At 33.7% G+C, this 112,099-nt stretch overlaps 4 protein-coding genes and 2 non-coding genes across 6 annotated transcripts; 1 reads left to right on the top strand and 5 right to left on the bottom strand.

The window, feature by feature from the left end:
• The first annotated feature begins 6,765 nt into the window (after positions 1-6,765).
• On the top strand, positions 6,766-20,271 carry LOC137931899 (uncharacterized). Its single transcript, XM_068775425.1, has 8 exons — positions 6,766-6,855; positions 15,188-15,246; positions 16,016-16,054; positions 16,240-16,291; positions 17,812-17,852; positions 17,940-18,797; positions 18,916-19,061; positions 19,375-20,271. Exons 1-8 carry the CDS (start codon positions 6,817-6,819, stop codon positions 19,395-19,397), a joined length of 1,257 nt encoding a protein of 418 aa, XP_068631526.1. The 5' UTR covers positions 6,766-6,816; the 3' UTR covers positions 19,398-20,271.
• Positions 19,555-31,914, bottom strand: LOC137931898 (uncharacterized). Its single transcript, XM_068775423.1, has 8 exons — positions 31,865-31,914; positions 28,639-28,793; positions 27,390-27,485; positions 26,093-26,141; positions 24,658-24,964; positions 21,886-22,063; positions 20,449-21,723; positions 19,555-19,852 (listed from the first exon to the last, which is right to left on the bottom strand). Exons 2-8 carry the CDS (start codon positions 28,779-28,781, stop codon positions 19,651-19,653), a joined length of 2,250 nt encoding a protein of 749 aa, XP_068631524.1. The 5' UTR covers positions 28,782-28,793; positions 31,865-31,914; the 3' UTR covers positions 19,555-19,650.
• A 6,149-nt stretch (positions 31,915-38,063) lies between these two features.
• On the bottom strand, positions 38,064-64,763 carry LOC137931651 (uncharacterized). Its single transcript, XM_068775124.1, has 8 exons — positions 64,713-64,763; positions 48,134-48,307; positions 46,127-46,253; positions 42,365-42,476; positions 41,702-41,822; positions 39,562-41,441; positions 38,692-38,814; positions 38,064-38,507 (listed from the first exon to the last, which is right to left on the bottom strand). Exons 2-8 carry the CDS (start codon positions 48,262-48,264, stop codon positions 38,215-38,217), a joined length of 2,787 nt encoding a protein of 928 aa, XP_068631225.1. The 5' UTR covers positions 48,265-48,307; positions 64,713-64,763; the 3' UTR covers positions 38,064-38,214.
• On the bottom strand, positions 38,884-38,957 carry TRNAI-AAU (transfer RNA isoleucine (anticodon AAU)). The gene has a single exon. It is a non-coding gene; the product is annotated as a tRNA-Ile (tRNA).
• TRNAI-AAU (transfer RNA isoleucine (anticodon AAU)) lies at positions 60,498-60,571 on the bottom strand. Its single transcript has one exon. It is a non-coding gene; the product is annotated as a tRNA-Ile (tRNA).
• Positions 64,764-69,681: 4,918 nt separating the features above from the next.
• LOC137931855 (angiotensin-converting enzyme-like protein Ace3) lies at positions 69,682-105,455 on the bottom strand. The gene is made up of 4 exons (XM_068775365.1): positions 105,376-105,455; positions 93,352-93,492; positions 74,681-74,869; positions 69,682-69,979 (listed from the first exon to the last, which is right to left on the bottom strand). The coding sequence occupies exons 1-4, from the start codon at positions 105,453-105,455 to the stop codon at positions 69,850-69,852; spliced, it is 540 nt and encodes a 179-aa protein (XP_068631466.1). The 3' UTR covers positions 69,682-69,849.
• Positions 105,456-112,099: the final 6,644 nt, after the last annotated feature.

Here is a 112,099-nt window from a genome sequence, read left to right as displayed (position 1 = left end):
GTAACTACTTACACGTAAACATAACAATTATAGTGCTATCGAAACCGCTGTACCGCGCCTTAGGTATGTGCGCGGCGGAACGGGAAGGGGCGGGGTATGAATCAGACGCTCTTTTCCGTCAGTTTGGTACGCTCGTAGCGCTGGCGCATGTGCTTTTCTGTTCTTACATCTCCGCGCTTTTTTAAAGCTCATTGAAACGACTTCGGTAGCACTATAGTAAAGAAAATATATATTTGTAATATATCTGCAATTTTAATTGTAATTTTTAATATCGAGTGGTAACAAATACGTATTTATAAAATGTATACATGTTGTGAATGAATCGATACATTTCATTTATTTAATAAAGAAAAGAAACAACGAACAATCGGTAATAAGTGTATTTATTTTTTTAATTATTCTCCCTGTAAACCTGAAGTAGTATCGATATTGTTTCGATATCAATTTGGTATCGATTTTGTGACGCAACACCAATTAAAGACACAGAAAGACGGAAACTTAATATAATATTTTGTTTACTGGTCATCATTATTTCAGCAATAGGCTTTCCCATAGCTGAAAAAAGGATTCTCTCATAGGTTTTTGGTTAGGCAGGTTGTAGACAGAGGACTTTAACAGAGTTATCTACCTTGTGGGTGAATGTCTTATGTAGTGTATGACGATCCGTGATCTCCACTCCGGAAAATTAAAGCCCTTGCGATTGTTTTACGCGTTGTTTGCTGTCACTTTAGTGGAAACATATTCTTCATTTCGGATGGAACGGTATATCAAACATTTCGTATAGTATTGTAGCTGTCTTGTAGCTAGCTGTGATCAAATAGTAAAGTGAAATTGTCATTTAAAACTCTTGGCTATGAGGAAGCATAGCGTTTTTTTTTCCTAGTTTTGTAGGACTGTCTATAATATTTGCCAAGCGTCTGTTTGTCAAAAGTTGGAATATCATTTAGACCAGCTAAAATCATTATGAATGTTTTGCGTCAGAAACAGGTCAAGTCTTGATTAGTGCCAAAATTGCACAATTTTTAGGAAAAAACAACGTCAAAAACTCGAGTGATATCGTTCCGTAACCACGGTATTGACCTGATTTGAGTCCGCGCGACCTGGATATTCATCAAACTCAAAAGTCCGATGCGGAAACGCCATCTTGACATGATGGAGAAGACAAAAACTGTATCGAAGGTCTTAAAGGCTATACCGGAAAAAGACTATTCCGTATTACTTTGAAATTGATTTAGAAGAATTAATAAAGAATTTAAATTTCGAAAGCGAATACACCTTTATTTTTAAACACATTATGTATATATAGAGTCGGTTCGTTATTATTTTCTTATATCCGTATTTTTATGTGTTTATTGATGTATATACATGATGGGTCAGAAAGGCGTGCGAATTTCAATGTTGAATACCTTTTTTTCTTCTAAAATTGCATAACTTTGAAGTCTACAATAGTAAAACCCGGTGACAAGTAGAAGTTGTAAAATGTATGTTTAGTGGAAAACTGATATTGCGTCGAGGTGACATTTAATGGTATTCCCGGGGGATATCACAACAGATCAGTTTATTCTAATAATACGATGATTGCATTTTCGACGTTATACCCGCAATTCCACGAGCGAGGTGCCAGTAATTTCTCACTATTTTGCGGTCTACATTTGTATTTGTACATTCTAGAAGTGTATATGTGTGTATATGTTTAGATGGCATTTAATTCTGTAAATATATATTTAAAAGAATAAAATACAGTTGTTTATATAAAATATTATATTATCTTTCATATAATTCAGTTTTTTTTCTAAATTCGCATTATTTAATGACTTGGTGTGTAATTAATCCTCGAAAGACACGATTTTATATTCATATCATCCGAGATTGACAAAGACGGGACTCTTGCGAAAATTAAAAATTACATTTTATTATTATTTTGTTAGAACTTATTATTGTTAAAGAGGTATATTTGTAAGTCTGATTGGTATAAATAATGACAAACCGAAGGCACAAATGTAAGAGAGTTGTTGCGCGAACCGCAGAATGCAGGAAACAATTCTTTTGAGTATTGTTACGATGTTAATCAAATAGTATATGTAAGAAAAGGACCAATATTTAGCCACTTCCGCACATGCAGTGGTAGTCGTGCAATAAAGTGCACCGCCCGCCAGCCCGCTGATAAATGCGTATGCGGCAAACAATGTGAATCACACAACCGCCACCGCCAAATTACTCAACACGTGTTTCACCCCTCCACGGGGCATTTTCAGGAGTTATGTTACACCAATTAGTGCCAGACACAGAGTACTCACATTATTTAAATTACACGCACATTATTTAAAGTGCACGGGCGGTGCATTTTATTGCACGACTACCACTGCATGTGCCGAAGTGGCTAAATATTGGTCCTTTTCTTACTTAGGATAGACTTCCGCGAGGTAACGCCTGATTCCATTAAACAAATAGTATATGTATGAAGATTCTTTAAAACTGCGTTGAAACCAACAACTAACCAACCAACAGTCGTGTGCCCACCTTAGGCGTTTCCCGAAGAGCGTTGTCTGTATACAAGACGATTTGATTTCTCTACACTGAAAGTGCATCGACGGTCAGGCTTCGAGGGTTGGCAATTGGACGATTATGTATATAACTTCAAGTATGACAGCTTATTATTTGTTTAATTAAGTCTGTACGTCGTGCCAGGTCACAGGTCGTTTAAACTTGCCTTTTAAGCTGCCATTTAAACTGGCATTCGTTTCTGCAGAAGTAGCCAAAGATATCTATGGGGAGATATACCATAATTGTCACACTTGTTAGACTGGTTTGCGATTGCAGTATGGTATTATAGCACGCAGAAGTCGCTGCTGCCTATCTTCTTGGTACTTGTTTGTGAGCTGTGGCAATCCAGTACAATTAAAAAAAAATATTTTGCATTATACAGGATTGTATCTCGGAAATCGAACACGTCACCTACTGCAACTATCACTCCTCACAGGTTTGGAAACAGTAGGTACAATTTTACAATACGAAGATGAAACACTTGTTTATAACTTTCACAACTTATTAAGTGGAAGGTTATGACCAACAGTGGACGTCTTACGTCCAAAATTATGATGATTAAACATGTGCAGTTCACACCAGGTGTGGTCAAACTCTTTGAAAGAACAAGTCTTAATTAAATAGGTACGAACAAATAATTTTTAGAATTATTATTTACTTTATATAATAATAGAAATACAAAATATGTATTTTAAATATAATATTATAGTATTTAACACATTAATAATACTTCTCGTGCTCTTTTGAGCTTACATATATTTATCAGAGGCACTAACAATATACATATACACTATCCAAAAATCAAATGTTTTAGAAATTACAAATAAGGTAGAGACATTATTATAAGAAAGCGCCTTTTTAAAATTCGAATTATTACACATTAAGATTAGTTCTTGTTTACTGTTTCTGCAGCCTTTAATGCCAGAAGTTATTGGCCAGTTGTGTTACAATAAAAAAAGTAAATTAATGTGACATATTTTAGAGTGATTATATTGAATGATTGGAAATATGTGTGAAATCTTGAAAAGTTTTTGCTGTAAAATTGGCTATACATTAACCACTTTAAAACTTTTACATTAATAAACATTTATGTTAAATATAAGTTTTAAGCATTCATATATATGTTGAAATTCACTTTCGCGACTGAGAAGAAAATGATAGTGTAACTTCGCTTTTTTGTCTCTATTTTAAATTCAATGACTGCCATTTAAACTGGCATACAGTGTAATAATATAACATATATGATGTATTGCTCAATACATAATACCCCGAAGCTGGTAGGTTTCGATAATGTTCCAATTATTTATGTTTTCCTCATTATAATCGTATACCTATTATGGTAATATATTTAAACTAATTTGACGCCTGGGTTTGCTCACTTATTATATTTTGTATTGAAAATTTACACATACTTGTTTAATGAGATAATTAATCTGTCCTTAAACTATCTTGCGGATAGAATTTCATAAAATCTGTTCTTAGCTATTTTTTAAATAGCAATAGAAATATCATCACCAAATTTGATGTTTCTAAATCTTATGGTTTTAAAGATATCGTGATGAGTCAGTACACACGAGAGAATTTTGTAAATATATATAGGTCAAAGCTTTGTAATTTCCTTGGACCTTTTGAGACGTTTCTTCTGTCCATCTTAACGAAGTTACATGTATGTATATATATGTTGCAAGATTCAAGCATCATTAAAATATTTAATATTGATGAGCCTTTGAGATGTAGTGCTGATGGAATAGGGTTTTTAAGTTTTTTGGCAACTGACCTAGGAAAAGCTGTGATAATCTGGAAAAAATGTTTGATCGCTGGAAAAGTGGATGGATGGTGACCACCACAGCAGCCTTATGCGCTTGCATAAGCTTCGAATTTGTCGCGATACCAAAACAACTGAAGCAAATGTGAAGACTGGTAAAACAACAAAACTATCTAAAAGATAGAGATACGAGGCAAGATGGATTTGCGTAATCCCATCTATCTATCTATCTCTATCTCTAAAGTATGCAATAGAATGAGAAAGAATTTTTTTTACTTATACAATAGAAAAGCTCTGAGAAATATCATTCCTTTTTTGAACACCAGAGCGAGAGACAGACCTTATGCCAGATGGGCTGATGAGCTCGTGGCTACGGCAGGTCACGGCTTTGGAGGAGGCTTTTGCTCAGAGGGGGTCCATACGAACTTAGAACAAAATTATCAAAACTATTACTTAAAATTACTAATTTTAAATCATTTGTATGGAATGAAATAAAGCTTTATTGTAAAGTCGAATCCAATTCTGCAGGACATCATTCGGAAAACTACGGTACATCACAACAGTGATGAATTATGTTTGGAACGTGGTCTCTTTTTCAGACCTCATTAGAAAACTAACAATCACTTAACAAGGGAAGAGAAGGGGAGTAAGGGAATATACGGGATTTTTCTTAGAATTCGAATTAAGAATATGGGGATTTAAAGAAGTAACGGAAATGGGTAGGTCACGTAAAGAATAGATAGCCGAAAGGGTCTTAGAGTTCCTAAGTGGAGACCTCGAACCGGTGAACGAGAAGATGAACAGAACGTGAAGGTGAACAAGGAAGACAATGGATACTGGCGGTTTCCAAATGATCCGTTAAGAAATCTCTAGGAGAGGCTTATTGCAGTACCAGAGGCAGTGGACGTCTTATATCTGAAATGATGATAACACAGTGAAATATGTACTGTAAGATCGATCACCAAAGGTTTTAGTAAGAAAAGGACCAATATTTAGCCACTTCCGCACATACGGTGGTAGTCGTGCAACAAAGTGCACCGCCCGCCAGCCCGCTGATAAATGCATATGCGGCAAGCAATGCGAATTACACAACTGCTACCGTCAAATCACCCAACACGTGTTTCACCCCTCCACGGGGCATCCCCAGGAGCTATGTCACACCAATTAGTGCCAAACACAGAGTGACTGCCGCATACGCATTTATCAGCGGGCAGGTGGGCGGTGCACTTTGTTGCACTACTACCACTGCATGTGCAGAAGTGGCTAAATATTGGTCCTTTTCTTACTTAGGATAGACTTCCTCAAGGTAACGCTTGTTTCCATTAAAGGTTTTAGTGGCAAGCATATGACCCATTTGTAAGATTTTGAATTTGTGACTAAATCTTGGTTACTGAATATCTCTTGATAAAAATTACAATTTGAATTTAATTATAATAGAATTTCTTGTGTGAAGCAAATCGAATGTATTTCTTCTTTTCAGCAGGTAGACGCCTACTGCAAGGCGAAGAACTACTTCGAATATCACCACGATCACGGGTTCTGTACTTTTTCTGCGAAAATACGAAAATACTTTCTTCTCCTTTCTTTTCAGCCAATGGATGATCACTGAAAACCTTACTTCCTTCTTTAAAAGCCTTCTCCAAAGATGGCCACGATAACCGTCCTGCGCCGCCCGTGTCCAGCGATTTCCGAACTTAACTACGCCGTTGAGAGGAGCAGCGTTTGTAGACCCACACTAGGAGAACTCCTAGTGTGGGTCTACAAACGCTGTGTCTTCAGGCCTTTCAACATAATATATGCTTATTTAAAGCATTTGAGAAGATTTAATGGTGGTTATAAGAAAAACTATAAGTGTTTTCGAAAAACATCTTCGACCCTGCGTTCTGTGCAGGATTTTCTCCCTCCGTATAGAAATTGTAAATAGATATAAAGGCTCTGACTATGTTAGAGAAACCCTGGAAATAAAAAAAAATTGACCTTGTCAAGGTCATTAGTCCTTGACGGTGGAGATCTCATACTGCGCTCCACTCACTCCAGAACTTTAAGACCCCTTTGGTCATCTGTTGTTTAGCTTCACAATATCTTAGTGTTGCCAGAAGGTGTTGGATGTAAGATTGATTATTGCAGCGATCTTTGTGATAGGTCAATGTATTATAATAAGCATCACCTGCCATGATGATGTGTAGGGTGATGATAAACCTTCGTATAGAATCTCAAGCTTCGAAGACTTTTCGAACTGAAAGGACTTATCAGTCCTTTCAGTTCGAAAAGTGTAGTGTAAACATGAATTTTTTAAAGGATTATTAATGTTAAAAAACGAATCGTAATTTTGCGTCCAAAAACTCCGCAATATTGCGGTCTGAGATAATATATACCGATAGAGCGGCATACAGCCGGACGGAACGTCGATACTGCATTTATAAATTATTAGCTACAAGTACATTTCGCAAATAAGTTCATTATTTCGCGCGTAAAGGTCATACAGTGGCGCGGGATCGGCTGCAAAAATGGCTGCATATTTATTATTATTTATACAAATGATTGCGGTAAGTTGAAATTGAAACAATTTTTTTTATTTATTAATGAATATTTATATCCTTTTTCAATAATTTAATATTAATATTTTAAAATTATTATGCAATATTTATGTTTAAATTAAATAAAAATTCTTTTTTCAAGTTAAATTTCTTTTATTATCTGGCCAGTAAGAACAAAATTTCTTTTTTTGACTCTGTATAAAGAAGAATGATAATTTCCTTGTGATTTTTAATTTATAGTACAAACTATTACAGTCAATGTGTTCCGTTCTAAATAGATCTAATAAACAACATGTATATATATTAATAGAAATTTAATAATGCTTTTTTTTGATTAAATTTGTTATTGATTATTCCTCGCATTAATTTGTTTGTTGTAGTATTTGAACACTGCATAATAATTTATTTATTTTACTACTTATTACGAATCAAAACATCATCATTGTAATTAGTTAGAATTTTTAGTAGTTGACATAATTCATATATATAGTCTTTGCATGTATTAATACGTAGTATTGTGATAAAAAAGTAAGTTGAATTTGTTTATAAAATGTTAATTATCTATTTGTTTTTCTAAATCTATTTCAACCCTTTCAAAGTATCCCCGTCTGAAAAAACGAACTTTTGGCAAATATTTTTCCAGTCCGGAAATTATTCGGAATTTTCTTTTTCCAGTATAGCCTTTAAGACCTTCGATTCGGTATTTAAATTCTCAATCACGTCAAAACGGCGTCCCTGCCTTGACCTTTTGAGTTTTTTAAATAGCAAGCAGTTGCATGGAGTTAAAATAGCCGAATACGGTGTTTGTCGTACGATATGAGTCGAGTTTTTGACGCATTTGAACCACAAAACATCCTTCAAAATGGTTTTGGTTGTGCCAAATAATATTCCAAACAAACAGACGCTTGGCAGTTACATACAGTCATACCAACCTAGGAAAAAAAAATATATACCTGCCTTCTTAATGCCCAAAAGTTTTAAATGACAATTCCACTTTACTATTTGATTACAGCAGTGAGTAAATGTCTTTATTAGTGTTTTAATGTTATAATATGCAAATATAACTTAAATTCAGTGGTGGAGAGCTTAAACTTGAAAGTTACATAATTTACACTTCGTGCAATAATTATGTTGGATTATTGCATGTCCTCTGCCCATAATATCACACTGCAATCGCACACTCGCCTGCCAAACATATTGTATAATCCCTTCATGAATATCTTTAGTGGAAGCCCACGAAGCCAATTATAACTTTAAATTAAACTTTCTGCTAACTTTTAATATTTATATGTTCATCTGATACCCTAAAGTTGTTAATTTTTAAATATAACAGTATTTTAGATACATAGTGTCCCATAAATCAACGTCAAAACTAAAAACCTTGTTTTTATATATATAAAATGATAAAAACATTCTATACGTATTTATATATTGATAGTAACCGTCTTTTAGTTCTGACACTATGATATTATTGTATATTTTAATTATTTTCGTTGTAATTATTTCTTTCCAATGACAAAAGTCAGTAATATAAGATGTATGTGAGGCTTCATACTGTGTTATACTGTTCATCGTTTATTTCTATTGATGCGCTAATTCTGTGTACTCATCCGTCTAAAGTTCAGTTAAGGAAAAAGGATAATTTCGTATAATATTAGATGAGCACATGCTATTTGAAGGTCATTAAAACGGTTAACCACGTGTTTGCGTGTGATCTATTATTAATACCACTGTTGGGACACAAGTGTCGTCTAATGGGGGAATAACCGTTATGTGTTATTTACTTAAAGCTAACTTAAATTGTTAATGGGAAATGATATGTTTGTCTATCGAGAATCGAACTTGTTATCTGTGGTCATATCTCACAGGCTGTTATCACTAGGTTACGGTGCTCTGCGTAAATAATACTAAACAAATTCTTATATAAAGGATGATTGAAGATAGGTGTAAAAAATTTGGAAGGTTCAATATACCTTTTTTGATATCAATCGCTATATTGAAAAAGCGCTATAAAAATTAAATTTACTTATTTAATAATTAATTTATTTTTTAATATCTGTGCCTGTAGGCTTTTACTGCAAGATTTATTAAGAAAAGGACCAATATTTAGCCACTTCCGCACATGCAGTAGTAGTCGTGCAACAAAGTGCACCGCCTGCCAGCCCGCTGATCATCTCCAGGAGTTATGTTACACCGATTAATGCCAAACACAGAGTCACTAATCAGTGTAACATAACTCCTGAAGATGCCCCGTGGAGGGGTGAAATACGTGTTGAGTGATTTGGCGGTGTCAGTTGTGAGATTCACATTGTTTGCCGCATATGCTTTTATCAAGGTAGCGCCTGATTCCATTAAATATGCAAGATTTATTGTCCCGTCACATTTTAAAAGAAAATTTAATGTAACTTTTTTCAGTGATCACTTTATACAGGGTGATCGAATATAAGCGTAAAAGATTTACCAGAAAATAAACTATAAATTATAGTATAAAATTTTAAAGCTTTTTCACCTGTAAACCTTTGATCTGTATAACAGAAAATGTTACGTGTGAAAGTTTTGTTGAAATCTACAAGAAACTATTAGATATCCATACAGACTTTGTACTATCAAAGTATAAAGAATAAATAAATAAAACTTCTTACAGAGTGTACACATTATTTATCTATTTAATGTTTTAGTAAAAGAATACAAAGATTACTCGTAAATAATAATTTTCTATATCTTAAACTGCATTACTTTACTCTATTAATACATTTTTATTGTAATGCGTAAATTTTTAAATACAGCCTTTAATGTCGGCTTTTCATTTGACTGTCGTAAAATATTATATAAGGCACCTGCTCTAAACTTTAAATTTACTCTGGCTTGTATAGAAGTAGAACATGTGTTGAAAATGTCAGAAAAGTTCTTCACTACACCATACATTAGGTATTGCTCTGAAGAGAAAAAAATAATTATTTTTGTAGTCTCCGTATTTGTAGTTTTTCCTGTTAGCTACAAACCGTTAACTGATATGTAGCAATGGAGAAAAAATAAAAAAATAATTGTTAAATTAAACACAGCGGCAACTTAATTATTTTTATGTTCACATTAACGTTCTAATATACTGTATTTGATTATTTTAATTGATTACTTTTTTTCGTAATGCGATAAGAGATGCAATAAAAATGCATTGTACAACTTCCTATAGAATACATACTTATTAGGCTTAGTTATATTATCGTATGATCGCCAGAAATACATAAAATGTAAGATCACGTTCCTGTGTTGTAACTGGTAACATATATATGTAATTTTATCTTATTTTCGGCCGATATAAGCCTTCTGAAAGGCCTTCTTCACCATAGATACACACACTAAACATACTAAAACGCGTCAAATAAACCACTTTGAATTGAATTTTGCATTGAATGACAGTAAAATGTTATTTTTAAAATACATTTAAAAAACTTTTAAGTTAAACGGTTTTATGATACCCATACTGTGGTGGTTGTGGAAAAATATGTACCTAGTCCGCCATATTGGAACGGCGTCCATCTTGAATTTTAAATTTTGACATAATCATCGTGTTTTAATAGTGTAGCCCTTTTATTTGATACCCATATTGAGGGGGTTAAGGAAAAATATGTAATCGGCCATCTTAGATTTATAATGTTATTGATTTTATTACATTGTATTGCCATCTAAATTAAATGTGTGTACCAAATTTCAGATCAATTTGACAACGGGAAGGTGCTTAAATTTAAATTTCTAATTTTTAACACAAACAAATTCCGTACGGGTCGAACTAAATAAAACCGTTTAAATACACGTATCATCTTATTGCTTTTGCACAAATAATATCATGACTTTTTATTACTAATGAATATACTGTTATTTTACTAATAATATTAAATTTATTATCTCTTACAAGCATATTTCACACATTCAAGCATGAAAAATAGAGTATAGTCATTTAATCCATGATAGAAACAGTTGGTGTGATGTTTGTGGTCGATGTACCATGAAGTAATTACTAGTACTATGTGGAAATTTTTCAGATACGGCTTAAGGCGGTAGAGTGCTGAAGGTTTACGTTTAACTTAGATCTCTTAACAATAAGTAAGCAAGATTGAGCCTTGAGGTTCACGGTGCGAATTGTTACATTATTTGTTACAAGAGACTAAGGGGCCTAGCTCTTAGTTACTTAGGCAGATGTTTCATAGAGTGTACGAAGTCTTAAGTGCGCTTGAATACGTAGCTAGAGATGCATTCGTATTCTAGAATACCCGAGGTAGATCAGGGCTCCATCGGTAACTATTACCTTATTAAGGGGTGAACACGTGTTGAGTAAATTAACACCGTTAATTTACTCAACACGTGTTCACCCCTCCACGGGGCATCTTCAGGAGTTATGTTACACCGATTAGTGCCAAACACCGAGTCTGGCACTTGGCACTAATCGGTGTAACATAACTCCTGAAGATGCCCAGTTGTGTAGTTGTGTAGTTCGCACTGTTTGCCGCATACGCATTTATGAGCGGGCTGGCGGGCGGTGTACTTTGTTGCACGACAACCACTGCATGTGCGGAAGTGGCTAAATATTGGTCCTTTTCTTACTTAGGATGGACTTCTGCAAGGTAATGCCTGATTCCATTAAATATTACCATATTGTCGGGAGTAGAACTTCATTAGCGCTTTTGAATTGTTTATTATTTAAACATAAGTAGTAAGCTAACACCGGCTCGGAACGCTGATCTGTTGAGAGCCTTCCAGAAACTCAAAGGTTACTCTTTTACACAGACACACGCGTGCGTGCACACACACGCGCACATTCACACACACACTAGCGCACACACGCGCACACACACGCACACACACACACGCACACACACACACACACACACATACACACACACACACACACACATACAGAGATATATAGAACCTCCCAACGGGCTCGGAAAACACCACAATTCGAGCAGCTCTACGACAAATATAAGGAAGCGCGATTAAAATTAAATAAATCCATTAAAGAGAGCAAGAGAAACGCGTGGAAAATATTGTTGGAAGAGGTTGAAAAGAATCCATGGGGCAAGCCGTACCAGGTTGTAGTTAAACAACTGAGACATGAGAATACAACGCCCACTTGTCCTATTCTACTAGGAAGAATTGTCAGAGCTCTGTTCCCCACGCAACCAAAATCCTCCTTTCAACTAGGGATTGTGGATCCGAATGAAATCCCCCCTATTACCGAGAAGGAGCTAATGGTAGCATGCGGTAGGGTTGGAAACAACAAAGCTCCGGGACCGGATGGGATCCCCAACGTAGCTCTTAAGCAAGCTATTGTAGCAACACCAGGAGTCTTCTTGGAGGCCTACAATAGCTGCTTACTGGAAGGCACCTTTCCTACCGCGTGGAAACGACAGAGACTGGTACTTCTCCCTAAAGGTAAGAAGCCACCAGACGAGACATCGTCATACCGGCCCCTCTGTATGCTGGATACTGCGGGGAAAATACTAGAACGTATTATCCACAGCAGGATCGAAGCAGCAGTTGAACCCCACCTAGCTAACTCACAGTATGGGTTCAGAAAAGGCCGGTCTACGCTAGACGCTATAGAGCAAGTAGTCAATATAGCAAAACTAGCAGTGTCTGGGAAAAGATGGAAGAGAGGCTCGATAAAATACTGCCTGGTTGCCACCTTGGACATTAAAAACGCCTTTAACTCAGCAAAATGGGAGGTCATCATGGGGGCACTTAGCTCACTGAATGTACCTCTATACCTACGTAAAATAGTCGCTAGTTACTTCTCTGATAGGGTCCTCATATACACTACGGAAATCGGGACGGAGGAGTACAAAGTCACCGGAGGCGTCCCACAGGGGTCAGTACTAGGGCCACTTTTGTGGAACGCTATGTACGATGGACTCCTAAAGAAACATCTACCCAGCGAAACTAAACTCGTCGCATTCGCTGATGATCTAGCAGTCGTTATAGTAGCGAAACACGTGGAGGAAGTGAAGTGGGCATTTGAAAGATCCTTCCAAGTAATCACCCTGTGGATGAGGTCAGTCGGACTAGAACTGGCTGAGCAGAAGACGGAAGCAGTGCTCATTACTGGCAGGAGAGTTGCGGAGACCATCACACTCAATGTCGGCAGCTGTGAAATCGCAACTCAACCAGCTATACGGTACCTAGGAGTAATGATCAACCATAGGCTAAACTTTAAAGATCAGGCTGAGAGAGCAGCAGCGAAAGCGTCTCTGGTGACAGCTAAACTCTGCCGACTCATGCCTAATGTCGGAGGTCCCAAGCAAAACAGAAGGAAGTTATTAGCGTCGGTGACTACGTCAGTGCTTATGTACGGAGTACCCATATGGTCCGACGCACTGAGCAAACAGGAGTCCCGACGGAAAATCGCCTCTGTTTATAGAGTCAGCACTCTACGGGTAGCTAGCGCCTTTCGTACAGTATCGGAGGATGCAGCATGCGTGATAGCAGGTATGGTTCCTGTTGCGCTTCTTGCAGACGAAAGAACTGATCTGTACCGTAGCAAAAAAAGCAAATCAGACCCAACTTCAGCTGAACTTAGAATTCGGGGAAGACTGAAAAGCTTGCAACAGTGGCAATCGTCCTGGGATAAGTCGACGAAAGGAAAATGGACGCGTAAGCTTATACCAAACCTAGAGTCATGGGTGAACCGAGATCATGGAGAGTTGAACTACTACCTGACTCAGATGATATCCGGCCATGGCTGTTACCGAGCGTATCTCCATAGGTTCAAATACGAAGATTCCCCTGACTGTCCTAATTGTGTCGGAATGATTGAAGATGCAGAGCATGTCTTTTTCGTCTGCCCCCGATTTAACGAAGCCAGGAGGTCTTGGGAAGAAGGTGTAGGATGCAAAATCTATCCTGAAACTCTGATAGCTACAATGCTATCCTCGCCTTCGGCCTGGGAACTTACGAGCGCGTACTGTACGACAGTGCTAAAGGAGTTGCGTAAAATAGAGCAAGAGCGGAGGAAGTTGGCCTGAACAGCCACTCTATCAGAGAAAGCTGCGGCTAAATCCCCCCCGCGAAGTAATGCCTAACGGCCATGCCGTGGGGACCAGGGATACCGAAGAGAGAGGATTGTTTTTAGTCGGTATTGATCTAGATCGAGTCCGACATACGGGGCACCAACATCAGGCCCTATGATACGTAAAGGTATTTTTAAACCTCTATAAAAAAAAAAAAAAAAAAAAAAAAACACACACACATACACATCTAAAAATATACTTAAACTTTTAGATTTAAAACTAAGAAACAGTAGGTCTAAGATATCTTGTAGAACTGTGTTATATACGCGTACATTTATACTCATGAAGGATGTGTTGACTTTATGAATATGAAATTAAGGCGTTACGAGTTTATTTTTATTTCTTGTATTTATCATGTGTTTGTTACTGTGTTGATCATTCATGTGTTGATCTCTTTGGAAACCTATGTGGTTTTTAAATTTGAATTAAAACCCAGATAATGCTTGATTTTGTATTTCCTTTTAACGATTTTACAATAGGTCTTTAGTTGGTGAAAGCCGAACGAGAAGTGGTGTTTTACCTTCGAGTTTTCAATAATACTATATAAGTGGTCGCAACAAAATAAGATTTGAAATTATAGGCCATAAATAATATGTTATTAAAAGCGTATTGAAGCAACCGATAGAATAACGATTTAATTGAAAACATCTCCCTGCGAATCTCTAAGTTTTAAAGTCTAAATAGTCCGTACAGTTCCTTTCTGTAAAATAAATAAAAAACATTGTCCTAAATCTCAAGGCATTTAACAGTCTGTAGCGCTTGGGCAGCGATTTGAAATAAAATAATGTATCAACTAATATATAATTGAGTAAAACTTACAAATTTTATTGTTAATATGTATAAATTTTAGCTGTATTTACCCATTAGAGAAAATTGTGTAAGAAAAATTGTAAAAATTATAAAACGCTGTCGTGCCTCGCAGCAGGGAGAAGAAAGATACGTATCAAATAGCGGCAACCCTCTCCCAACTGTCTGTGCTTAGTAAAAGCGAAAAAAAAAATATTGTAAAAAAAAAACTTTCGTGATACAAATTAGAATTAATAAAAAATAGCGAAAGAGAGAACGCTACGCCAACATCCATTAACTGTCTTACTTTTTTAATTCTTTAATATTTTTTTTTAATTGTGAATTATTCAAATTCTCAAATCAAAATCATTAAAGATTCATATGAACAAATAAAAGAAAAAGCATGTATCAGTATCTTAAAACTGTCGAATAAGATTTATATATAGTTTGTATTTAATAATATAAAAATTAATGTTTTATTTTGTTAACAGATACTGCAAATATCCGCTTCGGAAGTATGTAAAAAACCCGTAGCTGTTATCGTAGAAGGGTATGTTTGACTTATCTTTTGTTATTTTAGTAAAAGTAAGAAAAGGACCAATATTTAGCCACTTCCGCACATGCTGTGGTAGTAGTGCAACAAAGTGCACCACCCGCCAGTCCGCTGATTAGTGTCAAACACAAAGTCGGTGTAACATAACTCCTGAAGATGCCCCGTGGAAACACGTGTTGAGTGATTTGACGGTGGCAGTTGTGTAATTCGCATTGTTTGCCGCATACGCATTTATCAGCGGGCTGGCGGGCGGTGCACTTTGTTGCACGACTACCGCTGCATGTGTGGAAGTGGCTAAATATTGGTCCTTTTCTTACTTATGATTTCATTAAATTAGTAAAAGTGTTTTCTTTTAGAAATCTTTGGTGAAGGCCTATGTCTAGCAGTCTGACGGCATTAATGACGATGATGATAATTTAAGTATATATATACTTTGATGTATGTGTAAATATTTAAATTTATAAAAGGAAACACAGTTGAGTAACAGTCTATACGTAGAAATATTACAGAAGAAAAGAAAGAATTTACTACGTACATTATTTCTTTCTATTCTAAAGAATTTAAATATAGAACAATGGAACAGATAAGTAAAATTTAAACTGACCTTTCTTATTTATAAATCGTCTGATCTGAGAACAGATGGGTGTTGAGGGAATTTTTAATACAATTTTTTTGTATCAGTTTTAATTAAATAACTAACTTGAGCCTTCTATTTCTATCAATAGCCTTTATTTACTTAATATTAAATATAAATTCTTTTTTCCAGAAACCTTATTTTGGATCTCAATCAAATTTGCACAACAACGTAAGTTTTTTTTTATATCAGCTAATTACGCTACTTTTAGACGCCATCTTGAATGATATGCTTTTAAAATATACTGTCTATTATTACCAGTGTTGTACAGAACATCGTGATTAAAAAAAGCTGTGCTTTCGACGATCATTTTAGAATTATTGATAATTAAATATATATCTATGAATCTATTACAGACCTGAAATCATCGATGCATGGAGTATACGTAGCGAAGCAACAAAAACTACGGTAAATGTTATTATGATTTTATATTTATGTTAAAAATACCACGCGTTCACGAATTAAAACTCTTGTTTATTATAAGAGAGTACACCTATCCCCCGATTTACACGGTAGATACGTTCCTGAGAAAAACGTGTAAATCGATAATTAAAAATTTTCAAGTCAAAACCGTGTAAATCGAAAAGCTCGCAGAAAATGCATAATTTTGCTTTTTAACAGTTGTGATTTTTTTTCAATATTTTTAGGTGTACACAAAAATAAAAATAAAATGCATTGACAATTTAAAATGTTTAATATATTTCGGAAACACTGTTTTTTTTTATTTAACCACAATATACATTAAACAGAAGAACAAAAAATAAAACCAAAGGTGTTTTATTATCCTCTATCACTTGTAATTTACGAATACGGAAAATTAAATCATTCTGTAACTGTGAAACTTTCACTCAAATACAATTTTCAAACAGTAAATCAGTACAAGCGAAAACGTGTGAAACAAGTACCGTGTAAATCGGGGGATAGGTGTACTATGATTATATCAGGTATTTCTTAAATAAATACAATAGTAGATATCATAAACTAAAAACAGCGCATTTGAACCGGTGTAATCCAGGACTATATGGCGACCTTTAATAAAAAAAATATCGCACTGACCTTATACGTGCGTTAGATAGGCATTGCCGTAGGTTACCACCAAAGTTATTCACTAAATTCAAAAACAAACTTAAAGTTGCAAATGAGTTGGCAAAAAGAAGCGTCCGCTTAGCACCTGAGCATTGTTAACAATAAACCTTCGCGTAAGGTAAGTGCGATCTTTTTTATACTGTTACGTACTGTGGGTTCTGACTCCCAATAAAACGCCACTGATTCACAAGGAGTTCTTTATTTGAAATCTGATGGTCACCCTACTTTAACACAAAGTGAACTTTCGTTTAGTCCAAACTTCACTTTCAAATCGCTCAAGAAATCACTACCGAAATAACTTACCAAATAGTCACTTTGTATCACTGATCGATGATCTCAATCTTATAACGAAAAAAAAAAAACAACACTGAACTGTCGACATGGGGAGTATACCTGTTTATACTACGGATAAGGTTCTAGTAAGTTCAAGATAGCACTCGGATTCTAACCGAGTGCTATCTCTCGTGCTATTCCGAGAACCGTACACAAAAATCTATTAATAACTTCAAGATCACGCGTGTTTACGGCACTTCTTGATCCTAGGGTTCTGTGTTTATCGTTTAGAGGGTTCTGTAACTCGTGCTTTATAACAATACTAAGGGTAGCCACAGCTAAAAATTAAGAAGATATTTTATAAAGCCTTATCCGCAATGGGCTATTGATGGAAGCTCTAACCCAACAGTGGAAACATCACAATCATAAATATTAAAATTAATCACCTTATAGCCGTTGCACTGCAAGTATGGTTTAACAATGATGCTACCAAAATACGTAACATTAAAAAATAAAATTTAATATAACTTTTTTCTACAAAATAACATGTTTAAACTTACATTTTTCAGAGTACAACACTTGAATTTAGTGCAATACGAACAGAAGAAGGGTTAGTATTTTTATTAAAATGTATTGCGTAAATAAATTATGGTTTTGATACAAAATTAAAATATTTTTTTTTTATTTCAATTTACAGAAAACTGTCAGTCAGCGTTAAAACACTATGCGATGCAGCAAAGTACAAGAAAATTAAACCAAGAATTGCTAAAGTTACAATGGACGACCACATTGGAAATGAAACTGTTGTTTTCTTGTCTGCTATTGAAACTATAAATTCAACTACAACTAAAATATCTCCTAGTAATACTTCAGAACCCACTGTTGCCCCTATTTCATCAACATTTACTAATACATCGTCATCTCCTGCTACTCTAGTTTCAACGTTAGCACCTACCACTACTTCTCTTCCATTAACGCCACCTGTTAATATTTCAGCTCGTACCACTACTCCTGCTCCATCAATAACTCCTATTAATGGTTCTTCCTCTTCTGAAACGACCATTAATGCTACGGAAATTGTAACTACTGTATTAGTATCACCAAAAAAAACTTCAGATACTTCTAGTACTGATTCACGAGTCTCCGATACTAACACTACCGTATCTACTATTGTAGATTCTTCAGAATCTCATGCTAATACTTCAAAGTCTACTGTTGGTACAGTACTAGTAGATTCAGTAGCGAACTCTACAAAAACAACTCCTGCTCCTGACCTTCTATTACCCATTACGAATATCACGACATCTACTCCAGAACCGGTTCCAGTAGTTGCCGAGGCAAATTCTACTAAAGTTCTTGCTACTGTTTCAACATCTCCAGGAAATACTACTGTATCAACAATTCTTGCTACCCCATTGGCAAACTCTACTAATGCCACAACATCTTCTACTGCTACTGAACCATCTACAACTATTAACGCTACAGCAACATCTACTCCTGTTTCTACAGAAATACCTGAACCATTTGAGACGACAAAGAAAAAACACATCCACAGGTACCATATAAATAGAAACATATTTACAATATATTTTTAGATACTAATTCCTAACAAATATTCCAGATTTTTTTAGTATTCATGTGTTAATTTAATTTTTTTAACAATTTTTTTTTAGCGATGAGCACAAAAAGAATGACGATTCACAGACGGGCCACTCAGTTGGAATTATAGTTTTGGTCTTCTTTATTGGAGCAGTCGTGGGAATTCTTGTGGCTGCGGCAGCTATTTATGCTTCGAAACGATACAAGTCGCGTAGTTACGGTAATTTGTAAACAAAGCTATCTTAACTTTAACTTTTTATTTTGTTGGCCCTCGCTATTGTTGACCTCTCGTTCCGCCCCCTATTTTGTTGTATTTTATTGTTACAACAACATTTTTACTTAGATTATTTATATATACATTTCTACAATTTTATCTTTAGTTTAACTTTAAGTTACGCATTAGAACAAATGTATTTTGTTTAAAAGGAAAATATTTAAAGAGAACTAGATAAATATTACGATGTTGCTATGTAGGGTAATTTGTAAGTTATTGAATTATAATAAGTGTGCTAAAAGATTTTATTTTTTTACAGAAACCAACGATCCTGCGCCGTAACTTGATGGATAGCATGTTTAGTTGTACATAAGCTCTTATTAAATAATGCTAAGACTAAAATTAAGAAGTGAATGATAAATAATTACAAACTTTATACAATTTCATGAATCAAGATCAAAAGAAAAGCAATGGAGTAACATAAATGATAAAAAATGTAAAAGATCATATTTTTTATTATTGATTTAAGGTCATATCTGTGTTCCTATAATGGTAACGTGCCAGATGATGAGACACGAAGTATAAACGAAAGCGTTCAGTAATCTGGTATGTCAAAAATGAGTACTTTGGAGATATCTACTGGCTCTTTTTCAGTGTCGAGGGACCGTCGGATACGTTTGATGCAAACAGATTTCCCTTTAACGCTATGATCCTTGTAGTATCCCATATTGCAAATGCAGAAGTTAGGTGCTGAGCAAACGCCATTGGAACAGCCTCCAGGACAGTGAGGAATACATCTGTAATCATAAAATGAATTATTTACAAGTCTACTTTGTGTTATGCTACTTCGCTAGAAATCCTCAAAGTTCAATTTGAAAAGCTTCTAGTTTGATCTAAGACAAGACAATTTATAAATCAGAAGAATGAGGAAATCTTTCAGGGAGTTCTTTGTTATAATGCGTATTTTAACTTTTATATAGGTTTTGATTGATTGATACATGTATTAAAACAATAACTGATTATGTCTTAGCCAAGTATTAACTGTAATTCCTGATTTATAATAATTTCTCGGGCAAAATACTATGTGGGCTTATTTTTTTTAAAACATAACCACTAGATGCTATTTTGTATTTTAATATTGTCTTGCCACCGAAGTTAACCGGCTATTCTTGTTTATGTTTTTATATCAATTGATTGAGAATCAAAGAAAGGAAATTTTGAGGAAATAATTATACAAAATTTTAAAAAAAGCCACCATTTTTTTATTTTGTCTTTATCGAAAACCCTTCTATAAAATTAAATTATATCAAAAATATATAAATTAAATATGTGGTATATCAAAAATTGTGCTAATTTAAAAATATAGTAAACAAAAATATCTCGGTAATCTTACCTGGTACCCGTCGGATCTTCTTTATCAAGCACATAACCTCTATTGCATCCACATCTGTTGCCTTCAACACAGAAACCATTGACACAGGATACTGAACATTGAACCTGGACATCAGCATCTGGGTAACCATATTGATTCTCAGGATACAAAGGATAAGGCTTATATTCGGGACCTGGATGGTACATAGGCTCAAAGTTGGGTTGTCCAGGATGATATGGACCCGGCTGGTTTGGATGTTGACTTGGCTGATTTGGGCGATTTCCCGGCTGGTTTGGTTGTCCATGTTGATTCGGATTTTGGTTTTGTTGGTTTGGATTTTGTCCCAAATTATTTAGGTTTTGGTCGAATTGATTGGCTTGACTTGGATTTTGTCCAGGATAATAATCTGGCTGAGTTGGATATTGACCAGGTAGATTTGGATATAGTCCTGCCTGATTTGGATATTGACCTGGTTGATTAGGATATTGACCCGGTTGATTAGGATATTGACCCGGTTGATTAGGATATTGGCCTGGTTGATGAGGATATGGACCTGGCTGATTTGGCCGGGATCCTGGATGATAACCAGGTTGACTCGAGTTTTGACCAGGCTGATTAGGGTATGGAGCTAATTCGTAATCAGGTAGACTTGAATTTTGCCCAGGCTTATTAGGATATAGACCTGGTTGATAACCCGGTTGATTAGGATAGTAACTTGGTCGATTTGGATGTGATCCCGGATGATAACCAGGTTGGCTTATGTTTTGACCGGGTAGACTTGAATTATGGCCAGGCTGATTAGGATACGGACCTGGTTGATGACCTGGTTGATTTGGATTTTGACCCGGTTGATAAGGCTGTTGTCCTGGTTGCGTCGGATATTGACCTGGCTGATTTGGGTATTGTCCAGGTTGATTTGGGTACTGCCCAGGTTGATTTAGGTACTGCCCAGGTTGATTTGGGTACTCTCCCGGTTTATTTGGGTGCTGCCCAGGTTGATTTGGGTACTGTCCCGGTTTATTTGGGTATTGCCCAGGTTGATTTGGGTACTGCCCAGGTTGATTTGGATACTGACCAGGTTGATTTGGATATTGACCAGATTGATTTGGATGTTGTCCTGGTTGATAACCCGGTTGGTTTGGATATTGACCGGGTTGATTTGGATAGTTTCCTGGATAATAGCCGGGTTGATTTGGCTGTTGTCCTGGCAGATTCGGAAGGGGGCCAGGTTGACCATGAATATTACCAGACTCGCAAACTTCTGGAGCAATACATCTGCTATTCGGTGCGCATCCTCTGTAAAAAGATATGTAATATTCGTGTAGATATCTCATAAAAAAACTTGTAATACTTTAGAGTTAATTAGGGTATAAGTATCTATAAAAACATGTTTTCTTAAACGTGATGTATTTATAATGTATGAGTGGTTTATTATTTTTTCAAAAAATAGAAACTTACCGACTGCACTGTGGGATACATTGACCTCTCTCGTCTTTACTGTATCCTGGACGGCATCGACAGTCGTTTGGAGCCACACAGTCTCCGTTGCATCTTTCGCATAGCGGCTTGCATGATCCGTCTGGTGTCGATTGGTAGCCTGGCTTGCATGCACACGTATTAGGTGCAGTGCAATTTCCTGTTTTGAAATTAATTAATGTAAATTCAAAGAGAAAAATTAATTATATACACCAATACCTCGCGTTGCGTCGCTGATTAATTAGTACTAATTATCACTGTGCGTCGTTAGATTTCCGAGGTTGCGTTGTTTTGGATTCGAGTCTTTAATTTTTTTTTTGAAATTTTCTTATTTTTCTAAAAGATGGCAACACTTTTGTTTCTAATTACGCCATGCCATTAAAACTCGGGGATTCTCTTTCTAACTAAAAATCAACGCAATTTGAATACAGTTTTATTTTCACTTTATTTTGCTAATTTTAGAGTTCATTTTCAATTACGTAGTGTGTTGTAATGTAGTGTGTTGTGCTTTTTTAAAAAAGAGAATAATCAATTTATATAAATTTTTACGTGTTGTTACTGGATACAAAAAAGGTAAATATTATCCCAATTTATTTATTGGCAGAGTTATATTATTTTTGTTTTTTAAATGTTTAAATGTTTAATGTATAGTAGTATTTTTGTGACTCTGGAACCTATCTTCGATCTTTACATGGTTTGCTATAGAAAATCTTAATTCACTTTGCGGAGTTTCAATTTGCGTTGTGTATTAGGAACGTAACCACGACGCAAAGTGAGGTATTGATGTAGTATATAAAGTTTTAAATAAATAAATTCGAACTTTTTACAGATTTTCTTGACAAACTAGGGCGGGTTTTCAATAAATGCATTCGTATTCGATATATAATCATTTAACGAAGATATACATTCCAGGTAGTTCCCTGCCTTCTGCGATTCGTACAGCCTTTTTTGAATATGATTTCTTAAAATTCTCCATACTTTTAACATGACAGTTTAAAAATGAGCATTTTGAAATAAACGTTAAAATTTCATCTTTCTAATCCTTATAATTCCAGAGCAGGGTTTCTCAACCTTTTTTGTGCTTTGCCGCACCTGAGTTCTTTCAACCTCTTTTGTGACATATATAATTTTTATATTAAAGCGAAAGGGTCTAACTCGTGTCGGGTTGAATTTTGAATTGAAAAATTACACTCTATATATTTACAGTAGACAAATTTTTTTTAAAATAAAACATGACAAAATAGATACCAATATATTCGTATTTTTCTAGATTCTTATATTTTTATCGTCATTTAATAACTACAGAATAAACTAAAATATTAATTATCTGTAAGTATTCTCTAACTTGAGGTGGTCTAAACGATCACATCTAGTCTTTCCTGTAATTCAGTTTGGGGATGTATTACCTAGTATACTTATTGTGATAATATACCATCACAAGATTGTAGGTTCAGTTTATATCACACTATTCATCATTATTTCAACCTACCACTTTTGGACTTAAACCTCCCCTATAGACTTCTTATAAAACCGCGGAAAAAACCGCCTAAGCTGTGCTTGCCGATTCGTTGTCTCGTGTACAGAATTTATTCTATTTTTAAACTATTTTACACTCTATGTGGCCTGTCACTATCAAACTAATTACCTCTAAGGAAACGTCAAAGATTATAATTAGGAAATGAACTAACTATTGTACTGAGGACGTCTGTGGAGATGATCAGAAAAAAGAATGAAATAGAGACCCGTCTGAGTCCGTTGCTCTTTTAAAAATCAAAATAAGAATATTCTTTATTCGAATAAGCATGCACTTTCGAAATAAAATGGCGGCATTGTTGTCCCTACAGGAAGCTACGGCCGGCTCGAAAGGCAGTTCTGCTGAGAAGAATCAGCGATAAATTCAACAATTACTCTTTATAAATATAGTTTTAATAAGAGCACTTGATAATAATTAGTTTCCGGAGTGCATTTAAAGCAGTATAGTATTCTTGTATAGAATAATATACGTTTTTTGAATAATATTTCTTTAATATTGTTTTCAAATCTCCCCAATGGAAAATCAAATATTGATTGTGATATTTTATTGTAGTTATGTATACATTTTGTCCTAAAACTTTTAAATAACTTTGAAGACGAAAACTAAAAGTTTACTGCTTATTTGTTTTTCTCGTGTTAATATCTTGTCTATCACTGTTTTTTAATATTTTTTTTATTTTTTAGCGGATAAACAAAATATTATTACAGATATATGGTGATGCAACCGTAAAAATATAAGCTTTATTTAAAACTTCTCGGAAAGAATTACAAGCCTCCGTGCAAATAATGGCACGCACTGCTCTTTTTGGATAAAAAATATTGACTCAATATATGTCTTGTCGTTCCTGTACGCATTTACCATTAACCCCATTGTAATCCCTCAGTTTTATTATACAAAAATTAGTAAACAAATTCCGTTTAACTTTTTAAAATGATAATAAAGCTTAGAAATTAATTCCTGTAACTAGTGTTTTAGGCACGTTTGTGAATGTGGTCACCAAAACAAAACCGACCAATTTTTTGTGACCCTTTTTTAGATCAGGAATCGTTCGGAATTCTTGTAATTTATTTTATGCTGTCGAATGTTATAACAGAGTCGCTTAATTTGATGATAATCTATTTAATTTGGTTCTTCCTGAATTTTTATTTTGTATGATCACTGAAAATGATTCAAAGATAAAAATTAGGTAAAAAAGAATATTTGTACACTTTCGAACTTACCTATACCGCCACAATTCTCCTTGCAATTCGGCATGCAGTATTTACTGTCTAAATCAAGTTTATAGCCTTCATTGCAAAGACATTCCCCACCAGAGCAACGGCCGTTTTGGCAGCCAATTGGACAAGTTGGAATGCAGAATCCGGCCAAGTTCTTCACGTGATCAGGGAAGCAAGTGCATGTCTCAGGAGCCGTGCAGAGTGCGTTGACGCATTCCTGCGTGCATACCGGATCACAGAGTCGATGATTGTGAATGTTTCTTATATACCCTCGGCAGCAGGACCTGATGCGGCTCAGGTCTGACCTTGACTGTTTGTTGGCAAAAAAAAACTAAATTAGTTATCTATGACGAGAAAAAATTGAAAACGTAATTTTTATACAGTAATTATTGTTAGATTGATTTTGAAATTCGTTGGGATTTTTAGGTCGCTTGAACGGCCTGACACGGGAACCCCCGAAACCTTGTTATGGACTGTCTCATTACGCCTTTAGCATTCTAATTCCAGCTTGTCCTACCACTGATTTTCAACTTGATAGGTTACATCAGGCTATGCTATAAAGGTAGTTTTAAAAAAATATATTTTTGTGTCTTAAAACAATTTTTTTTTAAAAAGTTGTTTACTGTGAGAACTTTTTGGAACTTGAATTAATATTTACATTTTCCAGGCTATAAGCAAAGAACATAGGTCAAGTTGAAGAAATTTAAAATTTTCATAAAACTTTTCTCTGGCAAACTGATCCGCGACTATTTGAACATACTTCCTAACTTCGAATCTAAAGTTGACACTAATAAATCAATTCCTCTAGCATCTTTGAAAGAAAACATTTCTAATAAAATGGCTGACATCACTATATCCACACATAGAGTCACTCTGTGTTTGGCACTATTCGGTGTAACATAACTACTGAAGATGCTTCATTGAGGGGTGAAACACGTGTTGAGTGGTTTGACTAAGGCAGTTGTGTAATTGTTGGCCGCATACGAATTTATCAGCGGGCTGGCGGGCGGTGCACTTTGTTGCACGACTACCACTGCATGTGCGGAAGTGGCTAAATATTGGTCCTTTTCTTACTTAGAACGGACTTCCGCAAAGTAACGCCTGATTTCATTAAATAATAATATTTTTTTTAATTTAGTAACTATCAAGTGTTGTTTGTTTATTGTTTCGTTTTTTGTTAAACAAGCGATCAAAAATAAACTTTCTTTTGAGACACTTTTTAAGAGATGTCATCTATTGAGCACTGGCATTTGAATAGACCTTTCCCAAAAATGACCAGGTGAGGCCAGTCTTACGCTGCCCGAATCCAGGTAATTTCCTCGGGCTTAATTATATCGTCGGTCTACCTAGCAGAGTCTTAATATGTTTTCGGTCTACGTACCGGTCGATTGCAGTACCGATTTTCCCGAGTAGATAGGATATAATTTATAATACTCACTCCGTTTCCAACAGGTACGTGAGCCGGATCTCTTGCCAGGCTGGCAGTTCTGGTAAAAGTATTTTTTTTTATTACGGTGAAAACATATATCGTCTATTTTAATTTACAATCAATGATTTTTCTACTAGGTCTATTTTAATATATTATTATGACAATCACAATTTAAAGATGAGGACATAGTAAATAATGGAATAAAAAACAAAGCAACGTTAAGAGAGGAAAATGTAATCAAAAGAGGTAAGCTTGTCATATTTATGTAGAGATACATGTTAAAATCGTAGCGAAAAACAAGTTTTCTATCGTATTTTTATAAATTTATCGTATTTTTATTGTCACAATTCGCAGATTTTTATTTATTTTATTAATTGCTTTCAATAATTTTAGCGATTATTCATATATATCAGAAAATATTATAACAGTCTAATGTAATAAAATTGTGTTTCCCTGTAATGATGAATAATAAACTTCAATCTTAACACAATTTAACCCTTAGTAGCCTGATTTACGAAAGTGATTTTTTTAAAATATTACTGTGTTTGCTTGAGGGTCTAGATGAAGGGAAAAATAGATTTATTTTTTTAATTTCGTTGGAAAGAATATTATACAACAGTAAAATACGTACAGCCAACCTATAAAAAAACTAATAGTAATGTGAACATTCGGTTTAAAAGATTGGTATCAAAATTAAAACTCTCTCTCCGTATTTATTTTAAGCTATGCTTTATACATATTTATATGTATATGTATGTATGTTTTGTCTTTATGTAAACGTTAATTACTAGTTATTTATACTTCTACTGTTTCAATACTATGGTTGTCTGGAAGAAATTGTCTCGTGTGATAAGACCGCCCAATGTACTTTTTCTTTACTATTATGAATATATGTATATATTTACTAGCATGCACAATAAACAATATTAAATTAAATTAACAATAAAGTTGCATAAAAACACATGTCAATATATTATGATATCTAGAAAACTACTTCAAGTAAATTAAGGGACTGTCTACTCCTTTTTTAAGTCGAGGTGATGTTATATAGAAATTACTGTGCGGTCTTTTAGGACTCGAACCCTAGATTTATGTTCATAAATGACAGTTCTTCTCCACCAAATTATCACTGTTCACTATTTTTGTTATTCTTCGTTTCAGCCTTAAGTATGTCATCGGCCCACTTAGTGGAGGGAGGGGGGAGATCTTCCCACGCTGCGTCATCTACACTACTATTAGTCATCTAAATCTATATGTCAACATATAACTTTGACATTTGCGATATATAATTATAATATATACTTACGGTACTTCTATATAGCATACACCGACATCGTAATTGACGGATGATGTCATGTTCTGTCTCATGTCGTATCCTTGTCGAGTATGGTTTCCGAAGTATCTGTAAGAATTCCATTTTGAATTAAATAAAATTCCAGATAATTAAGGGCACGCTCAAGATATATAATCAGCTGTTGTTAATCTCGCCGTGTTTCTAAATGGTCTGTTAAAATTTACTTAATCACTGTTTAATCTACGATTATATCTCTTGCATATCAAGAAACATTTATCTCTGTCTATATTATAGCTGTTATACACTTTTTTTTTCTTTGTGTATAACCGATGCACTTATCTATTCCATCTAAAGAAAGTGGAGTTCGGCAGGTCACGTGGCGAGATTCGCAAATAACGGGTGGACACAAAGAGTTATAAAATGGACTGGACCGCGAGGTACCAGAGCAAGATGCAGACCTAATGCCAGATGATGAGCTCGTGGCTACGGCAGGTCAAAGGTGGCTCCAAGGTGCCAAAGATAGAGAAAAATGGATAGCTTTGGAAGAGGTTTTTAACCTGAGAGGGCCCATACAAACTTAGTACAAAATTATTAAAACTGTTATCTAAAATTTAAAAAATATAAAAACAATGCTGTCAATGGCTACGTTAAAATCTATGCAATATTTAATGCAAATCATGTTGCATACAATCGTTGATATTGCATTGAAATTGCAGTGACTCTCTTGTTTTTGAAGAAGATAAAACATTAGCGAATATGAACAAAGTGAAAATAATAAATTTATTTTGAAACAAACAAAGGCATGGACTCCAATGTATATATACATATGTATATATATATATATATATATATATATAGGGTGGGCCAAAAATTTTTGCAAATCGCAACACTTGATTTCTCTAAAACCTACTCCTTACTCTCACAGTAAGGGGCGCGCGGGTGGCGGGGAATTGTGCGTCGTTTAATGCAATTTTAGTCACGATGAAGCGCTTCACGGGACAACAGCGTGCTTTTTTCGTTAAACTATTTATTAAGTGTTAACTATTTATAAAGTGCAAAAATTTATGGCCCATCCTGTATATGTATATATATATATGACATATGCGTGTTATTAAAAATCTATCTTTCTATTTACATATATATATATATATATATATATATATATATATATATATATATATATATATATATATATATATATATATATATAAGACGCCACGTCTGCGACCGGTCACGACGGAGCGTTACTATATAAACTTACTTGATAAGGTTGTCCCCTGCATGATACTGGTAACCTCTCCCTCCGAATCCTCCTTTCACCCCCGCAGTTTTCACATACTGGGTGTTCGCATCGTATGCACTGACGCACGCCAGAAGCAGTGCGAAGAGTGGGAGTAGCAGCATCCCAGAGGATTTCTGGATATAGAAATGATACATAGAACTATAATAAATATTCTTGTCTAGACGCTATCGAGGAAATTCCATTTGACCACATATTTAGTATTTTCAAATCCTATTTAAATCATATTATTTAATGTTTACATAATATACTTCTAGTCTTGTTTGCAAATAACAGCCACCGGGAAGGCTAGCTTGGGTTTTCTTTACGGGTTTGATTTAAGCATTTGGAGGTCCGTAAAATTATTAAGAGTGCCGCAGATTAGCAAGTTGAAAATGCAGTGGGCAGGCCATAAATAAATCAAAGCCTTAAAATATTTATGATAATATTTTATACGTTTACAATAATTATAACTAATCAAAAATAGGTGACGTCCATAGTGTATTTACAAGGCACCGTAATAAACAGGCTGTATCAAAGTTTCAACTGGAAAAAAAATCTTAAATTCTTATGTATTATACGAAATAATGTTTTTAATAAAATTCTGCAAAACATTAGTGGACCACCATTTAAAATTCAAATTAAAAAGGCCAAAATTCAATAAACGAATTTTTAAATGGCAATAATCCTTGGCAGTGATGTCGCTTGATTATTTTGATTTCATTTAGACAATATGTAATAAAGTGTATATAATAAATATATATATCGGTAAACGTGTACCCTTATACAGGATGTGTGACGATAATTCATATATTAGAGATATTGATATATTCACGTGATCTCTTGTACCTTTTAAAAGACAATATCAGTCGAAATTATTGGATATATAATACAATTTAAACCTTATTGGAATATGACTGCTTGCTGTGACTCGTAATTATTACTGTCTGTTCTGCAGAATGCGCTGGATTATTGATCCATGTTTGGTAATGTTTTATTGTTTGACTTTGATTCATTAAATGTAATTAATTTTATATTTTGAAATTTGTTATTTCTTAATGCATTTTGTTACTGTTTATCTCCAATAAAGTTAAATAATTAAATGTGTGTTCATATAATAAATCTGTAATGTTAAACTATTGTTGTGTGTATTGCTATCGAATGTCTTCCTGCTTCTCCTCCACAATGATAACACCTTGTAAATCAGGGTGGAGTCAAAAAATAAAAGAAATTTAAAAAAAAATTGACGATCAATAAGTACTCTGTTTAAAGTTCTAAATTTGAATAAATGAATTTTATCTTTATCATATACAACTAACACATGGCCGCTGGCATTTTGAAGTACACAGTGTACGACACCCATAAAATGGACATATGATCCTTCTAACTGGGTCAAGTGGAAATCTGGGGAGGTTTATGTCCAACAGTGGACATCTTATAGCTGCAGTGATAATGATGATAATGCATAATGCATTTTATATGTCAACATCTAGAATGAGTTCTCATGACAAGATATTATGCGATTTTATAAAAATAAAGTTTATTTAGTTAATCCAGTGGTATTTTTTATATATTTTTATTCTATATATTATTTATTTATTATTTATAGTTGATAAAGCTTACTATGTAGTTTCGATAGATTAAAAAAAATTATTGTAAAATATTAATTAAAGAAATTTTATTGAAAAACGCCTTTGTTTATTTATTTATAAAATTGTATACTTTTATTCATAAATAATGACAATTTGCGCACATACGAATGCCAGAAGATCCTAATTTAATACAAACTAAGTTCAAATCCTACAATGGAATCCTTCAACCTAAAACTGCGTGGGTTTCCAACGCGCCGTAATTTAGGAAAAGCCCTACTAACTCAATTTTTCTTTGACATCAGTTTCACTAAAATCCTTAATCTAGGATTAAAAATAATCCTTTAGTTATATTACACGACTAGCTATGCTCCGCGACTTCGTCGGTGTGGAATTGAAAAAAAAAAACTTTAGTTATTTTTTTAATTCAATTAAAAAAATTATATTTATTTAATTTTTTAATCCAATTAAAAAAATTAAATTTATTTAATTTTAATTATGGGCGCCGAATATTAATTTTGTCATTTACATAAATTCTTATTTCACCACCAACTCTAAACTTCATTATTCGTACGCTACTTTCATTTCATTGAAATCAGCATAAACTGTCACGGCAATATGAGAAATTGATTGGAATGACAGTGGCGCCATCTGTCGAAAATTGGTCTCACAAAGATAGAAACCTTTGTGGCCATGCACAACGACTTTATTAAAGGTCACCATATGATCAAATGCATAGTTTACGATTTTATAAAGGGCATACTGTCTAACATTAATATATATATATATATATATATATATATATATATATATATATATAAATATATATAATTAAGATAATTTAATTGCCCACAAAAGAATTAACTTACTAATTTTATGGATTTAGCAGGGGCGGCTTAACCTATAGTGCAGGTCCGGCGTTCCCTGAGACAGCTAAGAGCATCGTCTTGGACCATAACGGTACAACAATGATATGACAGAAGCGACCAGCCAGCGCGGTGGCGGCAGTTATCAAACGTGAGTGCCTTATGGGCGGCGGTATTCTTTTTCGAACATTTTATTTTAACTCGATATAATTATTTCACGTATTTAAAGTTTAGATGCGGAAACAAATTATTTGTCAAAAAAGGGAAAGATAGCAGAAATGTGGCATGAAAAAATGGATTGAAAGAATATGTGAAGAACGAAAGGAGAGAATGGAAATAACAAATAATTATGTGAAAAAATAAATTGCCCGTAAAGTCCCTGTCCCACTAAAGATAGGGGTACGAGAGGCCCCCAATAACGGGGGCAATAAAAAAAAATATATATTTGTCATGACGGTAAACTTAATAGTTACAGCGGGGGGGGGGGGTCAGGCCTAGGGGGCGTCAGGGTTTCATTGCACACGGGCGCTACACGAGCTAGAGCATCCCCCCGGGAATAAGCCAAGAACATGAATTGTAAAAGACAAGCTACTATACCGAACATCTATACCAACTTATTGTAGATACATAGTTAAACATAAGTGTGTTAATTCAATATTGGTTGTATATATAAATTTTCTTTATACGAATTTCAAACAGTCAAGTCATCTGTTAAGATGACGGAATGGTTTATTTTTAACTGTGAGAACTTACCGGTGTTTATTTGTCACTATCTACTACTTCTCTCGTTAGCAATCGGAATAACACTGACATAATTATTTGCGGTGTCAAAGATATATACGATAAAGATATAAGATTTAGTGGTTCCGTATAAATTGGTCAATTAAAATTGTCATTTTTAAAATTTATATTTAAATTTTTTTTTTATTTTTTACTCTATGGTATAGTAAACGACATCAAGGAGGCGAAGCTTTTGACCTCTGTCTCGGCTGAACTTAGATATGAACATACATACATATATATACTTATATATATATGTATGTATATACTTATATATATATATATATATATATATATATATTAGTACACCTATCTCTTAATACTTTCAACTATTACATTCAGGGTTTACTTCGTTTTCGTCGTACCTAGTTTGACTGTCTATAACATTTACCAAGCGTCTACTTGTCATAAGTGAGAATATTATTTGGCTGAGCCCACACCATTTTGAAGGATGTTTTGTATTTAAACGCGTCAAAAACTCGACTCATAGCGTTCACCAACCACTACATTTGCCTGTTTTGGCTACGTGCTTCTGACTATTTGGAAAATTCATAATGCCTGTGCAAGGATGTAATTTTGACGAGACTGAGGAGATAAAATCATAATTGAAGAAGGTCTTGAAGACTGTACCGGAAGACTATTCTGAGTGTTTCAAGTTTCAAGGACTGAAAAAAGCGTTGGCAAATGTGCGTTTTATCGGACAGTGTTTACAATGAAGGTGATGAAATTGATTAAATATTAAAAATTTGAAATACAAACACACGATCTTAGTTTGGAGCACAATATTCACTTATATAACTATGTATGTCATTCAAATTAAGAAATTATTTTACTTTTTTCACATTAACAAATGTTTGCCATTCAAATAAGAAACGCATCCCTAAAATAGTAGGTTAAAATGTCGTCACATATCGGAAGCAATGAGATAATACAATCATGTTTTGCACACACAGCTTCGCTAGAATTCCGATGCTTTGATATTGTTTATATATAATTTAAATTAACCAAATTACATATATTCTTAATAGGATATAAGGTAAAAGGCACAATACAATAGCTGGAAAGCATTTAACTTTATATATGTTGCATATTTATATTACACTTCTTAATTTCAAGTACATATTATAATTTAAAAAAAATATTATAGATCTTCCTCAAAGATCGCCACGATATCCAATCTAAAATAAGAGATATTTTAGATTGGATATCATAAATAATAATAAATATATCGAAAATATAAGGTAAAAGACACAATAGTTGCAAGGCATTTAACTGTATATATGTTGCATATTTATATTGCACTTGTTAATTTCAAGTATATATTATAATTTAAAAAAAAAAATTATAGATCTTCCTCAAAGATCGCCACGATATCCAATCTAAAATATCTCTAAAGTAATAATAAATATATCGAAAATATAAGGTAAAAGACACAAAAGTTGGAAGGCATTTTACTGTATATATGTTGCATATTTATATTATACTTATTAATTTCAAGTACATATTATAATTTAAAAAAAATATTATAGATGTTCCTCAAAGATCGCCACGATATCCAATCTAAAATATCTCTAAAATAATAATAAATATATCGAAAATATAAGATAAAAGACACAAAAGTTGGAAGGCATTTAACTGTATATATGTTGCATATTTATATTACACTTGTTAATTTCAAGTACATATTATAATTTAAAAAAAATATTATAGATCTTCCTCAAAGATCGCCACGATATCCAATCTAAAATATCTCTAAAATAATAATAAATATATCTAAAATAATAATAAATATATCTAAAATATAAGGTAAAAGACACAATAGTTGGAAGGCATTTAACTGTATATATGTTGCATATGTATATTACACTTGTTAATTTCAAGTATATATTATAATTTAAAAAAAAATATTATAGATCTTTCTCAAAGATCGCCACGATATCCAATCTAAAATATCTCGAAAATAATAATAAATATATCTAAAATATAAGGTAAAAGACACAATAGTTGGAAGGCATTTAACTGTATATATGTTGCATATTTATATTACATTTGTTAATTTCAAGTACATATTATAATTAAAAAAAAATATTATAGATCTTCCTCAAACATCGCCACGATATCCAATCTTAAATATCTCTAAAATAATAAGAAATATATCTAAAATATTAGGTAAAAGACACAATAGTTGGAAGGCACTTAACTGTATGAACGTTGCATATTTATATTACACTTGTTAATTTCAAGTATATATTATAATTTAAAAAAAATGTTATAGATCTTCCTCAAAGATCGCCACGATGTCCAATCCTGCGCTGCTTACATCTAGAGATTTCCCGCAATCCTAACAATGGCCTCGGTATACCTAATGGCGGGTTCACGCACTTCGCTTGTACCGGCTCATCAGTCACTCCAAAACCTTTATGTCCATCGGCTATTTCCAGCCGCCCGCCTACTGCTATTTCAGACGAGCAATTCTTTCAGCTACGTCCATTATATTGGTTCTTCTCAAGATCTCATTTATAATTCGATCTCACAGCGAGATTCCATTGATCTCTGAGTGATCAGCGATTTTTCGCGATCTTAACTATGTCGTCAGTCCAGGATAATGTTCTTCACTTCTTCCTTTACCCACGCCTTGATATCCAAACTCTTTCTACTTTAACGTTTGAACTGCTTCGCCCGGATCGCCATTCATGCGAGGTGGTTACAACGCAACATACATCTCCAAAGCGACCTCAAACTCCCATCGATTCAGAAGTTCATTCAGGATTGCTCAACGAACTATTTTCAGACAGCTTCTATGAATTCTAACCTATTCATAGCGAGCGCGTCTCACTGTTCCTCCTGCACCTTCTTCAAGATCCTTAAGAAGCTTTATAAAGACGTCCTTAAGGATACCGTCTCGAGGTTTCCACAATACAAGCGACTTCACCACTGCATCAGCATGAACTCTTCCTAAACGACACACATGAACGCGTGCATGCAATAAAAAAGGCACCACGCAACATAAAAACCATAGCGTTTTGGGGGGCGGACCACGCCTCCAAGAACAGCGAGGGTGATCCGAGGTAAGATCAGTATCCTATCTTAGATTCACAACACTACACACTAACTCGTGTATGATTGATACCTTCGTGTGAATGTCATTGTAAAACCTGAAATACGTCTCTCTTGTTATTATTAGCAAAAGATTGCAGACCCTTTCGTTCCGTGAACTCTTTACCGACGAAGCTATAAAAGCCTCCAAGGTTAACCTAACCTAACCTAAATCTGAATCTAGTTTCATCTGTATTGCGCTTCTTTTAGATAAATGACCTAAAATAGGGTAAAGTTCAAATAATAACACTTTATAATATCACGTAAAGTCGAGTAAGGAGATGGGATACCCCACACGCCCTGAACTAAGAAGATATATATATATCACAAAACAACCATAACTCTTGAATATTATTAAAAATCCGTTAACATTAAAGTTGTGATGTAGAGCACAAAGAACGAAAAGATCACACAGAATATTAAATTATGTAAATCTAATATATTATGTAATATTTGTGTACTGTGTCTTTAGGCCGAAGTAGTTATGCATTATTAAAGTATGTTGGATTAGCGAGTCAAAGTGGGAGTTTCAAGTCACATAGAACTCAGAGTAGCCTTAAGGTTTAGGGTTTGAGGCTTCAGTCCGGTAACCACAGCGTAAGATGTCCGCCCACAAGATGGGAAAACAACTTAGTTCTTCTAATTGGTTATATTACAAATCTATAGGACAGGCGTATGTCTAGTTCAGTGATACCCAAAGTGGTCTATATCGACCCCTAGGGGTCTATGAGAACCTGCAAGAGGTCTACGTCAGCGAAAAAAAATTTGGGGGTCCATGAAATGAAAATGGGGGTCCACGATAATGGATCCCAACACATACACTGATAGTACCTATTTACTTACATCATACTATCTTATAATATTAAAACATTTAATGTTACGTATATTTTACATTACATATAAAATTTTATTTTGAGTAGTTTTAATTTAAATTCAATTAATAAATGTATAAATTAACATGTGTTTTTACTTTAAATTTTTAACACTAAACTTCACTACAGTTAGAAATTTACAAGAAATCAATATCAGGTAAGTAGGGGGTCTACTCAACACGGAAAAACATGGCAAGGGGTCTACGACACAAAAAAGTTTGGGGAACTCTGGTCTAGTTCGACACGTCATGTTGTCATTATAATGAAACTATGTTTTGTTTATGTAAGTAAGATATGGTATACCACTTATCTAATATTAAATCATACATTAGCTTAAACATCTTGGTAAAAGGGAGATGCAGTAATTAGATGTGACATAAAGATCGATGATCACAGTCCTTGCGTACGCGACTGAGTCAGGTATCTAAACCGATGAGTCATCTTATGCCTTACTGTAATAAACCAACGTGCAATGCGTGCATTTCATATTAAATAATCTGATGCAACGAATGCATTAATATGAAGTCTTTTAAAATACAAAATGCGCGAGGCGAAATTATATACCTACTCCTTCTTAGTCGTTTCCACTTTATGGAGAAACATGTAAATCGTCGCTATCATTTTATCTATATCTATATCTTTATCTATACCTATATCTATATTTATACCTATATCTATATCTTTACCTATACCTATACCTATATCTATATCTATGTATGTATAATTGGTATGCAGGCTAACGACGGGCCTTATATGAAGGCTCAAGGTGATCCAGAGAGCAATGGAAATATTATCGAATCACAAATATGAAAATCCGCAAAAGAACTAAGATAACAGTCGTAACTCGAATTGTTCGTCTGAAATGTGTGTGGGCGGACACATCGCCCGGGCAGCTGATGGACGTTGGGGCAGAAAGGTTCTCAAGTGGCGACTACAAGCCACCACTAGATGGACCGAGGACATCGTATGGTCACGGGAATTCGCCGGATGCGAGTAGCGTAGGACTGGTGGTCGTGGCGATTTTTGTGGAAGGCCTTTGCTTACAGTGGGCGTCCATAGGCTGAAAAATATAAACATATATGTGCGTGCGTGTGTGCGTGTGTATGGGTGTGTGTGTGTGAATGTGCATGTTAATGTACGAGTAAAATGTAATTATATATACAACATTATATCCGCTTACAGTTATTAACAGCGTATAAACAAAACCTTTGAACTAAACATTCATAGAATCATTCGAATAATATTTGTCCTTCCGATAGTATTCCGGGAATATCATCGCTAAAGTGTTTAGTGGAAATTACATATAGTATTATTTTGTGTTTATAGGAAAATATAATTTAATAGTGCTAGTTTGTTTTGATTAATTTTTTAAAATCATTTATGTCAGTGAAACTTGGTCTCTCGCTTCTGTATTTATTGGAAAGCTGACAGTTGCTCAACAATCTATGACTCTTCATATGGTTATGGGTAATTTATACGTGATTAAATTCATCGGATTAGCAAGTTGAAATGGCTGTGACCACCTCCGACCACCAGGTAGACAGACGCCCTAAAAGACCTTGGGTGACGCTGAATTCAGGCCGCTTCCTACAGGTCCTATTGGAAATTTGTGGGAGACACCTATTTGGACCTTCTACGGCTAAAATAATAATTTTTGATGATAATCAAACGTACCCACATTTAAAAAAAAAATCTCTAAAATGCGTAAATAAAAAAAAACAGGTGTCATTTAGTTTAAAATTTTGCTGATCGCATCGTAATATGACTCATAAAGACAATTACCAACATATACATGTTGAAGAATCTATTCAAACAACATAACCTATAATTCAAGTTCACATACAAGCCTTATTTGTTTTTGTTCTTATTGCAATGTTGGCCTTGACACGAAGCTATCACAAAAAATTAAGGTAAAACATCTAGTGCAGATATGTCAGCTGTTTAAATTTTTTTTTGAGTGAAATATATATTACATTATAAATTCTCAGCTTCTTTTCAGTAAGTATAAAATAAAGGTAACGACTTTTATGTGTTTTTATTAGTTTTATGACATATTTTTTTTTAATGAAGGAAAAAATGTACAAACTCTTTTCTGTAATAAATTTAAAAATAAGCGTTTTGAAAATTGTAATTATAAAATGAAATACTACACTTATCTTAATACTTTATTATTATTTATATCCTTACAATATGAGTACAAATTAAAAGTACTATAATGTCTTTGGCACAGGTTACAGGCTAAATCTAAAACAAATAAGTTACATTCTAAAAATTACATCTATGCCACTAGACATTTATATTACTGCCATCTGTTGATTGTTTACGGATTCACTGTAAAGAATTATTATAATTAGGTCATAATTCTGTAATGGCTTCACCGTTTAAATTTAGAACTTCTATGGCATGTTCAGAAGGTGGTCGCCAGCAGGGAATTTCGGCATATAAAGGTTCTGACGTAGTGGAGTCGATGACGTCGAGTTTAGCTTCGCACTTTAAAGCCTCAATGGCGGCATCGGTAACGGACCTAGATTTTTGGCAACGTAGTTCTTGTGTGTAGCTCACAGATGGCGCTGTTACAAACCGCGATGGCATTGTCCCAAAATCGTGATTCCTTCGCGGTAAATGGTCATAATGGCATTCTAAAATACCTGAAAAATAAATAACGGATTATTATTTTAGCTAAAATAAAAACATCTTTATCTAATTTTATTTAATTTTAAATTATTAGCAATACGTTAGTAAAAATTACTTTATAAGCCGCATATTCAATATGAGGAGAATTTATAAAAGTATGTATGAAGGTTGAAATAATTTCCCACTGTATATATTTACCTCTAAAATTTTCCAACATAATGGGAGAGATATTTTGAACAACAACCGGCCTCATGAACTGTTTCAAATTTCTGTCCAAAGTGGATATTGGTTGATAATGGCATTTTTCTGCTGGTGGAGGCTCTGGAAGTAAAAATATTTTTTTTTTTTTAAAAATATAATGCGCTGTATTTAAAAATCCAAAAAAGCACGTGGCCCATGAGGGGATCGAACCCGCGACCTTCGCGTTATTAGCACGACGCTCTAACCAACTGAGCTAATGGGCCGTTGAAGACGTTGGTATAAATATGATATAAATAAACAATAGTGATTTTTAATTTAATAATGTTTATATTTGTCATTATTTCTTTTTAAATGTTACTTATTTGATTTATTATCGACACATAAATCGATGTATACATGATTTCAAACATTTTGTTTTCTCACAATTTCATAATCAAGTTTGTTTTTTTAATAAAATTGGTTAGAAGCTAGACTAATTGTGCTCAGAGCTGTGTATACATACATTAGGCAAATATTTTAAAATTCGTGCATTGTTATACGCTAGTACAAGCATGCGGAAGCATAAATTTTGGTTGATAGATATTTTTTACTTTCTTTAGTCCTTGCATTTACTAATTTCCCTATTTTGTAAGTAGTGGCGTTTATTCACATAGATTTTGGATAGCTAAACCGTTTAGAAATATTATTGACTAAACTCTGACAAACACTAGAAATGGTTGCACAATAAAAAGAGATTATTGTTCCATAAGGTCAAGGATACTAAAACCTTTAATAATCTGGAAAATTCTTATAAAGGACATGAAGTAAAAAGTGTAGACAGAGAAAATAATAAAGTAGTAAAATTTAAGGAGATAATAATGTAAATACCTGGTAAAGGTGTGTGAAAGATGCTTCTCATATAAGGCGGCGGAGCTTCGTTGCTATCTATCATGACTTGCATCCGTATATCGTTTACTTTCCTCACGTCTTCGTACCGTGGCCGCCTGCATCTCTCCACCATCACAATTAGCACAGCTACCATAATCACCGCCATCATAACACCGCCCGCGATGCTCACCACCGATATAAGGTCCATGGACGACCTGTCGAGCTCTTTGTCGCTCATCACCGCTGTGATGTGCTCAGGCTCTGTCAAAATATGAAACGTTTCGTCTTCAGGTTCAACGGTGGTTAGTTCGTTTTTATTATTGATTATTTTAGTAACGTTCTTTGCTTTTGCTTTTGGTTTTTCTATTGTTTTGGTTAGTTTCTTTAAAGGAATATCAGTTGCTTTAAAATTTGATTTATTTGATACAGTAAAGATACTTCCATTATAATTATGAGTAGATGTTGGTAGGGATTTTGTTGTGGCTTCAATGCTATTCCTTTTTAATGGTTTCACTGTGGGTTTCTTAGTTAACTTCAGGATTGTTGATATATTTGATATTATTGCACTGTTAGTCGAAGTTGGAACTGTTGTTAAGAAGTAAGAAGAATTCGTTCTCGAAGTGTTTGCCTCCATGCTTGTCATGCTGTTAGTGGTTCTAGTTACAGGTAAAGTTATTTTAGTCGTCTCATTCTTAGTTGATTTTGATTCGTTTTTTGTCTGGTTCTTGGATGTTATTGGCGCAGGAGTCGAATGGGAGGTGTTCGTTGATGTTGTAACTGATAGGGCTTTTTTAATGAATGTGGGTAAAGGAGTATGTGATGCCATTGAAGATGTGAACCCATTATCGGTTTTATTTAACTTTGTGCTTGCATTCTTCGTTGATAAATAAGATGAGGTTGTTAAAGCAATCTTTTTAAATATGGCGTAGGAAACTGATGTTGGGATAATTGAAACAATGATAGTCCTCGGCGTTGTATATTCTGACGTGATCTCCTTTTTAGTCGCAATACGAGGTCTTATATGCGTTAGTTCGTAATTTGACTTAATTTTATAATCAATAACAGTTGATTCACCTTTCTGAGTAGGTTTGATCCAGATCTCTTTCGGTTTGAATTTAACAGTCGATAGAGTTTTCAATGTTGTTTCAGCTTTTCTAGTAGTTTCAGATTTTGTTGTTATTTCCTTTTCTGTAGAAGTAGTAAATAACTGAGTTATATTTAAAGCGTTCATAGCTCGAGCTGTAGTCAGGCGCTGGTTTTCTAATAGCACTGTTTTCTTAGTAGTATCAGCCGTAAAAACAATCGAGTTTGTTGAAAATGAAGAAGTTAAATCAACAGATGGCATTGTTGTCATTTCAAGAGAGGCATCTGTTCTGTTGTAAATTGATTTTGTTGTCGCGTGGTTTACTTTTGTACTTGTTTCCGGGACTGTACTTTTAAAAGTGGATATTATGGTTGACGTGGTGACATTGTCATAGACACCAATTGACGCAGATGTTGGGACTGGTTTTGTACTTTCCATTGCATCTGGTATTATTTTATTTGTAGATTTATCAATTTCAGGTTCTTTTGTTGATGGACTAATTTCAGTAGTAGATTGTTTGTCTGTTGTTACTGACATTGAGGTCGTGGAAGCGGTAGATAAGGGAGAGGTTACAGTCGTGCTGATAGAACTAGAACTACTTTCTGAAGTCAATGGAATTGTCACAGTAGTAGTTTCAACAGTAGTGCTACTAACAGTTGATGCAATGTTAACAGAAGTTCTTCCAACAGATGTTGTTGTTGGTAGAGGAGTAGTGTTAGTCGTAGATATTGTTGCTTTTAGCAGCTCCTCCATCATAGTTGTCGTGGCTTGGGTTGTTGACATGCGAATTTCACAACTGGAAAAGATAATAAATATTTTATAACAATTGAGAATATTAATACTGCTAATATAAATTTACAATCAACCAAATGTTGTTTTAAACCAAATTAAAACATTTTTTAAAATTAAATCTCGGGACTTTACAAGTTTTGTCGGTCGATATGCTGGTCCAAATAAATAAGTGTTATTATATTCAGGCTTATGTTGAACTAATTTCACATCACTTAAATTCTTAAGTTACAAGTTCTTGATTAAGTATCCAAAGTGGTAACCCACCTCTCACCTTGCCATCCATCTTCACATTCGCACTCTCCGGTTAACGGCGAACACGATCCGTGTAGAGCACAACTAGTGCAATTATTTACGCAGTTTGGACCCCATTTGTTTTCTGGGCAATCTATAACGAATAGAATAAGAAATTTTGGGAACCTTAGGGAATTTTACAAGACGTTAAGGAATTTTTGGTCAGAAAATCCATTGTACAAGCTGGAATATTATTAGTTTTGCGAGACCGCTAAAGTATAATAATATTTAAATAATGATAATAAAGGATATATGTTATAATTTGCATACCATTGTTACTTGGTATTATAGCAAATAAACTTTATCTTTTCCTATTACTCTTATAAAAAATATGGGATGTTGTAAACGTTACTCAGGCTGTTTATTTTAAAAATGGTCTTAATTTTTGGGGACATTCGTTCCTCATGCTTTGTGTGGGATAAGGACGTTACAATTTCGGGTTAAGTTTCTTTTTCAGTTTTATGTATTTATTAATCTTACCACTCTCTATCTTCACAGTTCCTTTTTATCTTTCCTTTCGTCTTTTATATTTTAACTTGCCTAAGTAAAAAGACCACAAAGAAAAACAATATTACGTTGAATATAACATTTACAAATGAGGCATTTTAAATGATTGATATTAGTCAAATATTTTACCATCTTTGCAACCTGGTCCGGTTTTACCGTAAGGACAAATTGGTACACAGGAGACGTCTTTCATTTTGTACCCTGGACAGCAGACGGCTACTTCAGCTGTGCGTTCTTCAGTCTAAAAATATAAATACAGGTTAATGTCTTATAAATAATTGTACTTAAATGTAATAGAAATGTAGTAAAAAGCCTAGGCTGGCATCCACGAGTTCTATTACTAAGGGTACTTATAAGCTAGTTAGCTTTACCGCTTGGTTTCTCCAAGCTACCTATATCTCAATTTTTAAAAGCAAGGATGATTGATAAAACAGTTGAATTTCTATCAATAATCCAGGTTTAAAACTTTCAGTCCAAAAACATAATTATAGATAAATCGAAATTTGTTTAAATATAAAGATCACACAGTATTTTTATAGCGCCTGCTTTTGAAGGCCTCTGGTACCTCTAACCTATTTATGTGTTAGGGACTTATGCTTATTTTTAATAATCTTTTATATTTTTATATTGCGCTCTTCTTCCATGCATCTTAAGATCTTTCATTCTTTTCTTACATTCTACATTTCATCTGTCTTGCCATTTCATTCCATTTTACCTCTTACCTTTACCTTTCACCCATCTCCTCGTTTCTCTGTTTTTCACAATTTATTTGTTTATTTTTTACATAATGTATTTATATACTTACATTCTTTTTATTTTATTTAAGTTTTATTAGATATTGACTCTTATCTCTTTTCATTACATTTATCACAATTTCTCAACATAGCCTAAAAAACTCTGATCGCATCTTATTAATCTCGATAAGTGAGGCTATAGCATCCTCGCAGGTTAAATGTTTCTATTGTGAATATTTCACTATTTATTTGGTATTGTATAATTTTGTTTTTCAAATTCTTGGGTGGCAATGTCACTAGAACCTTAACACTATTACTCGATTCTCTTGTCAATGTTTGTTCATGAAAAACATATGATATTATTATTAATTGATTAAACAAACTATGTGTTTTGAATTTAAAGATGTTAATGTGGTTCTGAAGTGAAGACTGTACTCTGTAAGATGGACAGGCGACTAAACCGATAAAAGGATTAAATAATAAAATTCTAATTTTAAATGAAGTACCAAGTGTCGTAATATTTTTATATTCTAAGTGATATGTACAAGTACTTCAAAAATCTCATTCCGATCGGTACGAATTCTCTCAATGATAAATTTATATCAACAAAGACATATTATAATAAAAAAGAATCGAATCAAGTTATTAGAATTATTACTACAATAGACAAATAATAGGAACAATTTACCCCAAGGATCAGTTGAGGTCGTTGGGAAAATTGAGCATTTAGAAAGGCGCAATCATTTGAGCGAAGGTCTTGGTTGTGTCTTGTTTACTCAACGAATAGACGCTATCGCAGTAAACACTTTGATCCCAAATCTTGAGGTCAAAAAATCCCTGCCTATATACTGCCTATATACATAGAGCTATTGATAATTTCTTTATTCATACACTAGTTATACTTTAATAACAAAACGTTGAACGTAATTATGTCGAATATGTTGTCGATGTAGAGCAGAGTTTCCCAAACTTTTTTGTCTTGCCATGTTGTTCCGTGTTGGGTAGACCCCCTACTTACCTGATATTGATTTCCTGTAAATTTCTAACTGAAGTGAAGTTTAGTGTTAAAAATTTAAAGTAAAAACACATGTTAATTTATACATTTATTAATTGAATTTAAATTAAAACTACTCAAAATAAAATTTTGTATCTGTTATGTAAAATATACGTAACATTAAATAAACTATAAATAAAATAACATAAGCAATAAGTCAATATTTTTAGTGAGAAGGATGAACCTGATGCTTTAATAATAAATTATCAACATTTGGCGTCAATTTTGTAAGGGTTAATCTTAAATCTCCTCGGCTAATGATGTCCAGTCTGTGGACTCCATTTTCATTTCATGGACCCCAATTTTTTTTTGTCATAGACTCCTAGGGGTCGATATAGACTACTTTGGGAATCACTGGTATAGAGAATTAATGAAATACGCAAATACAATTAAAGTGAAAAAAGTAAAATGTCATTAAGGATATCTAACATAAATATACTATCTATAAAATAATATTGTATTATTTTAAACGAGCAATGGTAGTCCTGCGGTAGATGTCTGAGACTTGATATCGTAGGTCGCTGGTTCAATTCCCGGTTTACATAGGATGGGTTACAGAGTTCTCTTCGTACCCAATACCACACTACAATCACCTTGCCTGCCAAGCGTGGAGATTATAGTATATCCAACCAATAGATATCTTTGAGGGAGACACATGTTTTGCAGTGGGCATCTAAAGGCTGATAACATTGTAAAGCAGCTTGTCAAGAAACAGCATTCGAAATAACATTTTAAACGATTGTCGGAGCATTGGTTCTAGAAGAAAATATTATATTGGGAAGAAGATTTGATAACAGACAGTACTTTTAACGTGTGTTACTGAACTGACAATGTACTGGAATTTCTAAGATGAACAGAAGAGTGAAATAGAAGATAGAAGAAAAGAGAAAATTATAGTTAGTCCAGAAAATCGAACAGTTTTGTCGGAGAAGCAGTCGTTTTAGCGATTCCAACCAGAAAGATGTGGTCATATTAAAATTTATTGTAGTTATTTTATCAAATTTGAATAAAGTGCACATCACCATAGTCAATCATGGAACGAATGATACAAGCATTGCCTTAGTTTTGGATGAGAGAATGTTTTAAAAGTGTATAGACTATACTTTAGTAAAGCAGAAGTTTTATCTGGTATGGTATTTCTTGATAGTAAATAAAATGTTGAATTAAAATCTATTAAACCCGCTATTTGATTACTAATACAGATTATATGCAGTCAAATTGTATACATGTCTCATATCGCGATGTGTCAGAGTGACATGTGTCAGATTTGTTTTTTTTTTAAATAGTGCAGCTCGAGTGACGATATGGATGCGTCCTGTCTAAAAGTAACTTTTTTTTATTGTGTATGTTCCCACAGATGTAACACATGTGTCTTCTAAGAGGTCTTCTATGAGTGTCACATATTTTTAGGATTCACAGTTCTAGAATCATCTATCTTCTGTTATCTGGCAGTTTAATTATGAATGTTGCGAACTCTAATATCAGTAATAAAAAGCAGTAATTAATAATTAGACATTGAGATAATTTTCTGCTTAAATCTAATCATATCCGTTGCAAAACAAAGGTTGGACGTTGCACGAATAATTGGTCGTCTGAAATGGCAGCGGACGAATCTTATCGTATCCATTTAGGATTTTAGTTCCCAGACGCCGTATTTGTGAACGTAAATGAATGTCGAGGAATCTTGTCTTACTTGCGTATTTGATTTGAGGAGGTACAAACATATATATATATATATATATATATATGTATGGTGCCATTAGGTGGATCAACGACATAATCAAGGTAAGTGGTATCCATCTGTGGGAATATAATAGCGATGAATTTAATCACATAGTTAAGTAAAAATGATTTACAGATCTATGAGATACATAGCTATGTCAGAATGGTGTATGCATATAGCTTTTAAATACATCGTTTACGTTTGTCTGATCAGGATATGTTATGATATGTTTCAGTCCTAATATTTACTACCATTACCGGTTTTAAAACTAATTCGTGCTAGTGTGTGTACACTGCTATTTTGGTAGAAAAATAAACTACACTTCATCTGTTATAGGAAGCGTTGGTTATCTAAAATCACAAAGTTTCCACGCTAATTACCTCAAGTTTGGTCAGATCCCTCATCTCGGTATTCCAGCGTGAACACCTCGGTGGCATCGAGAAGCACCATTCGTAAGTGCGTACCGACATCGGAGCCCGATACTTCACGCGCTTTGTAATGTTGTATCTGTAATCACATGATAGTAACGATAATTGCGATACAGAAGAATAGTTATGATACAACATGATACTGGATATAAAAATTATATTATATTGCGATATATGATTTTAGTTCAAATCTATACTAGTAGTCGTGAAAAATGATAATTTAGATACAGAAGCGATACAGTATAAAATCTATGACAGTGAAACAAAATGTTAGTTGCGATACAGAAGAATAGTTATGATACAACTTGATAGTGGAGATTAAAATTATATTTGTAATATAAATTCGTAGTTCAAATCTATACTAGTAGTCGCGAAAAATGATAATTTAGATACAGAAGCGATATGGTATAAAATCTATGATAGTGATACAAAATGTTAGGTGCAATACAGAAGAATAGTTATGATACAACTTGATAGTGGAGATTAAAATTATATTTGTAATATAAATTCGTAGTTCAAATCTATACTAGTAGTCGTGAAAAATGATAATTTAGATACAGAAGCGATACAGTATAAAATCTATGATAGTGAAACAAAATGTTAGGTGCAATACAGAAGAATAGTTATGATACAACATGATACTGGATATAAAAAATTATAGTTCCGATACATTATCGTAGTTCAAATCTATACAAGTAGTCGTGAAAAATGATAATTTAGATACAGAAGCGATACAGTATAAAATCTATGATAGTGAAACAAAATGTTAGGTGCAATACAGAAGAATAGTTATGATACAACTTGATACTGGAGATAAAAGATTATAGTTGCGATATATTAACGTAGTTCAAATCTATACTAGTAGTCGTGAAAAATAATAATTTAGATACAGAAGGGATATAGTATAAAATCTATGATAGTGATACAAAATGTTAGTTGCAATACAGAAGAATAGCTATAATACAACTTGATACTCGCAAACAAAAAATTATAGTTTATATATATTAGTATAGATTTGAAATATATAGATTATATTTCAAATCTATACTAGTAGTCGCGAAAAACTGTACAGACGCGATACTGTAAATTATATAAGATATATGTGTATATGTAAGTATATGATATATGAAAATGATACAAAATAAAGTTACGATACGAAACATTAACGGTGATTAGTTACGATATATAGATATTTATATGTTATTGTATCATGGACTGATAATTATGTTTTAGTAATATTATACACCAATACCTCGATTTGCGTCGTTTCTTTTTGCGTTTTTTTTCGAAGTTGCGTCGCTGCTTAATTAGTATTATACTAATTTTCACTGTGTGTTGTTAGATTTTCAAAGTTGCGTTGTTTTGGGTTCAAGTCTTTAATATCTTTTAATTTTAGATAAGAGTTCAGTTTCAATTACGTAGTATTGTGCTTTTTTAAAAAAAGAGAATAATAAAGATATATAAATTTTTACGAGCTGTTTCTGGTTACAAAAAAGGTAAAATTTATTTATTGGCAGAGTTAAATTATACTTTGGTTTTTTTAATGTTTATTTTGTTCAATTTTCTTTTTAAAAAGTAGTATTTTCGTGACCCTTGAACCGATCTTCGATCTTTACATGGTTTGCTATAGAAAATCTTAATTCACTTTGCGGCGTTTTAATTTGCGACGTGTTTTTTTTGGACGTAACCACGACGCAAAGTGAGGTGTTGGTGTATATCGTTGCGATACAAAATTTTTGATACAGCTGTTACTATTATGTAAAAACTACTTACTATAGAGAATCATAGTAGATATATATGACATAGACGGAAAACGAAATAATAGTAGTTTACTTGTGATACATAATAGAATCGATACGTAACTATAGCTGTAATTAAATGTTTTACAAAGGCAGGTTAGTTAAGGTGAACATAAATAAGGTTCACTGATTTGTTATAAATGAGAAAGATATATCTTACTTCTGCTTCACCATGCACACGTTGGGCCCGTTGAGGGTCATCACCTCCGCAACCGTCGCCATCAGCACCATGATCACCGCACACCATAACTGCGTCTTTATAGTCCGTAGCTCATTACACGACACTTGCATTTTTTTTCACCTCACTCCTTATTCGCCCAGTCCATATTGGTGTCTTGATTTGTACACACTATATTTTTATATTAAACTTTAGATAATTATCATACAGGTTGACCTGTGTAAAAGCATACAAATTTAAGTGAATGTATGTATTAATTTCCTACCTAAACATCAAATTTATTTCTATCTCTTATGATTGTATTAATTAAATAGCATTAGTAGATTCCGCAGGTGCAAATGCGCTGAGGGTGCTTAGTCTAAAATTTTTTTTAAGGTAGCAAACGACGCCACCAGCTGCTGCATATCACAATTTCAACGAATGAAGAGGCCTTCTTCTGGCCTTCATGAAGTGGCCTCAAGGGGACCCACGAATGGACCTCGACTTGGCTTGGGCTCTCGAGAAGGCCGAGCCTCGGCTTGGTTGGTAGCTATTACTTGGTTTACATTACTACCACTCCGGAAGGCTTTAGAGCTGGGAGAAAAATGGCAGGAAAAAGTCCACCAATCTAATATATAAAATTCTCGTGTCACGGTTTTCGAACTTGAACTCCTCTGAAACGGCTTGATCGATTTTTACCAAATTTTATATGCGTATTTAGTAGGTCTGAGAATCGGCTACTATCTATTTTCCATACCCCTAAGTGATAAGGGTTGTTCACCCTTAAAATTTTTTTTAATTTTTTTGACGAAATTTTTTGTTTTTATTTTTTTATGATACAACATACAAAAATACACACAACCCTAAATTTTCACCCCTCTACGATCAACCCTTATTTTTCAATTGAAAATTAAAAATATTTTTTTTGCAAAACAACGTTTGCGGGATCAGCTAGTTCTCCTATAATAATATATATGATCGTATATCACAGGGGACGTCAATCGGTCGACCTGGACTCCGACGAGTCCAGTTGGTTTTCCCTACTCCATATTACTATTCTCAGGTTGTACGCCACTATCTGCGGTGTTCTCTGTGTTTGATATATCTGATACAGTAGTCAAAGTAATTAATCATTTTATATATTATTAAGCAGGATATTTTGTGAGATTTTGTTTAATGTATTTTTTAATTTATTACGCGATATTTAGAAAGACTACAATGGAGTGTATTGTAGAACAGTATACAGTTGCCATTAGATAAAAGATATAACAATTCAGTCTATCTTTCTAGTGTTAACTTAAACCACACCGCAGAATTTGTAAGAATATTGTTATCAAAAATGAAATAATCAAAAATTAAGATAAGTTTGTGTATAAAAGTAAATTAATTATTTATTCTACCGAATCAATTTCATTCTCTTTAAAATATATCCCTACCGATAAAACGCACTTTTGTCAGACATTTTTTGCAGTCTTCAAAACAGTCGGAATAATCTTTTTCTGGTATATCCTTCAAGACCTTTTTCGATTTGGCTTTTATATCTTCAATCGTGTCAAAACGGCGTCCCTGCATTATTCTTTTGAGTTTACTGAATAGCCAGAAGTCGGAGCGACTGATTTTTTTGTAATTACGGGTCGATAGCGGTCGTTTTTTTGACTTTACACCAAAAAATTACGCGATTTTGACATCTATCGAGACTTGAAACATTTGAAACACAAAACATCATTCAAAAATGGTTTGGCATAAGCCAAATGATATATAAAATTTTGATAAACAGACGCTTGGCAAATATTGAGGATAGACATACCAATTTAGAAAAAAAAATACTAAAAATTATTGATCACAGTGATATGTCAGTAAAAATCTTTGAAACTTTTCCATCTATTTCTAATAACCATGTGGAAAATGGTCATTCTTAAACATGTTACATTAGTTCATTTCTATTGTAACAAGGGCGATAGGCTTTATGGGAGTACAAAGTGAAGTAAAATGATTCAAATTTTAAAAACGCATTTTATGAATATATTATTATTACGTTGTTTATTATTTCTTAAACCATTTATTTTTGGCTAGGATGTATCATATATTAATTGACCCTTTTCATTATTTACATAACCGATCACCCTGTATAATTTACTTTACCAAACTTTTCTGAAAGGGCGATACATACTTGTAACTTATACAGTATGTAAATATTAACGTTGACTTGGATAGTGTTAATATTTGTATGGAATAAGTTTTATAGTCAGTCTAGACGTACTTAAAAACTTTAGGGGTCTATAATGTAAGGGGAGTGAACAGTTTTGAGGTCAACGGCCTCTGTCGTTATTAGGAGTAAGGGTCGCACGTGCTTTGCGGACTTTAAAGAGACTCTTATAAAGGGCTTAAATATATACTGTTTTTATATCATTAATGGCTAGACAGGGCTTTAAGTAAAGATACTTAAAGGTCGTAACTTATTTTTAAAAACTCGACATTGAGGGCGTCGTTAAAAATAAACGTGATATCAGTAATTAAAAAAATAATCATAATAATTACTCGAATTCAACTTAGTTTTATAAAGTTTATGATTTAAGTTCAAAAATAGTTTAAGAGACAGTAACACGCAAAGACGAGCAAAAAAAATTCCGAAACAAAAGTACAGACGCCAAAGTCTTTTGAATAAAGATCCTAATATAAAAAAGCTTAGGGTTTTAAAATATAAAGGCTTATATAGGCTTTGCAATGCAGTTTATAAACATCAAAATTGGACCTAATATATGTTGGTAACGCCTTAACTTGAGAGGGGCTTAACCGATTTCATCCACCCCATTTTATTACTTTTCTAATTTGAAATAGATTCTAATGGAAAATAAAATAAAAAAAAAACTGCAAAGAAATTTGTAAAAATTTTCTGAAATATAACGAGTACTGAATCTGTGTGTTTGACAGTTCGTTGTGAACTTCGCGCGTTTGACAGTGTAAGCGCAACAAATTCAAATTGTTTTCAAACAGTTGCATGGGTCATTGTTTACCGACAAAAAATATTTATTTATTTTAAATTTAAATACAACGTATAGTAATCACTTTTAATTATGTCACTTTAATTAATTTTTTCGTATTGGAATGTGACAAGCCAGTAACTTCCGACAGAACGAAAACTGTTCGAACAGCTAGCAGCTTTAAAAAAAAAATTAAAGGAGACGCGTTCTGCAAGGAATAGGACTCTCTCGATGATCACCATGAAGACCGGTCCTGCGCTGCCCGAATCCAGCGACTTCTTAACTATGTCATCAGTTTACCTAGTGGGGGGTGTACCCTACTCTTGGTCACCATATTTTATTCTGTAGTTTACATTATTCATCGAAACGTTTTCTCATAATAGATGTGCATAACAGCCTTAATCAGTATCTTTCAACTTTCTATGTGTCATGCCCTCCCTCCATCCCCCCGCTTAGACCTTTCTAAAATTATTACGCCCCCTATGTAACACACACACACACACATACATACATAACAGGTTGTCAAATATCTCCCTTCCGCTTTTTTGCTCTTTATTCAATGCTTTATAAAAAGTGTTACAGTGATCGGATTTATTTCAAATATGCGCCGTTTTGTTCGATAATCTGTTTCCATCTAGACGGCAACTTCATAATACCTCCCTCGTAGAAGCCCCCCTCCTTATTTGCGAAGAACTCGGACAGCCACTTTTCACAAACCTCTTTTGAGTTCAACTTTACACCACCAAGGGCGTTCGCCATGGACAGGAACAGGTGGTAATCACTTGGCGCTATGTCCGGGCTATATGGTGGATGTGATAAAACCTCTCATCCGAGCTCCCGTAGCTTCTGACGAGTCATCAACGAAGTGTGTGGTCTGGCGTTGTCCTGGTGGAACACTACACCCTTCCTGTTGGCCAATTCTAGACGCTTCTGGTCGATCGCCTGCTTCAAGCGGTCCAGTTGTTCGCAGTAGATGGTAGAATTAAGCGTCTGGCCATATGGGAGCAGCTCATAGTGGATGATTCCCTTCCAATCCCACCAAACACACAGCAAAACCTTTCTGGCCGTCAATCCCGGCTTGGCCATTGTTTGGGACGATTCACCGGCCTTCGACCACGACCGTTTTCGCTTGATATTGTCGTATGTGATCCGGTTTTCGTCGCCAGTCACCATCCGCTTCAAGAATGGGTCGAGTTCGTTCCGTTTCAGCAGCATATCGCAGGCGTTGATTCGGTCCAGAAGGTTTTTTTGCGTCAAATCATGCGGCACCCAAACATCAAGCTCTTTTTTATATCCAGCCTTCTGCAGATGGTTTAAAATGGTTTGGTTACTAACTCCCATCTCCTGGGCGATGTCACGAGATGCCACATGCCGGTCTAACTCGATGTAGTCCATGATTTGATCGGTATTTGTCGTCACAGGTCTTCCGCCGGCTGGCTTATCCATGGTGTCGTTTTCGCCGGCTCTGAATCGTCGAAACCATTCCTCCGCGGTTCGAAGTGATAGAGTACTATCCCCCAAAACACCATTAATCTCACGGAACGTTTCTCAAGCGGATTTGCCTTTAACGAAGGAAAACTTTAAAATAGCGCGAATTTCGGCGTTTGTGAACTCCATGTTTACACGTCTATAACTGTTGAACGCAATATCCAAACTAATCATGCATAGCGTCGTTTTGTAGGTTATGTCAAGACCTTTCAAATTATGTATAGTATTGCCAGATACGAGCTCTGTAGCGCTTTGTACATAGCCGCGAAATTCAAAAGACAAAAAGGCGGAAGGGAGATATTTGACAACCTTTTATATATAGGTTACTATATGTCCCTTTGACCATCAAATTGCCTCCCTGTGTGGCGTGGGATTTACGTTGGGAAACACAGGTCTATAAAGTATTTTGAAATACAAAGTCAATTTTATTAGCCACGCAAAAGGACTTATACCAAATTGAAGTACGTCAGACATTTTAAGATTTAACTAATCAACTAACTTCAGACATGTATTTGTACAATGTAAGTAATTGTGCATAAATTTTAGTTATTTCTTTAACTGGGTTTCGATATGTTGTTACGTTACGTAAATCACGTACACGTAGTAAGTACGTCGCTTGCTATCGTACGCCAGTTTACAATTAATTCCGCTGTCCTCTTTGCGCCCCCTATCCTGGTTAGTTGGTTGACCCTAGGCACGAGGTACTATGGATTCCCTTACAGTGAAATACTTGTATAGAGTCCCATAAATCAACGTCATACCGTAATATTCGAGCTAGGACAAAAATAATATTAGATAACAAAAAGGTGATATATAATCTGTGATACTTTGGGAATGAAGTGGAAGTATGAAGGCGATGGTTGAAAGAATGACGAGAATGCTAAAGGAGTGATAGGTTTTATGATGAATAAAAGGAAAGAGATTTTGAAAGAAGAAAGATGACAAATGAAAAGAATAATATAAATATCTCTGAAAAAATAATTACCAGAACTTGTAACGTCCCTGTCCCACATAAATCAGGAGGCACGGGAGCGTGAAAAATTAATAGGGCGAGTATTGATTAACGTCAAAAAAAATTAAGAAAAATACAAATAAATTATCTAATCTTTAAGATTACATGGAGCTCCCATTTTGAGTAGATGGTTTAACGATATTTGTTATATATTTTTTTAAAAGCTGGTTGTTGCGGCATAAATTTTTGCTTCAAGCATATCGCCTACAGAAGGGTTTGTAACGGTAATTTACTATGTCATAGTTATAGGAAGAACACTAAAGATTTTGTAATTCTTTTTTTTTTAGTAGAGATATTTAATCTTTACTAACAATTAATCTTAAATAATTTCGACACTTCTCCCTCAACTATGGAACAGACGACACGCAAATGCCAACTTGAATAATATTTTTTTAAAATAAATGCAAAATACTCTAAAAGACGACCTTTGCAATTTAGTTGTCATTTCAAAAACAAAATATAATGGTAAATAGAATCCTATTTAAATACAGGATTGGTTATAAGTGTAGATTTTAAAAAAGGATAAATGTAAAGCTCGTTTGTCAGCAAAAGGCTTTAAAGCTAATTCAAATGAAACTTTATAAAATTAACATTCATCAACATTTTTCTATATACGACAAAACAATAACTGCTGGCATCAAAACGTCTAAGACAGATAGTGAACAATAATTAATTTTATCTAGCAATCCGGATTTTGACAACGATTTTTCTTGCTATGTTATATATTTGAGTTTCTCGCTTGCATTTCAGCGGTACTACCTTCCGAGCTGGTTGTAGCTTTCTGTAGAGACAACAATGCCGACATTTTATTAAACGGTTTTATTTAGTTCGACCCGTACGGAATTTATTTGTTTATTTATTTGGGTCAAAATTATTAATTGAAATTTAAGCACTTTCCCGTTGTCAGATTGATCTGAAATTTGGTACACAAATTTAATTTAGATGACAATACAATATAATAAAATCAATAACATTATAAACCTAAGATGGCTGCCGATACAAAATGGCGGATTACATATTTTTCCTTAACCCCCTCAATATGGGTATCAAAAAACCGTTTAACTTAAAAGTTTTTTCAATGTACTTATTTTGATTTACGATTCGAAAGTGATTGTTAGCCGTGCTTATACGAATAAAGAATTTTTTGATTTTGATTTTACTATTATGTTATTTATTTTTGAAATTTAGAAAGAGTGTACCATACAATAATTGATAGTAAACAATCAATACATTCAACCTTTTCAAGCTTTTGCTACTGTTTCTTTACAGCGTATATATATGAAGATATTTGAACTAAATCAAGAAAAAGAAAATTCAATTACAAATATACGGTCTAGAAGGTTGTCTGGTATAGTAGCTTATCAGATTTATGTCTGCCCATTGTCCTTATTTAGGGTTGACTATAAAGTTTATTAATAGATCAATATTATGTAAAAATCATAAACATAAAAAGCTGTTTATTCAGTAGGAAAATTGAGTACATTGTTTTGAATTATCAACTTCTTTTTTATTGTAATTAAAATTTTAGAATATACACGACGTAATGATTTTACCTGTACAGATATATGGTTATTGGAAATGCATGTAATACCTTTGAAGTTGTGAATATGTTGCTAATTTACTGTCAATTTATATATTGTCCAAGAGTAGTACTTTTTTTAAAAAAATAGTTTTTTTTTATTCTCACGTAAAAAACTAGGTTAAATAATTTTGTCTTAATCTATGCCTTTTAAAACTACTTAATGTCAGTTTTTGGACGTTTTGTGATTGATACAATCTATTAAAATTAGGCAAATATTTAAGAATACAATCTTGTAACTTAGTTTTCTCCTAAATTTTTGATATCTTTGAAATGCATGATTTTTTGATAGCTACCATATATCTATCTATAGTAATCTTGTAAAGTTCTCATATTTTTATATCTAAATTATGTGTATGTGCTATTTTTTTGTTTTCTATGGCCCCCGTTTTTGGTAACGTCTCGTTCCGCCCCTTTTTATACGGGAACAGGGATTTTATTTTCCATATTAAATTTTTACTTTCTTTTATCTTCTTCTATTACTCACAATATCTATGTATCTGTCCCTTTCATTTCATATTTCATTCTATTTTTCTCTTCCGCTCTTTAAACCTTTCATTCATTCACAATCACTGCAGCTATGTCTAATTAATATTTATAATATCAAAGATTTTATTTTTCTTTTTATACGTATATCACAGTTCTTTAATTGATCATGATTACAGTATTGATGTTTCTCACATTTTCATTTTTCCTAATATAATGAATTCCAGTTCACCTTTTTTCTTGGCAGTTTCACTTATTTATTTTTATTTATCACAGTTTTTGCCACAAACCTGCAGAACTTAAGGAAGGTTTCTCTTCCTTCTTCTATCAATGGAGGCAATGGTCGCCCCCTCAATCTTTTTCCTAAACCGGCACTCGGTGTCGATGTCTATATACTATTTAATTAATATAAGAACTCATTGTAATCCAACTTAAAAAGTAATACACTGTAAATATTGTTTGCCAGAACAAAGTCCAATGGTAGTCCAAAAAATCCATCCCTTAATGAAGTCAGTTCGTTCGTCATAGCATTACAGCTGTCATAGTTCAGTAACTAATCAGTCTTAGTTAACATTTTACGCTTAAGTGTTATTCCTTTGCAATAAATATTATAAGTAAGAAAAGGACCAATATGTAGCTACTTCTGCCAATGCAGCAGTAGTCGTGCTGTAAAGTGTACCGTTCGCCAGCCCGCTGATAAATGCATTGGCGGAAGTAGCTACATATTGGTCCTTTTCTTACTTAGAATGGACTTCCGAAAAATAACGCCTGAATCCATTAGATATAAATATTATATCTATCGTCACTGTGCGGTTTTCATTTTCAATAACCCTTTCTGATATCTAAACATTACAAATTAGCTAACATTCAACCATTTATGCTTTGATAAGGAAGTTGTCTCTTGTGCCATCAGCTAAATAGATTGATATCCTTGGACTGGTCACTAATTGTTAAGAGGAACCTGTATGACCGCTTCGAGGCGTGGGGTTGGTATGAAGTAGATGCTCTGATAAACCCTCTTAGGAAGGAAACTGGTGGCTGCAGAGCACAGCTAAGATGGACTCACCAAGGAGGGTATTTGTGTTGTAATTTTAAAATTATTACATGGGAATTAAAAGTATTTTATAATGCACCACGTTTCGTATATTATAACGGTTCGTTCTGTTAATTGTTACAATTCACTTTGTGCTTGTGATAGATTAATTAAACAGAAACGACATCATAATTAAGCTAGTTCATTATAAAATAGTCTCTATTTTCTCTCATTATAATTCATATTTGAATGTCGATTGTTAAATAAGTCAAAAATGAAATTATTTAAAATTGTGCTCTAATGCGTAGGGAATAGGTTTGAAATTAAGTTGATATTATCTGATCACGCATACAAACGTAGGTAATTGTTGGACAGGATGCGTGGAGATGCCATCGGTTTTATCAATCGAGGCGACGACCTCTTTTTGAATTGTCAATGGAGTTAGAAATTGTTTAGGGTTTATTGCACATTGAATGAATAAAAAAAAAACTAAATGTATTTTCACTACATCTCCAATAGAGTAAGACAAACCGTTCATATAACGTTCTACCATTTTTACTCACACAAACACACACACACACTTACGCAAACAACTAGATATTTATTTATTTACACTTCTTTGTACACCATAGATCCGTGACCTTGGTTTTTCAGTCGATGTTCTAATTTCTAATTCGACACATTACTATATTCTCATAATTTTGAAAGAGGCTATGTCTGTTAAAGCTCAAATTTCATACTTCTTATGTCATCATATATAACATTATACATGTAAGTAAGAAAAGGACCAATATTTAGCCACTTCCGCACATGCAGTGGTAGTCGTGCAACAAAGTGCACCGCCCGCCAGCCTGCTAATAAATGCGCATGCGGCAAACAATGCGAATTACACAACTGCCACCGTTAAATCACTCAACACCTGTTTCACCCCTCCACAGGGCATCTTCACAACGATTAGTGCCAAACACAGAGTCTCTGTGACTGGCGGGTCGTGCACTTTGGTGCACGACTACCACTGCATGTGCGGCAGTGGCTAAATATTGGTCCTTTTCTCACTTAGGATGGACTTTCACAAAATAACGCCTGATTCCATTAAATACTAAACATGTATACTAGTTTCTTTTGGCAATAATATATATCACCAATCATCAGCCGAGAGACGACCACTGCATGGCTTATGCCTTCCCCAAAGACATTTCTTATCCACGTTTGACAGACGGGTCGACGATGGCATTGTTGTATTATGGTACGCAGAGGACGCTGCTGCAAACTTCTTTTTCTTCTGGAAACTTCTTTGTGAATAATGGAAATCCCATATAATTATTGCACAAAGTGCGAGTTATATGATATTGAATATTTAGAATCGAACCCACGATGAGTATCAGTCGTCTACCGTCCATCTATCACTGTTCTTATATATATAGTATTGTATACGTTCTGTTTTATTTTTTCATCACGAAAATTACTCCGCTTTCTTAGTTGCCTGTTAGGGAATGCTATAAGCCATTAAGGTTACTATTGTAGAAAATGTTTTAAAATATATATGTGAAGATGGGTCTAAAATATTGGTGATAATTTAATATTATATCTAATTTTAATCGAGAAAATTGTAATACGTCTTACGCAATGGCGGCGTTGTTGTGCGAGAGAGACAGCTATATTTCAGCATTTCGTCTCTTTCATACAGGCATCGTTCAGAAATCATCTTACACTTCGTTTACCAATTATAACATTATTACATTTAGTACAAATTTCATAAAAGTGATTGTATATATAAAATCAACAATACCAATAAATCTGCAAGTATGTTACAAAGTACTTTGTAACGTATGAATAGATGTCATTGACCCCTAGCGAGTACTGTGAAGTGATTTTTTATTAAACAATACAGGATATCAAAGTTCCCCATTAGATTTATGACATATTTTATAAGCAATTTGTTCGGTAATGGTCCGACGGAAGAACGCAGTTCGGCCCCCCTATTAGACCTAGTTGCGGTTGACTCTTGACTGACAAAACACGGCCCGTATGTTTGTGAGATTGATTGATCATTGTAACTCACACTAAACACCTGGTCAACGAACCAGAAAACTGAAGAACGAGGTGATGAATGAAAGAATGAAAAAGACAAAGAATGAAATATCTTAATATGAATGGAAGAAGAGCGCGAAAAAAAAAACATTAAGTGAAAAAAAATTATAAAAAAGTTAAAGGGACGAGAGGCCCCCAATAGTGGGTGTCATTAAAAAAAAGCATTAAACAAGCTGGTCGTCGAACCAGCGGCCTTCAATAAAGAATCTGTGGATACAATTACAATAGTTAATAACTTTTACGATGTAAAATTTGATTTCTGGAAGTCTAGAATGTAGATTGAATTAAAATTAAAACAAAAAATAGATCTGTAATTTTTTTTAACTAGAAACCTATAATAATCTGCACGACGTAAAGTGTGGCTTGCCATCGTCTTTTATCTAACCGTATCCGATGGCTCGACATCGGACGTAGTGTAGCGTAGTCCAGCGGTAAAATACTGAGACTTACGATCGAAGATCGCAGGTTCGGTTCTTTGGATACATTTTAAAATAGGGTTGCCACTGTTCACAAACAAGTTTACTGATGATAGACAGCAGAATCTTCTGTATATCATAACACTACACTTCGATCGCCAACCCGCCTGTCAAGTGTAACGAATATGGTATATCTCTACTAAATATATTTAGAGAAACCCTTTGTGTTGCATTTACACGCTGAAATGACAACATCACCATATCCAATCAAGGGTTTCAAAAATAAAAAATAACATAATGATAATATATATAGAAAAAGCCTTTTAACATTTGGATTACTACATTATTGTCAACCCTGTATTAATTATGGTTATTCGCATTAAAAAATAAATGAATATGTAGCGAAATAATCACTGTTGTCAAAATGCTTTCGCTTATCTGTCAATCCATCGGTCTACGCATGCGCAAAAACTAAGGACGCGCGGCGTATGATTTGTAGGCGGTTGTCAAAGCCGCGTCTCCTGCCGAAAAATATTATGAAATAAAAAAAAAATGGCGACCGGCGTCAAGCTAAATATGTGTTGTTGTTTGTGAATTTGTATTAAATCTTTAGTGATTGATGGAATATTGAATTAAAGACAACCTTATATTAATTTTGAATTAATGTTTAATATGTACAAATGAGTGGTGAAAGTTATATGTGAAAATTATTTCATTCGCATGACAAATAATTTATTACGCCGTTGGTGTATCTGAAGTTGTAGGCGGATGACTTTTGAAATAAACTATCTTTCATCCAAGCGGTAAGTGATGTCTCTAACATTGCCTACCTAACCTGTTGAACTCCACAAATGTAAAATATTTTATAGTGTGTTTAATGATATTAAAGTTTAATAGTTAATATAGTTTCTAATATTCAAACATTACTAACTTGAATGATTTTTCTTTACGTAATTTATTATCTCTCGCTCGATATATAAAATGCATTGTTATGTACCATATTTCAATGTTAGCTTACGTGAAAGCTACACATGTCTTTTATTCTTATGTGAAAGTTTTTGAAGCATTATAATAAAATAAAATTAGATCCTGAGTCTGGGAACTAAAATTAACTGAAATTCTAAATAGGTTTTATACTTATTTAGAACCAAACGCAACACCGATACAGTCTTTAATGTCAACCAACATATTGACGAATTCGTTACGCATACCAAGTTATAATTGAATTGTTTATTTTTCCGTTGTCTTGTGTGATTTAGTTACGAATATTAAAAAAAAATGTGGCCCATGAGGGGATCGAACCCGCGACCTTCGCGTTATTAGCACGACGCTCTAACCAACTGAGCTAATGGGCCGATACAGTTATTATCAAATAAAATTTACAATAAGAAAGACCGACAACTAACAGCTGTGACCGCGACTTCGTCCGCGTAGAATTCCAAAAATTTTTTTTTTTTCGTTTAAGTATTTTTCTAAAATGCCAGTATATGTCACGTAAAAATCGAACCAGCCGTTTCAGATATTAGTCCGAACAAACAGATGGACAAACAAAAATTAAAAAAAAATTGATATATGACAGCTGTAACCGAGAATTCGTCCGCGTAGAATTCTAAAAAAAAAATTAGTTTTTTTTCGTTGAAATATTTTTCTAAAATGCTAGTATAAGTCTTATAAAAAACAGACCAGCCGTTTCAGATTTTAGTCCGACCAAACAGATAGACAGACAAAAATAAAAAAATGATATATGTACCGTATATATCATATGTATGTAGTAATAAGCAGTTATTTTATTATTAAAAACAGATACTCCAATTTTATTTATTTGTATACACAACTATAACAGATGTATAAGTTTCAAAGAGGTGAATATATTGGTCATTGGTATGGTACTCTCAATCCAAAAATCATTTGTTTCAAATATAATAAACAACTTAATGATAATATAAGAAGAAAAAGCGTTTTTAAAATTCGAATAACTACATATTTAAATTAAATATTGTCCACAATTGTTCCGGTTAACCTTTTCTTTTTGCATTCTGACAGATAAAATTATTTAATTATTGGAAAATTAATAAAAGCCTCGAATCTTTTTGCTGACATATAAGCTGTCGTCGTTTCAGCCGAAAGACGCCTACTTCTAGACTTAAACCTCTCCCAAAGATATCTAAGGTGGGATATATCATAATCGCCACGCTTGGCAGGCGGGTTGGCGATCAAAAAATGGTATTATAGTACGCAGAGAACGCGGGATCCTCAGTACATTTGTTTGTGAACAGCGGAAATTCTGTATAATCAATGTAAAAAGTGTAATTATAGAAGATTACATCTCGGGAATCGAAACCAAGTCCTACCATCTCAAGTCTCAGACCTCTACAGCTGATAACGCTACTCAAATCTATAGATAAACTATACATTCACCCTTTAAAGTTTATATACCTATAAATAATCATCCTGTATACAGAAGCTTTTAGGCAACGCTTCCGACACTTTAACATGAAATTAAAAGTAATTAAGATCAATTCCGACGCAGCATGGCGTACTCGGAATGACAATTTATCATATACCATGGCTCCCCTTGCTGCCGGCGTGTGGTAAATGAATTAATGTTACGTTCACACGACTTGAAATTCTTGAAACGTCATTTAAAACGTTTATTTAACTATGAAAGATACAGCGTTCCATATACAGGATGATTAGTTATAGGTGTAGAAGCTTTAAAAGTGTATGTATATATGAATGTATAGTACCCGGCGATAAATATTGCACATCGATATTACGAAAGAGACAATCGGGTAATTTCGGCTTCGTAGAGCACTATCTCTGTCCCACACTACCTATGTGACGTTTTGTCAGTCGTATTTCGAGGGATAGAGATAACGCTCTACGAAGCCGAAATAAGCGGATTATCTCTTTTCAAAGGATGTACAATATTTATCGCCGGATATATACGAATATACCAAGAATCAATGCTAAAAATTATAAAAAGTTAGAAAAATGTTTTTAATAATTCGGAATACTGCATAATTTATATCTATTTTAATTTTGACTCTACTCTGCTTTACAAAATGTTATAGTTGTGTAGAAGAAGCAGGAAGACTCCAAAACTCCACAACAACACTTCTTTTAATAAAGTTTGGTAGTGCAGATTTATACATATACACTTTATCAGATATAACCTAAATGAAATCAAAATAAACAAGCGACATTACTGCCAAGGATTCCTGTCATTTAAATATTCATTTATTGAATAATAAGTCTTTTCTCTCAATTTATTTTTATAATGATGAAATAAAAAAAATGATCATTAATTATTTTTGTGGATTGCATTTTCACTATGCAATCGCGATTGTTTATCCATAAATACATATTAATAATGACAGTATATTTATTAGCATTGTTTTGCGGGAATATACCGGAATGAATGTACTTGAAACTGATAATGATTTATGACTAACATTATCCCATTTGTCTGTCCGCATTGAATGCGTTTTGTTGAGAGATTTTTACAGAAAATTTGTAAATGAGCTTACAATTAGGTACATTATATTTGTCATTAACAGTGAAGATGAACGATGGTTATTTTTCGTAGAAAATGTAAAATTCTGTTTTTAAATTCGTTAGTACAAACCTAATATTCAAACAAATCTAAGTGACTCGATATATATATAAAAAAATCGTCGCTTGGATTATTATTGCGTATTACAATATATTTAAAGTTTTTTGTAATAAAGCTCTCTAAAGGTATTTTGGAGATCTAAATGGGGAATTCAAATCCTTATATCGTAGTCGTCCTTTTTGGTCATAAACGCCCACTGCAAGGCATAGGTTTCAAGGATACCTATGGATACCTATACCATAATCGCTACGGTTGAAATGCGGGTTGGCGGTTGCAGTGTGTTATTATGATACGCAGGGGATGCTTCTGCCCATCATCTGAAAACTTATTGTTGTGCAGCTGCACAAAGTGTGCAATATGTCAGATTTTATTTAGAGAATCGAACCTGTGATCTTAACAAGTCTAAGATACTGTACCGCTAAGTTGTTAAATAAATGATAAACGTAATAATTGTAGAACTCTGGATGGAAGGTGGCTTACTTATTCTAGGTTGATGTTGATGCTGTTAGCCAGGAGGCTTTAACAGCTTCATCGAAGTTGAGTTCACGGAGCGGAAGGGTCCGTGATCTTAAAAACTTAAAAACAAACAAAGCGGGTGCATAGTTGTATGAAGTTGTTCGCAAGTAGTAAAGCGCTCTACCCGAGTAGAGCTGTGTAGTGTTGATGTTGTGTATGCGGCTTGGGACGGCAGCGTAGACCACAGGCTAGCCAAGAAAGGATCCGGATCCAACCTCGGTTCGCCTAAGTTGTTCGCGGTTAGGGAGCGAGCGGCCGTTCCCTAAAAACAGGTGTTGATGGAAGGCGAAGGAAGTGTGGGGGAGTATAGAACGAAAGTTTGGAAAGAATGTAAGATTTACTGAAAAGCATTTGTGGAGAGAATAAAATAAAAAGTTAGAGAAGGATGAGAGATGAAATTAATCAAAATTATTCCAAAATGGACATTGAACGAGAGGCAACAAAAACTGGGCAAAATAAAAAAAGTCCTAGACCTCTGGGTTACCACCACTAACAATTATATAGTCTATCAAAATTAATAAAGGATTTAACAAAGGCTTTTGTTCTTATTCTCCCGAATGTTCCCATAACTGAGGGAATGATTTGAGAAAAATCCTGATTTAGATTCCAGTGTTAGCTAATACATCTATTTTTAAAAACAGAATATTGTAGTTGAAACTTTACTTTGTTTTATTATACATACATACATATATATATATATATATATATATATATATATATATATATATATATATGTGTGTAAAAATAAATAAATATGTATATTTATACTAATTGACATTCGAAAATGTGGTAACGTAAGCAGTTACAGACACATTATTAAACTATGTCCTGTTTATTGAATTATCATAAAAAAATTATTTGTCGTCTTTATATCGAATAGTTATATATGTTTTTGTTCAATTTTGGTTTACTTTTTTATCACTTTGTATCTACAATATTGATTACATATATAGAGAGAATGATTATAGATTTAATATATTTAAAGAGGTGAATGTATAGCTTGTTTATCAGGAAAAAGTTTTCAAGCTTTTACAGCTATTTCCAAAAATTAGATATAAAGTGTTCACTAGGAAATATGTTACATTATTTTTCTTTTTAAATTCGATAGAATAATAATATCTTCTGGCGTTATAAAGTCTGTAAGGACAGACAGAATTAAAAATAATTAATTTTAATATGTAGTAATGAGAATTATAATAACTCTTTTTATTATTTTATTATTAATGCGTTTTATTTGACAGCAAAAGAAAACTACGAATTTTTTATAAAGGATAAAGAGATTATGTGTCTCTTTGATAATAAATTAGAATACTAAATTGTTTAATTGACTAATGATATCAACCAATAAATTATTTATATTGTACCTGTGTTGAACACACACACACTAAACACTTTGTATGAAAGCGAACGCACTGTAAAGTACCAGAGCAACAGAAATGCGAAGAGCGAGCGACTTGCAACGCGGCCGGGAGCGAACTGGGATAATGCGGGCTCGGATACAGGGAACGGGTGGCTTGGCTTATTACTTTCTTGGAATCAGGGACCTTGCCTTCCCCCGGGCTTGTTTTTAACCTTCGAAATTGTACACACACTTTTTTTTAGACTAAATTCTTACAAAAATATTTGAATAAAGGATTCCCATGCCAATCGACATCGCCATAGTATTATGAACGATTAAAAGTAAATTTATATTTTGACCCAACTTAAACTAGAACACTTAGACCTTCCTTGGCATCTAAAATAGGATATTGTGTAGCATCTGTTATTAATTCATATTTATGTAGTACCTTTCTCAGATATATCTAATATATAAAATTCTCGTGTCACGGTGTTCGAACTTACTCCTCTGAAACGGCTTGACTGATTTTTACCAAATTTAATATGCGTATTCAGTAGGTCTGAGAATCGGCTACTATCTATTTTCTAAACCCCCTAGTGATAAAGGTTGTTCACACTTAAAAATATTTTTTTATTTTTTTAATGAAATTTTTTGTTTTTATTTTTTTATGATACAGCGTACAAGAATACATACAACTATAAATTTTCACCCCTCTACGATCAACCCTTATTTTTTATTTGTAAATTAAAATATCAATTTTTTTTGCATAACAACGTTTGCGGGATCAGCTAGTATATATATATGTATATATATATCGCTATGCTTGGCAGTCGGATATGCACAGTGTGGTATTATGGCACGCAGAGGACGCTGCTGTCCATCCTGTGGAAATTTATTTGTGATCAGTGGCTATTCTATATAATTAATGTACAAAGTGTGAATTATATAAGATTATATCCCGGGAATCGAAAACACGACCCACCATTGCAAGTATCAGCACTCTACCACTGGGTTACCGCTGCTTTATTACTGTTCACTAACATTATTTTAGAAAATTAACGTCTGTTTGGTGCCAGATGAAGATAATGCAAGATAGAATTATTCTAAAACATTTTTCTTAGTGTTTTATTAGTGTACGAAAATTTTGATACATCGATAGTTGTTTTGTGTGCCTCGGTAATAAATGATTTTGTCTTCAATAACATATCACCTGTAGAATATTCATAGCTTGACATGGACTTTCCTTATAATGTTACAATAAGATCTAATGGAAGCGGTCTGTATCTAGTCTTTCATCGAATGTAACAATGTCGACCATCTTCTGGCTGGATGTCCTGCAGTTGACGGTCCGTGGTCTTCGCTACTCACGTAAGGTCCCAGCGGCTATCTGTTTAACTTAGATATTTTTTCCGAAGATAAAACACACGTATCATCTTTATTAACAATAGTTATGAATATCTATTGTTTATTATATGCATTTGTATTTTCTCTGTAGAAGTAGCCGCTGTTAGCCCTAAAGCTTTTACAGCTTCATCTAAACTGAGTTGTCCATAAACTTAAAAACTTACAAACTAGACAAAAAAAGCTGGTTGGGCGCCTACTTGTTCCAGAGGCTTTTCGGGAGTAGAGCTTTGAAAGGATGTGTTATTGATGTGTGCTTGCGGCTTGGGACGGCAGCGTGGACCACAGGCGAGCCAAGGAGGGATCCGAATCCAACCACGGTTACCCCAAGTTTTTCGTTAGGGAGCGGGCGGCCGCTTACTAAAAACGGGCGTTGTGGCGTGGTGGGTAGTGTTTGGTTTTATGTATAGCCCGGTGACATGAGTGAAGTGTCGCTGGTGCAGTGGTTGCCGGTGTTTTGTTATATATTTTTAATTCAGATAGCATTTGATAATGAAGTAATTACTAAGCCGAAAAACAAAAATGAAATGTACGCATTAATATATACTACGATTGTATTCATGATTACAATACATACATAGCTATTGCGTACACATATATCATAACTATAATCATATCAGTCATTGGACGTTCAATGCGTTGAACATAGATCTCTACCGTAGATGTAAAATAGGACTGGTTGGAAGCGAACTCTTGCGTTGCATCTGAAGTTACAATTAAACTTCAAATTTTAATGAAAATAACTATTAAACCTTCTGTAGCTTTAACAATGACAAAAATTATAAACGTAAATTTATTTATTTGTTAAAATTAAACAATTGTCGATTATTTTAAATGTATTTTTTTAATTGTCACAGGAAAAAAAATTGCTTTAATTATGAACTCCTGGTAGCATGACGGTGATATTGGTTTCAAAGTAAAAATAATTTCACTGTAATGCTTGCTTGCTTGCTACCAGGAGATCAGAATTAAGCCAATCACAATAGCGAAGGAAGTGTACTAGGGTGGCATCTTAACCGGGAGCCATGAGCAAAACAATGTTGAATGTTATTACAACACCTCGCATACGATTTTAAGCGTTACTCTTTTCAAAATAGAGTGCAATTTAGTTCAGTGTGTCACATATGACGAAGAGTGCACTGTGATTCAATAAAAGCGGACGAAAGCGGATCCAATATAAGGTCTCGGGTCGTGTAATATTGGGATGTTATATTTAGTATACCCGTTTTTGTGCACTGATGTACATACCAGGGCTTCTATTATAAAAATGTTCGTAGTATGTTAGATAATAAATGAAATAAATATAAAAATATTTGTTTATGTGAATCTAAGGTCCCACGCTGCGCTTGCCGCCATATTCCTGTCATATTGCACGAGCGATATGCTTGCCTGCTGCCATATCAGACCAGCAATCCTTAAAGCTACTTCTTCGCCTTGGTTATTCGTCTTACGGCAGAAATAATAATGTCATTATACATAAATAAAAACCATAATATAATAGATAGTTATTTCAAAAGTACACGATAAAAATTTAAAAATTATATTGAATCTAATAACTTTCCCAATAAAATGTGTGGCGCCAAAACGGCGGGGTAAACTATGGCGTCCCTTTGATGTTTACCGCTCAACTTCGTCAGTTATATTATTAAATTCGAAATTGCTGCGCAAGCAATCATTTCATCGTATAACTCCGAATCTTCTATCTCTTTTAGTCATGGATTTGTTATATAAACTGTCGTCTTTGCAACTGTATAACAAAGAGAGAGCAAGGAAATATATCTAGATATAAATGCAACTTTAGATATAGTTAATGAGTTAAACTGGAATAGTGCTTAATCTTGTAAAACGTTACTCTTATATTAAACCTAAATTTTCCAATACACTGTCACTTAGTCTATTGCGGATAAAAATTACATATTATATATATCAGCTGTTTATATATATTTCCCTTGTCACATTGTGCATTATCTATTGATTTTGAGCTGGTAAGATAGTAATGTATTATTCGTCATAAAATTATTTAGTTATTACTTTTAAAGTGTAAGCTATTTAATGGCGTCAAAACAAGCAAGAAAACTGTATAACCAAAGAGGTTTTATTGTATAATTCTAATTATGAAATACGAAAAAAGTTATCTAATATTCTATCCGTGTATGTATATAAAAGCGTAGGAGGGCCTTCATTAATTCATTTCAGGTGGGTGTTGGCGTGGGTGGTTAAAAATAATTGCTGTACTTTCTTTATAATCACTTTCTTTACACATTCAGATAAAAATAAAGTAGATAATAAGAATGATTGATAAGATATTGAGCGATTCGTTGCAGACGGTGCGCTGGCGACATTTCTTTTAAAATCTGCCTCGATCCAAGATGGCCGCCGCGCTACCATAGACACGACGCTCCGCTAGTGATTGACAAGTCACTCTTGACGTTGACTTTGACAGCACGACGACGCGACTCACAATGTTATACATTAATTAAAATTGTGAACATATTTTTATAAAAGATACTTACACTGGAAAGTTACCCTTGCATTGTATCAATAATGACGTCAAATAGATATAGTAGTTATAGCCGTACAGTATGACATATATACATATATTAAACCCATTCCTTTATTAATATATGGTGTTGCTTATGCATCCAGTTAAAGTATCAACTTATGTATACAATTATAGTGTCTATTTCTATCTTGTTTTAAACTTTAATTATATCTGTGGTAGCGCGACGGTAGAGTTCACACTTTGTGCACTAATTACATAAATCGTCATTGCTCAGAAATTAGTTTCCAGAGGATGAGCAGCCGCGTCTCCTGTGTACCATATCCTTCCATAGATATCTTTGGAGGGGCCTATGTTTTGCAGTGGGCGTCCTTGTACTGAATCGAAGATACAAACAGCATAATGATGAAATATGGTTTAAATACATTATCAATCCCTACATCTAATGACATACCCGCATTGTTGGTAATTCTGCCTAAATTAAATTACAGATTAATCAATACAATAGGGGTCGGTCTTGTGTGAACAAAGTACTTGATATGTTTGTATGAAATAATCGATTTGCATTGCAATCGCGTGGTGGATTGACCACACGCTATCCGTGAGAGGGCTGTATCCCAACTGTGATTTTGCTAATTGATCGGATGAATCGGCGATGATGACGAATTGCAGATATACTAAGTACGAACTTTTTTCTTAAACAATGTCACATAACTTTCCAAAAGTGAAGCTATCTATTTATATACTTTTAATGTCTTTTAGAACTTTTGCGTTTTGGCAACAAACTAAATGAATTTATACTTTCTTTTGAGACAATTTTCCTGTAGCTATTGGCGCAAAAGTATATTGCACTCAAAAATTTTCAAATTCATGTCTGTATGTTAGTATACAATGAATTTATGCAGTGATCTAAGTAAATATAAACTTTATTTTGAGACACTTTGTTTCCATTATTAAAAGATTTTTTTTTAATTTGTGTGGTTTCAGTATCCTCCTAGAAAACCAAAAGCAAGTTGTATATAAAAGGACATGAATAATTATAAGACACATAATTTCAAAAATTTTATTGATATTCATAACACGTACATAAATCTCGAAATTATTTACAAAACATAATTGATAATAATATTATATTTATATTAAATATCCCTTTTATATAAGTACAAATATATTCAAATGATTTTATATTCAAGTAATATTAAACTACACGAAATAATCGATAAGTAAATTGAAATTTTTATAAAGTCGATTTTGATCCATATTATCTTCTACAACTAATAACTGTGGTGATGAACGAAGCCAGTAGGATGGTCAGAAAGCTCGTGATGTCATATACTTTGACGGCCGCGTTGTAGAAACCTCCATACACTTGCAGACCGGCGGTCTCGATGCTGAAAAGACGATTTGAAAATATTATTTTCATAAGTAACAAATTAATATGATCATGAAAGACCTGAATTTCTTTATGAAGTCTTTCCACCTGTAAGAAGATCAGTATTCATCATCATCATCATCAGAATGTTACTTAGCACCTATAAAGACACGAACCAATAGAAAGGACTTGTAGCAAGTACTCCATCTCTTAGTCGACTTTGAGGCATTTCTTCTGTAGGCATCTTCTTCTTCTATTTAGGCGATGGACGCTTACTACAAGGCGTAGGGTTTCCCGAAATGTCGCCTTAATGACGGGTCTTACACTGACCGCATTCAGCGATTTCTCTCGAGTTTAACTATGTCGTCTGTCGACCTATTAGCGACCTTCGTATGCTATATTATGAATAAGCAAATGGAATTCTATGTCTTCTTTGGCCTTATTCATCTTCTTAGCAACCTATTGACGCTGATTTTTTTATCTATATCACAATTATTGTTTTAAGTGCATAATCCCTATGGGTTTTCCGAGAATATATCCGCTATCAGAAACCTGTCCACACATATTCAAAATATTTCTTTCATCCTCTCCCTTTATCAACTTTTTTTATCGTAATCTATCATCATCTTACCACCTTCTTCCGATGACCTTAATAACGTCGTCTGTCCATCATGTGGGTGTACCATATTCCCTGCGCATGTCGGCCACTGGTCTCCACACCAGAATATTAACAATATTAACTTATTTGATTAAAAATAAACTGCAACTTTGACTCTTTCTTTTTCTTAAACGCTCTATATAGGAGATATATTGTCGTCAGCGGCACATCGGAAAGGGGAATCCCACGGCAGAGTGCACTATATTTAAGTCGGGCCAATGAGAGCGCTCTACAAAACTTCTGGACTTGTGATTGGCTGTGTTTTTAACAGTTGAATATTGTTTTAAATAGTTTTATAAATATGGACAAAATTTAATCAATATACACACTACCGCACGGTCCGTATTGGGGGTGGCTTTCCGCCCTTTAATTGCAAACAGCGTGGTTCACCAGAGGGTGGAACTGGATCCTACCTTGGATTGCAGAGTGCATCACACTGTTCCAAGTTGTATACACAACAATCACACTACACACCCCTACACGGGTAGAGTTGTTTCTGTGTGAATGCAAGCGGCCAGTATTTTTTATTTTGATAAGTTCACGAACCTTTCTGCTCCGAACTAAGTACTGATGAAGCTGCAAAAGCCCTCGGGCTAACAGCATTAATTTACAGAAACAATGGATATAACTCCTTCTTTGGTCTTAGTTTTGTCATTACCACAAGACTTAGCGATTCTAGAAAGACTCCCACAACAAAAACAACCACAGTAATTGCTAGTGTACAAGGTGTTTATAGATAAAGCCTCATGAAGGTATAGTTTATATATCTGCAAAAGGCTGTAAAGCCTTGACACTCATTTCAAATCATTCAGTAAATTATTGTGATCATTTTAGAAGTACTAAAATGCACAAGCCAATAACTTCTAGTTGTATTAATTCTGCAGAAACAGATAGTAACCAATAATTAATTTTATATTAGTTTTTTAGTTTTTAGTTTTTCGTTTCAATATTAATTTATACATTATCAATGAAAAGCTACCAAGTAAATCCATAATGTAACTCATTACTCATACTTGTGTAATCACACGGATCGGCTTTGCGTAGTCCGCGCATTGACCTGTAGATAGTCTTGAAGGGCAATCCGCTTGACCTTCTGTATACCCAGCTTATCTAACCTTAGTGTTATATTGTATCATTTATTTCATAATACAAGTTTCATTGACGTTAGTGATTTAATTTTTTCATTTTATTTTTACACAGACTATTTATACACGTACATGAAAAGCAATAGAAATATGATGGAGAATTATTTGAGACCGAATTTATTAAAAAAAGTTATCGACATCTGAAGACCAGCGGATTGACAATTAAGTAGGAACAGTGGACAGGCTACATGGCTTCTAGATCGAGTGACTTCTGGAGTGGAGACGATATACCAACAAGCACAGCGTACGACGTTCATCCAAAAGGTTAGCAGATGACCTTGTGAAGATTGTCGGAAGATGTTGATACAACACGTTTCGAGCGAGTCCTTTTGGAAATTTTTGAAATGAAGATGGTGATGAACTATTCTCAATTCAATATCCAATAAAATGTGTAGTACTAATAGACGTTTCTTTTTTATGGGAAACAAATATTCATAAAGCCCACACAATTAAGTATATCGAACCGATAGGGTCATAAATGATGAAATCCGCAAAAGAACCAAGGTTGTAGGTCAAAGAATTATAGGCGAGTAAAAAGTGACAGCGGAAGTGACACATTGCTTGTTCAAATGATAGCCATTGGTGCCGAAAGGGTCCCTAGTGGCGATCACGAACCTGATCACATCGACGACATAATAAGGTCGCAGAAATTTGATGCATGCCCGCACCTGGCAGCGCAAAACTGACCATAGGGCCATTGTTTTCAAGGAAGGCCTATGACTTGCAGTGCACGTCTATCGATTAAAAAGAAGAAACTCAAGGTTGAGTTTGTATGCGGTGGAGTTAGTAATTAGAGGTATAATAACGAAATCTATCTGAAACCTACTGATAGAAGACTTAAAAGAGCCAATACCATTGCTTAACTGAACTTCCAAAGCAGTATTAACAAAATTAAGGTTCCGTTTTTAAATATTCCACGTGATTATTGTCAATAGCATACATTAGAGACGATACTTTTTAACATGCCTTGAACTCACTGTGTGGGTGCTGTGTTAATCGTGTTGTAAGAAGAAAGGTTAAGTATGAAACATTCTTTATTTATTACCAAGTGGTCTCTGTAAATGATTCGAAGTGGAAAATAACCCACGAGGTAGTCGGATGTCAGATGCAGGTTCCTTCGACAGATCCCATTGGAAATCTAAAGGAATGCCTATACTTAGAAATGTATGTAAATGTACCTATAAGTAAAATCATGATGTCGATGCAACTGAACTTTAAACTGAATTGTACGTCATTGAATTCACGTCCGCTACATTCTCATTAAGTGAATGGAAATATGAACCATTTCCATTTATCATCTATCCTTATAGAAGAACCAGATTTATAAGTTCCTCATTAACGAACATATAAGGTAAAATCAAATTAATCAAGGTGTATAATTGCATTGTTTGTTATTAAGGAAATGTCGCGCTGGTACAAGTATTCGAAAAATTGCATTCACTTATCCTTGATTTTCTTTTATCAGGTTCGATTATCTGTATAGTATCTGTTTTCATTGTTTTGTTGAGTTCATGATAACTTAAACTATAAAGGTTTGCATTGGATTTACACATTTCTTCTCGTTTCTTAAATATATCATCATTTATTATGGTCCACCTTGTGATGATTGCTTCTAACCAGTGCATCTTTAGACGTATATAATGTCTCATTTGTTATCGACTCAGGGTCATTCTTAGTAATAATAATATAATAATATTTGGGCGTCATGTGAACAGTGCGTAAATTTCCCCTTTCGTGCTCACATCTTGAGCTTCATTGCTGAAGATGATGACCCACCTTGGAATATTTATGGTGCACTATATCGCACCATCTGTGGCGGATTTCAACGACGTGCATTGCTTCGACCTCTCAGGTATGGTTCGGATTTGATATAACCAGACCATGGAGCTGCGATTTTGTGTTCAGTGTCTATGCATCAGTGATCAAGAGTTTTTCTACGTTATAATCACCAGAATTTTAGATTCTATCGTATAGTGCTCATTTCACAGAAAGTAAAATCAAATCGAGATGTCCTATAACAATATCCTTCAACGTAATGAAGGTTCCTGGAGGAACGTATCCTGATCTGAAAGGAAAACACAGGCGAGTTTTCTCAACTTCCTTAACACAATAGTTAAAGCAACTCATTTCCCAGTTTTACTATAATAGCAAAGAAAAAGTCTTCTGTAATAGTATTTTTATACAAGGTATAGTTTGATAAACATTTTTAAATTATCACATTATAATACACAGAGATTATATATTAGTGTATTATATAAACGTGAATAGTTGCTAACAAAAGAGTTACTTATTTGCCGTCTTGTTAAAAGTATAATAAGCAATCTTAATTTTTAGATCTGTACGTATGTTTATATACATATTTCATTTGGAAATGGTTTAAATGAAAGAAGAATTATGTGTTGTAAATATAAATCTAATCTCAATAAGAGTATTTAGAGAAATGCTTTTAATTTATTAATAACATATCTTCATATATGGAGTCAAGTTTAACGGTTTAATACATTCTTTGGTAATGACTTAATGTTTGTCGTGTACTTTTAAATTTTACTTTTTAATCATATGCTGTCGGTAGTCTTGATCATGGGGGTCAGTGCGGCCTTTTTAACATTCTTACAATATTTCTCTTTCATCATGGCATTTTAAGCAACTGTGTCTCTGAAACTCCTTCGTGAAAGAGAATCGCCGAATCACCACTGATATCAGTATTCGAGGTAATTCCCCGAAGATTTTCCACTTAGTTTTTAACAAATTGTGTCCTTTGGATTTTAAATTCTTTATTCTATCGTTTTTAAGACCAAATCATGTGAAATGAATATGTTAATTCTCTGTTACTGCAATCCTAATAAAACCAGGGAGAAGAAAGGAGTTTTAAGACATGACCTTTAGTAGAGAAACAACGATTTAAAAAAAATAATACCTGAATTTGCAGTAGTCACCGTCATAGCTCCAACCAAGGTACTCTCCAGTTCTCAAGTTCTCGTTCTGGAGCCACTCCTCAAGAGGTCTGAAGTAGTCCCTGAGTGCTTCTCCGCTCAGTCGGCCCTCACCAATGCTGTCTTGGAGAATGAGGGTCCAAGGAGCTGATGAACCTCGCTCCATTAAACGCCTGGAAAAAATATTCTCTTTTATATAATTGTAATGGAATAGGCGTTTGTCTTCCATCTCACCTGATGGAAAGTGTAGATGAAGACAAAGGTTGTACACACTCATCCAAAAGAAACCTGTTCACTATACTCTTAAAGACTCCAGGAAAAATAGACCTAGGCAGGTCGTTCCAAATCTCGGCGACTCTCACCAGAAACGAGCTGTTAAACGTAATAGTAAAAGGTATGTCAATTAAGTATGGATGAAACATTTGCCTGCGCCTAGTAGTCCGATAAAGGAATGGAGATGGCTCGAGTACTCTCCAAAGTGCATCCTATAAAAAACCGATAAGCTGGCAACTCGACGACGATGCTCAAGGGTGTGTAGTCTGCTATTTGAGAGCTTTTCGTTGTTAATTAACCTACGGGCTCTTCGGTCAACTGAGTCCAAAGATATTTTATTTTAGAGTAAGTTACTATCAATAAATTTCTTTTAAGGTTAATTAAAATTTTATTCATATGTTTTCTTTTTTTTAATACTTTATATCTCTAAAGATATCTTTGGTATGGATATATCATAATTGTCACGCTTGGCAGGTAGGTCAGCGATTGCAGTGTGGCATTATCGTCGCAGAGGACGTTGCTCATCCTCTGGAAACATGTTTCTGTTCAGTGGAAATCCCATATAATTAATGCACAAAGTGTAAGTTACATATTTTATGTATATTTTTTTTATTATTTCTTGAGGCATTGCTTTTTGGATACGCATCATAAATTAATTGACACCAAATGACCCTTATATTCACTCATTGAAGCTTTGACACCTATAATAAATCAGCCTGTATAATGACATAAATTGCATTAATTTTATAATTAAAAACTTTCTATGTAAATCAATATTGCAAATTGTTTATCGCAAAAATTTTAATGTCACCTTGAAATATATAATCTATGTTAATTTTATTTCGATCATTACCATAGAGTTTAAAATTATAATAAGTGTTTCAAAATTTAAAATTCCATATTTAAAATTGCGTAGCGACGTTTCGTTGGTATTCGAAAATTGAAATTTCGTAATCGGAATGGGGGCCCGATTTTGACCTTTGAAATATGTGATAATGACTTACTTTGGATGATTTTGGTTTACAAATTTAATGCCGCGTTAGAAGGTTAGTGTATGAAGAACTTGACCATGGTTTTATTCAAGGACTTTGTTGAAGCAACAAAGAAGTGGTTCATAAATTAATCATTGAGTTATTGCTTCATAATATTATATTTCATCATCATCATTTGAACTGTCTAATTCAAAGAGAAGAATACCAGAAGAGCTGAATTTAATAGAAACTAAAATCAAATGGAGAGTGGGTATAGTAAGAATGTTCAGGTATTCTGATCAGAGAGAAGTCCAAAACAAATTCAGTCGAGATTTTTCGTGATCTGAACTGCTTGTTTCTTGCCTTGCCCATACTTTCTATTATATTCTTCTTCAGTCAATGAATATGAATACTCACTGCAAGGCATAGGCCTCTAAGATCGTCATGATGATCTGTCTTGCCTTGCCCTCATTCAGACCTTATGCTGGTCAGTCCATCTAGTGGGTGGCCTACCCACACCACATCTACCGGCTCGTGGTCGCCACCGAGAACTCTTCAACCCCAACGGCTATCGATCGCATGAGCGATGTGCCAAGCAAACTGCCACTTCAGAAGAGCAATTGTTCAAGTTATGTCGGTGATCCTGATCCTTCTGCGGATCTTTTAGTTTATGATTCGAGCAAAACGAAACTATCAACACAGCCTTCTCCATTGATCTCTGGGTGACCCTTCCGGGTGAGCCTTAGCCTTTGACTTTTGGTATTAAACACACACCCACACACACACGTATATATATGCATATGTATATGTACATGTACATGTATATGTAAATGTAACGGAAATAATTGTTAAAATATATTCTATAGTTTGTTCATCATAATAATTTCAGATGAATTACATGCACCGTTTGGAAGTGGTTTGCGTCAATTTTCTAATGACTTCGGGCTGATCGTCTGTTCACTATATGGGTGGGCGTTCTATGCTGCTCTTGCTGGTCTATGGCTTTTGCTCCATAACTTTAGTCCCAGTGACCATCAAGTTTCCAGAGTATGGTCAGTGGCGTCCTTTGCATAATATAATCCCACACTGCGATCGCCAACTCGCTAGCCTAAAGTGGCGATTATAGTATATTCTCCCATAGATGTCATGCCTTGCAGTGGGCTGTGATGACGTTAAAAGTGATCATTGTATACAAATTAATAAATTAATATAGATAATAAATAGCGACAGCTTCCATTGCATAAGACAATACTTAGCTGCTACGCTTATGCAAGCTGTATTCGCTTACAAGCGATCATTCTAGAACATGTCCCGTGTGCCACTTTCCCGCTATCGGGCAACCAGTCCACTCAACTGTTATATATCACTTGTACAATCGCCAAACGAGTTACTTGACAACGATTTGTTTTAGTTTACTCTGCATCTAGATATAAAACACACCGTCATACTAACGTAACATCAATTAACGTACCAACTGTTACAAGAATAAAAATAAATAAAACGTACCCAGCCAACTTAGAGTAAGAATATGATGGAAGAAAGGCGAGGAAAGAAAGAAGGTATAAAAGAGAAAAACGAAAGATATTGTGAAGGACAAAAGTAAAGAATGAAAGATATTGTGACGCGTGAAAGAGAGTGATAAATAAAGAAAAGACTGAAAAAAAATTTATTGAACAATAAAGTCCCTGATCCCAAAAAGTTAGGGGTACGAGAGGCCCCTAATAGCGGGGGCCATTAAAAAAAATACCAACTGAAACTACATTTAAAAAAAAAAATTGTTAGCGATTGTTTTTTAAGAGCATACTGCAATAAACCATATTCACTGTTAATTTATTTTCTATTTACATTCATAGTAAAGGGTAGCCTGTTGTAAAATATATATTAAATCACAGCGTTGTTCAGACAGTCATAAATTATTATATTCTATAATACAGGTAATTATAGTAAGCAGTAATTGTAATAGCAAGTTTTTAAATAAAGACCTTTCTTCTTTTTTCTGAAAGAATAAATTTCGTCTGCCCTGTATCACATCTTCTTTTTTCAGTCTAAAGCCCAGCGACTTCTAGTCCAGTTGTCCCACAAAGTGGGATGTCTACTCACGCCGCGTCTATTCGTATTCGTAGCTCGAGAACCATTCGGCACCTACAGACATTGGTTGCACGAGTGACGTGCTTCCCACTGCCACTTCAAAAGAGCGATTCTTCCAGTTACGTCGGTGATCTTGGTTCTTTCATTTTCGAATCGATCTTGTAGCATAATACCGAGCAAAGACCTCTAAGTTTCTCTTTGAGTGACATTGAGCTAAGAAAACAACAAAGTGCACCGCCAGCCCGCTGATATATGCGTATGCGGCAAACAATGCGAATCACACAACCGCCACCGCCAAACTACTCACCACGTGTTTCACCCCTCCACGCACTTATCAGCGGGCTGGCGGGCCGTGCACTTTGTTGCACGACTACCACTGCATGTGCGGAAGTGGCTAAATATTGGTCCTTTTCTTACTTAGGGTGGACTTCCGCAAGGTAACGCCTGATTCCATTACATATGACATTGAGCTCTTATGTAGTCCATCGTAAACAACCACGTTTCTGATCCGTATGTCATCACTGGCAGCACACTGGTCAAGGACCTTAGTTTTTAGACGTTACGGTATTTTGAACGAGAAGATGTTTCGTAACTTCCCTCCTATTATATGATCTATGTCAAAAATAATTTTCTTTATATGTTTAAATCTATTGAATAATATTATTTAATAGGTAATGGTTCTTTTAATTGTTAAGTTCCGCAACTATTGTTAATAGATTAATGCTCATTATTCTTCTTTTCAGCTGATGGATGCCCACTGCGAGGTATAAGCTTTTCAAAGATCATCATGATAACTGGTCTTGCGCTGCCTACATCCAGCTACTTCTAGCGAACTTAACTAAGTAGCCGGTCTACCTAGTGGGGATGTCCAACTCGTGGTCGCTACTTGAGAACCTTCCGGTCTCAAAGGCTTTCGGTTGGACGAGCGAAGTACCCCGTCAACTGTCACTTTAAAAATTTCACCTAATTTTTATTTTTGTTACAAATAAAATAAATGTATAAAACCGCTATTAATAATAGCATTTTAAATAGCTAATAACGTTATTTTTAAATTGTAGCTAAAAGAAAGCTATTTCTCTACGTTCCTGTATTACATAACGAAACATTTAGATCGATCCACTACCGCGTCAGTCTGGTTCGAAACGACCGAGACATCTTAATAATAGTCATGTGGACCATCTTCCAACAGAAACACGACTTAAGTAAGCTTTTTAAATAAAATACATTACGAATAGTTTTCGATCTATACAGGATCCTTGATTATAGAGCTAAAATCTTTTATGGGGTGAATATTCATTCAGTATATAGCTATACAGCCATATATATATAGCAGTAATATATAGCTATACAGCTATAAATAGCAGTAATATATAGTTATATAGCTATATATAGCAGTAATAAATAGCTATACAGCTATATATTACAGAAAAAGCAAAAAGCGATTTCAAAATTCCATTGCTACATTTTAAAACGAATTATCATTTACTATTTATCCCGTTGTATATACCGAGAATATCGATAATATATATTGTATTCTCGGTATTTACTGGCCTGAGAAAGTCTTCAACGTAGACCTCTGGAAACGCTGCGGTCAATCGACCAGCAGATCAAACGCCGCAAGTGGAACTGGATAGGTCACACGCTCCGAAGGGACCCTGATCACATACCGAGGCAAGCCCTCTAATGGAATCGTCAAGGATAGCGAAGACGTGGCCGCCCAAAGCAAACCTGGCGGCTGACGATCACTGCAGAAGTGAAGGCAGTTGGAATGACGTGGAGCGAAGACCAGATGGCAACGTACTGGACGCCCTTTCTTGGGGAAATAGGAATAGATAATGATCTCTCCGTTGTAGTTGCCCAAAAAAATAACATCCCAAAATCACTTTATATAGAGTGATTGTTAATAGGTGTAAAAGTTTTTTTTTACATGGATTCTGTTTTAGTTCTAAAGTTAAGGGTGTTCGAAACGTGTCCAGATTTGAATATAACCTCAGAAAAATTACATCACATTTTGAAGTGATCGATTTCACTGATATTTTTAAACAGGGCAATTTAATGACAAGCAATCGGAGGTACTACTTCAAGTTGTAGACGAGTAATACATGTATTTGGGACAAACCGTCAAGCTTGATAAGTTCAACTTCGAGAAAATGACCATACGCGGAAACAGGCTTGGATGGGCAATGATTGAAAAGGTCTTTGACCAACGTGTGTTGTCGGTGATGAAGGCTATGTTCGGAGTTTAGCTGCTAGATCAAATCAATGTTCAGAAGATCCGCATAAATTTAACATACGTTTGATTATATGACGTATTTATGTCGTTGCACAGAGGAAAACATTCGCACTTCACCTTGCTTCCCATAGCCATCGCGCAACTTGTAAAACTCATCTATAAGTTAAAACACAAGTTTAGCTTAACGTATGCTTTGGAAAGAACCTCTCCATTTCCCAATTTAAGTACAGTGCAAAAATATATTTAAGTTGAATTAAGATTCAACGTGGATCAGAAATAAGGAGATCCGTAGAAGAACCAGAATCATCGACGTAGCTCAAAGAATTGCTCGTTTTAAGTGGCAGTGAAGAAACGTCGCTCCACCACGAGCTGGTTGAAGTTTCGTGGTATACAAGATTGTTTTCCAGGAATCAAACACCTGAGATCTGTGATTGCAAGTCTTTATCCTTACAGCTGGTTTACCACTCCACAATTAATTTCTTTCAATTTCAATTTATTTTATTCATTTCCAAATTCTATTGTCTCTTTTGTCTGTTATATACAGAAGTGTTGGATATTTTCTCATTTTCTAAATACGTATCCCTTCTCTATTGTCATCGCGTCAATGGAAGATTGCGATAACAAAGAAAGATTGGAAGCTCATTTTTCCAGGTCAATCTTATGACCTAGATAAAACGTGAAGGTGGCAGGGAGTCTTTTGAAAATGAACCGGCAAAGGGAGTTATTATCGAACACTGCGAGGTTTATTTTTGGGTAACAAATCTTTATTTTTAAACAATTTTTTTTATAAATAATGTTGATTTTTTTGCATGTTTCTGCTGTAATGTCGATTTCTTTATGAAGTTTTCTTCACAGATGCTCTATTTATATTTAAAACTAGGTGTACTCGTTCACGCGTTGTTTTGTTATACTTTTAATTGTAAATTTGAACAAAAAGGCCGTTTTGATATCATTAACATGAACTGATAAAAATAAAACATTTTTTTAAAACTTCGGGACGTAATAATTTACGAAATTTTCGTGGCGAATTGAAGTATAGTTTTTAATTTTATCGAGTATAGATGAACAGATACACATTCATTTACATATATATATATGTATATATATATATAGTTAAAAAGTCGGTTAATTTTTCAAGTAGTTAGATCGTTATGGATTGGTAACCTATGCGTTACTTCGAAAAAATATCGTAGTCAAGAAATCAAAATTAAAAGCATAACAAGCTTAAAAGTGAAATGGGTTCCTGCTCATAGTGGAATACCAAGTGACGAAGAGGCAGATAAATTGCCTTATATGAATATACCGAATGTATTGAAATTAATATGTTACTTGATTATACGGACATTTTTAAATTCAAAATTTGGTACAAGATATTACATCTAGTCTATTATTAAGCTGTTCTTACTGATTTTAGAGCCGATAGACATTTAGTAAAATTTATTGGTCTATTTAGTGCTGAGATTTGGTCACATCTCATTAAACTAATTTTATTATTTGACGAATGAATCGAATTTTTCTAAATATAGTTTGTGTTTGGCGGAGAGGAAAGTGCTTTATGTATTAAGAATAGAAGTAAGATAGAATTACACTGAATAACAACCCAAAAATATCTTGTTTGATGATTACATTTTCTAAAGCAGTTTTTCATGCTAATTACAAATCTGAAAACCGTTTTTCTCTATCACGTCAGGTTTTTAACACATAAGACTGAAGCATGGCGTCTATTTATTGCTTCCTCCAAGGCAAGTTTGAAGGCTGTATTATTACACAATGGAAACATGTATGCATCAGTACCAGTTGGTTTTACTCATCTAAAAGAGACGTACGAAACCATGTCGCTACTTCTTTAAAAGTGATCACTATTCTCATGGGAATGCAGACAGGGTACACCAAGTACTGCTGTTTTATCTGCGAGTGGGACAGCAGACATAGGAAGCACCACTATATAAATAAGAATTGGCCCGTTAGTTATAAAATGGAGCCAGGTAGTAAAAACGTCCTGCGTGTGCCATTGGTTGAGCGTGAAAAAGTTATTATGCCTCCACTTCATATAAAGCTGGGGCTCATGAAAAACTTCGTGAAGGCACTAGACAAAAACTCAGATGCTTTTCGGTACCTATGCAACAAGTTTCCAGAGTTGAGTTATGCGAAAGTGAAAGAAGGTGTATTCATAGGTCCACAAATAAGGAAGATCATAGCAGACAGTCACTTCCAAGATTTACTCAGCAGAACTGAAAAAAAAAAGCATGGTTGGCATTTAAGTCTGTTGTAGCCAATTTCCTTGGAAATAATAAATCTCCTGACTATGTAAATATTGTGCAGAAGTGCATTAGTGCGTACAAGTTAATGGGTTGTAACATGTCCCTCAAGATTCATCTCCTCGACTCACATCTCGACTTCTTTCCAGAAAACCTAGGTTCTGTTAGTGATGAACATGGTGAACGTTTCCATCAGGACATCTCGGTGATGGAGTCACGCTATCAAGGCCGATGGAGTGCAGCAATGTTGTCCGACTATTGCTGGATGCTTCAGCGCAACATGCCAAATTATCAGCACAAACGCAAGTCTACAGCCAAGAAATTCAAACCAAACTAACTTTTAATATAAGGAACTTTTCTTTATACCTATGTATTTTACAAGTGTATTATATCTTAAACTATTTGTATTTATGTTAAGTAGTACTCTATTCAGCGATATATGCTCTACTGTAACTAGCCTGCGAGTTGTTTGCTTTGATACAATATTAAACATATATAAATGGTCAATGCCAAATATCTCAACTACGGTGGGTGATAGAGACAAACGGTTTCTATATTTGTAATCAGCATGTCTTACTTGTCTTAAAACAAGTGTTGGTTTCCAAGATATTTTCCGAAACCTTTTTTTTGTTGATCAGTGTTATTGTCGAGGCAATTGAAATTTAGTCCGTATGTTGACACTGCGCAATGTATTTTGTCGGAAGCCAAGAGATTAACGTCTTCCCTCCGCTTCGATTGTTGAGTGTTTAAATATCGAACATTTATAATGATCACAATGGAGTTGACATGTTTAAAGAAGGATAAATTCACAAAATAATTAAAAAAAAACATCTAATAATCTAACGGGCTGTATTATCATACGAGTCGATTTCATTCAGAAACAGTAGAGGGATAAATAAAGGGTAGTTAACGTGTACATAAAAACATACATACATATATACGTATGATTATGTTTTATTTTCATTCCAATGCAAGTGATGTAATAACGAAGTTATGAAAGATCGAATTAATGCCGAAGTCACAGTCGTTAACTGTTTGATATCTTTCACGATCGATCTAGAATCTTTCTTCCGAAACGTGATTCTGCGTTGCGCACATTTGGACGCTAATCAAGCTTGCAAGGATAATTGCATAAATCACGGAATTTTCCAATATATCATACACTGCAATGGTCAGCAACGCGCGCCATGGTATCTCTCATTAAGCCGCGCGTTCGACCATAACGCGGTCGAGTTAGCTATGTAATGCGCATTAGTTTCATGCGTGCGTAATTGATGCCCCTTTCATTAATTGTAAGTGTTACAGTTAATTTCTTTTGTCTATTTCGTAGAAGGTTTACTAATAAGTATTTTATTTTAACATCAAACCTTACATTAGGACACTTATATATATATATATATATATATATATATATATATATATATATAGATATATATAGATATATATATATATATATATATATATATGTGTAAGGTTCAGTTTCGGTTACTTGCCTATTTTATGTTAAGAGGTACAATCATATATATGTTGTGTATATATGTTTGTACCTCTTAATATAAAATACGTAAGTTAAACAAGGTTCCTCAACTTTCATTTACGTTCACAAATACGGGGTCTGGGAACTAAAATCCTAAATTGATACACACACATAAAGTCTGTTGCGACATGTAGTTGTTAAAAAAATGAATTCGATAAACAATTATTTAAATTTGTCTCAATATCTGAATTTTCTTATAATTCCTATTCTTAATAATAATATAAATTATTGTTCTGTAATTAAAATGATTAATAAATCGAAATAGTAAAACGTACATTATTTAACTGTCCGTCTAATGCCTTCTCAGTACTGTATAAACACGTCACAAAGTAGTAAATTATAACCAATACTTTACGCTACTCACTTTACAACTTCTGTTCAATTAACCACGCAGAACGCTAAATCATATAATAACTGCAAATCCTCTATATTCATATTATTCGCATTCTTCTCTGATTGTTTTCAATAATTATCGATTTTGTTTATTATCTGTATCATATAATTTACTTTAATCACAGATGTAATACAGTTTATGTGCCAATAAAGTTCAAATCATTCTATGGGTATTTTGTCTAATAAACATATTGATTTTTGCGCAAACGTTCCATATTTAAAAAATTTCAACCGATGTACTGACTCATCACGATATCTCAAACATCAAAAGGCTTACAAATCTAAAATTTAGAAATAATATTTATTAGGAAGATTAATATTCAGCTAAGAAACGAATTTTATGAAATACTATCTTCAATTGGAATTGAGAATTGTTCGCGACGCGAGCAAAGACAGTACTGAACTAACATACTGATTTAAAATGAAATGTTCATTTTAAAACAGGCAGAATTGAGTCTATCTTTTTGATGGGGAGTTACTATGAGGGAACATAGATTTGAATAATCTTTCAGTGAATAGTCGTCTGTAGTGGCAGTGGGCTGGGAACACCGCTCGTGCAACTGATGACCTGAAACTAAGAAGTTCTGGAGTGGTGATCACGAGTCGGAGCCCTTAGAAGGACCGGTGATAACGTTGAGGTCACAGGAGGTGACAGGATACGGGCAGAGCAGGACCGGTCAACATGGCGTTCTATTGGGAATGCCTATGCCTTGTAATGAATGTCCATCGGCTGACAAGAAGAAAAAGCAGAAGAGTAGTCATCTAGGAACGAGCTATCTTTTCTGATGAACGTTTACGTGATGGTAAAAATGGGAAAAAACAGACAGAATTTTATTTACATGTCGTATTGTCACTCAAATGTCTTTTACAGTAATATGTTTTCATGACATTTTTTGTTAATCTTTTTTAAGGTTATTTTTTAAATAAAGCCTACACAGTTGAGAGTTAAGACTTATCTGAAGGTAGACATAATAGGCTTGTCTTCAAGTGGTAAGCTTATGTACTCGTATATTGCTATTTGCAAATAGATGAAATGTACAGTGTCTATAATTACAGAACCAGTAGAGACTGCAACAGTATATCCGTGGCTCTGAAGTTTCCGTTGCGGTACACCTTACGTCACTACTTCAATATTGTGCAACGATTCTGGCTTGTGGATATATAATACTAGCTGATCCCGCAAACGTTGTTTTGCAAAAAAAAAATAAAGTTTTTAATTAACAAATGTAAGATAAGGGTTGATCGTAGAGGGGTGAAAATTTAGGTTTGTATGTATTTTTGTATGCTGTATCATAATAAAATAAAAACCAAAAAAATTGTCTAAAAAATTAAAAATAAAATTTAGGGGTGGACCACCCTTATCACTTAGGAGTATGGAAAATAGATAGTAGCCGATTCTCAGATCTACTGAATACGCATATAAAATTTGGTAAAAGTCGGTCGAGCCGTTTCAGAGGAGTTCAAGTTCGAACACCGTGACACGAGAATTTTATATATTAGATATTACTTTGAAGAAATATAATCTTAAAGGGTGATCTAGTTGATTATATATAGTTTGTTAATGTACACATACTTGACCATGGGGAATGTGCAGGTTAAAATAGCTAGATGTTACATCTCTGTCCACAAATCGCATGATTATTTCTTATTACGGATGATTAATATTGGATTATTGGAATTTACGGTATCAATAAAGCGCCTCCTTTTCGATAACAAAACTCCAGAGCTCCTTCTGGAGCACCAGCTTGGATCGCTTCATATAACCGTGTGTGTTTTTAATATTAGCACTGGCTATTAATTAAAATACTGTTTGTTAGCATTTATTCGTACACGCTTACAGTGGAACTGGACATGGTTTTGGTCCCAATATTTGCTGAGTACCCACCCAGCATTGGGCTAGATCGTGGTGCAAGTATTAACAAGTTGTCTCGTATTCGCTAGGGAAAGATTTGAGTGCAAAATGGAAGTGGAAAACATGGTGGGAAGTGACATCGTCGCTTCCCCGGTGGAAGACAACGAACACCGTCATTATAACACAACAGTGAAGAAGGTGATTAATAAAAATGAAAGTAATTAATAAGTTTGGTAAAGCGAAGTGTTAAGAAATGTAATAAAATAATAAATACATTTAAAAAACTTTTAAGTTAAACGGTTTTTTGATATCCATATTGTGGTGGTTGTGGAAAAATATTTACCTTGTCCGCCATATTGGAACGGCGTCCATCTTGAATTTTGACATAATCGTTGTGTTTTACTAGTGTAGCCCTTTCATTTGATACCCTTATTGAGGGTGTTAAGGAAAAATATGTAATCCGCCATTTTGTATCGGCGGCCATCTTAGATTTATAATGTAATTGATTTTATTATATTGAATTTCATCTAAATTAAATGTGTGTACCAAATTTCAGATCAATCTGACAACGGAAAGGTGCTTAAATTTCAATTTCTAATTTTGACCCAAATAAATAAACAAATAAATTCCGTACGGGTCGAACTAAATGAAACCGTTTAAAAATAAACAAAAATAAAAATGAGTATGGGAAGAAATTGTAATCAACTATGGTATCAAAGAATGTCGCGAAGAAACAGAGGATATGTGTGTAAGGTGTAAGAAAGAGAATGTAAGAAATCATAAAGTTTTAACAGGATAAAGTGAATAAATATACGTGAAGAGAATGTAAATAATTTTTTTTTCCTAAATACTTCCTGTCCCAATAATAAGATAGGATGAACAAGAGCCCTACGATGGTACGCAAACTGAATCTGGCGTATTTATGATTGGTGGATTCAGCTCTAGTTTAAGGAGTTGAGGCACCAGGTCATCGCCGTGAAACTACGCTAGTATGTGAATGCGTTTACGTAGTTTTAGCAAAATGTGTTAAAAAGAGCGTAGGCTTTTTAGGAGTCCAGTATAACCTTTTCGTTGCCTATGAGGGGTAATGCGGGATTTCCCCACGAAAAAAATAGTGTGAACAAGATGCCGCCAAAAAGGTTGCCATATATAAACTCCATTTACTTACGTATCAAATAAAAAAAATAATTTGAAATCGAATTCGAATTTTAAAATTTAATTAAACAAAAGAAGTTATTCATGTAGTATAATTATGTAAGCAAGAGTAAATATAACACCTTTCATACAATATTACTTCATACACATATAACCATAAACAATGTGTTACAGTAAGCCGAACGGGTAACTAAGTTTTTTTTGGATAACTTAACTGGAACGTAACTTAACAGGTTATTAGCTCATTGGTTATGCACGCACCCATCTTTATTATATCTTAGCATGACAGTTTATGCAATTACTTATTTTTGTTTTAATTTTTCATTACCACTTTACAAAACAGATGATCGCAAAGCGCAGGGTAGAACATCTGTAAGATGTCGGAAGACAATGGTATCCAGCAGTAGATAATCCTCTACTTGCAATCATAGGTTCGTTTCCTCGAATACAATCTTATGTAACTTACAATTTGTGTATTAATTATATAAGATCACCATTGTTTACAAAAAAAAATTCAGAAGATAGGCAGCAGAGTTCTCTGCGTACCAAAACACCATACTGGGATCGCCAACCCCACCAAGTGTGGTGATTATGGTACATCCCCCATTAGATATCTTTTGGGGGAAGCCTAGCCTTGTTGTGAGCTGACATGACGATGAAATAATTAAAATTCATGAAAAAAAACCATATGAAAACTGAAATAATTCGCTCTAGTTACCGTATATAATACATAAATAATAATGCTAATAACTATTGCGAAACATACTTAAAAAAATCTTCTAACCAAAAATAATAAATATAATCTTATTGTAGTGTAAAGGATGTTACTTTATTATATACCTGGGGAATTCTTGATTGGGCCGATAGGCCAATGACTCTCTTAAAAATATCTAGCTAATATATAATTAAAAGATATAATATATACTTAACATATAAATGTAACTATGTATTTACGTAATCTTTACATGTACGAAACACAATGATATGTTAAAAAGTACTTTAATTTGTGCCCTAAAAATTTAATTAAATGTAAATATATATTCGTTCCATATAAGTCTTCGAGGTAACCTTGCATCTGTGTCTCTTTTCGTCGTCGACATTCGATAAAAATGCCTTTGCTTTTTATCTTTTTAAATTATTTTTTTTTATCTCGACGAATCGTAGAGATCGATAAAGATTATATCATTTCTATATAAGGTAATACGATGCTATAAACAACTTCAGTAAAATAAAATTAATTACATAACAATTTATGTACTCTTCGCAAGTAATTTAAATAATTTATTTTTAAATATTCTTTCGCTTAAGACATCATCGTCATTGCGGGAATAAATAACAGTACAGATAACATAGCCTGAGAAAGTTTCCAACGTAGATCTCTGGAAACGCTGCGCTTAGATGCCGATCGACCAGCAGATCAAAAGCCACAAGTGGAACTGGATAGGCCACACGTTCCGAAGGTACCCTGATCACATACCAAGACAAGCCCTGAATGGAATCCTCAAGGATAGCGAAGACGTGGCCGCCCAAATAAAACATGGCGGCGGACGATCACTGCAAAAGTGAAGGCAGTTAAAATGACGTGGAGCGAAGTAAAGCACGAGGCTCAAGACCGCTGGGGTTGGGGATGCACTGTGGAAGCTCTCAGCCCCATCTTGGGGATATAGGAATAGATGATGACGAATAAGATAGTGAGAATACTCTAATTAGCGAGGATTACAAAATACAATTCTAGGTACTTAGAGTAACTAGCTATTTACAAGCTTCAATTTCACCTACAATTTTTTTCATAAAACTTTTCACTTAGACATAATTACAATTTAATGTACTCGTACATACAGTTCATTAGACAGCAACAAACTAAAGCTTTTATACCAATTTTAATTCACCCGTATACATTTTTTCTGCAATTACTTTTTTAGCGACAAATAATAAACAATAATTATTTTCATACGCAGTATTTCGAAATTCGAAAATGTTTTTTATTAATATATAATCATTACATTATTATTTCAGAATTATTTTAATTTGTAGCGAAATAATACCATATATTAATTTAAATTAGCTATATATGTATTTATTTTTTATGCAATTCCTTTTTTAGCTACAGATACAAATAAACAATAATTAAATTCAATACAGAGTAATTCAAATTTCGAAATTGTTTTTTATAAATTTGTTATCATTACGCAATTATTTCTGAAATCTTTGATTTTTAGATAAAGCATACTATACTTTAATTGATATTAGCTGTGTATTTATTTATTTTCTCTTCAATTACTTTTTATGCGACAGATAATATCTAGTCTAACCATAAATTTTATTACTGTTTGTTTATATACATAAAAAAAATATTTGAATTTCGGACTATATATAGCTTCTGCGATAAAAAAATAGACTTCTTTCCTGCCGTTATCATATGGTTTTTGTTTAGAAATTATTTGTTTTGAAAATAGAGTGAGGCACTAAAGAGAATATGATTGCAGTAATTGCACTGTACAGTAGGTAAGGAGACAGCCGACATTTTTGATATTTTTAGATAAAGCATACCATACATTAATTTATATTATATATATTAAATAAATCACCCCTTAAAGCGAATACATAACGAATCTCCCTTTATACAGGTGATTTGTATTTGAAAAAGACGCAAATATTAGTTCGTTTCCATTTCTGTTAAAACTGCAAGTCATTTATGATCCGAGCGATTTCTTAATACGAATATAACAAAGGGAATGATGTATCTCTGTGAGCCTAATGGAAATTATAGGGGCGTGATATCGGAGAGATGGCCCTATAAGGGTGTACACACACAGAGTTTTTATTGTGCCTTGTGAAAACGTTATTTTATGCTAATATTTTTTTATAAATATTCCTAAGTTATATTTTTATGTCTTGTAAATAATATTTTAAAACAAAAATTGTAAATTTGTAATCTGGATTTCATATACGAAGATATTGGGTCGAATATATATTTATTTAAATATTATGAGCATGTTATAACTTTTTATTTGCATAACACATAGACGAAAAGAATAAAATACATAAGTATATTGCAAGTAACATGTTTCACATAATAGAGTAGTTTTAATAATGATTTAAAATTATAAAATATTAACAGTTTCAAAATCATTTGCAATACCAATTTTTAATTTTTTTTTCTAGCTACAAAGATTATTTAATTTATTGAAATATGTAGATACAACGTGTTAATTTGCTACAAAAATGACACTACACATACAAAATTATACATCTTCAAGAAATCGAGATGAAAGTGCTATTTTTTATATAACTTATTAAAAGAACTAATTATACCGAAGAAAAGTTTTTATCTAGAGATACAGATCACGCTATCTAGGTACATCACAGAGCCTATATCTATCTGATAGCAGTAAGTTACATTAGCTTCCAACTTAAAGTACCAGTTATCGGTAATAAGTTGTGCTGTAGTCTAAAACGATAAGCATAGATGGGTTCCGCACATGTGTCTTCGAGAAAGCGATCACCAAAATAAAAATTGAGTTTGATGTGGGCTCTTCATAGATTAGAGTGCGTTTGGAACACTCTAAGATTAATTTTAAGTAAAAGAATATATCAGTTATCTTTTCTGGAATCTTTGGTGACGTATGTAATATTAGGGGGACCGGAAAGTAATATCGTCTCTGTCAACATATTTTACAGAAAAACCGATTGATTTTTACAGCTCCGATAACGAAGGTGAATTTAGTGTTGATTAGACATGTATTGTTGATTAGATATGTAATGTTAAAAATGTAGTCGTGTGATTTTACTTAAGAAAGCGAAATTATTTTCCGGTCCCCCTGATATAATAAAAAATAATATATTATTAAGTAATTTCACTAGTATATATTTTTTTAAATGAGACAATCATTTTTGGGGGCTTTTCGTACATTACCCCATCTTGAGTATACAGGGACAATTTCGGTTTAATAATTCTTCCACGTTCTCTTTTACTTTCTTATTCTATATCTAACTTAATATCTTCCACTCACTCTTCTTCCTTCGGTTACTATCTCTCATTCCTATTATTTCCTCATTCACTCCGGACTGCTACTTTACAATATTTATTTTCTATATTTATTTAACAATTTGCAATTCTTTAATTAGTTATTTTTCTTTTATTAAATTAACTACGTTATATGACATATCACGTAACGTCTGGTTCGTTTCGTAATTAAAAAATATTTTAATAATAATATATGTGTCTTAGATTATTAGATGAATAATGTTATATTGAAATTTGAATTTTATACCATTACGTATAGGGTTTGTTTTAGTTTAGTGATAGTTATTGTAGTATGTTGCACCGGCAGTGCATGCTTGGCCTAATGCAGTTAACGAGTATTTTAACAGCCCGCATGATGCTCTTAAGGCAATTGGTGATTTCCTCGGCGGCAGACGGCGGGATTGCTCGCCACGCCTTTTATTTTCTTGTTTTTTGTTCACGCAATAACTATTTGGATGTTGTTCATAGAACAATATGCAATATATATATATATATATATATATATATATATATTCATATACGAGTATATACATATATATATATATATATATCTGTAAAAACAGCTTAATAATAGACTCTAGATGTAATAACTTGTACCAAATTTTGAATTTTAAAATGTCTTTATAGTTAATAAACATATTAATTTCAATACTTTCAAGATATTTATATTTGGCAATTTATCTGCCTCTCCGTTACTTGGTATTCCACTATGAGCAGGAACCCACTTCACTTTTAAGCTATAATTTTGATTTCTTGGCTACAATATTTTTTCTAAATAAGGCATAGGTTATCGATACATAATAATTTAACTACCTGAAAAATTAACCTTAATAATAATATAGATAAAACATAGTAAAATACAGTTTAAATTTTTACAATCGACAATTACTTTTCGAATTTTGAGTTCTTTCTCCGTCGCATATTTAAATGTTTAATTACATTTATTTTCCATAAACTGAGGAGTAATTATTGAAAATAATATATTGAATGCTTTCTGAAACACTAAATGCGTATTTAGTAAAGTTTCAAGTCAAATTCGATATCCAAGAGTACACTGCAATGTATCACAAGGACCAAAATAACAATGCATTAAGGTATATTTTATATAGAGATATATAAGACTACATCCTCTCCATTTACTAGCATGTATGTGTGTATGGTAATATATGTATTTATATATATGTGCACTTTAAACTGCCCTCTCATTCATGTCTCTCATCTCCATCCAAAGATTGTTTGGTAGAGATCGAATCTACGACCGCCTTTGGTACCATATGAATTGTTAGTTTTTTTTCCTATATTTATTGTTTCTCTTATTATATATTTATTGATTAAAAAAGCGACTAATAAATACAAAAACCAATTGGCTGAGAACATAGTAAAAAAATAAGCTTAGAGCCATATTATAGTAATTATTACGTAAACTCTAAACTACACTCTCCTTCTTTTCTCTCATCTACATCCAAAGGTTGTTTGGTACAGATCGCCTCGAGCGATAAGACCGCCTCTTGTACCTCTATATAAATTGATTCTATTTTTAGTCTTTATCTATGGTGTACGAAAAAGTGTTAAAAAACTTGTAGTACTATCTCTTACCGTACACAGAACATTCCACATAAAATATTCGACCACAATAATGCGCTACGTGAATATGTGTGAAATACCAAAACTCGTAACATGAAAATTATTTGTTTGAGGCACCTAAGGTTCCAATCTTATTTATAGTAAAATACTAAAATAATAGGAGTACATAGTACAGAAGGAACTAAGTCCAAAGTCCAAGGTTTCCTCTCACTCACAATTTATCTTTAAAAATTAAAGTGATCATATGTAAACAAAATACGATAACATAGAATAGTTTCACTTACGTCAGAATCCTACCAGCCTCGGGATTCCTGTAGATATCGCATTTGTGCAAAGGACGAGTTGGATCTCCGGGGATGAATTGTCCGGTTCTTGCGCATAACGCTCTATGAATTTGAAACTGTAGTACTGTGCTCACGAAGTATCTGAAAAAAAAAGAGAATTGTACATGAGTTTTGATTTTGATAAAGGTATGTTGATCATATGGCTGTGAAATAAACTACCTACAAAATAATATTAATCATGTATTTTGGTAGATAGAAACTAGTTTATAAAGACTGACTTATCGACATGACTTTATATAAGATTAATAACTTCTTCTACTCTCTTTTCAACTAGTTGAGATTAACCGCAAATTTTTCATCATCGCTTGTGATGCTTAGTAAAAGTAAATGAGAAATAGAAACAATAAACATAAAAAATACATCTATATGTAATTTTTTAATCCTTTATAGGCGAAGCAATTGACCTGCCTTATCTGATCCTAAGCGATGATAAAGTCTTCAATGTTATATGCATGCCTAGAAGAAACATATTCACTCTTGTTTCAATGACTCGTAATAATTATCTGGAAACAATGACGCCGGTGAGTTGTTTCCACTATGAATCGAAACGCTTAGTGTGGACTAATACGGTATTGTACATAATTATAAATACAATAATAAATGAAAACATCAAACTGACTTGGATCGCACTTGACCTAGAAAGAATAAAGAAACAGAAGAAGAAAACAAACGAATTAAAGGGCAAATAATCAATGATCTAGTGAATATTTTTTAACCATTTTTTTAAAAATAGGTAGTGACTTGCACGTCTTATATTCAACGGTAAATCATTCCACAATCGAACGGCCTGTGTGGTGAAAGATGTGGCCATAAGCGAGGAAGAATGCGCCGGTTTAATTTCAGATTCTCTTATGATCTCAAATACCTGATGTGTATCATGAATAAATTGAAACCTTGATTTGAGATGAGAGGGAGTGAGAGGATTGAAAAGAATATTACAGAGTAGATAAAGGATGTGAGCATTCCGGCTAAGCCTTATGGGCAAACAAACTAAAAGCAAAATTCGGAAACTTAATCATATTTTTGAAGTCCAAATATGAAACAAATACAGAATTGTAGAGAGAAATATTGAAGAATTGACGTGTCTTCTTATAAATTCAGGTTTCGCTAAAATTTTATGTCTGTCTGGTTTCAAATAACTTATAAGATAAACATTGGACACTTTGATGACGTGAAACAGAAAATCAATCATGCTATAAAATATTCAATTGCCTATTAAGGGTTTACTTATGCAAGATATAATTTAATAAGCCTGTTGGTAATGTTTTACGGAAACCACTAAGTGTAATCTAGGTTAGGTTTAGCATTTCTACTGTCTAGATACTTTCGAACGACGAATATTGCGTAGTTAGTCAACAAAATTTAACTATACTCAGAAGTTGGTTGAACACTGTTCTAATCGTGATAAACTTATATGGAATTAGCTTTTGAAATGAGAAATAAAGCAAGACCAAAGCTAAATTAAACTAACGAAACACATAAGCAATTTACATGTTTCTTTTTGTTCCTTTTTTATTAAGTATCTTAACCATACCTTTATTTTATTACTTCTAGGCACATTATCGACATAAACACAAACATATATAAGGTAATGAAATACATATATGAGAAATGACAGCTCAGCGGTAGTGGATTTATTATTAGACTGTAAGTCACAGGTCCGATTTTGATTTTAATTATATATGGTGGTCACTGCCCACAAACAAGTTTCCAAAGGATGGGCAACTGCGGCTTCTGCTTAACATAATGCCTCCATGCAGTCGCCAACCCGCCTGCCAAGCGTGGCGATTGTTGTATATCCCACCAAAGACATCTTTGGGTTAGACTTGTGCCTTGCAGTGAGCGTCTAAGAGTTGAACTCGTGATAAAATAAAGTTGGTAAATGTTTTACTATTTTTTATACAATTAATATATGTTACATTTTTTCTAGAAATTAATGGTTTTATAAATATCAAACATCGTAATTATATAATATTAAGAAAAATTCATTTCGAAACTGGGATTAAAAATAGTTATTGTTTACTATCTGTTTTCATAGACTGTTTTGTCAGAAATTACTGGCCAGAAGTATTCCTATAGAAAAAAAATTAATGTTATTTATATTAAAGCGATCATTTTATACAGGTTGATTGGAAAGAGGTGTTAAATCTTTAAAGTTTGTACATTTATAACCAATCAGCGTAAATAAAAGATTTTCACCTATCTCTGGAACCACAAGGCTTAGATTTTAAATATCAAAGGAACATTCCTTTTGTCGACTAGACGACAACTATGATGGTAAGATGTTATAAAGTACCGCCCGCAAGGGAGTTGAGAAAGCGTTTATTAAAAAAATGCATTTTTTCAAAATATTGCTCTTATAGGTGTAAAATTTGTTATAGAACTTTTTTTTCAAATTTAGAACGCAAAACGGTTGGGAGGCAACTGGCATAAAATAACGAAGGTCTAGCACTCAATTTCTTTTGTGAAAGTCACAAAGTAAGAGTTTTCTAGTGTGAAAACCAAATACAAATTTACAATGAAATTTCTAGATGACACAGTTTTCAAGTTACATTCAAAATTCCGCCACAAGGAAATGCAGCAACCTGAATAAGTATTTACATAACTTATTTCGTAACTTAACAAAGATCAAGTTTTGTATCAGAAATATTTCGCTGTTCGCCTTTGCAATTACGAGTAGCGGTAATATATTGTTTCTTAGTTAGTTATTAGACTGCTTTTTGTGAGAATATTGAGGCCAAAACCTAGTCAAAGAGACACATACAGTTCGTGAGCCAAAGATTCTCCACCCCTGCCGTATACTATCTGGAAAATGTTCTTTTCCAAAAATAAAGCATGGAATTTGTTCATATTTACTGTTAGTATACAGGGGGTTATGTAAAAGAATGTAGATATTTTGCAGGTGCAGGTTAAATACTTTGCCATTTTTAAGGATATTTTGTATCAAACGCGTCAAGTGACGAGTGGTGCCTAACTGGTTCAATTTTTTTGAAAAAAAAAGAGTCCAAAATTCGATTTATATCGTTCCGTAACCATCGCATTCACATAATTTGGCTCCGTGAGACTTCTGCCTTTTCAGCAGACGCCAAAGGCCAATGCGGTGACGCCCTTGTGACATGATTAAGGAGATAAAAACCGAATCCAAGGTCTTGAAGGATATGTCGAAATAAGACTACTCCGACTGTTTCAAGGACTGAAATAAGTGTTGACAAAAGTGCATTTTATCGGACGAGCGTCACTTTAAAGGGAATGATATTTCTTTGGAGGAATATATAAACAATTTATATTGTACTAACTAATTCATCTTACTTTTTAATCACAGTATCACAATTAACGATAGAAGGTATATAAATGAAAATGATGTAAAAATAATCTCGCTTTACATTTAATACAATACACTTAATACAATACACTTAATGCGATACACTTAATACAATTCACTTAATTCAATACACTTAATACAACACATTTAATGAAATACACTTAATACAATACATTTAATGCAATACACTTAATACAACACACTTAATGAAATACACTTAATACAATACACTTAATGCAATACACTTTATACAATGCACTTAATAAGTCAATATATACGTGGCGTCACGATATAAAATGCTACGTTTTAGCGCTCCAGTATAACAGAAATCATAACCAAACGCTTAAAGAATTTTACTCTTAAATAAACATTGTTTGTGTAAACATTTCTCTTACGTAATGACTATATGAATGTGTGTTTGTATTACATCGTGTTCCATATATTGAACGAGACGAGGCCCCTGTCAGCAGTGCTTATTACAAAATGTTTATGTTTATATTAAAATTAAGTAAACAAGCCATTTATAGATACGAGATATTAACCTTGGGATATGACTGTGTTTAAGTAATTTTTTTAAATTATATTTTTTTGGATTAAATTTTTTTGACCCATGCGGTGTGGCGATTTTTAAAAGCGTATTGAGGACATTTTTTATTATTCAGTTTAACTTTTCATTGCTAGGACACGATTTATTGTAAAGATATTTTTAAAATTAGTTGCCCTATAATTCAAGCGTTCTTGCATTCTTGTCTATGTTTTAGAAATTCCATCTAATATTTCTATTTTTACTTGCTTTCATATCTGCATTTCACAGTATTTACTAAGTCTCTTAAACTATTATCCTTACTTAAATCTTAAGTTTTCGAATCATTGGTGTCTTGTTTGATTTTTACGACACCCTAATAATGTCCAGTGTTTAACATTACGGTTTGTGCGATCACTTCCTCATTTCTACTCCAAATATATTTAGGTTTGAGAAACGAACTCATTACGTATCTAAGTCATAATTTCTAATAAGTAGGCATGCTTTTGGACTGTACTATCATTACTGTTCAAATGGCATTTGCTGATTTCGCAGGTTTAAGGTGGCAGGACGCAGAGAGCGCCTAGCCTATGATATCTTTTATAGTAGCGAAGCACTTGGCTTGGGTTCCTTAGATTGCTTATTGATCGCGATAGCGGTGGAGGCTTTATGAAATCATTAGGCTTATAGGCCCACGTGGGAAGCTCCGCTTAGGTTGACTCATCTATACCTGCTTAGTATTCCCATACAAGGGCGCCCGAGAGGCAAAAACGTTGGCTTAGTCGGATGCTATTGCCTTGCTAATACCATTTCGGAATACGAGAGAAGTCGTGGCGGAAGTAAGTAGGCTGCTTGCTTTACTAATAAACAATTAAATTTGAACTCTAAAAAAATTGTTCGATTTTTGTTTCTTATATTAATGTTATATTTTGATGATCTTTACAGAGTTGTAGTGATAAAACGATTGTAGAGATTCTTGAAGGATTCACTAACTAAAGCATAGCTTTAATGAAAATGAAAAATAAAAAATGATGATGGCTATATCATCATTTTCATCATTATTCTCACTGCTGGACATCCCTCCATCATATATTTCAGTTGGGAGTGGCCTGCACTGCCACTACTAATAACCATAGCAAGATAGTCTGTGCTCATTGTGGGCAGATATCTCACACTGCGCTTATCATAGAAACTGGTAGATGTTCACTGCAAAGACATAGGTCTCCCGGATCGCCACGATGACGACTTCAACAGCGACATCAACTATGTAATTGAATTCGACAGCGTTCACTAATGAAGTTACAAAAAGTGTAACAAGTTAACTAACATAATCGAGTACAAATTCGAATCGAAGCGAACATCAGCAGGGTTAGCAAATATAAAGGAATTTATTAGCAAATTTATTTGGCAATTTATTTGGCGCGTGCGGTGGTAATACCATCAATCAATGAACAACTTACACAATGCTCCGGTTAAAGTTTAATCGGTGCTTATTAAAACATTTTTCTACTGTGTGTAATGAAAATTGGGTGCATCGCGAGTGTTAGCGTGTGGTCTTATGATAATTTTTCGCACACATCGCTCATATCTTTATTTATAAGTACTGCCAATACCATTATTGTACAGGATGATTGGTTATAGGCGTAAAAGATATAATGGAGTGAATGTATAGCATTTATCAGTAAATATCTTTAAAGTTTTTACACCTGATGCAAATCACTTTGTATCATATCGTATTAACTCACTGTTTAAAGGATTGCCACTATGTTAGAGGCATAGAAATGAGGTCAAAACAGTTGTTAAATAAAACCATAATGTATAGCTAATTAGTCAACAAAATCCTTTAAAGTTTTTACATCTATTTCAAATAAACCTATATAAAGTAACATTCTGAAGTATGTTACATTTATTTATTATTTTCTATTGAAATGCTACAGACAAATAACTTCTAGTTGTATAAAGTTTGCAGAGATAAAAGATATTTAACAATAATTAGTTTTAATATTCTAGTATCACGAATTTTTAAACCGCCTTTTCTTGGTGTATTATCACTACATTTTTTTATTATTTCTGAAATCGTAGATTTTTAGATAGCGTGTACCATACGTTAATATATACTAAATGAACTATGTATTCACCCCCTCTAAAGCTTTCACGACTATTTCCAATCATCGTATATATTGTGTATATTCGTTTAGTATAGCAGTGTTGGTAGTGATTATTTATGTTAAGTGTATTATTTTACTATATTAATTTTATATACCATTTAAAACACATAGGGGGGCGTTGAAAAATAAACAGCCAATAGCCAAGCCAGCTTTTTTCCCGCTGTCACTATAGACCCACCTTTATGTACTAATATGTTTTAGTATACATCAATATATGAAGGATATATGTTGCAAGTATGGAAGCGCCACACTTTCAAGTGTAATGTTTATAATAATGTTATAATTAATTGCACGCACTTAGCCGTCTTAACTTGATCAAATTATAAGTTTTTTTTTAAAAAATATAATGTCAATTATTTTATTCAAAGTTATTTTTATACAAATACGGATAATTATTATATAAAGCCGTAAAGATTATAAATTTCTATTTATGGAACCTCAAATTTATTATGTTATCATTGTATTCGAAGGTATATTTAAAAATAAACAGTTGAACATCGATATTACGTTTTTCAAATTTGAATGTAGAAAAAAAATTACGCATGTATGTATCATGGGGGCAGTATGGCCGCTATGTTACCCGTCAACCTTTACTTGTATATATCTTTGTAACACTATTAGGTAAACCTACATAGAATTAAATTTAAAAACTTTTTGATGAACACTGTGTATTTTTTAATATAATTGATATATATTGATAAAAAAATGATTGATATTAGAAAAAAAAGTGGTAGCCCAGCGAATAAAGACTGAGACTAGTTACCCTAGGTCGCGGGTTCGATTTTCGGGTTACAATTTTATATTTAGCATTAATTACATAGTATTTCCACTACTCAAAAACAAGTTTATAGAAGGTTCGACAGCAGTGTTCTCTGCGTATCATAATAACCACACTACTATCGTTTTCCCACCTGCTAAGCGTGTTGATCATGTTATATCCCCCATAGAGATTTTATTTGGAGGCCTATACTTAGCTTTCAGACTGAAACAATGACGAAAGATAAGGTATTTTAAACTTATGTATATAATGCGATATCTTTTAGGAAGAGAAAAGTATACTTCCCTCTGCCTGGCTGAACCAGTTAATTACCGTTGCATGAATTAAAAAAAAAATAACTTCTCACCTACTTTTTCCTGCACTCTGCCTCCGCGTGAACTTAATCTACCATCTCACGTAACATGCGTTACATCTGATAACAATGTATCTTAAGGCACCTTCACACATGCTGCATTGTTTCGATAGTGCTCGATTTCAAGATGCAAGTGTTTTGTAACATGTTACATTTAAAAAGCGAGAACGATTGCTACTATTTACTAATTTTGTAACGAATGTGTTACATTTTAATTATTTTACTGTATGTTGTGCATGTTTAGTAATTATTATATCAATATAATTGAGTTTTACTTTAATTTACCTGGCGGGTTGTATTTCGAGAAATCATTTATTAGCTTATCCCTACTCATCGAAATATTAGGGGGACCGGAAAATAGAGTGGTTTCCGTTGACATATTTTCAGAAAAAACCCCTTCATTTGTTACCGCTCGGGCATTGAAAATTTGTATACTAGATTGCAAAAGGTTGTTGATAACGAAGGTGAATATATTGTTGATTAGAAATAAATACTCGTTGAAAATGTAGTTGTGTGAATTAAATTTAACTTCAGACAGCGACATTACTTTGCTTTTAAGTTTGTTAAGTTGTCAGAAAGAGAGACAGAGAGATCAAGTTAATTATACTTAAAAACATTATTACAAAGCCTCCAAGCTTCTGAGATGTCAATGCTTCTCTAGTTATTAAATCAGAAGCTAAAACATTACAACACCCCGAATGTTGTACATGATCTTATTTATCGAATTAGTTGTAATTATGTTCAATGTATAATGCAAAAATAAATATAGATATACTCCTATGCTTATTGATAACTAATTCTCTATATATTTACATTATAAATATAGAATTACAGCGATATATTAAACAATTTGTAAAAATTAAGGCATATTCACATTATGATATTACTTTTGCGCCACCCGTAACTAAATATTTACATTATAATGTAATAATACTTTGTTGATATCAAGGCGATTAGTTGCAAATGTCATTACAATTTGCCTTGTCAGTGGCCGTAATAAATATAATAATTGTAACCATTATTACGTTGACGGATAGCCTTGCAAGTTCCCTTTCGTTAGACGAGACGAAGAACCGCCTGTGTCGATGTATTACTTCATTTCTACATAATTTATAACTGCGTAACTATGTATTGATTAATCAATGTAGTTGAGATATACGATCTTGTTTGGCGCCAGGAAGGGTTGATGTCTCTTTGCTACACATACAGACAGATTTGCAAGCGCATCGTAAGACATCTATCTACAAGATAGACCTTTTTTTTGGTCCCCGCTATTGGAGGCCTCTCGTACCCCTAATTAGTTGGGATCAGGGTCTTTGTTTACAAATAAGTATTTCAGATTTTTCATCTTTATTCTTCACTCACTGTCATTCTTCTCAATTTCTTTTATTCTTACCTTATTTCCATCACAATATCTTTCATTTTGTTATTTCATTCCTTCTTGCTTTCATCACCTTCCTTCCATCATCTTATCACTCTTAGGTGGCTAGGTACATTTTTTTATTCTTTATTTTATTATTTACATATTCTATTTTTTTTATCACAGTTTTCTTTGTGTTGTGCTTTCTTAATACATTACTACACTTTTCTTATTCTATTTTTCCTATTATTAATTGACTAGTTATTTTATGTGCATTTTATTAGGTACCTACTTATCTATACTGTTTTGTTTCTATTAACAGTGTCACTCACAACCCTACGAGCAAATCAAGATGGACCTTGCTGAGGTCATCGGAAGACGTTGAACGCATTACGCTTCCAAGTTGTCTTACTAAAAATCCCGAACTCTAAGTCCAGTTGTGGGCATTATACTGCTGGAATGATAACTATGATAATTACAACGTGTAGACGACGGATTTGTATTTGGTGGTATTTTAAAAGCCTACCAAAACAACTTCTTAAAGAAATCAATGACAAACTAATGTAGTTCTTTCGTATTAAGAACAGATGCACTAATTGCGTCATAAATTTAGGTGCGTCATTGCATTGATCATAATAATGACATACGTACTAGTTCTGTGAACTTGGTGTCTTGGTTATTTAAAACACCTACCAGTAATTAATAAAAGTAATATTGTGTCAGTAAAAGAATTTTTAATATCCATTTAAAAATATATTGTTTAATAGTGCTAGTATAATTATTAAGAGGTACTAGAGCAAGGTTACGGCGGGTCACGGGTTCCAAGTTGCCAAAGATAGAGAAAAATGGAAAGCTTTGGAGAAGGCTTTTACCCTGAGGGGGTCCATGCGAACTTTGTACAAAATTATAAAAACTGTTATTTAAAATTACTTATTTTAAGTTATTTGCATACAATGAAATTATTATTATTATTATTAATATTACCACCACCAAAAAATGTGATACATATTTCAGAGTGATCACTGTAATCAGGGTGATTGGATATAGGATGATTTAAGACTCTACTTGGCTAAGGGAATATCTATAAAAGTTATAGTTTTTAGAATTTATTTTTTAAAGATCTCCCTTTCAATCCCTTATAGGTGAAATAAAGTTCCATAGATATTGTGAAGAATCAGTTCTTGTATAAATACTGATAAAGAATACTAAATAAAAGATATTACAAAAATTATTTAATTAAAATATTACCGGTGAGATATGTAATAAATATTTTGCATTAAACTGCAATATATTGCGAAAATTTACGTACACGTATGTCGTTGTATGAAACAAACATGGCGGTCGCTTTTCACATGACGTTCCTAAAAATCTGTTTCGAAAAACGACCCAGTTTTTGCACGGAGCGCGCAATATTTCGCGTAGGTGGCATACGGTATAGATTTTTTAATAACGCATTTAGCAACGCTCCTTAAGTGAGCGTGCCTATTAAAAAGGCAGTAAATAGCCTTAAGTCACCTGAAAAATATCCGATCACAACATTAAGAACTTTATATCGAATTATAAAATAACAATTTTGTACAGTGTAAACATATACTCTTATGTAATGTTGCGATTGCGGGTGGGGGTTTTTATAACTCACGATTTTTTGTCGTAGTCGTTACGTGATGTCTGTGATTTTTGTTCAGTAAATAATTTCATTTGTTTAAGATATATCTCTCCCTTTCCTTGAATATCTAAAACACAATTTTACAAGTTATTTTGAAGAAAGATATATATATTTGTCAATACATAAAACATATATCAATAATATAACACGCGATAGTAAGGAGTTGCGTGGAAAGGCTCTCCATTTGGTGAACTGATACTGATCTTAGAGGGAGGCGTATGACTAGCAGCAAGCGTCTATCGTCTATATATTCCTCATTTAAAACATAAAATGTTTAAGAAGCAAATCATTATAAATTCCGAAACTGTTACGATTTAAAGCCATAATCATTGTGGGAGTGTATGTAAAACAGGAAAAGGAAGTAAATGTTATAATAAAAAAAACTAAAAAAGATCTGGCTATTGTTGAAAAATGATCGTGTGAATCGTTACGCATACGTCACGTAACCACTAAAGGCGCTCACAACGCCAATGTCGTCTTACGATTTCATAACAAACATTTTGTAAATATGATAAATTAAAAGAGATGAAACTGAATAGTTTTAAGGCGAAGGTTGTTAAAATTAAGGTCGTATTTTATTTTGTAATCTGTGGCGCGTTAAAGTTATACTTTTTTATTATTACAAAATGATCTAAAAGTAAGGCGATACGCGTTGATTACCCAGTAGCGAGTTGCATTATAATTTCGCTAAGATAATCTCATTTTGCAAGCGAAAACATTTCTGCGTATGTCTTGTGTAAACGCATACTGTAATTATAACTGAAATGATTCTTTGAGATTATTTACTATTATTTAAATCTAAATTGTATGTTTCAACCTTTTATTGACTAACTGCCAAATAATGAATTATATGTGTTAAATTTTTGACCAGGTATTTACGTGTTATTTTATTTGTGAGCAAATATTTTCAAAGATTTTCCACCTATATTTTTAATCACTACGTTTAACCGATCACTATGAAATATAATACCTTTTTTTTTCTATCGTTGTATATATTATATAGTAAACGATAATTAATTTTAATATGTACTAATACGAATTTCAAAAATGCCGTTATAATTACGTTATTTAATATTTATTATTTTTGAGTCTTTAATGCATTATACTTATAATCGATCCTCCTGTATAAATTGCCAGTATATATCGCAAATTGTAAACACTTCCAAAAATTTCCACACTAACATAAAATTTTATTTAATGGATTCAGGCGTTATTTTGCGGAAGTCCATCCTAAGTAAGAAAAGGACCAATATTTAGCCACTTCCTCCCGCCAGCCCGCTGATAAATGCAGCATTCAGCAGTGCACTTTGTTGCACGACTACGACTGCATGTGCGGAAGTGGCTAAATATTGGTCCTTTTAGATTTGAAACAGTATACAAAAATTATTAATTTAAAAAAATCCTTATACTGATGTTAAATAATTTTAATTAATTACATATCAATATGTTCACTACTACAAACTATTTATTGGATGATGTGTACCATATATTATTTACAGAAAATGAACTATCTTTTCACCCCTTTAAAGCTTTTATACGTATAACCTATCATCCTATTAAAAATCCATACTAACACCAGATTTTAATGAACGCTATCATCATCTATTCCTATGTCCCCAAGATGAGGCAGAGGGCGTCCCCAGTACGTCGCCATCCCGAGCGGTCTTGAGGCTCGCGCTTCACTTCGCTCCACGTCATTCCAACTGCCTTCACTTCTGCAGTGACCATCCGCCGCCAGGTTTGTTTTGGGCGGCCACGTCTTCGCTTTCCTTGACGATTCTACTCTAGGACTTGCCTCGGTATGTGATCAGGGTCCAATCGGAGCGTGTGGCTTATCCAGTTCCACTTGCGTTTGATCTGCTGATCGATCGGCATCTCACCGCAGCGTTTCCAGAGGTTTACGTTGGAGACTTTCTCAGGACAATATAAACCCAGAATACGTCGAAGACAGTTGTTAACGAAGACTTGGAGCCGACGCGTGATATCCTAGGTAACCTTCCACGCCTCGCATCAATATAGCAACACGGTTTTCACATTGCACTGGAATATTATAATTCTCCTAGTCAGTTTCTGTGATTGCCATACAGAGCTGAGATGTGCGAAGGCTGCCTTTGCAACACCAGATTTAAAAAAAATATACTAGCGCTACTAAAAATATTTATTTTAATATAATAATAAAAATTCTTATACTGATATTAAATCACATGTGATACATATGAGTACGTGCTATAAGTGCGTATATTATCATTATTATGAATGCATTCAATGACGCACCTAAATTTATGACGCACTTATTGCGTCTGACCTTTATACGTAAGAACTGCGTCAGGTTGTCAGGATTTCTTTAAGAAGTTGTTTTGTATGTTTGTAATGGTTCGGTTTAAACAAGATTATATAATGGCAAAATTCACGTTTTTTATGTGGTTTACACTGCTGCTGAATTGGTATTTACAAATGGGAGGGAAAGCAGAAGGCCTTTCGGATAAAACCTCCTTAAGGCAGTCAACCTTGAGGGCACACCGTTACGTAGTAGTTCGAAATCAAAATACAGTTCCTATTCGACCCACATTACGGTGTATACGACTTACGTTTTATAGTACTTATGTCATCTATTGCAATCATTGCTTTCGACAAAATTAAAAAAAAATACTTTTTTTTTATTGCAATTTATAAGAGAATATTGGTTTCAAATTTTCCTGTGCTATATTTTTTAATTTTATTGAAATATGGATTTAAAAAATCGAGTTTGAAATCTCAGCAAGATATTTGCTTTATTACAGATGCAATATATATACACATATATTGAGTATAAATATGCATGAAAAAACACAAAAGACTTATAAATAATCATATTATTATGATTATTTGACTTAAACTTAATTTTAAATAGTTTAAGATTTAAATCAGTAAATATAAAAAAAATAGTAAGCAGTATGGTAAAAAAAACCTAAACGTAAAAACAAACGCTCGAACGCTATTATCTGTGGAATATAGATTCTAATAGTAATGACATCTGTCAACTTAGGAGATTCTTGAGCCGTCATATAAAAACTCTTTACTGTATGCAAGTTTTTTTTTTAATTACTACACATTTAATTTTATTGATACATGGATCGATCGCATTTAAATTTCTAGTATAGATTAACATCGGAAGAGAAAATAGGTTACTTCAGCCTTGACACAGAGCATCGATGTAATCAGAGGTCAAATGTGAAGCGATAGTTATCTGAAGTACTTCTTACATACCGATGTTATCTCTGTTATATAATACACTGTACAGGTTGTTTCAACTGCCGCATTTAACTAGTTACTTCGTTTTGAAAGTTGGTTGAGTAATATTTTTATTACCTTCAAAAAACCTCCGGACCTCTCATAAGATGTCATCGCTAAACTATTTTTGTTAAATAAAAACAACGACAGATGTCACATGAAAGACTAATGTGAATTAAATTTAAATGTAAATGTGTTCTGGATTTTTCTAGAAGGAATCAGTAATGAGAAGATCAACGAACGACTGAGAGTAACCAATACTGTTCAAAGGAACATATTTTTCCTGAAGGTCCTGGAGGGAAGACCACTAGTTGCCTTTATAAGGTGTCGGATGACATAGGGGGTCCTATGTATGTGGTCCAACTACGGTTAAAAACGCAGTAAAAAAATGCAATGTTTTTTTCAATTTTTCTCAGAGTTAGATATCTACATTTAAGTTACTTTGCTACATAAAAAGTCTCTTTCACGAGGATTTGTGGTTAATATTAAATTGTCATGAAATTCTATTAAAATAATCTGGTTTCATTAATAATATTAGTGTATATCTAAGAGACATTACGATTTTGATTAAATAAAAGATAACAATGGTACGAAAATTACTATAATTTTTACGTGTTACCATAAAACGTGAGGTACAAAATCGTGTTAACATTTAAAGAGGGCGTAGTACCTGAGTCCATGACATATCTGTGTCAAGCCATGCTCTCTCGGCAAGTTCAATGACCTTTGTCGTAAACAAAATTTAATCTTCTTGTTTATTATTAGGCTATATAAGGCTGTACTGCGCGAGCTTTCTGAAGCTTTGGATAAAAGATTGTAATCACAATGATAAGTTTTTACTCAAATTGGTGCTTAACGTACTGTTGAACTAAGTTATAATAGTACGTACACAACTGTTTAAAAATTTGAATATCGAACGCTTAGAGAAGTTGTAGTTGTCTATAGAAATAAATAAAATTCGACTGTGTGTAATATTAAAAAAAAACCGCTCATTATTGCGGTATGTAAACCAATTTTTTTTTAAATATTTGTCTGTCTGTTTGTTCCGGATAATATCTGAAATGGCTGGACCGATTTTGGCGAATCTTATATACTGGCAGACAGACGATGTAATAACGAGTAACTTAGGCTACTTTTGTTTTTGAGAAATTCATAATTGATGTATAAAAGTAAATAAAATAAATATTTCTTTTGTAATTACACGAAGTCGAATTCAAAAATTTATACGATTTCCGAGCAGTAGGAGAAAGCTAATACATTTCTCGGACATAAAATTAAAGACACTTAATATAAATGTATTCACAAGATACGAAAAAATAACTTTTTTAGAAAAAAGTTTTGTTAAAAATCATTATGTCAATATATATACATATTTATATATATATATGTATCATGTACCCCGGGATAAAATCTTATACAAATGGCACTGTGCGTTAATTATGAAAGATTGCCGATATATATAACAGACCTTCCTTTAATTAATTTAAAAATTAAAAATAAAATGTATTTGCAATTAAATCGTGTTGAACTTGGTTGGCTTACTAATATGCAAAGTTAATATTATAATTTAAAAGTTTTATTTAAAAAGAGTCACTGTTGATTTTTCTATCGCCTCTTCTATGCAGTTTATCATTTTTCGCAGGTACTAGCTTACTATGTTTCAATAATTGTCGATTTAAAAGTTCATGCGTGCACCTGCTTGATTAAAAATAATTCAAATTTAAATTTTCGGTTATCCAAATAGATAATTTATTAATATTTCATATATTGGACCCTTTAGCTATTATTCTCGTCGTATTAAATCGATTTTTATAAATGAGTCTAAGTAAAAACGTCAATATACATTCTACCTGTCCATTATCTGTACCTATATGTTTATTATTATATGTTTTTGTAGCGAAAAATTCTTCGTGACAAGTCGCAATACGTAAATGCAAATAACAATTTGCCTTTCAAATATGTGAATCTATTCTGTGTCTCTATTTCATGCGCGTTTAGTCCACAGCTAAATGGAGTTTTAATGACTTCGAGAGTACACAAATATTACAATATTTATTGCGCCAACGTGCAACGAATATTAGACAAGGCAAATTTTTATTATTTTATACATAAATTCAAATGATATCAAGTTATTGCTATTGTTGTGCAAGACCATAATAATAAAAATGGAGGTAGCCCAGCTTTAGAATACTTCGTTGATACAACCTTAAAAAAAAAAAATAAGTTCTTAAATGATACAGCCTATCGAACAAAGTAAACTACGAATAAAATAAATGGTTGCGACCTCCTACCATGAAGTTACTTCTGTCGAGATATTATATATGTTAATTTTAGTCGACCATCGCTAGAGGACTGAGTCTTGCGAACGTAGATGGAAGGCTCGATTCCCGGGATACAACCTTAAATAACTCACACTTTTTGCACTTACTATATAAGATTATAACTGATTAAAAACACTTTCCAGGGGATGGGCAGCAGCATCCTCTGCGTACCATAATACCAAAATGCAATTGCCAACCCGCCTGCCAATCGTAACGATTATGGTATATCCCATAGATATGTTTGGGGGAAGCCTTTACCTTGTAGTGTGCATCTATGGACTAAAATGCAGACCATGACACAATTAAAAGAAAAAGCTGGTCATACGAAGAAATTCATTAAATCTATTTCTACACTGACTTATTAACATAAAATAAATTTTTAATAATTATTATGCACACTTAATAGGCTAAATTTTAAAGAAATCAACATCTTAAAAATTTTAAAACTAAATATATTTTTTTCATGTATTTTCTTTGTATATTGCCTTTTGTGTTTATCAACGTTTCAGCCCATATATGCCCTCTGCAAGACCTCGTATAAAGACATTCATGGGGGATACACCACAATCGCTACGTCTGGCAGGCGGAATGGCGATTATAATTTGGGATTATGGTACGTAGAGGACGATACTGCCTATCTTCTAGAAGTGTTATTTATATAAGATTACTAGCTGATCCCGCAAACGTTGTTTTGTAAAAAAATTTAAAGTTTTTAATTAACAAATGTAAGATAAAGGTTGATCGTAGAGGAGTGAAAATTTAGGTTTGTGTGTATTTTTGTATGCTGTATTATAATAAAATAAAAACCAAAAAAATTGTCTAAAAAATTAAAAATAAAATTTAGGGGTGGACCACCCTTATCACTTAGGGGTATGGAAAATAGATAGTAGCCGATTTTCAGATGTACTGAATACGCATGTAAAATTTGGTAAAAATCGGTCAAGCCGTTTCGGAGGAGTTCAAGTTCGAACACCGTGACACGAGAATTTTATATATTAGAAGAAGATATCCCGAGAAATGAACCCGCGACCTACAATAGCATGTCTCAGTCTTCTACTGCTGCTTAACAATTTTAAATAACTATACATATATTTAATACTGAGTTAAACTCATTGAAGTTTTTGCAATTATTTTTAATTAATTAAAATTGTTATAGAATAAAATGCCGCATCCATTAATATATGGCTCCGTGGTCCCGCTACCGGAACCTCCAGCCGGAGCCTTCGAAGGGCGTGCTACCTCTCTCTAGTCGACAACCAGCTCCGTATTTACACCATCCAGTTATAAATTAACCTTTACAAAACACTCGACTTAACCCCTTGTTGATCGCGCATAATTTACGGCAAAACGAGTTCAAGGTCCTAGGCCTTAAAGACTAGTATCGATTGCGGGCACGCCCGGTTGCTACTATATTGTACTTTTCACGTAATGTCAAGGAGCTCGGGCCAGCGCTGCCAGTTGATAGGAATGGTAATTAAGTCAATTTTCTCTTACGTTAGTTTACACTATAGGTTCAGTGGTTAAATTGCCGAATTATAAATGTTCAGGGTTAAAGTCTGTAGCAAAAATTGCTCTAATTTGAAGTCGTTAGTGATTTTTTTGAAAATAAAGTGGTGATATTTCCGCGTTTGTTTATGGAAAGACAAGTTTCGCAACAACTGGACGAAGACTGTAGAGATCTATGTAGAGTTTTGTGTTGTGTTCGGTTTGTTTAAACCATGAGTTAATTTCTTTATTATAATTTAAATTTCAATTATCAAATCAATTATTAATTAATGTTTATTTATTGTGAAATTTTACAACCAATAAAAAGAAAAAATAATTAAATTATTTGATAAATTAATGGTAGGTCGTTCACTTTACCCATGACACGTCTCTGCTCGATAAAGAGCTATCTAAATTTAAGGAGTTAGCATTACTAGAAATGTTTTGTCCCTAATATATATATATGTATATATGTGTGTGTGTGTGCGTGCGTGCGTGATTATTGAATGTAATCGTGAGTATCTGATTTAGAGAAGATATATAGGTTTATTATCTATGTATTTAAGTCGTATATAGATATATATTTAAAGACATCCGAAATATATCGTATCCAGTGTAAAATTAAAATTAATTTGGGACTGACTCACGCAGCCGAGCTGGCTTTAGCCTCGGTTGTATTAGGCAATCAAAGTCTAATGCGCCATTTCCTTCAAACCGGGCCGGGTTCCGTCGTTGCGAAACCGCTGCGTGTTGCGTGCGATTATACGCAGATCGTCCACCGATTTGGTCCGCCACCAGAACGTGGAATGTCGTGGTTATTTCTCTTAATTAATGGTGTACTTTTGGTTTAGCCTACTGAGAAGTATTTAATAAAAGCCTTATTTTTAATTTCATCTTTAATTATTTTCAAAACAGATGTCTTTGAAATGTGGTACTAACGAAGAATGTTCTAGATGTCATGGATTTGTCACCGCATTGATACATTGGTAATTAAAGCCGAATATTTTTACCACGATAATAGATGATTTTACATTAACTTTTCGTGAATATAGCCTTCTTGTCCAAATTACCGCACTGATTGAAAGACGAAAGTCTTTGATCAATGTGTGTTACGTGTGATAGTATACGGATTCGAGACTTGGTCACTTACGACGGGCCTTATTAGAAAGCTCAAAGTCATCCAGAGAGAAATGAAGAGGGCTACAGTCGTAGTAGAACCAAGATCACCGACGTATCTCGAGGAATTGGTTGTGTGAAGTGGCAGTGGGAAGGGTACATCGCTCGTGCAACCTGTGGGAGTCGCATATACACTGATGTGATGTCTGAATGAATAATAGGTGTAAGATTTTGTGGGCGAGCGTAGCCGACGGGCGAACTTAGTGTGCCGAATTAGTGCAGCGGGCACATGCACGCACCGGTGACGCGGGCGCAGACCTTTTGTTA

Source organism: Battus philenor, unplaced genomic scaffold, assembly GCF_028537555.1.
Source record: "Battus philenor isolate CCGP_79_NKW_IND1 unplaced genomic scaffold, ilBatPhil1.0.hap1 SCAF_8, whole genome shotgun sequence".
In the NCBI taxonomy this organism is placed as follows: domain Eukaryota; kingdom Metazoa; phylum Arthropoda; class Insecta; order Lepidoptera; family Papilionidae; genus Battus; species Battus philenor.
This window is presented reverse-complemented; position numbering and strand designations above follow the sequence as displayed.

What these genes read in the sequence shown, in the direction of transcription:
- LOC137931899 (XM_068775425.1), top strand. Translation starts at nt 6,817, where the DNA reads ATGGCTGCATATTTATTATTATTTATACAAATGATTGCG. An exon ending in GCAATACGAACAGAAGAAGG is followed by an intron (nt 17,853 to 17,939) that starts GTTAGTATTTTT and finishes TTCAATTTACAG; the next exon opens with AAAACTGTCAGTCAGCGTTA. An exon ending in AAGAAAAAACACATCCACAG is followed by an intron (nt 18,798 to 18,915) that starts GTACCATATAAA and finishes ATTTTTTTTTAG; the next exon opens with CGATGAGCACAAAAAGAATG.
- LOC137931898 (XM_068775423.1), bottom strand. Translation starts at nt 28,781, where the DNA reads ATGCTGCTACTCCCACTCTTCGCACTGCTTCTGGCGTGCGTCAGTGCA. An exon ending in GCAGGGGACAACCTTATCAA is followed by an intron (nt 27,486 to 28,638) that starts GTAAGTTTATAT and finishes GAATTCTTACAG; the next exon opens with ATACTTCGGAAACCATACTC. An exon ending in GTATGCTATATAGAAGTACC is followed by an intron (nt 26,142 to 27,389) that starts GTAAGTATATAT and finishes TACTTTTACCAG; the next exon opens with AACTGCCAGCCTGGCAAGAG.
- LOC137931651 (XM_068775124.1), bottom strand. Translation starts at nt 48,264, where the DNA reads ATGCAAGTGTCGTGTAATGAGCTACGGACTATAAAGACGCAGTTATGG. An exon ending in GGGATCTGACCAAACTTGAG is followed by an intron (nt 42,477 to 46,126) that starts GTAATTAGCGTG and finishes TTATATTTTTAG; the next exon opens with ACTGAAGAACGCACAGCTGA. An exon ending in CGGACCAGGTTGCAAAGATG is followed by an intron (nt 41,823 to 42,364) that starts GTAAAATATTTG and finishes TATTCGTTATAG; the next exon opens with ATTGCCCAGAAAACAAATGG.
- LOC137931855 (XM_068775365.1), bottom strand. Translation starts at nt 105,455, where the DNA reads ATGCCGATCGATCAGCAGATCAAACGCAAGTGGAACTGGATAAGCCAC. An exon ending in GACCCTGATCACATACCGAG is followed by an intron (nt 93,493 to 105,375) that starts GCAAGTCCTAGA and finishes TTTTTTTTTCAG; the next exon opens with ATACTTCGTGAGCACAGTAC. An exon ending in GGTGACTACTGCAAATTCAG is followed by an intron (nt 69,980 to 74,680) that starts GTATTATTTTTT and finishes TCGTCTTTTCAG; the next exon opens with CATCGAGACCGCCGGTCTGC.